The sequence below is a fragment of the Lytechinus variegatus genome, chromosome 2 (assembly GCF_018143015.1).
Source record: "Lytechinus variegatus isolate NC3 chromosome 2, Lvar_3.0, whole genome shotgun sequence".
Lineage (NCBI taxonomy): Eukaryota > Metazoa > Echinodermata > Echinoidea > Temnopleuroida > Toxopneustidae > Lytechinus > Lytechinus variegatus.
Window position 1 is genome coordinate 56,180,365 of NC_054741.1, and position 128,463 is coordinate 56,308,827.

Here is a 128,463-nt window from a genome sequence, read left to right on the forward strand (position 1 = left end):
AACCCACAGACCTGTTTACCGTTTATGATTGGGTAATATCCAAGTGGTTCATAATCACCCAACGCCATTCCCAAGAGAAAAACAAAAAAGTTATTTGTTAACTCCATTACTAGTGAATTCTGTAATTCCCAGTGAATTGTACAGGGAAAATTGAATTGGCAACAGATTAAATGAGAGAAAGGGAGAGAAAAAGAGAGAAAGGAAATAAGAGAGGAAATGAGGGGGGGGGGGTGGCACACAGACTGATCATGAACATTTTCAAAGTATTTCAAATTAAGCATGTAGACAAGTTCACTTAACTTTCATTATTTTTTAGTTCAAAATCATTGCCTATTTTTGTTGTTCTTTGTTTTTATTATTCTAGATGAAAAAAAATTCATCACAAATTCTCAATTCTGACTTGTTTTATTTATCTGTATTTTTAGTCAGAATTCAGTTATGAGTAAAATATTATGCCTTGAGAGGAACTAGTAAACTAAAGCCAGACATATTTTGATGCCTTATAGAAGAAATATTAACTATTTGCAAATGAACTATTGTTGCCATTTAATCTATCTTAATTATATTAATCAAATGCAAGGAAAACAGAACATGAAAAAAAATCTTAATTTTTTATTTTTATTCACATTTGTATAGTACCTCGATTGTTATTCAATTTTCTTTCTTAAATGCATTTCAAATTCACTAAATATAGGCAATGAACTTGGAGAGAAAGCATCAATTTCCCTGGTATTTTATCAAATTGAGAATAGAAATGATTTCACCAACTCATCTTAAGAAATGATTATCAACATCTGGGATCCATTAAGTCAAGTACGAGGTCATCCTGAGGTCACGATCAACTCCACGTTGAACCCTGATGAGGTAAAGCTAGTCTTCATCAAGCCAGCACACAGGCCCCCCCCCAAAAAAAAAACAACTTATTTTTCCCTCCATGACATTGGTTTTTAACAAAATAGTAAATTCCCAACCTCACCGTTAACATGCCACTATCTGAAATATAGTGATGTAATAGACGTAATAATTGCTATAGGAGTGCCTCATGCATGTATGTGTACATTTTTAAAAAGATAAAAAAGCAAAAGTCTGTCAACAGAGACTAGTTCATTGCAAAGGTTACTTTCATTTTCATGAAGGGGGGGGGAGCATTCTGTAACAAGAGCAATTTTTTTCTAACCCAGAAATTTGGATCACTGCAAAATTGGATTGATAAAGGTTGATCTCACTTTATGGTGCACGCTAAAGGGGTAGAATAATATAATTGGAGGGAATGGATGGGGTGGGGGGAATAAAGATATCATAAATGATATAAAAAATAACATGAATCATAAAAAAGGGAAAAATTCATTTAAAAAAAGCAAATGTCATGAAAGAGCAAATTTACTCTTTCTTGACAATTACTTTTTCAACTAGATTATAAGGACCAACAAGATACAGTAGAGATTCCATAATCAGTAGCAGTCTCAACTGTGTTTCATCATAGTCTCAAGAGGCAAAAAAAGATGAGGGCATCGTGGGCAGTGATGCTGAATTCCACAAAGTGTTCTAACGAAAAATATATATATCTGGAAATGGCTTCAGGAAAACGATCCTAGTAAGCTATAGTTTTTCCCAATGGAGGGGGGGGGGGCGCTGCCTTCCTCTGAAGATATGAAAATAAAAGAGACATTTAAAAGATCATCACAAAAGGAAAGGGGGTATGTCAAGCTCCACTTCCAGGCAACACAAAACAAAGTTAGAAAAAAAACACCACAAAAGTGTTTAAAAAAAGATTTTAAAAAAAGTTCTTTTCTTGTGAACAATCAAAATAAGAGGTGTCAGAAGTCTGAAGGAGCCCAATTTCAGTGGTTGCCCCTGCATCAGAAGTTGAAATGGGTACTCTAGTCTCTGAATGAAATGTGCTTGCCCAAGTTGTGGTAGATATGCCAATGGTCGACCTACGCCTTTGACTCTACAATGTTCTCTGATTTTTCAGATCAGGCAAAAACCTCCTTGAGGGACCACAGGGAATAGGCAAAATTTTATTAATAGATCTGAGGGCTTTGATATCTGACTTTATCATATTAATTCAGATGGAGAGGGGGGGGGGGGGTATTTATTCCCTAGACTAGCCCCTGATCCACCCATTATCCTTCTAAATTATCTTGTCCTGTATTGTCATGCAAGTCAAAAGTGCAAAATATTGCCCGGTAATTTGCTCATATTATGTGGATAAAGATGTGTCTCCCCGCCAGAGGGGGATGGGAATCTGTGAGGATTGAATTAGATTGTTGAATTTATGCTACATGAAATTATCTTGGATTGATCAAAGTCCCCATTGGACTGGGAGGGGGAGAGGACGATAGGATTGGAGTCTCAAGCTCAAAATTGTAGAATTGGCAATCCATTGTCAAGACATTCAGGTGATTGGGTAAAACTTTTAGCCGGGGGGGGGGGGTTGAAGTCAAATTTATTGCTGTACACATGCGTGACCAAATCATTTCCAAACACCCCAAGCGGGTTTTTCTCTATGTGCAAAATAAACACCTAAACAGGTTTTTCGCAGGCTTCATTTACACATTTTGGCCCCTAAACAAGTTGTCGGCAGAATATGAACCCCCCCCAAAAAAAGCTTTCAGAGAAAAAAAACCATACCCTAAATATGTTTGATCCTGTGACTGACCATTGACAAGTCTTTCAAAACCACCCTTTTAAAAAAAAAATCAGTGTTTTGATACCCTTAAAGTGATTGGTTAACATTGGTTTGACTTAAAAAAAATCTGAGCTAGAAGGTCACACTTGTCACCTGTGTCTGTGATATGTTACAAAAATGTAGCCCAGAAAAAATTGCATTCAAAAATAATTATTTAGTGCTTCAAAAATTGAAATATAAAGTGACTGGAAACTCCATCTTAATTTCATCCCATACACTTATGTGTGCAATTTAGGTGTCTATAAGACGCCTATTTACAAAATCTGGGTTTGCCTTGTAGTTTTAGCTTTTCATTCTCAATAATGGTTGTTTTCAGGGTTTATTAGTTCTAATACATGCACTTGTACACATGTTTCATCTTGGTTTGAGAATTTTTTAAATCCTCACAAAGTTAAACAATACCTTTAACAATCGCATGCACAGCCTGCATCCAAAAACTGAAAAAACACCCCTTTAAACGGTTTTTGGTCACACATGTGCACAGCAATATATTTGACTGGCCCCCTGGGATTTTTAGATTATAAACTCATTCTGATACCTGAAAATTGTATGAACATATGAGTTGTAGTATTCTATACAATAATCTGAAGTCTCTATATTATCTGTGGGAAGAATTATGCAAATAGTACAGGATCTGAGCCATTATTTGAAAAGGGTATCACTGCATATCAACTTTTTAGTTCTTGAAACAGCTGTTTCAACTTACTTGTTACAAACTTACATTTGCAAAAGAATCAATTTTGTTACTTTAAAATGGTGTGGACATTTGATGGATAGTTTTAAAAGAACATTCTGAATGTCTTGATTTGTGATAGCTTACCCACATATCCACACTTTAAATCTGAGCAAGTTTTTCAATATGATACAGTATAATTGTAATCATTCCAGTAGCCATGTTAAAATTCCTCTCTCTGAACGTATTCATGACATCACAGAGCATGATCATCTCTCCAATGCATTTAATTCAATTCAGTTTTTGTTGGTTTCAGGCATGTTTAGTGATTATCATGCTATACTTTGTCTTGACTTGGAGGATACATTATAAATCAAATGTTCCGTTTTGTTTTTGCACAATGGTGAGAATCATTTTAATCTCATTAATCCCAGGCATAATAAACATATGCAGATATAAACCTTTTCAGGATTAATCAATTTTTCACAATTAGCACTTGAAAGAGGCCAAAATTTCATAACTTAAACCATGGAGTAGTAGCAGGACCATGTTTAAACCAATGGAAATGATAGAGTGACTTTTGGAAATAATAAACACTTTTGAATGCAATGCATCACAGCCCTCCACCGACTCTCCGTAGGGACCATTAATATGTTTTTCAATCCAAGAGAAAATGTTTATGGTGAACTGTCTTTGGCCAGGCGCGAAGGTGATGATTAAAGTTGTGTTCATTCCTTTATCCAAATGGTACAACCATGAAATATATTATTCAGCATCATCAGTTCATCCTTTGGCATCATTATAATCCATAATAAAAAGGTTATTCCATTGTCTGTATTTACGGATGAGCAATTTCTAATCAACTTTGATTCATGCAGATTCTCTCTTTTTTTTTTGGGGGGGGGATAAAAAATCTGTTGAATTTATGATAATCTTCTATCATTTCAAGAAACAAAACGGAGAAATGCTATCTTATGATGAAATTGTAGTTTTATTCTTAATCATACCATGGACCTACTACTTTGTCAGAGTAGAAGTTCTATGCTCATAGTAAGAAAATTGCAGTATAGGTCTTACTAAAAAAAATAGTTGGACAAATTATTGATATGTCTTTTGATCTCAGGGACTTGTATCCAAAGCTGTGCTTTGTGTGCAGCCGCTACTGTTAATTCCATTGTCATCATGGTGTTAGCTCAACACCTACTGGTGTCATTATCACACATTCTGGTCACAGTATTGAGTGCTAGGTTCAAAATCCATGGTGTATTTTCAACACCTTATGATGTGAGCCTCTCAGAACACAGACTGTTGTTCTTAACACCTTCATTTTTCTTTACACCGTATCTATACAAGATTTTGTTAAAAATCATGCTTGGGACTTCATCAAAACTTATTTGAAATAATGGGATATCTAATCTCTTTAATAAATTTTCTGAGATGCTTGAATTATTATAGTATCCCTGGGAGCTCATGAGAAATGAATATTTGTGCCTGGACAGTCGTATTTACTCTGAAAACTGATATTCTCAAGGTCATGGGGAGGTCGTTCCTCGGCTTGAATTAGGTCCATTGCCAGAGGGGTTACTGATGTGCACCAGAGGGAATACAGAGGGCAAGTTCCAACTTATATTTCTTCTAGATAATCATAGTAACTTTAAGTATGAACATGATTTTTTTTCTAAAATTATTTTTCATATGAGTTACTTCATTCATACAGACACAGTCATACATATATGACCCCACCAGTCAATTTACTTTGGTGTAAGTTTGTGTTAATACTACAACACATTTTTGTTGCTATTTTAACACTCTTTGATGTTATGTTCTAACAGTAGTGTGTAATTATAACAACATACAATGTGGTTCTCTAGCTGTGGAAGAGCAATAGTCATGAAAGTGGTTCTGATTTTCGCCTTGTAAACAGAGGGTCATGTGTTTGAAATCCCACCACGGTCTTGCGTCCTTTGGCAAGGCGTCAATCCACAATTTGCCACTCTCGACCCACGTGCTAAATGGGTACCCGGTAGGATGTGTAGTTTGTGCCCCAACAGCGACTGATTGGAATACTCCCTAGGGAGTGGAGGAAGTGCACATATTGTGTGCGGGAATGACTGATCGAATTTGATGACCGGGGTAATAATATATCTGTAAAGCGGTTAGAAACGTCGTTCTGAATTATGAAGCGCTATAAAAAGCGGAATATTATTATCATTAATAACACCAACATGTGTCAGTTTCAACTACTAAGTTTTTACATTGTTTTCATCTTTCAAATTAATGTTCTTGTGGTTGATGTACAAAGTACCAAACCTTCATATCTTTAACTCTCGATTTTCTTTTCATTTGCCACTAGATTTCTCTTAAAATTATAGAGTTACTTGTTAAATATCAACATTAAAATACAGATCCTGTATGAAACTTTTAATATGTTGACAAACTTCAAAATTATCTTTGCTATATTCAATCAAAAGTAATCAATAGAATGTTGATCTTGGAATGATGTTAATAGTCCATTTATTTGTATACCTTTAAAATCACTTTATTCTTCCTTTTGATTTTCATTTATGATACAAGGAAGTCATTAGGATTGATATTGTTAAAAAGGCAAGGTATATCAGTGATGGCAAATTCTTCTTGCTCCAAATCCATTATTGGTAATACAATATATGAATAAATATAAAATACAATAAGGATTTGGTTACATTTGCAAAAGAAATTAATCTTGTCAAAGATTAATGTCATACAATATCTTAGGGGCAGTTTTGACATACTTTTTTGCTAGTTAATTTGAAAATTGATATAAACAAAACCAAATAATACAATTACTTCATCCTTTCTTGTGAAGGTTGGAGACTGGTAATATAAAAAGCAATTAATTATCACACTGATCCAAGAGAGTGAGAGACAGAGAGAGTGTGAAGGCTGGAGAAAGGGTCACCGGTAAACTCATCCGTGATGATTGTTTCCAGAGGGCAGTTTAAGAGATGGTATTCTCAAAATCAAAACCAAAAAAGAATAGTATGACAAGGATTGGGACCCGTGCTTTCTCCAGGGGGCGAATCAGAAATCTGAGCTGGAACCAACGCAATGACATCGATATCGCCAACAGCTTTCCACCGCTGAGATAACCAAACCACATGAGAATCAGATTTATTAAATACAATTGTAAGACGATTCCCATCGGAACGCGAAATGGTGGGGGCAGACTACGTAATAAGTAAACTCATATTGGTCAAGACAAGTATGGAATAGAAGTGACAGTCAAAGTGAATAGATTAGCAAGTTTTTCCATTTTAAGGACTATTTGCTAAAAGCATGATACTTTTGATTTTTACATATCCTCAGGATAAACAAGAACTATAAAATACTGAATAGGCATACGCTGCTTTGCTTTCTTCCTTAACCCTTCTTAGCATAAGCATTTGGTATTTTTTTTAGTAACTTGCAAACCACACTGTGCATTCTAGGCTACACCAATTTATCCATCATTCATCCGTCCAATCAACATACATACATTAATTTATTCATATATTTATCAATGATATCAATAATACAAGGCTATATTTCTAGAAATGATGTAATCCAAGGCCCACTATTATCATAACCTTGGCTTTAGCTTGAGCTGCCTTCCAGTGCTCCGCAGACCCTGAGTGCATTCAAGGAATGTCTGGTACCCATTCACCTCACCTGGGTCAAGTGCAGCACAATGTGTGCTGTAAGTTTCTTGCTGCTTGAAGGAATAAAAAGCCATGGTTGGAATTTGAAACTGCTACCCACAATGCCCAAATTGATTTATTTCAAAATTAATTAATAGACATTGTCACATTAATCAATACTAAAATATGAAACCAATTACTCTGAAATTATGGACCAGGACCTTAATTTTTTTTAAAGAATCTGCATTTATAAAGATCTTGTTTTCACAAACATATATAGATTTTACAGATCTTGTTTTCACAAACATAAGACAATCCCAAACATTACAAAAAAATGTAAGTATGCTAAACTATCATAGATCGAAATTAAAGAGGGACCAATCTGAATCAATAGGTGGTTTCAAACCGCCTCGATCATAAGAATCCCTGTTAAATTACAAAAACTTTTTTAGGCTAAAAAAATACCCATTAATTACTCCTGCATTCACACCGCCCCGAAACATACACTTCGGGATAAGTTCCTGAAGTTACGAGCATGCACAGCATGGTCTGATAAGCAGGCAAGGCACGCCCGCGCCCAACGACACGCTGGGCTAAAAGTTCCTGTAAATTGCTTTCACAATGCCAAAATACCTGCGACCTTGGAAAAATCCCCGCGAAAGTTCTCGTAATTTCGCCAAGTACCTACAATTTAGCGGGTATTTTCTTTTGGGGGGAATTACACCTAGTTTGCTTTCACATTACCGAAATACCTGGTATTTTCTGATCGGGGTAAATTTCCCGATCATAGAATACCTGGAACTGACGAACTTCGAGGCGGTCTGAAACCACCTAGTGTTAATTTTATTAATCCTTAATTCACTTCCCTCCTCGTTCCAACCAGTTCTTAACTACTTATATGTTTCAAATGTTGATCATTGCTCCAGCTCTTGACAGCTGGAAACCAACCAGGTTAGTAGCGATGCTTTTACAACCAATCAATTACTGGGCAATGAAACATCTATTCTCTGTTATTACTGGGCACATAAAAACTACTAATCGCCTTTGGATTGCACCAATTGCCAGACCAGGAAGTAATTCTAATAAATCATCTCTGCATTCCTATCTGCTTCCAGATTTAGAGCATCAATTTGTCAGCTTGATAAAAATATATGTCATATTCTGATACTGCCGGACAGCTACTACTGATTGATGGCGTATCCATGAGACTGCTACTAACTAGAGCGCTACACCACCACTACACTACCAATTAAATCCAACCTCTCAAATGTAGAATAGAGACCATCTGGGAACACAACTTGCTCTGAATTTCTTGATGTTGTACCATTTTGATACCAGAAAAACTGACTGGGCGTATTCACACCGGGATGATCAGGAAAATACCTGAATAGAAACCATCTTGTTCAGGCTTTTGAAACATACACTTTTAAAATGTTGGGCAACACACTGTCCACAAAACAATTGGTTAAAACATTTATCCAGCTCTGGGTAGGTTTCAACCAATACTGTATAGTTTTCACCCAAAGCACACATTATTGGTTTAAAACTACCCAGAATAGGATAAAGCTTAAACAATTGTTGTGCAGACAGTATGTTGCCCAACATTTTGAAGAATGTATTTCACACTTTTACACCTGCCTCAACTAAATAAAATGCTCATAGAAAGGTAACAACACAACCCTCACATTTCTATAGCCAAGCATATGCACATTCTTGTTAAATATCTCTGTGGCCATAATGTAGAAATCCTAACAAAAGTTCACATAACAACAATGTTTGTCTCTTTCATGGTATTGCTTTGTTCTTTCACTGGCAAAATACCTGGTATTTTCCTACTTATATTCATTTTCTTATTTCCAGAATGGGTAAGGTGTAAAAGCATCTCATTTTTCTAAACAAGAACATGGGTCAACTCCAGTATCTTTTTGTTTACAAGAGTAATTCCCAGATGAGAGGATTTTGTGGGTCAGCCATTATTCCGACAAGAATATTCTTGAGAATTAACTTTACTACTAATAAATTCAATTACCCACATCATAAACAACGTTGATAGATGTAATAATTAATTGCGGAGTTACATTTGTCTGACTTTTCTAATTTAGCAAGTTATCAAATGCTATTGTAGTAGAGCTTCTGTCTCCAACCTCCATACAAATAATTTCTTGAATAAATCTTAGACAATTGATTTGATCAGTTTACACCAAATAACATTACAATGGGCTTATTTCGAAAGGGTGGGTGCTGTCGCGTTAGGGTGCGTCAACGCGAACGCGAAGATTCGTCCAAAGCCCCCCCGGTTTGGCCGAAAGGGTGCGTTGGGAGCGCCACGTCGTGTCGCGTTCACTGGAACGCGCCCTTTCGTCCAAAGCCCCCCGGTATGGACGAAAGGGTGTGTTAAATAATAATGAATAAATAAATACAAATATAAGAAAGCTGAACAAACAAAAAAGACGAGTGATATGTAAAGTTTGCATAGGAACATAAATCATCATATGGCACAAACATTCTTTTTAAGGTAAAAAAAACAATGACGGCATGCTGCATGAGGATTTTTCGGTGGAAATGTTTTATGGTGTAATATTGATACATGTAAAAATTATGACTGATTTCAAGGTTCTTTCAAATAAAAAAAAGTAACTTACCTTCAATTTTATACTTTGCAGGTGTGTATTTATTACAAAGGAAAACATTCGTATACCTGGAGATATTTGGTGTCCCCCAAATTATAAAACTTACGGCAGATGTGTCCTGGAAGGGCAAGGCCAAAATTAATGTCGGGTCAGCATTCACAACGTTTACCTTAGTATATTTTACACTTGAGACCCTGCCTCAGTATATTTTGTGAGATGTATCTGTTGTGTATGTGTGCGTGTTGTGTGTATAATAATAATAATAATATGTGCGTGTTGTTTGTATAATAATAATAATAATACTATAATGATAAAAATAATAACAATAATAATAATACTTTATAATAATGATGATAATAATAATTTTCACCCCAAAGAGTGAATTTATGAAAATGAATTGGAGTGAAAATTGGCGCCAAGTGGCTTATTGCAAGGGTGGGTATCTGATTTTATTATCATTATTATTATTATTATTATTATCATTATTCTTAGTTGAACTTTTCTTTCTTTTCCTCAAATTGTCAATGCTTTAAATGATTGAAAATCCACTATTTTACGTGCAAATTGGCAATGTTTGACAAAATACCTTATATTCAGCTTTCTTATAAATATTTGTATTTATTTATTCATTATTATTAAACACACCCTTTCGTCCAAACCGGGGGGGGGGGGGGGGGGGCTTTGGACGAAAGGGCGCGTTCCAGTGAACGCGACGCGACGTGGCGCTCCCAACGCACCCTTTCGGCCAAACCGGGGGGGCTTTGGACGAATCTTCGCGTTCGCGTTGACGCACCCTAACGCGACAGCACCCACCCTTTCGACATAAGCCATTACAATGTGCACTTTGCTTTCATTTATATTTATGTATTTGATTAATATTTTTTTGTTTTGATGATAAGCATTATTTATCATAATTATTACTATTTAATTAAGTATTCTTTTTTTTTTGGGGGGGTAAGTCTGTGATACTCTTGAGATATTGAAGAAATTATAATGAGAGGGAATCAGAGAATAATGTCTGTCTCTTTGTTCTTACAGCAAGCCAAATGCATCTTGCAAAAACCTTCAAACAATTTGAAAATAAAAACTGGAATGATGATTCAACCATACACAATGACATTAATATATAGGGCCTACATTATTATATTTACTCCTTAGGACAAATTTGGTTCAATGTCATAATGTAGACATTTGGATCTAAAGAGATATAGCAAGTACTTCAAATATCAAAAGTGCATGGATTTCTGAAACCTTAGTTAAATTAAAGGTCAAGTCCACCCGAGAAATATGTTGATTTGAATCAATAGAGAAAAATCCATCAAGCGTAATGCTGAAAATTTCATCAAAATCGGATTTAAAATAAGAAAGTTATGACATTTTAAAGTTTCGCTTATTTTCACAAAATAGTTATATGCACAATTCAGTGACACGCAAATGAGAGAATAAATTAGGTTCCTCACTCACTATTTCTTCTTTTTTTTATTGTTTGACTCAAACAATATTTCAATTTTTACCAATTTTACAATAAGGACTAACTTGACTGAACTATGAAATGTTAAAACAATGGTAATTCTTCATGTTCACGGAGAAATAAAACTTTTTTTCACATGACGATGAGGGAAAATTTTTGATTATTTCATTTAATAACATACAAAATAAATAGTGAGTGGATGATGTCTTCAGTCCCCTCATTTGAATAAAGACCAGGATGTGCATATAACTGTTATGTGAATTTAAGCCAAATTAACAAATGTCATAACTTTTCATATTTTACATCCGATTTTGATGAAATTTTAAGTAATATGCTTGTAGGATTTTTCTATTTTTTTAAACCATTATTTGTCAGGGTGGAATTGTCCCTTAACGATTCCATTATTGAGTCCACTGTCAAATAATTACATTACAGCCATTGGCCAAAAATCATCAGTCTACTTCAGTCTGGTCATGAGACTGTCCTTGTATAAGTTATAATTATTGTTTTTCTTAACACCGACAGAAATTGAAATTCAACTCTCCTCAAAGCAGAAGCATAATGAATAATACACACACATGAAAATATACATAGCAACAAACAATTTGTTTGTTTTTAAATATGTGAAATGATTTTGTATTCTTTCAGACTTTCAATTACAGAAAAGGTGTAAACACGAGAATTAAGTGGAATTAAATCAAAATAAAGGAATTATAATTGTATTCATCTATCCAGTCCTCAATTCAATTACCTAGTTATTCATTTAATAATTCATGAATGCATTCGTGTAATAATTTTCCATCAATTCCGTTATAGACATTAATTCATTTACTACTTAATCAATACAATAATATACTTATTCATATATATGCTTATCTATTTACTTATCATTCATTTATTCATTCATTCATCTATTCATTTCTATTTTTGTTTCATTTATCTGTGCATTTACCTATTGGTTTATTTTGAAACCATAAAATTCTAATAAATAAAGTAATAAAAGCCCATTTTATCATCATTCAAGAGCAATACAAATTACTAGATGGAAACACTCCCCCCCCCTAAAAAAAGCCCCATGATAGAATGCACATATTCAGGGAGGGTTACACTACACAAAAGTACAAACTTCAGTGGTCAACATTGAACTCTAAGGGCAGACTATAGTGTGGTACCAATTAAATCTCATAAAATCTATTTTTAGCTTTCCATGTGAAAAAGTCTGATGGGAATTCTACTTTTATGCCACCTGTTGCTGGAAACAGACTTGTTTTGTGGTTACATTTTACCCACTATTAGGGCATTTAATGCCATTTGTGTTCTCAAATCACACCAAAGGTATTTTAATTGGGAAGAAATGTACATCAACCTTTTACTTCCTACTAGTACCACTTTGGACCATCTTCAGCTGCCCAAAATGCATCTTTTTAATTTCAAATGTTTTTTTTACGAATGTAAATTATTCTAAGCAATGTACCATTCACCCGATCTAAAATGTAATGTATTTCTTGTGGTATTACCATGAAGAAGTGGACCATGTCATATTCCACATAAGCAGAGACAGAAATATTGCAAATATGATATAATTTCAAATGCAAATTGCAGAAAAAACAACCCAGAGAATTATAAAACATAAACTAATGAAGTTGCCTCAAAGCAGACAAAAGTAGACAAAATATGTTTGATAAATCCTGCAAGATTTCCAGATTGCTAAGTACCTATTTACACAACTTCTCCCAAATTAGCGGAAGGGGGAATTTCTCCCCTTCTGCTAACTTGGAAGAAGATTAACAGAATGTAAAAAGTGAAAACAGTTGGAAAAGCATGTGCATATTGCTTTGAGCTAAATAATAATATTGGACAAAGGACAGTGTTTTTTAATGTACATAATCAGGGGCTGATTCAGGATTTTCCAAAAAGGGGGGGGGGGGACAATTTTCCCAAAGAAAAATAAAATTTGGCAGGTAAAAAATACACACAAAAAACAAAAAGGTTCTAAACAAAAAAATGAAGGGCATTTTGTTAACGAAAAAAAAGAAAAGCAAAAACAAAAACAAAAAATTAAAAAGGGTCTTCCCTTTGGAAGGGGGGGGGGCAAAATTTTACAGTACAAATTTTAAATATGCCTTTCAAAAAGTGGGGGTACTTTAAGCTTTGCCCCCCCCCCCTGGATATGCCAGTGTGCATGATGTACATTTCACAATGGCCAACATTGATTCATTTTTAATCAAATGATAATATGTTGGAAGATGTGAGATGGGGTGATGGGGGGGGGGATTCAAAGACAAAGTTTATGGCATAAACATGGTAACCAGATTTTGACCTTTCACTTGGTCAAATTCTTGGGAATGAGTCATAGTCAGAATCCATTCATTGAAAGTCATTTGTTATGAGGGTTATAAGGATAAGAAATGGTGAGAAATACTGAGAGGGGTGGCAAGAGGGTAACATAAAAAAGGAAGAGGGAAAGAAGAAAAAGAGAGAAGGGGCAGAGGGGTGGAGGTGGCAGAAGAGAAAGAGAGGGGGGCAATAGAGGTGGAGGGGAGATGGGGGAGAGAAAGAGAGAGAGCGTGAAAGAGTCTTGGCTGAAAATCAATCTCTGTCAAAGCCATTACCACAGAGTGACCCCTAGAGTATGACCTCTGGAACTTCTCAGAAATTGGGGGTCAATAGATTGGTGGGAGAGAAGAAAGAAAGGAATTTTAGTTTTAGTTTAGTAATGTGTGTGGGGAGAGGGTGGGGGGGGGGGCTATTAACCAATTATGGTCCATTTTTCTAGATATATGAAATGCCCTATTAAAGTAGGGAACCATCTTAGTTAAAAAAGTAATAATTATAATGAATACAAATGGATATAAAAAGACAGACAAAATTGTGGAATTTGCGATGATTTTTTGTAAAAATCTCCAATCCTAGAGCAAACTTGTGTAATCACACTGACTATGTCATCCCCAATTTCAAAAAGTGACAGTAATGAGCTAAAATACCCTTTATTTTGTTTAATTTTGAACATCATTCATCATACAACCTTCATGGTAAATTATTTTGTTTTTTAAAAAAAGTGATAGTCCTAAAAATGCTTACAAGATTGAGTTTTCATTTCTCTGGTATACAAAGTCACTTCGGTAAAGCATTCGCTCAGAAACTTTAATTGTTTTCCTTACATTCTTTCTGTTTCAAATTCCCTTTAAAGAGAAATGCCAGTAGTTGCAGTAAACACTGATTTCATGAGAAAGTCTGTAAAACCAGGCTTAATTGTCAGAATATCATCAAGGATCTAGATCTGGTACAGTTACATAAACATAACTTTGTGAAATCCTGAAATCTACGCTGAAAAATGTTCGCACTGAAGATCACCAACACAGATAGGCACACGTTGGACAGTGTATTATTATTGCTGGAATAAATATCCGACGGAAGTGACCGAATCCGCGCTTATTTTGCTTATTTCTCAGCTATTACACAATTTCTTCCAGAATGCTTTGGTACGTATTTTTTATTCATACAAACAGACACTTGGGTGGTCATTATATTAGATTCTGTAAAAAGTCATTTTGAGATCGTTACCAATAGTGGAATTTATCTTTAAAATCCACATTGAGTACACTTGACCCTTGTATTTGAGGTTGTGGTACAGAAGGAAGAGACCTAATTTCAAAAACTATATAAACTTCTCTTTGTCTAAAACTGCATCAAGTAGGCCAATAATAATCATCTCATTGTGGATTTCAGGGTTTCTTTAATTGATTTCACTCCATTCACAAAAATGGAATTGCCATGTGATAAAATCAATTCATGATTGTATCATGCATGCGTTCAAGGAAAGTAATGAATTTGTTGAAAGGGATGGTATTAGTCTAAATAAGTGATAAACTAGATTATTTGCCTTCTTTTAACTGATTAAAATACACCATATGATATAAATTGCCAAGTCCCCCTACCCTTATGATGCTAATATCAAGTTGAAGGCCCCTATTTGAATAGAATAATATCAAAATAAATGACAATGTATCAGAATCAAATATAAAATAAAAGAGAATTAGGGGTATGTTTGTGAATGATTAATGAGAATTATGGAGAGCACCTCATCTGCGGTTCAGTGTTTTGTTCTTCAGATGTAAACAATCATATCTCAATTAAGGAGGAATGAAACCTTTGGAATAAGTAGGTTTGTGTCGAAATAGAAAAAAAAACAAAGAAACAGATCAACAAAAGTTTGAGGAAAATTGGACAAACAATGAGAAAGTTATGAGCATTTGAATAGTGCAATCACTAATGCTATGGAGATCCTCACATTAGCAATGCGACAAGGATGTGTGATGTCACATGTGAACAACTTTCCCTATGATGGACTATAAAATACCCCCAAAATGCCTCTTTTTGCTTTTTCTTATGATGATACAAACTCTTTATCCATAATGTATTCTTTAAAAATCTGTATTACATGCCCTCCTATAGAAAGAATACATGATCTACTGATAAATAAATGTCATAAAAGAGGCAATTTAAGTGAAATATGTACTAATGTATAGGGGAGAGTTGTTCACAAGTGACATCACACATCTTTCTCGCATAGCCAATGTGAGGATCTCCATAGCATTGGTGATCGCAATATTTAAATGCTCATAACTTTCTCATTATTTGTCTGATTCTTCTCAAACTTTCGTTGATCTGTTTCTGTTTTTACACAAGCTATCTTGTCCTAAAAGTTTCATTCTCCTTTTTAACTAATTGAAACATGTATGCCTAATGTAATGTAACTTTGTTACATCCTATCTGGGTTCCGTTTCATAAAGACTTTTTATAAAAACAAATGCACAATTTCTGTAACAAATTTACTATCAGCCAATCGAATTGAAGGATTTCAGTAGCTTTAAACTGTTATTACACATTTGCTATTGTACAAGTTTAATGAAACGGGCCCCTGATCTAGAAATTTATCTTGTTTGGGGGAAAAATTGAACATCATATTTGTGTTTTGATGTTAGATCCAAAGTCTATATGAACTTGACCTTTCTTAATTAAAGGTCAAGTCAACCCCAGAAAAATGTTTATTTCAATCAATAGAGAAAAATCAAACAAGCATCATGCTGAAAATTTCATCAAAACCTGTTTCATGGAACAGTTATTTGCACAACTCAGTCACATGCAAATGAAAGAGTCGATGATGTCCCTAACTCACTATTTCTTTTGTTTATGTTGTTAGAATTATCAAATAGTTTTAATTTTTACAGATTTGACAATACGGACCAACTTGACTGAATCATAAAATGTTAAACATTGGCAATAAAACATGTTCAGGGAACAACAAAACTTTGTTTCACAGGACAACAGAGAGAAAATTGGAATATTCAATATTTCATATAATGAATTACAAAAGAAATAGTGAGTGATGTCATCAGTCCTCTCATTTGCATACAGACCAGAATTTGAATATAACTGTTTTGTAAAAATTAAGCAAAACTTTAAAATGTCATAACTTTCTAATCTTACATCCAATTTTGATGAAATTTTCAGTGTTATGCTTGTTGAATTTTCCTCTTTTTAATCAAATCATTATTTTGTTGGGGTGGACTTGTCCTTAAAAGAAGGTTTCAAGGTTTCTTTCACCAGCCTTACCCTTATCAGAATTGGGTATGAACATGGAGACTATGAGAAGTGGAAGGCTGGCCTCATGATGTAGTGAATGTGAGTTAATCCTCATCCTGAACAGATTTCTGCAGGGTTATCATGGTGACTGGCACCTGCCTGTTACCAGCTCCACAGACTCATCCATTATTCTAATAGGGGTGTCAGGGGTATTCAAAGTGTGAGGATTTATAGTTCATGAGGAGACCCTGCAGGGAAGGGGAGAAATAGGGAATACCCCTATTAAATTATGGATTTATCATGAATCAATGATGCAGTAAAACATTCTTATTGATCATTACGTCTTTATTAAGTTATATAAAAGGGTAAAATTCCTTCAAAACTCAAATAATCATAATTGAGCAAAACTCGATCATGCCAAAGGTACACCAGGGAGGGGGTAATACTCCTATTTCACCTACACAATCCCTCATTCCCTGACATATTTCATCATCATGACAAAATGCTCCAGTTTACACTGAATCCATGTGCTTTAAAGGAAAAGTCCACCCCAGAAATATTTTTTGTTTGAATCAATAGAGAAAAATCAAACAAGTATAATGCCGAAAATTTCATCAAAATAAATGCAAAATAATAAAGTTATAACATTTTAAATTTCATTTATTTTTCACAAAAACAGTTATATGCAGAGTTGATGATGTCCCTCTTTTGTTTTCTATTGCTGGAATTATACAATATTTTGATTTCTACATCACTTGACTGAACCACAAAATATGAAAACAATAGCAATTTATTTTGATTTTTACATCACTTGACTGAACCACAAAATATGAAAACAATAGCAATTCCACAAGTTCAGGGAGGAATCAAATTAACTTTGTTTCACATGGCAATGAGGAGAAAATTAAAACATTATTTCATATAATGAAACAACAACAAAAGAAATATGCAGGGGATGATGTCATCAATCCCCTCATTTGCATTCTGAACAGGATGTGCATATGATTTGTTTTCAGAATGTCAAAACATGTGGAATATCAACTCATTTCCCAAACTGATATCCCTCCCACACCAGCAACCCAACATACCCCTACCCCTCCAATGGTTGGAGCCAGGGTGTCAGTCAAAGCATCACCTACCCACCACTGTGCATCCTAACAGGGCTCAGTGCTTGATACTCCACTAAATAGTGCTCCGCCCTTGTGTATACCAACCAGAGATAATTCAGGGGGTAATTATAATAGCCCCATTGGAATGATTGCTGTCTAAACAGAGCTTTGTCAGCATTTAATGGGGTTAGAGCCTCACATTGACTGGGGTTTTATTTATCATGTCATGCTGGTTCATGTACCATGTTTCCATTGTGTGAATGCTGTGTGGAGAATCTGCTTCTTCATGCATGGGAATGCTCCTCTACCAGATTTATGCTGAGAAAATGTTCTTGTTTTGTCTGGTTTTGGTAGATAATAGAACCCCCCCCACACACACACCCACTCCCACATGACTGGCCATTCCCTCCCTATATTTTGTTATCAAATGAAATTGTGTCCTGGCTGCTTGACATTAAATTTCTTTTTTTTGAAAGGTTTGTTTAATGTCAAAAACTGACAACTTGTTCTTATTCAGTAAATAAAACTTAATAATCCTGACATATAACCTATTTTATTCAAAATTTATTCATTAATTTTCCATATTTAAACATGGAAAGTTGCCCTCCACTGGCAGTATATATATAAAACAGTTTATGAGTAGGCCTATAGACTCTCAAGTGAAAAATTCAGAGTGAATAAACAGGTGGCAAACTTTATTCATAACACTGTTTTGCCTTGGAAGAACAAAAAGTGTGAACAGAACTGTAACGCTGACCAACCGTGGATTGGTAATGTTTTTTTTACAGACCAGAGTTTGTTGCTGGAATGCATGGAGGGCCTTGCTGGGGTGGCTCCAAATGCATTATGGGATTCTCACAACATCCATAGTCTCAATATCAGACACAATGAAGATCACCCCTATATCCGATGAAAAACGCTAGGTTTTCATTCTCTTTCAGAGAAAACAGCAGAAAAAAAATAATAAGACAACTTATTTCACAATTTTGCTGATTGCATGTCAGACAGCTACAGAGGTTATACCTTAAAATTTGTCAGCCCATTCTATGCATGAACAAATAAATAGTTATTCACATTATGTAGAAATAAACTGGCATAGTGTCCAACACTTTTAAACTATTAAAGATAAATGCCAGTTGTGGTAATGATCTCAAAATGAGTTCAAACTGATTCCAATAAAATGACCAGCCATGAAAATGTTTGCATGTATAAAAAAAATATGTGCCGATAGGCTCTGGAAACAAAATTGCAATTGCTGAGAAATGAGCAAAATAAGCATGGAACTCCATAAATTGTCATGTATTTTTTCCCCAGCAATATCAATCAACTGTCCCACATATACCTCTTTGTTTTAGTTATCATCAGAATCATCATTTTCAGGTAAGATTTCATAATTTCACAAAGAGTTGATTCAATGTACCAGATCTAGATCTATGATAATATGGTGGTAATTTCTCGTGATATAATTGTTGGCTGTAATTGCTTTCTTTTACCTTTAACGTGCCACAATAATCTATATTTTAAAAATACTTGTTAAAACTTTAAGGAAATGTGAAAAATGGTTTCTTGTTTCTTGATTGTGAATGACTGAAAATAACTCTACAAACACAATGCAATAGGTGGTTTCAAACCACCTCGATCACAAGAATCCCCGTTAAATTACGAGAACTTTTTAAGGCTAAAAAATACCCGTTAATTATTCCTGCATTCACACCGCCCCGAAACACATCCTTCGGGATAAGTTCCCGAAGTTACAAGCATGCGCAGTGTGGTCTGAAAAGCAGGCAAGGCGCGAGATTCAAAATCACTAGCCCAGCAGCCACCCACTCCGCCGCGCCCAACGACACGCTGGGATAAAAGTTCCCGTAATTTGCTTTCACATCGCCAAAATACCTGCGACCTTGGAAAAATCCCCACGAAAGTTCTCGTAATTTCGCCAAGTACCTACTATTTAGCGGGTATTTTCTTTCGGGGAAATTACGCGTAGTTTGCTTTCACATTACCAAAATACCTGGTATTTTCTGATCGGGGTAAATTTCCCGATCAGAGAATACCTGGAACTGGCGAACTTCGAGGCGGTCTGAAACCGCCTAATGAGTACTGCTCTTTTGAAAAATAAAAGATAATAAGTAAAATTGCACAAAAACATATCCCTAGCACACTCAGGGTTAAGGGTGCTTTACCAACACTCAAGAGAGGCCCCAACAATCACAGCTCTATTCAAATTTTATTTCTACTATAAAGTATAACAAGATTACTCAATTACTCCAAAATTCTCGGACTCAATAAAGTCCCAACAAGTCCTAGCCAGATTTCAGAGTAATTACAGAAGGTAGTGGGATAAGAAAGATGTCATGATGGTGAAGAAATCAATTGATAATGGAGCTCTTAGAACCATCTGATTGCTCACAGATGTCATAAAATCTTGGGCGCGTTCAAACACAAACACTGCAAAAATACTGTTTGAAATATAAGTATGTTATTTAAGCCTGTCACTCTAACAACTACTGTTTAACTTTTAAAAATAACTGTTTAAACTTTTAAAACAACTGTTTAATCTTTTAAAACAACTGTTTGAACTTTTAAACAAGTTGTTTTAAAAAGTTTAAACAATTTTATTACAAAAAAGTTTAAACAACTTGTTTAAACAAAATGCAATTTTTTTTACTGTGTACATGAATCCCAAATCATAATGCAAACACAGTTCCTTCTTTGAGAAAGCATGGAGAGAGCATCCAGTCACACTTTGTAAGTTACTCTTTTTAAGCCCACCCACCGCAAATCAGTAAGTTTGACCTAGGAAGTAAAAAGGTTGACTGCAATACTAATCAACAGTAAGGAGGCTTGTCATAGAATCAGGATTGAGAGCTCATTTTTTTTATCCAATCTAATCTAATCTAATCCAATCTCATCACATCATCTTTGGTTCTTTGGAGTCACCTTAAAAAATGGGTCTTTTTCAATTTCTTATGTCTGCATTTTGAAAACATTTATATTTATTACAATAAAAACATAACACTTGAAAGAATAAATGGTTTGAACTGAAAAATCTTCATAAGCCATGTATCTCGGCTTGGACTCAAAGTTGATTGAACACAGCCGTGTAAGTCCAAGTTTGACATAAATTTCACCCCTCAAGATTTATGATCTAGAGGAATGGTGGTTATGTTGATGAAGACCTGATACAGCAATAACTACAACCAGATGAACACATAACTATCCAATATTGACAAATGCAACATTTTAAGATGAAATTGAATTTCAATTCAAAGGGGCACCTCAGCCTCGAATTGATAACAATTTATTGAATAAAAGTACAATTAACCAATCTAAACATAGATTTTTGAAAACTTACTTAAATCGGTTTGCATTCACTAATACTTGTGAAATGATTGTATGCCTATCATTATGAAAAGGTAACAAGTGACCTAATGATCTCCCGTGCACTCTTGCTTTATATTACTTTGCAGGAAATTGAAATCATTCACATTTTTCTTTTAGTGTTCAAGATAATATGAATTGAAATGAATCCTCTGTAAATATTAAATATCACCATTGCTGTCACTTATTTTGTTACAAGGGAATATAATTTACAAATCATTTCATATGATAAAATTCAAGATCCAAGATAACATTATCAGCTTACTCATTGCATATTCAGGATTACATGCACAGATAAAACTGCTTATGTAAAACAAAGGGAATATTTACAAATCATTTCATATGATAAAATTCAAGATCCAAGATAACGTTATCAGCTTACTCATTGCATATTCAGGATTACATGCACAGATAAAACTGCTTATGTAAAACAAATTACAAAACATTTTTTTCAACCAAATTTGATGAAATAAGCAGTGTTTTTTCTTGCTATTCTATTTTCATATATTCAAGTCATATTATTGTAAGTCTGTAGTGAGCCCTTAAACTTATCACATAATAAAAATTGTGAATGTTTACGAGCTACATTTCTTTACCACATGATACTAATGGCAGATCGGCCCACAGGATTTCACTGCAGCCAGGAAGTGGCACAAATACCTGAACATAAGGTGTTCATATATGTGTGTGTATCTAATCACTTGCATCATATTGCTGTTTTTAAGTAAATGATCATATTTTATTTAAAGTAGAAATATATTGAAAATCGTAAAAATGGAGAATCATATATCACAATAAAGGAGAAAATAAGGAGAACACGATGGTGTACATCATTTATCATGGAGACCGATGAAACTCAGTTAATTGATAGTTTAAAGTTCTCTCTCTGAATGCTTCAAACACGCAGAATTACGTCCGCGAAATTGGGGATTTTTTATGACGTCACTGTCTGTACGAGAGGCGTGATTGGCTATCCCACGTGAAGCTCCACTTGCATGCAAAACCTGTTGCAAGGGTACATTCTCTCCACATTGTCACTGAATACTTCGATCCCGAAATGAAAGAAAACCCAGAATTTTATCTAGATTTGGATTTTCAAATTGATGATTTTGAGATGAAGAGAATGATGATGAAGTGAACAACACAGTGACGTAGTTGGAGGTAAATTGGGGGAATTACGCCGATGATGATGATGATGAAAATGTACATGCCGATTCGCTACCAATTCATGCTGCTGGAAGTGCTAGCTACACCGCGCGGGCCAAATTGAATTCATGCTGAACATGAATAACCACATCCAGACAGAGTCTATCATAAGAAGGAAAATAATGATATAACTGTACTTACAAACAAGTGAATAATCCGAACCTGATTGCAAATCAACTCAACGAATAGTAGCAGACGATATGGCATATGCACTGACGATAAACTTCATGTGGCTGGGATAGATTGTCACTCGTTCTGTTAGATGTAACTTTTATCTCATTAATTTGACAAAATTACGAAACTCGGGGAATTATTTATCTATATAAAAATATAGTAACATCTCTTATCATTTTTTGAATTACGATAAAACCTGTTTTGAAGGAAAACGTTGAGGTAAATTAAAATAAGATGTAAAAGATCATCCCATCATGCGTAGCATTATGTGATCGTAAACAAACCATCACAACAACACATGCCGTATTGTTTGCTCGCCTTGGCTGAGACTGAGAGAATAGATCTATGCACGTGATGCACAGCTCTCAATCAGCCAGCAAGGCGAGCAAGGAAGGAATACGTGCATGTTTGAGATGGTTTGTTTGCAATGACCAAGGAGCTTCCAAAGCTCCTTGCAATGACAAACAAGCTACGCATGTTGGGGGATGATCTTTTAATTACATGTAATTTTAGTTTACCTCAACGTTTTCCTTCAAAACAGGTTTTATCGTAATACAAAAAATAATAAAAGATGTACTATATTTTTATATATAATAATTCCCTGAGTTTCGTAATTTTGTCAAATTAATGAGTTACAAATTGCAAATTACATCTAACAGAACGAGTGACAATCTATCCCAGCCACATGAAGTTTATCGTCGGTGCATATCGTCTGCTGCTATTCGTTGAGTTGATTTGCCTTCAGGTTCGGATTATTCACTTGTTTGTAAGTACAGTTATATCATTATTTTCCTTCTTATGATAGACTCTGTCTGGATGTGGTTATTCATTTTCATGGATTTAATTTGGCCCGCGCGGTGTAGCTAGCACTTGTAGCAGCAGCTAGCTGCATGAGTTGGTAGCGAATCGGCATGTACATGACTTGTGATCGTCAGGCAAGTTGAATTTTCATCATCATCATCATCGGCATAGTTCTCCCAATTTACCTCCAACTACGTCACTGTGTTGTTCACTTCATCATCATTCTCTTCATCTTTAAAATCATCAATTTGAAAATCCAAATCTAGATAAAATTCTGGGTTTTCTTTCATTTCGTGATAGAAGTATTCAGTGACAGTGTGGAGAAAACGTACCCACGCAACAGGTTTTGCATGCAAGTGGAGCTTCACGTGGGAGAGCCAATCACGCCTCTCGTACAGACAGTGACGTCATCAAATTCCAGTCAATTCAGAGACCGATGCGAGGCATATTCGGAGGGGCATTTTCGCGTTTTTTAATCGGCGATTTTCACCTTTTTGTATTATTATTGGTATTTTGAATGACCCTCTGATGATCCCCACATCATTACCTTTCCATTGATATATAATAAGACCACATTCATATTCAATAAATTTCTCCTTTAAACCCAGCCACTATCTTCACTGAATCTGAGATACACGCGCACCCTCATCTGCTCAAGTAACAAAGTATGTATTTTGTTTGAACATGTCAACTCATTGGTCTGCTGGTGCGATGATGTCTTCATCTTTCAATACAGATCGTGTTTTCATCCAGACAGAAAACAAAATCGTGACAACGTGAATATGCTTTCACATTTCAGGGCACAGGAGCCTTCTCATTATTCCGGCCAAGTTCAGACTGGAGTTTTAGCGGTAAAGAGTACACCAGAATGGCTTGGCTTGCCATGAAGACATGAGGTGTTACCATGCAGATTTTTTTTAAATTAATTATTTAATTTTTTGGGGGGGGGAGGGGAGGGGCTACTTTTCACAACTTACTGTTGAAATCTGTAACACTGGATAAGTTTTAACACTGAGGTGAGCGATTTCCATGGCTCCCTTTTTTAGTTTCCAGGGCGCTTTTGAGTTTTTTTTTTTTTTTTTTTTGGGGGGGGCTAAATTGCCCCAGCCCTGGTGTATTTTTTCAATTTTTTCCCCTTGGTGTTACCAACTAGGTTTTAACCTGTCTTGGTGCTACCATGATACTTTTATAAGCTAATGTGATTGGTTCGAGTGTTCAGATCTGGCATAACTCCAACTAGCGCAGGTCTACACTGCAAAATCAATAGTGCTAAATTCTACACCATCAGCAGAGCTGCCAACCTGAAAAAGACCATTTCAGTATTTTTAAAGCTGAAAATCAATATTTTGATGATGACATCACTATTTAAAAAAAAAAAATACAGACAAATAAAGACAACACATATTAAAACAGAATTTTTAGAAATCAGTATTTTGCATGAAACCATCAATATTCTTCTTATTTTTGAGTACTAAATACTGAAAATCTGTAATACTTGGCAGCTCTGCATCAGTGCTTACAGAGGAGCACACCAAACACTGTATAGGCCTACGGTGTAAACTCATGGTAAGGTCAACGTCCATTGGTGTTATTTCACACTTTCAGTGTTACGATCAAACTCCAAAATGTATCTAACAAGAGGGTGTGGTCCTTGTGCAGAAAACTGCAGAACACTGCACTGTCATGACAAATGTTTCTCTCAAGACCATAGTTCATCGAATTGTACTGGTCATCATGCGGAGGGGGGGGGGGGGGTCTCCCCTATGCAATGAGAAATATCAGGAGAGAATACCAAAGTGCAGTAAACATGTATGCATTTCAAATACTGAAGGAATATCATAGTAGCTAAATTATTATTCTTATATAGCTTGTTATTACAGTAGTCCTTTTCACATACAATCCATATCTATGGGTAAATTATTCATAAAAACATCTGCTGAATATTTTAAAAGAATGATAATTCTATCTTCACAGTAAATAAGTCATAGTTAATTAGATTCAAGCCTTCCATGGCAGGCAAACTAGTTTTCATACCTGGGGATAATGTAAACTGGCCAATATTTTGAGTAACATTTTCAGCTTGCAACCACATTCATTGTTTTCCTTCATACCCTGATATGGAATTTGTAGCCGAAGGATAATGGCTCCATGGGGATAAAGCGTCAGGCCTACCAGCTTAATCAAGTTCGAAAAAGATGTATGATGTCTTTCAATCATATCTAGTCCTCTTGGATTTGAGGGGTAAGAGCAAAGAGGTGTAGAAAGAGGGAAGGAGGGGGGAGAGGGTCAGGACAAGGATGAAGAGTTTAAAGGTCAAGTCCACCTCAGAAAAATGTTGATTTGAATCAATAGAGAAAAATCAGACAAGCACAATGCTGAAAATTTCATCAAAATCGAATGTAAAATAAGAAAGTTATGACATTTCAAAGTTTTGCTTATTTTCAAGGAAATAGATATATGAACGAGCCAGTTACATCCAAATGAGAGAGTCGATGATGTCACTCACTCACTATTTCTTTTGTTTTTCATTGTTTGAATTATACAATATTTCAATTTTTACGAATTTGACGATTAGGACCTCCTTGCCTGAAGCACAAAATGTTAAAATAATGGAATTCCACGTGTTCAGGGAGGAATGAGACTTCATTTCACATGACAATGACGAGAAAATAACATTATTTCATATTTCATATAATAAAATACAAAAGAAATAGTGAGTGAGTGATGTCATCAACTCTCTAATTTGGATGTAACTGGCTCGTTCATATAACTATTTTGTTGAAAATAAGCGAAACTTTAAAATGCCATAACTTTCTTATTTTACATCCGATTTTGATGAAATTTTCAGTGTTATGCTTGTTGAATTTTTCTGTTTTTATTCAAATCAAGTTTTTGTTGGGGTGGACTTGTCCTTTAAGGATGGGGAGGGGATAAAGGATAAGTTCAGGGATGCAGCAGTATAAGACGACGGGGGAAAAAGAATTGGGAACATTGGAGAGGAAGGAGGGGTATTTGGAAAAAAGGTACAAACCACAAGTACAGAAACTGTCCCTCCATCTAACATGCAATGGAGAGGGGGGGGGGGCTTAGCTTAAAGGAAGGAGAAATGATATGATATCAAACAGATGAGAATAAATAATGAGAGATGAAAACGAGGGGGAAGAAAACAGATAGGCATAAATTATTAATAATGCCTATCAATTTGGCGAAGCCGACTGCAAACAAATAAAAAAAACTATTGCGTTATTACCAACGACATACCATCGGTCGGTTTGGAGATGGTTCTATTGGTATGACTGGAGCATACTGGTATAAATTGGTGGAAAGTACACTGCAAAAACTCCGGTGTTGTTTTAATACCAGCCCGGAATCTAAATATGTCCACACCAGAGAAGTGTTAAACAACATCGGTTTAGTATTAGTCTATCACCAGATAGGTGTTTATACAACACCAAATAGTTTTAAAACAGCATCAGTTTGATACCAAAACTGGTGTTGTTTCAAAACTTCTCTGGTGTGGACATTAATAGATTGCAGTCTTATTAAAATAATTGAATATAAATATAGATTAATATGGCAATGAAAAGATCATGTACATATCTTTTTTCTTAATGATCACTTAAAATGGGACAATAAATGCACTTATGACAAATATCATAGAAATGCTCCTAGGGTTTTTTCTGACTAATTCAATATAAGACCAGCATAACATGCATCTAAATGCAAATTGGATCCAGCCTGAATGTCAAACATTGGCATATATCCTTGCTCCCAAATGAGTGATTTTTGCTTTCCCCATCATTTGAAACATGAATGGAAGCAGAAAGCAACATTCCTCTCTTTCTCACCCCTCTCTCTCTCACTCCACACTCCCCCTTTCTATATTTCTATTTTTCTTTACCTATACGTTCTATCATTGTGCTAAAATTATGGGAAGCCAAAAGTTCCAAAATTATGTTTATATTGTATATTACTTATGTTTACTTTTTTCTTTCATAACAAAGAAAAACACTTCAATTGTAATTCACAGAAAATTATGAACAATTTTTTCAAACTGATGACACCACTGGATAGAGACATGAAATAGAGACATGAAATTTTCAAAGAGAAATTTGGATAGAGACATGAAATTTTCACAAGGTTAATAATTTGAACTATTTTTAAAGATGATATACCATTTTATGCATTTCATTTGACAACCAACACTGAAACTTTGCGACTAGTATTCTGCATAGTGTGCTACGATCAACATACAAGCAATCTCCAATCACCATTATCCACCCAGGTGCTAACTAATATGTCAGCATAACAAGGGGGTAGATCTGCATTTGGTGTCCTTGAAAATTAACGATATACAACAATATTCCAATAGGAGCGGAGTGTGGGCATTATCATGTACAGATTAGTGATCATATCTAACAATTAAAAAGCACAATGCAAACGCACTTAGATATGTGAAATATTGAATAAATGCAACCAAAATAAGATGTAATTAAGTCTCATTATGAGTGATGGCAGGCTAATCCCTAGGTTAATTGACCTTAATGAATCCCTCTATAATCATCTTCTAAAAACATTCTTATAATTGAAACTATGAATGGTTATACTTCCAAAAGTAAGTATTAGTGGCAAATACCAGACATTAAGCGAAAGAATTCACCAACGAAATGAGCATGAAAAAAAAACATATTTGGACAATGCAACACAAATGAGCACCGTCATCCTCTGGTCATTCTTTCATCGGAAAGCTTCTAATCGACTGCTTGTCAACCGATGTAGAATAACGTGATGTGTTGGCAAACGGAGGGTCAATTTGCAGAGTATCGAGCTCCGTTCAACAGTTTTACCCATGAAATCAGAGGATCAATACGCATAATATAACTAATCAATAAAGACCATTAGCACAAGTTGAAATGATCAGTCTGTCATGTTTGCTCTTCCATCCATCGTATCTTGCCTGTCATAACCCCACATTCTCTTATACTCATTCAGCTTCTCAACAGGCACAATTTATTCTTTCCCTTCTCTTATCTCCCTATCTCCTTTGAACCATTTTCTTTTATTTTATTTAAGCCTACGGTACTTTCTCTTTTTAATAAAACTTCCACACATTCACAGTAGAAACAAATATACAACGCTGTTTACTATATGAACCTTACAGTAACTGTTTAAACAAGTGTTTAAATCTTAAGCAACAAAGTTTAATTTTGAATACCTAATCTTCAATAAATTAAACATGATTGTTTAAACGGTTAAACAAATACTGTGAGGTTCATATAGTAAACATCAGCATTTTTACTGTGTTCTCTTTTGAGTTTTCTTCTTGTTTAACTCCATTCTCCTTCTTTTGCTTCTCATAATTCTCCTTCTCCCCCATGTCATTCCTGTCCCCCTCCTCTCCATTCTCCTTCTCCATCTTCTCTCTCTCATTCTCCCCGCCCCCTCTACAGCTTTTGCTCTCTAAAAAAGAGTTTTTCTTGTTTCCTTTCCATTTATGACTAAATCAGCAAACTATTCCTACTATTATGTTCTGATGAAGACATTAAATTCATACAATAAAAGGAAAATGCAATTTCCCTCCCTGTAAGTCAAGGAAAGGAAATGTATTTTCTACTATCAAAATGGCATTGCATGATTGTTCCATTTTAAAGGAGACAAATTATCAAATAAATTAATAAACATCCTTTTAATTGAGAGTTTTACCATAAATATGATCATATAAAAAGGCAGATAATTTCATATTAAATGTAAAACATTTAAAATCTTTTTGACATTTTCGCTCTTTAAGATTTTAAACACTGATGGTATGAGGAAATGTTGCAAGAGAATATTTTTGTCCATTGATCAATGAAAAGCAAATCAAAGGGCATTGATTAAAGTACATTACAAAAAATTGCCAATCTAAATGCACACAAAAAACTTTGAATTGTGTATCAAAGATAATGTAAATGAACATCACAATTGCTCATGATAGAGGGTCAGTTATTACTGAATTCATATTTGGGAAATATTATACTGAACATCTTTACTTATATTTAACAATACCAGCTAACCAGGAATTCATGGTAAATATTTTCTCACCTAATGTGTCAACACATCAGATCTTAAGGTGCAAACAATAAATGGACACTCATATCACAACCGTATTTCCTAATGTCCTAGCAAGTTGCTTAAAAGCACACCTGCAATTAATGAAAGGAAGTGTCAAGTATGCACCCCCCCTGTATCTGCCTCACGCTCTATCTCTTTCTTTCTTTTTTCACCATTCTTCCCTTATTTCCCCATTTCTTTCCTTTACATTCCCCACACTGTTAAAAATGCTTGGCAGTGCTGTTAAAACCTGTCACTCTAACAACTGTTGCAAAAACTTTTAAACAATTGGTTCAACTTTTTAAAACAACTTTTTTTTAAAAGTTTGAACATTAGATGTAATAGAGCGACAGGCTTAAACACCATTGCTTAACATTTAAACAGCATTTTTACAGTGAAATATTTCCCTTCTCTTCATGTACCCCTCTTTCCACTCCTCCAAATCCCTCTCTTACTCTATCTATTTTCCCCTCTCTTCTTTCCTATATCTTTCTCTCTAGCTTTCTCTATCCCTTTCTTCCACTATTTCCATCCTCTTCCTTTACCCCTCGTCCCCCCCTCTCTCTCTCTTCATTTAATTGCTTTAAAGCACCAACCCCACTTGCAATCTTTCAACAAAATATTGTATTTCTCTCTGCTCTTTTGTTGAGAAAACCACAATTCTGTTATTGTTTGCACTTGAATATTAAGTTTGAACAAGGAATTCTTTATACTTCATGTCAAAAAGATATATCCTGATGTAATGTGATTTACAATTTATGGGGAGTAAAAAGGCTGACAACAGGTTATTCATTTGTTTCTTCTGAATCGTTAATATAACTTAGATCCAATTTATGTCAAATATGGTCAATGATTCAAAATGTTAAAAGTTTCTCCAATTACCCCATCTATATTACGATCCATATTGACTTGATTGCCTTTATAGGTTCTTTTGCTGTGATATGCCTAAATTCATTTACGCTGGGAATCATATTATACCCTGATTTATGATAGTCATGTATTAATATTTAAAAGATAGATATAATACTGAAAAAGTTCTGTATTGTTGTAAGTTTTCCAGGGAATGCGGAATGGTTTGGAAAGTGGGGGGGGGGGGAGGATGACCATACAAAAACACAGACAGATGTTCTTATGTTTTTGTACAAGTTTGTTTAAATTTAAAATTCTAATCACATTTTAAAACACAAAAAAAATATTTTGGCCATAGACCAATTGATACAATGGTTTGGCTGTACATTGCAACATATTTAGAAAATGTAATTGATATAACTATACAATTGGTTACGATTGGTAGATTATATTTATATTCTGGAATGAATAAATGAGTAACTGATAATACCTGTAAAAAAGCAAATACACAAACTCACAAACAAGATATCTGATGAACTAATATCACCATGATATGTGATACACCCATACATGCACCCATATAATGCAACTCAATTTCAGGAAATTCCATGGAAAAGGTCTTAGGGCTCGTTTAGATATGGCATGACAAAGTTTACCATGTTAAGAAAAGCAAACTCAACAAAATTCTTACAAACTCAATAAGAAAGGATCATCCAAAAGAAAGTTTCCACAGGCAAAAAGACAATATTTGTCACAAGCAAAAAAAAAACAAACAAAAACTGGGTACCAATCAAAATATTTTAAAATGATAAAGTCACAATGCTGAAAAACTGGTGAAAAAAAATAAATTATTATTCACATTGAAATCAGTACGAGATCTTATATCGGCAAAGTGGAAATGATGTCATAAGTTTGTAATGTACACCTATGGGCAATTTGTGAGACTTGAAATATATCAAGCCTTTATTAGAAAATGGGGCAAAGTCATGTCTAAGTTTTGTAAAGTAGCATTCAATTGACATTTCTTACCTTAGAAACACAGTTTTGAAAGATCTCTACTTCACACCATGGTTGTATCCAAGCAAAAGACAATTTCAAAATGCAAACATCTGATTTAGCAAAACAAGGGTTGTCCGAATAAACAAAGCAAGTGAGCATAAATTTGGACCTTTTCAAAATGAAAATGTAAATTTGTGACCAAGTTTGGCATAATGTTCATATAACATCACATCATACTCTTTTTATCTTTCCTACTCTTTCTTTTTCTCTTTTTTTTTTTGGGGGGGGGGGTTGTGGAACTTTTAGGGGGCCATGTCCCCCAATCTGTAGGCTAGTGACATGCATGCTTAGTTGTCCTATGGTGCATAATTCCCAGGTCAAAGCATGCAATTCAATGCCTAGTGGGTGGGCTTAAAATGAGGGATAATCTGCATTGATAAGAAATCAATTGAATGCTAATTATGCTATCCTGCATTAGCCATCTTTTTCATGTGCGTTTTGATTTGTGATTCATGTTTGTGATGCTAGCTTAATTAGATTTAGTGCTCCTCAATTCTCAGGCACTCCAAGTTCTAGTAGACAGTCTAACCCGAACTAAAAATTCTAACAATTTCAGGGATGATGCAACCAGTAAAAAAAATATTTTATAATTCTTATCACTCAATAAAGACAAGATATAACATATAGGTCTAAGAAGGGTGTTATGAAATGCAAACATGAATTTGATGACACTAAACAAACTTAGATTTTTTGTTGAAGTTTTTATATATTAATTTCATGGATGAAAAGACATCATAAACCTTTGAAGGTTGAAAAGAATTTTACCAAAAGAACTTTAAATAGAAGAGTGACATTGGTGTGGTATGCATTCATATATTTCAGGTCTTGCTAAATGTCAGAGCAATTTCACCTCATGACCTTTGTCAACAAAAGATGAAGATCTAATGTAAAATTACTTTTTAATATAATCATGAAGAAGAAATGCATTTACATTAAACGTCTTTCCATTAACTGGCAGCATACAAAGTTGTAAAATCTATTCAAACTTAATGCTTTCATTGAATCCTAGAGATAAAATGGGCACTCCTTTACATTCAATCATTAACTGACTGACTCACAAAATGGTTCATCCTTGGACCTACTCATGGCGCAGTCACATTTCCCCTGCGGTGGCCGTACAGCGAGTGGAAAACAGACGTTTTTAACATATTTTGTACCAGCTACATATAGGTGGTTTGAATAAAATGGAATAAAACGGCTGTTTTCGACTTGCTTTATGGCCGCCACCGTATGGGAAATGTGACTGCTGCACTAATGAACTTTTGGTTCTCATTAGCCATTGCCATCCCTCCCCTCCCTCTCTCTTTGCCAGGCTCTCTGTCTTCCCAAACACCTCACATGGATCAATATATTGATAATGCTTTTGTGTTTATTGCAATCTGTCCTCACCACCCCTATCCGCTTCTCCCTCCTCCTCCTCCCACCCTCTCTCTCTCTTTCTCTCTCATGACAGACCTATACTGCATCCCCTTTTAATTTTCTATCCTACTCTCACTCTCTGGCCCGTATTCTGAAGTCGGGTTTAACTTAGACAATGGTCAAACTCTGTGCTAAAATTATGGGAAGCCATAAGTGTCAAAATTATTATTAAGTTGTATTTTTCTCATGTTTACTGTGCTCTTTTCTGATTCATCCATAGGGAAGACAATCATCTATTTATACTTCCAAGACAATTACTAATGATTTAAGATCAAAATGAGCTGGAATATGATATCTCTACTGTTAGTGATTTATGTAAAAATTGGCTGTCCATACTTAAACCACAACTCTAAACCTGAGTTTAAGTTAAACCCGACTTCAGAATACGGGCCTCTATCTCCCCCTCTTAAGCCCACCCACCCCTCTCTGCCTCACCCCCATCCCTACCTTTTAAACATTGATCTACAGAAGGTCTAATGTTACTACCTTTTCCCAAGAGGGTTGGCATTCCAAAACATTCAGCATCAACTTTTGTCATCAACATACCCCAAGAAAAAAAAAAAACAGGGGGCCCCAAAAAAGAAGAGAATCTGTTGACATCTTGCCAGAAACAGTCGTCATGGAAACCAGGTGTTGTGGTGTTGGATGACTGAAAGTGGGTCAGAGGGGTCACATCTTGATGGCTCTCTTATAAACCAGACGTTTCCGATGGACAAAGATTTACTGAGATTTTCGACTATCTATTTATGGTCCTCGACACCAGATCATACACTTCTGCAGCATTCAACAAACAAAGGTGTAATAAGCCGTAAATTATCAGCAATCAAATGATGATTATAGAAATATAAAAGCGTACAGAAGTACACATATATCTTTAATGGTACTAAACAAAAAGAAATGATATTTTATCTCAAATACTTAATTTCAAGATCTATTTTCTTTATTGGTGCTCAGGTAGATCATTTCAAACATAAGCGCACTATGTAAGTGCACTGTTTGATATGAGAAGAACTGAATTTGTAGGTCATAGGTTGGTGTGATTGAGTTGATTTGAATGATAAGATCGAATATGAATAGGCAAAGCAGTGAAAATTTCATTGAAACTGAGAAAAAATAAAGTGACGAACTGCAAGTTTGCATTGTTTCCTGAAACAAATGACCTTACTTGAAATGGGAGATCTTTTTTTTTCTTTGGAATCTTGTATGGAATCTGAAATCTTGACGTCTTCATAGCTAAAATTTCTTTTTTTTTGTAGCAAAATAAGGATGACACTACACATTTCTGGTGGAGCCAATTAAACCACACTGTAACTATTTGCATTTCATTTATAGACAAAGTATCGTTGCTCATTTAGGCACTGCTTAACTTAATACAGGCTAGCTCGATATCCCGTAAACCATAAACCGCCAGTTTTACCACTCTCTTCATTAACATCATGCTTCTGAATTAATAGACTTCCTTCTAGGCACCAACTATACACCTGGGTCTAGGGAAGCAGATATAGATTAATGCCTTTTTGAAGGACACTCATGGTATGATGGGGACTGAACCCATGACCTTTGCTTCCTCTGTCAAGTGTTCGAACCACTTGGACTAATACAGGAGGGTTAAAAGTGTTAGGTTGGAGAAGATGTTGGAGACCGAGGGGGGTGGCTGTTATAAAAAACACAGATTAGCCTTCTTTATCGTAAGAGACGTCGCCCTCCGAATTAGACCGACAGTTTGTAGTGGAGCACACCAGAGGAGGAGATCCCATACAAGTGGTCTGACTTTCACCCAGGGAAATACAAACAGGAAAGGGAACATTGAATGAATGAATCAAGCCTTCAGGCAAGCAAGCAATCGAGCAAGCAAGAAACCCCAACTTCTTTGACAATACTAGGAGACGGAGATGGGGTGTTAAGACTTCAATAAAGCTCACAAAATTTCACTTTGTGAGTCGTGACCTTCAACGATGGGCACTAAATCACTATTTCTGAGGTGAAGGATGCCTCTGTAATGTAATTTACATTGTTTTTACAAATATTTTGATTTCTTCAGGGTCAAGGTTGTGGCAGGGCAATGACATCAGAGTCTTTAGGCCTATTCCAAAAGAGTAGAGTTAGATTAGACACCATAGGTGTTAAAACCAACCCAGCCCAGTGTCAGCACAATGCTGACATTTAACTGTGATTAATTGTTAAATAATCATTCAAGCAACACTCCTTGGTTTTAATTTGACACTGCAGCTGGTGATATTTTGACAATGCCTTTGTGTCCCTTAAACTAACATTACACTAACACTGCACTAAAAATCAAATGATTTCACAACACTGACTTGGTGTATACATGTGGGGGGGGGGGTCATTAACTGTGGTAAATTGGTTCACAATTTTTTGTTCTGCAAGAAGCTTATCAGGAATTTTCGAAGCCATTCAGGTTCTGAAATGACACCAACGTCTGTTAAAGGAAGGGTCCACCCAAGAAAAATTTTGATTTGCATAAATCAAGAAAAATCAAATGAGCATAACACTGAAAATTCTATCAAAATCGGATGTAATTTAAGAAAGCTATGATATTTCAAAGTTTTGCTTATTTTTCACAAAACAGTGATATGCAAAACTCGGTGAAATGCACATGAGACAGTCGATGATGTCCCTCACTCACTATTTCCTCTGTTTTTTATTGATTGAATTGTACAATATTTCAATTTTTTTTCATATTTCATAAGGACCAACTTGAATGAACCATATAGTATAAAACAATGCTAATTCCATATGTTCAGGGAGGAATTAATCATGGTGTCACTTGACAATGAAGAGAAAAATCATCCAATAAAATACTAAAGAAATAGTGACTTGATGACATCATCAGTCTCCTCATTTGCATACAGACCAGGATGTGCATGTAACTGTTTTGTTCTCACTTTCTTACTTTACATCCCTTTTTGATGAAATTTTTATGCTTGTTAGATTTTTCTCTTTTTATTCAATTCATCTTTTATTGGGGTGGATTTGTCCTTTAATGGAATCCCCTATCCTTTTGCAAGGCATCAATCTTAACTTTGCCACTTCCCACCCAGGTTTTAAATGGGTAACTCGTAGAATGTGACAGGAAGATGTAGTATAGTATAGCCCAAGCCTAACTAGCATTTGGGTTTGGAAGTTCTTAATGGAATGCTTCCCAGGGAATGGATAAAGGGCACATACTGTTTGCAGGCAAGCCAAAATTCAAAGAGGGATAATATTAAATTAGTCTACAGGCACAGACTGTGTATAAAACTTTAATCAATATCTTGGTCTTAACATAAGTCTAGCATAGATAAAACTTGTCGAGAAATACTTTCAATACATAAGTCCGAGCCAGGGCATTTAGGCTACAAATTAAGACAATTTTCCTCAGTAAAACAGGGTTTGCACAGAAATCAAGGTAATAATCACTGGTAGATCCAAGGAATACAGCCATCCCATGCCACCCCCCCCCCTTTTGAAAGTGAAGATCTTTTTTTTTTCCTTGTTAATTTTTCCGGGGACAAAAATATCCTTAATTTGTTGTTAAACCTTATTTTTTTGCTTGTCAAATTTTTCCTAGGAAAATGTGCCCTCCCATCTGGAAATCACAGATCCACCCCTGGTAATGATATAGATAAGATAGACAGCATTCTCGCTACAATCCTAAAACTAGTTTAGTAGGAACTACGACACCGTTCTCGACTCGTTCTCATTATACTTTCTAAAACCGGTTTACTGGAAACCGGTTCAGGAAACCAGTTTGGAAGATCGTTTTGCTAGCGTTCCCATTTGATAACCCAAAAAGTGGTTTTCAAAACCACTTCACGAAAAGAGGTCTTGTTGCTATGGTAACACTCTCAGTGGGGTGACATGTTTCACATGAAATTTGGAACCTTAAGCCCCTTTTACACCTTCACGGAAGCAACACGGATCATCCCGAATTGTGAATCTGGGGTTATCCTTGTACAGTCCGGGACTACCGTGTACACTCCGACTACTCATACGGCGCCATCCTTGATGTACCGGCATGTCCGGGAGAAAAATTGAACATGTTCAATTTTTCATCCGGAGTACACGGACTGATAATCATCCGTGTTCATCCTTGTAGCCTCCTTGTACATCCGTGTAGCTACCGAATGCATCCGGGAGGCTCCTTGTAAGAACCGGGTGATCCTTGTTGATACTGGCTTTATCCTGGGGTCAAATGTTTGTATTGTTTGCGTACATGAACAATAGTCCGTATTCATAACTAGACAAGACCAATATTGGGAGAATTTGAAGTCAAGGAGCATTTGGGGGTAAAAGTTGGGAACCGGTCTATTTCACCTAATTTGAAGGTGCTGAATCTGATAAGACTGGTTCCCAAGCCAATTTTTAATGTCTTGACCACCTAATTTGAATAAACACAAGTGGAATGCCTCTGGCCGTCTCACCTGCATCACGCGGTTCAATATAGCAGCAGTGCTGACTTTGAATACTACTCTAACTCGCACAAGATGTTCAGTGATACATGGTTACTCTTATGTCCACTTTTTATGAACTAGACCAATAAACTTACAGAGATATGATGGTTATTCAACAAAAAACCCCAACATGGCCAAAGTTCATTGACCTTACATGACCTTTGACCTTGATCATGTGACCTGAAACTCGCACAGGATGTTCAGTGATACTTGATTACTCTTATGTACAAGTTTCATGAATCAGATCCATAAACTTTCAAAGTTTTGATGGTAATTCAACTGATACACCCACTTCGGCCAAAGTTCATTGACCTTTGACCTTGGTCATGTGACCTGAAACGCGCACAGGATGTTCAGTGATATTTGATTACTCATATGTCCAAGTTTAATGAACTAGACTAATAAACTTTCAAAGTTATGATGGTAATTCAACAGATACCCCCGATTTGGCCAAAGTTCATTGACCCTAAATGACCTTTGACCTTAATCATGAGACCTGAAACTTGTACAAAATATTCAGTGATGCTTGATTACTATTATGTCAAGTTTCATGAATCAGATCCATAAACTTTCAAAGTTATGATGGGAATTCAACAGATATCCCCATTCGGCCAAAGTTCATTGACCCTAAATGACCTTTGACCTTGGTCATGTGACGTGAAACTCATGCAGGATGTTCAGTGATACTTGATTAACCTTATGTCCAAGTTTCATGAACTAGGTCCATATATTTTCTAAGTTATGATGACATTTCAAAAACTTAACCTCAGGTTAAGATTTCAATGTTGATTCCTCCAACATGGTCTAAGTTCATTGACCCTAAATGACCTTTGACCTTGGTCATGTGACATGAAACTTTAATAGGATGTTCAGTAATACTTGATTAACCTTATGGCCAAGTTTCATGAACTAGGTCCATATACTTTCTAAGTTATGATGTCATTTCAAAAACTTAACCTCAGGTTAAGATTTGATGTTGACGCCGCCGCCGCCGCCGTCGCCGCCGCCGTCGGAAAAGCGGCGCCTATAGTCTCACTCTGCTTCGCAGGTGAGACAAAAATGGCTGCAAAATTGACCATTTAAAATCTTATTTCTACAATATTCTTTTATAATACTCGCTTTCATCGACATGGATACTGCAAAATCCTGCATACATAACATGTACCATTCGGGAAAATTTGTTATTTCTGTTTGCGGCTAATTAATTATTCAAATTTATGCATATTTTGCAATATTATGTATAATTTGATAATTTGGGTACAAATAGCATTTGTATCATTATGATAATTGTTTGGCCCTTAAATATAATATTTAGGTCAATTTTTCTATGTATTTTATCGTCAGAATACTTGCCTAATGCACTTGATATATCCCAGTACAGAATGTGAGCAACCGTGAAGGTCTGTTTTAAGACCCAGTAACATCCGTGATCATCCGGGTATTCCGTGTTGGCCCGGGAGCATATCAAACAGGATCCCTATTGCTACCTTGCCTATCCTTGTAGACTCCGTACTTTTCCGTGTTAATAACCAGTTAACTCCGTACTCACTCCGGGAATGCTAGGAAAATACAAATTTGGCACCCCGGATCATCACGGACTGAGATCCGTGTCCGTGAAGGTGTAAAAGGGGCCTTAGCATAGGCATTCCACACAAAGTGTATGGAGTAGCGCACTCCAAATGTGCTAAGATTGCCTCCCAAAGAACGTTTGTGTCCTCACTTACACTAAAACCAATTTAACGAGGCAAAGCGATCTTCAAAACTTCATCGCAAAGTAGTTTTCTGAACCGGTTTGGAAGATTGCTTCCAAGACCGCTTTGACCGTTCTCATTACATGTTAAACTAGTTTCCACTAAACTAGTTTTAGGACGGTAGTGAGAATGGTGAGAACAGTGTAATTAAGCAGTATGAAAGGGGAATATTATCATTATTTCATACAATCCCACCAATGATTACCCCCGACTACTATACCCCAATACACAGTTGTGTCTGGAACAGCTGAAATCATTTTACCGAAGAGTACCTGACCTTGGCATTGAAGCCTAACATTCCAAAGCACCACAACTCAGCCGCTTAATGACGTTTCTTTATTCCACTCCTCACTCAAACTTGTAAACTCACTCAGGTAGAAATCTGTGACTGACTGATTCGTTTTGTCCTACGCAATTAGGTTTGATGAGAAGATCAAGATAATTGCCGCTAGTCAATCAAAACGGACCTGGGTGAGATGGGAGGTCTCCATTCATCCCTGCATCATAGATGGCCTACATAGCAACTGAACAATAATGTTTGAAAAGGAATCTTCTCCTACTTTTGGCATTTCAATTATCCATAATTTTGAATTGATTACCCCCCCCCCGAAAAAAATTGCTTACATTTAAATCCACTTTATATGCCTACTTGGAAATGCAATAGAATGATACTTTCATATTTTTATTTCATTTTATGCTTTGGCATTGCTTAAAGGAAAAGTTCGACCTGAAGAAAACTTTGCTGTAAAAATACCAGAAAAAAATGATCAAAAATATTTTCATTTTAAAAGGTTCACGATGACTAACTGTTAATTGCAGGACCAGGTATGAAGTAATATGTCTATACATTGAAGGTACAATAAAAACCATTGTCATTTTTAGTAGAAAATGACATTTCAATGATTTTGTACTGCATGATATGGGGGGGGGGGTAACTGCTCACATCAGGACATTAAAAAAAAAAATCTTGTAACTTTTTTAATATTTGATGGATTTTCCTCAAATCTTCACCAATATATTTTGCTATTTTATTCAGCAATTTTTCCAAAAAATTTTTGTCAGGGTGATTTTTCCTCTAACTGAAAGAACTGCCACAACATAATCAGAATTATGACGATAATTTATTGCAAGATGTAATCTATGGGTGTGTTTATGCTTCCATTGCGAGGACAGAATCAGCGATTTCAAACGTCGATTCAAAACGCCGATCGTAAACGTGGTTCTGGGAGTGCTGTTTATGCTTAACTTTTCAGAGCAAATCATGATCTCCAGCTGGCTTCGCATCGTAAAGCAAGGTCAAATTGGGCACGCCTTTTTTCTAGTTTTTTTTTTCCGATTGTTGTTATTACGTGGAGATAACATGGAGCAATACGACTGTACTTGCCTGCGGATTTTCATCTTACCGGAAACATGTACCAAATGACGTCATTTAAACACGTGTACGATTGTGGTTCTGTTTATACTTCCCCAGAAAGCCTGATTCTGGTCAAACAACGTTTACAAATGCACCTTTTTGTGAGTTTATGATCGGCGTTTTTTAAACAGCGTTTAAATGAAAGTATAAGCATGGACGCAACCATGTTTTGGACTAATCACGTTTGGAAACGCTGATTCAGGCCTGAAAAGTGGAAGCATAAACACGGCCTAAGACTTGTTTTCCTATTTTACTTAATCTGTTTAATATATATCAGATGCTCTTAAACATGTTATGGATATCATTACAATGTAAATCATTATAACAGTCTTTGTTAAGATTTGACGCTAATTTGGGTCTAATTTAAATTCACAGAGAATCAATATACGACAAAAATCATATAACAGTCACTATAGGTCTAAATTATTTTGCAAGATTTTTAATACTTTTTCAATAATAGTTCACATCACTGAATGATTATCAAAGCTTAGTCAGGCTTTTAAGATCATCTTTGAATTTTTATCAACAAAATCCTTACACCCGTTTCATTTTGGAATGAATCCATGCAGCGCTGTAAACAAATATAATTGTTTTTGTTGTTGGTACGAATATGACAGTCGTGACCTTGTGTTTACCTCTATGTGCAAACAGAGCACATGTACATTAAATCGTGTAAACGACTCGGCCCTATCAATTATCTTCCAATTTCAATGACTGTTGGGTATCTGGCCGACTTCCAAAACACTGACTTTCTGACACCTCTGCTTTGATCTTTCCTATCCTATTACAGTGCACAACAGGCGGTGCTGCACCAGCCCGAGTTTGCTCGATCTCACGATTTTAGCCCGATCGGCCCTCTTCGCGATTGATCCCGAGATTCAAGAAACCCCCTCTCCACCATCGCAAGAAGAGCGCGATTCCTGCTCAAGCAAGGCATAGATGCATTACGGTCTGATGCCATGAATAAATAATCCTGAGTGTGTCTGCACCTGCGAATTAGCGGGAAAATTCGTAAAATAGCATGCTATTTTGCAAATAATCCCAAGTTGACTTAAGATTGAAATCTCAATATTAATCCTGCGAACGAGCGCGATAATTGCGTCTCCATTACAAATAATCTCAAGTTTGTTCAGATGAGGACAATTTGCCGGATCAGAAATAGCACGCTAATTTGAAAACTTGGGCTGGTGCAGACGGCCCTTGTATTCTACAAATCAAGGATTTGAAGATTTTTTGTTTATCGGTGGAGGTCCCCAGAGAGAATCAGAAGAATCTACAAGCTTCATCGCACAAGAATGTCAGATTTTTTTTCCCTCTTAATACCCTAATAAATATTATTCTCACCTGAGAATAACAAACCATTTTGGGGGCTTGAATATGAGAGATATGGAATGTTTGTTGCAATATGATTACTCTTTTTCTTGTTTTGGGGTTGCTTCTTTTGAGATTTAACCTTCAGAAACAGAATTTTGATGGAATTGATGGCTATAAAATATTTTGTTTGTTTTTAATATGATTCATTTTTAATGATTGCATATATAGGTCATACACATTCCAGTAAAATAGTTCAATATGATTACAACCCATCTCAAGGGTAAAAACAAAAAATGAAATACATTTACATGTCTTGTATATTGAAGTGCCACAATCATGATGAAGTATAAACACATTCGTTGATATTTTTTTCTTATCAAATCATCTTTATTTCAAAATATCTTTTGACCAAAAGAATGTTTTCATATGTAATTCATCATTAATTTGTTTTATTCATGTCAATGCATAACATCAACAACTAGCACATCAACGATGTGGAGCTCATCCGGTATCTCGCAAAAAAAATTAACACAATTTTAATTTCAGCCCAGTTGACACTGTCGTGAATTATATTGGTGACATAAATTGAGGATATAGAATTGAGCTTGATGAAGTAATGACATAGAAGCATTTTTGTGATCTATGAATAAATTTCATATGAATTTAGAATAAAAACTATTAATAATTATCTACTCAAAGTTTCTTAAAATCTCTGTGTTGAACCCTGGTGAACCTAATGTAGCTCTCAGATGGAACAAAAATAACCAAAATCAATCAACAAATAAATAAGTAATTTTTGTGAGTTTTGAAAATATGAATAAATTAGCATATTTAATGAGTTTCAAAATTCTATGTTGTAATTTTGTATCACCACCTCGAGCTATCATATAAAGCAAACAAATTGAAATTGATCAACAATTGAATGAATTTTTTGTGATTTATGAATAAATTTTTCATTAATTAGAATAAATAATTTTCCAGACAAAATTTCAAAATTTTGTGTACAAGTTTGGTGAACCTCATGCAGCTCTACCAGATAGAGGGAAAAAAAATCAAAATTTGTCAACAAATAAAGAAGAGGCATTTTCTGTGATTTATGAATACATTTCGCATAAATTAGCATAAATAATTTTCTACTGAAAATTTCCAAATTCTGTGTAGAAATTTGGTGTGCCTCATAAAGTTCTACCAGATGGAAAAAAAATATCAAAATCTGTCAACAAATAAAGAAGAGACATTTTCTGTGATTTCAGAATACATTTCGCATAAATTAGCATAAATAATTTTCTACTGAAAATTTCCAAATTCTGTGTAGAAATTTGGTGGGCCTCAAAAAGTTCTACCAGATGGAAAAAAAATATCAAAATCTGTCAACAAATAAAGAAGAGGCATTTTCTGTGATTTCAGAATACACTTCGCATAAATTAGCATAATTTTCTACTGAAAATTTCCAAATTCTGTGTAGAAATTTGGTGGGCCTCATAAAGTTCTACCAGATGGAAAAAAATATCAAAATCTGTCAACAAATAAAGAAGAGGCATTTTCTGTGATTTCAGAATACATTTTACATAAATTAGCATAAGTAATTTTCTACTGAAAATTTCAAAATTCTGTGTAGAAGTTTGGTGAACCTCATAAAGTCCTACAAGATGGAAGATGAAAAAAAGTAAAAATTGGTCAACAATTAAAGAAGAAAAAGCGTTTTATGCGAATTTTTGAAAATATGAATAAATCAATTTCGCATAAATTAGCATAAAAATTATTCTAGACAAAATTTCAAATTCTGTGAAGAACATTGGTGAACCTCATGAAGCTCTACAGATGGAAGAAAAAAAGTAAAAATTGGTCAACAATTAAAGAAGAAAAAGCATTTTAAGTGAATTTTTAAAAATATGCATAAATTAATTTTGCATAAATTAGCATAAAACTTGTTCTGGGCAAAATTTCAAAATTCTGTGTAGAATTTTGGTGAACCTCATGAAGCTCTACCAAAGAAGCATTTTTTGTGAATTTTGAAAAATGCGCATAAATTAGCATATTTAATGAATTTCAAAATTCTGTGTCGAAGTTTTGAATCCCTCACCTAGTTCTATCATATAAAGCAAACAGAATTGAAATCGAACTTGAAAAAGCGAAGTAGTAGCATTTTGAAATTGTGGACGGACGACGAACGCCACGCCATGGCATGAGCTCATCTTGCCCTTCGGGCCGGATGAGCTAATAACACCACAAAAGCAAAAATTGAATATAATTTAGAATACACTAATAAGATAAGATAATCTAAAGCAGAATTTTGTTCTTCCATCTGCTATCAAATGATAACATACTTTAATATCTAACAAAGATGAGGTGTTCAACACATAATTTTTTTCTTTAAATCGTTGACTTCGTTTAATTAACTGGCCTCACTTCACAAGCTCAAAAACGTCATTACTAGATACGTAGAGACAGAATAAAGCAAGCATGACATTTTCAACAATCAACAATGACAGCGTATAATGTCAAGACCACTTATCAATGGACTTGCTCTGATGACATGAGGAATGAATTTCACATGCTGACATATTCTAAATGCATTTTTCCTTTAAATTCTAATTCTGTGGGCAATATTTCTTTCAGATATAGCTTTATATTTACAGGTTTGAAGCGGAGCAATAACACAAGATGTTGAATACCCCTTCAACGTCCCATCAATACCTTTAAAAGGCTTGTTTGACTTTAATTTCATTTTCATCTTGTAATAAAGCAAAGCTATTTCCTACGCCATTGCACAAATACATTCTACACCTGCACGACTTTACAAGGTCAGAGCTGAAAATAAAGCGACAACAAAGAAAATAGTTTGAAAGAAGCAAGGTACCATCATGAAATCCATATTTTTCAAAAAAGCACGTATCATTCTCCCCCCCCCCCCCCCCCTCTCTCTCTCTCCCTTTCAAGTATTTTGATTGAATAGAGTAAAAGCTTTTACAAAGTTTATCAGAATTTTCCTTCGTATTCAGGGAAAGTTCAGGAAAAATAAATGAGTCATCGGGAATAATCCTAAGACTACAATCATTATTTGTTCTCCCTCAATAATCTATATACAAAAAATGCATACCAACTACCAAGAAATATTTGAGCGACTTCTTTTTTTAAAGAAAAGTGTTTACTCTAACCCTAACCTACATACTGGTATAATTTCTGGTTATGAATATCAAATCAATTATGTTCTTCTATATGAAATGATAAAAACTGTCCATTACTTATCAGCTATCATATTCTAAAGAGTCTTTACAGCTAAATTGTTCTTTTTATTTGATAAAGTGGTAGTTCATTTCATGGTTTTCAATTCTATTGAGTTTGGCATTCTTTTCCAAGCATTAAGAAAATGTAAGCTTGTGAAATTCAGACAATCCTAGACCTACTTCCAACTTACACAACATCATAACTTCATAGACTGAGCAGAAGATCATGAGATACTTTATCTTTTTTAATATGGTCTACATGGTGTGTGTGCGTGTGAGAGAGAGATAGAGAGAGAGATGGGGAAATTATTTTCTACTCATCCCAAAATGTGTCAATTTAAAAATGCCAACAGAGAAAGATAAAAAATTATTTTTGTCAAAATTTGATGACAGAGGAAATGCTGAATAATAAATTTCTAATTTTTATAACACATTGTCACTATATGGATAACAAGGAATGTAAAATTCTACTCCCCTTTCCTCTGAAATTAATCCCTGTTAGTTAATACAAGGGGGGTGATGATGTGACTAAAACCAAAATGTGAAATGAAGAGGTAGGATAGGGAGAATTTTAAAGAGAAATTCCAGTATAGTTGCAGTAAACACTGATTTCATGAGAAAGTCTGTAAAACAAGGCTTAATTGTCGGTATATCATCGAGGATCTAGATCTGGTACAGTTACATAAACTGAACTTTGTGAAATCTTGAAATCTACGCTCAAAAGTGTTCAGACTGAAGATCCCCAACAAAGATAAGCCCACGTGGGACAGTGTATAATTATTGCTTTGAATGTCCGGCCTGACGCTCTACCCGAATACTGTGCTTATTTGCTAATTTCTCAGCAATTACACAATTTCTTCCAGAGTCCTTTGGCACATTTGTTTTATTTATACAAACAGACACTTTGGTGGTCATTTCATTGGATTCTGTACAAACTCATTTTGATATTGTTACAGAAACTAGCATTTACCTTTAAACAAAGGTTGTTTGAATGAACTGGATGAAATAGGGGCACATCAATTACAGGATGGGTGTGGAGGCGAGGGGCAATCCTTTTCTGATGAATAGGCATTTTGCTGGTATCTACCTCTCGAACCAGGTGTTACACCCCCTGATTATATCATTACATACCATTTAACATTGACAATGACCTTCACCAAGAGTGCATCATTAGGTGGTTTCAGACCGCCTCAAATTTCGTCAGTTCCAAGCATTTTCTAATCAGCATATTTACCCCGATCAGAAAATACCAGGTAATTTTGGCAATGTGAAAGAAAATACCCGCTAAATAGTAGGAACTTGTCAAAATTATGAGAAAATTTGGGGGGATTTTTTCCAAGGTCACAGGTAATTTGGCAGTGTGAAAAAAATTGCGGGAACTTTCTTAGCCCAGCGTGTAGTTGGGTGCTGAGCTAGCGATTTTAAATCTCGCACCTTGCCTGCCTATCAAACCATACTGCGTGCATGCTCGTAACTTTAAGAACTTTCCCCAAAGGGTATGTTTCATGTGGTATGGATGCAAAACTATTAATTATCTGGTATTTATGAGTCTGAAAAAGTTCTTGTAATTTAACCGCGGTTTTTGTGATCGAGGTGGTTTGAAACCACCTATTGGGAAGGGCCTAGACCTAGTTCAATTTAGAAATGTAGGTTAACCTGACAATAAGATAATGAGTATGTGATGGACAAAACATTAGCGAGGGGGCATGATGGAAAACCCTTGTTACTCTGCTGGTTAAGGAAAAAAATGGATATCAAAAGAGGATTTATACTCACCAATCGGACATAAACTTGTTTCATTCACGAAGAAGAATCATTGTGTTCATTGTTTTTCCTCCAGATGTGAAAAGTCTATAGCAATTAAAAAAATGTCAAGATTTTGATGAAATAAATGCCTTTTAGACACTCCATATTCCATGAAATCCCTGCATAATTAAAAAAAAGTGTTCATTAATCACATTTTGAAAAACAGACACAGGAATCATGCTCAACAGTTTTACAAAGAACTTCATTTGGTGCCCCCTTTATACAATATGTTGGAATACTACATTTGAGTACTACACAATTGAGTGCACTGCTACAAGCTGTTCAGCAATTTCAAATGCTGAATGTTCAAAGGAAAAGAAAACGAACATTTTCATTCAGTATGTGACTCGATTATTCCATCTGACCTACCTTTTTGATGTATCCAATTATATGGAGAATTACTGTTTCAAAAATATCATTCAATCAAGTGCAAATAGCATGGTAAATTATTTCATCATGGTTTGAAGAATACAGGAAAAGTGTGGCCACTATGAGGGTATCTGCCCCTACCCAATACCACCCCCACCCCGCCCTCCAAAAAACACAACAAAAAAACATGTATTTTACCAGTATAAAGGCAAACGTATTTTCACACATCCCTGAAAGAAAATATCCACAAATAAACAGTATGTAGGTGCTTTTGAAAACTAAAAAAAAACTTTGCCCGGATTTCTTGAAGGTCATGGGGATGGTATAATTGCGCTGAGCGAAAGCAAATTGCAAATTTTTATTGCAAAAGTGTATTGCACATTTTTCTCAGAAGAAATGCAAATGCATCGTTGCATGCACATTAATAAGGATAACGTAACTCTTCCTGCATACATTGAAGATAGAGAGCGGCACTGGCGCATAGATGGGGGGGTGTTTTGTGGGGGCACCAGGCCCCCCCCAAAAAAAAAAGTACATTTGAAAAATGAAAGGGAAAAAGTTGAAACATATATTTTTTATTTTTGTCAAACTTTCTCACAAAATAAGATATTTGCTTCAAAAAGACCCAAAAATTTGCCCGCTTGTTATGCATTCTCACAATGTACCTGTATTTTTTTTTTGGCTCATCATGCCACTGGGGTGAGAAGGGGAGAGAGAATGCCTGAAATAGAGAATATGAATGAGAAAGATAGACAAACATCCTCCCCCCATACACAAACAATGAAGGGATCTATTGTCATTGAAGCTCCTTGAATTCGGTCTCATTAATTGGGATGTCATCGTTGCATGCGTGCCATCCTCGACATAACATTTTATCACATTGTTTTGATGCTATCATTTCCGCATGCATCCTCCCTCTCCCCTCATCCCTCTACCTTTATCCATTAAGATGATAGAAGATAATGAAGGAGTCAATTAGTTATCCTAATTGTTTCATTAGCATCCCGGAGAGGTATGATTGACGGCTGGACAACGCAGATTAAAGGCAATGCTTGCTAATGATATACAAGTCTAAACCATCTATGTAACAATCAGATGGTCATTTAGCCAACAAATATGGTACCCAGTTCGATGTAATAATAATATTCTACTATCATATAAGGCTAATCACATCAGAAGGTCACTATGCACCTTACAGACATAAGCCGCGAAATGCTCCAAAGATCCCTGGAAAATCAAAAATTTCATTGCAATGTTAAAGCCTATCCAATATTGCAGATTTAGTCTGTAAGTTGTAAAAAGTATAGCCCCCCCCTCCCCCGTCATTGGTTCCTTTTTTGTCGGCTTATGTTGCATGCACTGTCTCCACTCCCTGGGGAGTATTCCAGCAATTAGCAGTCAAGACTACTTGCTCAGCCAATGATATTATTGTTTGCGTCATACTGGATTGTGTAGTGGAGGGTAAGACCCCGTTCTCATTACGCTTTCTAAAACTAGTTTACTGGAAACCGGTTCAGGAAACCAGTTTGGAAGATTGCTTTGCTAGCATTCCCATTTGATCACACGAAAGTGGTTTTCAAAATCACTTCTCGTAAGAGTAGCACGGGACCGTTTCGGGTGGGGGAGGATCTTTTACTTATACAATAACAGAACAGTGCAGCGGAAGGGTTTTTAAACGAAGAATCCCCACCCTGTCCGTCTACAGAGGTAGAACTTAAATAAAACACTATTAGGTTGTAATTATTTTACTATGTAATAATCACACATCACATAATCAAACACCATCAATCAACAACATTCACACTATGCTATTAATTAATGTAAATCATAATACTCAATAAAATAAACTAACATACTCATTATATAAAGGATATATGTTCCTTTAATTCTAAACTAAATTAACATTATATACATGATATTTACAGTTATAAAAAATGGTGTAACTCCTAGTTACATAGTTACTTGAACAGGTATGAACATATAGTTCAAATTATACTTAAAATTTACTTAACTGGACATAACTTTAAAACAGTTGTGAAACAACTACTGATAGTAAGACTAACATAATGACATTGAGGGTCTCAGTGCAGATATAGTAAAATGTAGAAGCTGTTCATGGTCAGACGACCAGTGACCTGAGAATCAGGAAAAAGAAGAAGTTACATGATAGTAACTTTATGGTGGATGTTTCCTCTCCATCTCGAAAGTTGTGTATGATTTAATCAAAACTTGATTAAATATTTCTAATATTAAATATCAAACTTCATCTCAAATATTTTCATATCAACTAGGATTAGTAAATGGTTTTACAGTAACATAATATCAAAACAATAAAATAGAATGGTTTAGCACAATGATATTCAGGAAAGTCTTTAATCAGATACATTAGAGTCCGCACAGTATTAACGCGGCAAGATAGGGAACTCAGCCTATCCGCTTGACCAGAATAATACCGTTTAGTTGTTTTGGATTCGCGACTTGCTTAAAATTTGTAATTCGCAAAGTTCAAAAGGCTCAACTATAAAACTCGCACCATGCTCGCGCTGCTAGACAATCATAAATAACAAGTGCTCCACCATGAACAATAATCGTAGATGGTTAGTAACAATCATAAGAAAATCAAACATTCAATAAGATGTAGACTATAGAATAGTATCTATCATCAGTTATGTAAATCTAAACTTTAAAATATTATTCAATCGAAGATTGATAATAGGCCAAATGTGTAAAAGACAATTTTGGAAAAGTAACATTCAAAAATAAATCTATAAGATCAGTTCTTAAATAATCTTATAAACTGAGATATGGAAGGATGACTTCGGATCTTACCTGAGAATCAGGAAAAAAAGAGAAGTTACATGATAGTAACTTTATGGTGGATGTTTCCTCTCCATCTCGAAAGTTGTGAAGAGGATGTCTCCAGAACTTCTATATAAAGGTATTTTCGATGATACCATTATTTTGGGGAAGGGGTGTGTATATTTATGACTGATAATACTTTTTGATCCTAAGTCATCTCTTTTAACACAAAAAAAACCAAGTAAACAATAATTGCTGACCCCTTTAGGGTAGCAGAGATGGAAGAGCCCATCAACTTTTCCCCAAAATACTACTACGTCATTCATGACATTCACGTCATTATTTTCTGGGAATAAGGACCACCTGACCCTTACTCATGCTACCAAGAACTGACCATTGGCTCTCTCTTTCGCTCACTCTCTCTCAGTATGTACAAAAGGTCATGCAAGTCATCTCACTCTCTCCTCTCTCACTCTGACCATCTCGTTCAATATCCCTACAAGGGGGGGGGGGATATTACAAGGGTTTTATCCTTTTCACTACATATATGTAGCACCAAAAGGGTGCTACAACTCTTCCCTACTTAAAAAAAAATGTTCTTCCACAAAAGAACATAAACAAAGCATTCCATAGATCATATACAAAAGATAAACAAGATCATTCAATATTATTTTGCTCAAGAACTAAAGGAGCCAAGTCCGATCGACGACCACTTGCAAACTGAAGAGTACGGATTCCCAGAATCCAGTTGTTGCAGAAAAGTTATGTGTGGCATCTTGCCTGATGCACTCGGTGAATTAAGATGCTATAGTTCATGCAAAGGGTCCTGACATAGCAGTGTAGACCAACTCGAAGCATTTGAAGAATTGTCTTAGGGCTCCGGACCACTGTCCTTACAGTCACAAAGTATAACATCGTATGCTAAGTGTTTCAGCTCACCAATCTCAATATTGATAGCGTCTCTGTATTACCCATGACGATAATCAATGTTCAAGTTCAAAAGATGCATTCTCTAACAGCAGCTAACCAAAAACTTTCTTGTAGTGGTGTCTTCTTGACTTGTCCCTGAGTTCATGATGAGGAACTGTATCTTCCATTTGGTAGGCCTCTGACAGGATCCAGGTCTCATTCATCCAGGATGCTAGCAGATGGACTCCTACCTCTCAACTCCTCTGAGAACCCTCATGCCCTAACTTAAAATCTTAGATTAAGTTCTGACAATTGTAACAGACTAACATTTAAGAAACAATAAGATCATTAACTAAATGCCTAACAAAACAGAATAAGAACTAAAAAACAATGCAATGAAATAACAAACATCCTACCAAGTGACCTAATCTGTCAACAGAACTTACAACTCAAATAAAGTATGCACATCGACTACTAGTACATTAAACGTATAAGTCATTATCAAACACACAAAATACACACACATTCCAGTGCCTGTTCAACTCATGACAGGTCTTTTCCTAAACAGACTTGCATTACAAGTACAAGTATGATTTAAAAAGATTCACCAGGGTGGGTGAAAAATTATCTATTCATACTTAATCAATTATACTGACTTTCTCAATCTTACTTCAATTTTTGAGGTTGCATTTGCATTCAATGCTATATCCTCATGCTCTATAACCTGGAATAGTATTGGTAAGTCTGGAATTTATTTAATTCAATCTTTAAAAATGCATCACTGTTTCCAACAACTTTGCTGTTCATCCTATCTTACTCCCTATACCAATTTTCTCAGTAGCAAACTTATTTTCGCTAATCCCAATTGAAATACCTCATTCAAAAGGGTTATTCTTTAGACGATACAAGTTATATCCCCTACTGAATGGCTCGAATGGAAAACAATTCGATATATCACTCATACCGACAATGTTTAACTTCAGGAGAAGAATTTACTAGATCGGAACAAACAAAAGTCCATCAGCTTAACTCTCAACAATTAATTGACATTTGTGCATATCCAGTAGGTGAATCGTACCATTCGCCTATATTCTGATATAATTGCTTCATTCCAATTGACAACAATAATTTATGATGGAGGACCTTATGCGCAACATCTCTTGATTTGCAATGCAGGGAAGGTCACTTTCAATCTTTTCACTAAGATGAGTCTTCCATCTTCACAGAATTTAATACACATTATCATCATAAAATTGCGTCCTGAGTCAATATATGAACTCTCAAAAACAAAGACCAAATCAAAAGACTAAAAAATGTTCACCAGACCATACCATTACTAATTCCATTAAAAAAGGTTTAATAACTTACAGAATTACAACTAACAACAACATAGCCACAATCATGTGAATAACAAGAAGTGGAATCAAAACAAATGTTCTATCAAACTTTTTAGATGAGTGATTGATAGTACCAGGATCTGAACAGGAATAGTCTCGAACCTAGACCCTATAATGAATGAACCATAAGTGAGCGCACATATGCTGCAAAAGTATAATGCAAAAGATTTTCCAAATAACCTCTTGTGCATCCTCCTATCCATGTAATATCTTCTTACTCAAACAACGGAGCTAAATGGTGTAGAGATAGGATTTTCAAAACAAACAATATAATGGAACAAAATGAACTTCAGTCAAAAATATGTTCCAAAAGGTATTTTCACATAATACCTATACTTACACCTTCTCTCCCTTAATACCATTTATACAAAAGACAAACACAAGGATTATACTATCACTTTGGTCATAACAATTATTAACCTATCAATTGCAACGACATAGCAATATTATGGTCTACTAACAAAAATATAAACCTCGCTCTGCTACCAATTGTAGCACGGGACCGTTTCGGGTGGGGGAGGATCTTTTACTTAACAAATAACAGAACAGTGCAGCGGAAGGGTTTTTAAACGAAGAATCCCCACCCTGTCCGTCTACAGAGGTAGAACTTAAATAAAACACTATTAGATTGTAATTATTTTACTATGTAATAATCACACATCACATAATCAAACACCATCAATCAACAACATTCACACTATGCTATTAATTAATGTAAATCATAATACTCAATAAAATAAACTAACATACTCATTATATAAAGGATATATGTTCCTTTAATTCTAAACTAAATTAACATTATATACATGATATTTACAGTTATAAAAAATGGTGTAACTCCTAGTTACATAGTTACTTGAACAGGTATGAACATATAGTTCAAATTATACTTAAAATTTACTTAACTGGACATAACTTTAAAACAGTTGTGAAACAACTACTGATAGTAAGACTAACATAATGACATTGAGGGTCTCAGTGCAGATATAGTAAAATGTAGAAGCTGTTCATGGTCAGACGACCAGTGACCTGAGAATCAGGAAAAAAGAGAAGTTACATGATAGTAACTTTATGGTGGATGTTTCCTCTCCATCTCGAAAGTTGTGTATGATTTAATCAAAACTTGATCAATTACTTCTTATATCAAATATCAAACTTCATCTCAAATATTTTTATATCAACTAGGATTAGTAAATGGTTTTACAGTAACATAATATCAAAACAATAAAATAGAATGGTTTAGCACAATGATATTCAGGAAAGTCTTTAATCAGATACATTAGAGTCCGCACGGTATTAACGCGGCAAGATAGGGAACTCAGCCTATCCGCTTGACCAGAATAATACCGTTTAGTTGTTTTGGATTCGCGACTTGCTTAAAATTTGTAATTCGCAAAGTTCAAAAGGCTCAACTATATAAAACTCGCACCATGCTCGCGCTGCTAGACAATCATAAATAACAAGTGCTCCACCATGAACAATAATCGTAGATGGTTAGAAACAATCATAAGAAAATCAAACATTCAATAAGATGTAGACTATAGAATAGTATCTATCATCAGATATGTAAATCTAAACTTTAAAATATTATTCAATCGAAGATTGATAATAGGCCAAATGTGTAAAAGACAATTTTGGAAAAGTAACATTCAAAAATAAATCTATAAGATCAGTTCTTAGATAATCTTATAAACTGAGATATAGAAGGATGACTTCGGATCTTACCTGAGAATCAGGAAAAGAGAAGTTACATGATAGTAACTTTATGGTGGATGTTTCCTCTCCATCTCGAAAGTTGTGAAGAGGATGTCTCCAGAACTTCTATATAAAGGTATTTTCGATGATACCATTATTTTGGGGAAGGGGTGTGTATATTTATGACTGATAATACTTTTTGATCCTAAGTCATCTCTTTTAACACAAAAAAAACCAAGTAAACAATAATTGCTGACCCCTTTAGGGTAGCAGAGATGGAAGAGCCCATCAACTTTTCCCCAAAATACTACTACGTCATTCATGACATTCACGTCATTATTTTCTGGGAATAAGGACCACCTGACCCTTACTCATGCTACCAAGAACTGACCATTGGCTCTCTCTTTCGCTCACTCTCTCTCAGTATGTACAAAAGGTCATGCAAGTCATCTCACTCTCTCCTCTCTCACTCTGACCATCTCGTTCAATATCCCTACAAAGGGGGGGGGGGGATATTACAAGGGTTTTATCCTTTTCACTACATATAATATATGTAGCACCAAAAGGGTGCTACATAAGCACGAAATTTGCAGCATAGGCATTCTACACCTGTCGTGTGGAGTAACACACTCAAAATGTGTGAAGATCATTTCCCGAAGAACAGTTGTGTCCTCACCTACTCTAACGATGCAAAGCGATCTTAAAAAGGTGATTTTATTAACCGGTTTGGAAGATCGCTTTGACCGTTCTCATTACTCGTTAAACTATTTTCCAGTAAACTAGTTTTAGGGTGAGAATGGTGTCATAGAGAATAAGGGAAAGATCATTTACAAACAACAGATTGATCATATTGTTGTTTATTTGCTAAATATAAAGGTGGCACATTATCTTTATCCTCTATCTATAAAGTATTACATTTATCATCAAAATGCCAAAATTTCTCTAAGTGGCTTATATAAACAGTGCAGGACTATTATTCCTATAGAAACTAAAGAAACATTATTTGAATTGTATTTGTACTTGTCATGTTATGACATTCTACCACCTCTTACACCCCCAAACATATACCCTCTTTCACTCTTTGATGCATATTCCCTTTGTCAGTACTATCGTAGGGCCATGGTACTATCAACGATGAATCCATTAAACAATTCATAAAACATACCGACAGGATGTTGATATGGAGTTACGCATAAAATATTCTAACAGAAAATAAATTATAAAAATACATTTAGACACTTAAAAAATTTAGACATCATAAGAAATTCCAGACGGACATTTATATGATCATCATATTCATAAAGTGATCACTAATCCTAATTTTGTCTTTAAACGAGCATGGTACTATAAGTGCTGATAATGCAATACACAAGGGTCCTAATGGATTGTTAACAAACAGGTCAAACTCAATAAAAGGGATGGGTACATTAATGACATATATATCTTTCTCATTAGCACATGGGCCAACTTAGTGCGCTAATTCTGCTTTACAATGGTAGATAATGGGTTTTTAATCACATAGGACACATGATCTAAAAACGCACATACAATGTAGAACAAACATGATGTTGTATTGGCCTATAAAAAGCTACTCAGGGATGGATGTTGATGAAACAGAAAGAGACAGGTCACAGGGGATGATCTGGACCCGTCTAAAATAGAGTTGCGATTGATCCGATCAAATGTAACTATGGAAAGCCAGCAAAGTCAACATATAAAATGCATTTTTGTTTTAAAAAAATGCTAGATATGAATGTATATCACATTATCTATAAATTCATTGATTTCTTGACAATTTGGTGTGACCTCCTTTGTTCACAAAGGAAATTTTGCAAATTTCCTATAGAAAAAATTCAGACACTGATGGACTTTCATACTCATAGTGTTACGTTTGATTAGATCAATCGCAACTCTTTGCAAGACATGGCCCAGAAGTGGGGGGGGGGGTGAAAGGGTGAGAGATCAAAACAGAGAATAAGGGGGACAGTGCAGGCCTACTACACAATATAAAACTTTAGTCCTTGATTTTGACCTAATTCTATATCTGAATGGACATGGCTGGAAGGTGGAAGAAGGGGAGCATGAGGGGGGGGGGGGGGGGGGTGGGGAGGGGGTTGAAGAAATAAACAGATAAGATGTATGTGTGTTTTCATTGTTTTAAACAATGGCAATAACCAGCCGACTGGGATCAGGCAATTCAGACATGGCAAAAACTTAGCTATACCAAATTCATTAAAATTTGAAAAATATTTCCCAGACCTCATCTTGAATTTAAAAAGTTGTATATTTGTAATGATAAAACAATTTCTTTTTTCAATTTTTCTTATTTTTATTCTATTATTCATCGATTCATTCATTTAATTATTACTATATCATTATTATTCATTTCATTTCTTTATTTATTATAACTTCTTTTTTTTTTGGGGGGGGGGGCTCAATTACATACATGTCCCTCAGTGCAAACTGTGTTTTGAATTATGGGTAGCAATCCTACAAGACTTGTCATGCAATAGAGATATATGTGTCTAGTGTAGTGGTCAAGCCATTCCATCAATCACATCGACACCCTATTGACATCAATCAAATCTACCAGATAGTCTCCTACCTCAGACCTCAAACAAATATTTTAAGCTACAATGATTGTTGCTGGTCTCTTGGGGAACCACTCGCTTCCTCTGCACCAGCCTGAGTTTTCAAATTAGTGCGCTATATCTGATCTGGCAAATTATCCTGATCTGATCTTGAGAATATTTGTAATGGAGACGCAATTATCGCGCTAGTTCGCAGGATTAATCTCAAGATTGCAATCCCAAGTCAACTCGGGATTATTTGCAAAATAGCGCGCTATTTCATGAATTATCCTGCTAATTCGCAGGTACAGACACACTTGGGATTTTTTATTCATGGCGTCAAGACCATAATGCATCGATGCCTCGCTCGAGCAGGAATTGCTCTTCTTGCAATGGTGGAGATGGGTTTTTTTTAATCTTGAGATTAATCGCGAAGAGGGCTGATCGGGCTAAAATCTCCAGATTGACCAAACTCGGGCTGGTGCAGCACTTTTTGGATACACTTTCAAATAATTTGAAAGGAGGGTCCTCGGAACAGGCTTAGGAACTACAAATGTTTGTGAAAACGGGGGTCTTTGGAACGGATCACCACCGTGTGAGTGCGTGTTCATCCCTATGGAACGGGTATACGTGTATGATGCAGCTAGCCCGGCGGCAAGTATTGTGTTCATACACACATTTCATTCTTCATCAAACCATCCTCTCATTTTGTCATTCTATCATTATTCATTCATGCCTCATTTGCCCTTTTTACACAGGATTTTCTTAACCCCGGACTATCGCTAACCCCGTACTATCCTTAACCCCGTACTATTTTTTTTCCTTTTCACACATGCCAAATTGTTATTGCTAACCCCGGATAAGGAATGCTTGCTTTTCACACACGAAACTCGCTAACCCCGGACTAGTGGTTTTTGTCGATCATTCGTAGTACAAGTACTTCACTCGTACACTTTTTACACACGCTACAATTTCCTTAACCCTGTACTATAGGTGGGGCCAAATTGCCATTTAGCCCCACCTATAGTACGGGGTTAAGCTTAGCCCACTTTCATTTTACACATGCGATCTTAACCCCGTACTATTGCTCTTAGCACCACAATTGGTGGGATATCCCTGCTTTTTTGTACCCTTTTTACACAGGCTAAAATTTCCTTAACCCCGTACTATAGGTGGGGCTAAATGGCAATTTAGCCCCACCTATAGTACGGGGTTAAGCTTAGCCCACTTTCTTTTTACACAGCATTTTTGCAAAGTGGGCTAACCCCGCCTATAGTACGGGATTATTTGGCCCTGCAAAAAAGCAGGGTTATCCCACCAATTGCGGTGCTAAGAGCAATAGTACGGGGTTAAGATCGCATGTGTAAAACGAAAGTGGGCTAAGCTTAACCCCGTACTATAGGTGGGGCTAAATGGCAATTTGGCCCCACCTATAGTACGGGGTTAAGGAAATTGTAGCGTGTGTAAAAAGTGTACGAGTGAAGTACTTGTACTACGAATGATCGACATAAACCACTAGTCCGGGGTTAGCGAGTTTCGTGTGTGAAAAGCAAGCATTCCTTATCCGGGGTTAGCAATAACAATTTGGCATGTGTGAAAAGGAAAAAAATAGTACGGGGTTAGCGATAGTCCGGGGTTAAGAAAATCCTGTGTAAAAAGGGCATTGCAGGGCCAAATAATCCCATACTACAGGTGGGGTTAGCCCACTTTGCAAAAATGCTGTGTAAAAAGAAAGTGGGCTAAGCTTAACCCCGTACTATAGGTGGGGCTAAATTGTCATTTAGCCCCACCTATAGTACGGGGTTCAGGAAATTTTAGCCTGTGTAAAAAGGGTAATTATCTCAACAACTGTTTTCATCTCCATTCATAAGCTCACTATCATCATGTTTCCACCACAGACCAGTTGTGTAAATATGGACCATGCTGTATTACCCCCACCATGAACAACCCCTTGTTCAACTCCATCTGTTTATACTTTCCTTATCACTTTGCCTTCCTCAGAATATTATGTAACTATGTACAGTGAATTATATATTGTAGTTTAGTATCAAGAATAAAGTTAGTTGTGAATGTAACTCCAAGCCAAGCAGACATGCCTAGTTTAGAGATCGAGACCGAGTATGAGCTCATGCAGAGGAGATTGTCAATGTTCTGCGGCTGCTTTTCACCTAAATTGCAGCTCATTGTAGCAAATCAATCCGACCGGAACTGCGTAACGAAAAAATATGCGAAGCTTTGGAGCGGATTTCTTTCTTCTTTTTTCTTGATAAGAAGAAAATGTTATGCTTTGGAGTGGCTTTCTTTGTTCTTTTTCTCAATAAGACAAAAACGCAATGCCTTGGAACGGAAAATTGAGTGTAAAAATGGGGGTCCCCTCAGCGGCACATACCCACTATACAATATATACTGAGTGCCCCCCCCCCCCCGGATTCTTTCATTTGAATTATGGACATAAAACATACAATGAAACATATTCGTGCCTCCAGGGGCCCATTTCTTAAAGCTGTTTGTAAGTTAAGAGTGACTTTAAGAACGACTGGTGATCCTTACGCGCTAAACCATTGCCAATGAATATATCATTTACAACAAGAAGGGATCACCAGTCATTCTTAAAGTCGCTTTTAACTTACGAACAGCTTTATGAAACACCCACCAGGAATGAACTAAACATTTGAAGGAGCATAGATCAAACATACATGAGTAGCTACCATTTCACTAATTCCACTTTCAGAGAATATAGGCCAAGATAATTTTAGAAGGCATGAAAAAGATTTTTTTTTTCAAAAACTACAATGTATGCCTATTCAAAGTTTTAAGTGTTTAACTTATCTGGACGGAGGTTCAAAACTCTGATCAAATCCCAACTAACAGGGGAAAACTACCTGAACAATAAAATGAGAAAAGCCAACTACAGCACTGCATTTTTCTATAGTTTATAAAAAAGGTAAAAATATACTTTTTTTTAGTTTTGTGCTACAAGTTCCAGAAGTAATCATCTCACTTGGAATTTGCATCTTTTGACTGAGGACTTCATTTAAGGTCTGTAAGCAAATTAAATTTGTATGTTGCTGTTATAATATTACACTTGGGAGTAAGTTAATGTCTAGAAAAGTAGACTATAAATGGCCATGGGCCATGTGTCAGAACTTATATGGCATAATCCAGCAGATTTTATGTGTGTACAAAAATGGCTTGACAAGCAGCTAACAATCATCTTGACAAGAACTTATGACCACCAGAGATTAGTCTATAGTACACAGACCCCATTTACAAATGTGAAAGTTCGTGATCAGCTCACGATTGAGATTTTTCTCAATTTTTTAATCAATGCAGCAATTGTATTGCAGAATAGCTTATCAATGATTAGTTCTAATATTATTTTTATTTAGCTGTAATAAGGGAATAGGGTACACTCTTCATCCATACAGAAATTGGAAAGAAATAGGCTGATATATTTTCAAACCAATGCTGGAGAACAGATTTATGATAGAAAATCACTACCACCAGCACCATTACGAGCAATCATTATTAACCCTATCATCAATCATCAACATCATCATCACCATCACCATCACCACCAGGGGGGGGAAGCCACCACCAACACCTCATCACAATCATCGCCATTGTCAATATCACCACCATCATCATCATTATCATCATCATCATCATCATCAACACCAACACTACTATCATCATCATCACCAACACTATCATCATCTTCATCACCACCACCATTGGCCAAAACCACCACCACCAACACCACCATCTTCATCATCATCATTATCATCACCATAATCACAATATTATCATCATTATTTCCATCATCACCACGACATCATAAACTACATATTCAGGGCATAACTGTACATAGTTGAAGCTAATGGTGATGAGGTATGGAGCTGAACTGCTCACAGGAAAAACCACAGAACCTAGCATTCCTATACAAAACAATGCAACAAATGGGACCAAGAAAAGAATAGGTCAACAGCGATCATACGATCATATGAAGAGGACCGACCGCAGCCAGCAGACCAAACGTAGAGTAAGGTTTAGTTGACTAGCGGGTCAGCGTCAGGCGAACTTTAGGGACCTTTCAATCAAGTCAGAAAGCATTTTTCCAGGATTAGCACTGCTGAAAGACAATTCCTACACTCCTGGGGAGTGAATAGTCTCGCAATACCAGACATACATGTATATAATTTACAATATCACATAATCTTACCTTGAGTCATTATCCAGAAAATATATACAAGGACAGGAAAAATTATAACGTTTTCAAGGGCTCTTTCATGAAGCTGTTTGTGAGTTATAAATGACTGGGCCATGTTCTCGTGAGAAATGAAAAGTTCCTGGTGTTTAGAGAATTGAATTTTTATTGAATTATCCGCATTACTCTTAGGCGGCTAATTGGAGGATAGGTTTATGAAAAGGGTATTAGATAAATTAAAATCTTATAATGCTTGCTAATGACAAAATTTAATCTACAAACATCAAATTTTATCTGAAGCTCATGGGATTAAAAAGATTTAGCTGAGAATCTAAATCAGCAACAAAGAACTTGTTTCAGCCAGTCATCAATAAATAGCTTTTTTCAACAGCTTTGTCTATTCATGATAAAAAAATCTTCATGGAGTGTTTGACAGCAAAAACCAGCCAAAAACAAAACGATTACATTTTGATTTAATTTGAAAGAACAGATGATAAGAATGAAATCATATGGAAGTGAATAAGAAAGGGGGCAAATACATGATCAGGGTACAGTTTAACTTTAAGACCATTCCTAGATAAAAGCACTGCACGCTTAATTGTTTGGTGTCCGATTGTTACTCTACTCAACAAGTTGGTCTGAACAGAAGTCTAGCACAGGTTCCAACTTGCTGTGCTGTAAACAAGCTAGTCCTGATAGTCTGAAAATTCAGACCACTACTTTCTCTACACACATTTCCAAGAAAATTCTTAAAGGGGAAGTTCACCCTGAAGAAAACTTTGTTGTAAAAATAGCAGAAAAAATAGTAAAAAATATTGGTGAAGGTTTGAGGAAAATTCGTTAAAGAGTAAGAAAGTTATTAGAGTTCAAAATTTGGGATTTGTGACGTCATAAACGAGCAGCTGCCCAATGTGTTATGTAATATAAAATGTATGAATTTCAAATTTTGTATGGTTCCTGATGACTTAATTTTGTTTTCTTTTCATGATCGGGTGTGAAATGATTTGTCTATTGATATACAAAAGTTACAGTGAAAACGATTTTCAATTTTCTGAGAAAATGACATTTCATTGATTTTTTACCATTCGCTATGTAGGAATGCTGCTCGCATATGACGTCACAAATCAAATAATTGAAATTCTAATAACTTTTTAATTATTTGATGATTTTTTCTCAAACCTTCGGCAATATTTTTTATTATTTTTTCTGCTATTTTTACAATAAACTTTTTGTCAGGGTGAACTTCCCCTTTAAGCAAGCAGTGGTGACAGAGCAAAGATGGGCGATTGACTATAGCATGCATACTGTGAAGTTATTACCATGTTTACATTTCTCTGGTTGTCACCAAGCTATCCAGGTCACGAAAAAACATATTAACTTGTTGCATGCCATGGAAATATAACCCATACAAACAATTTGATCTGACTGTGTTCAATCTGCAGTTTATTCAAGAAATATTACATTCAGAAACATTTGGTTCAAACCATGCTATTGTTCAATTGATCTTTTTGTAGCCGTAAAGGTGAAGAGATAAAAGGTGAGTTCTTAAAGGAGATTGCGCAGAATAGTTGTTGTTTAAAACTTGATTGAAAGTAACAGATCTAAACCATGATTCTACATAGGTCTTCTTCCTGATTGGATAGGTACTGCACTCGCACAAAGTTGACCAATACTTCCTGGATCAAACTACGCAGTGGGTGGGCTTGAAAATATGAAAAAGTTACATTGATTAAGAAATTGTTTGAATGCTATTCTGCAGGACTCTCTTTCCTATTTGTATTTTGATATGGGATGCACTGTCTGAGAGTGATTTGAATATATTGATTATAATGATGAAACTAACAACACAAAATGAAAATCATATCTTGATATGATCATCAGAAAAAATGGCAATGAGACAAGTGGGTATTGGACCAAAGTGAGGACTGGACCTAATTTCTATTTGACTTGATGGTAAAACATCATGTGTACCTATCTAATGGTGTTTTTCATGTCCTCAGAATTTCAAAACTTCAAGAGTAGGTATTACTTCACAGGACTCAAAACCATTTCCCGAGGATATTGATGCCTATGTGAACAGCAATCAATAAATAATTAGGCCTATACCTTGGAGATGTTAATATTTCCATGCCCATACTAAGCAATGAATCTTGAATTCTTAAATCATGAAATGCAATATGCCAACATTTGTCACATACGACATGAAAATGTTGAAGATGAAGCCCCAAAATGATATTATTTCTTTTTCACTCTGACCTGAACAATAAGGAGGTGTAGCATCAATGCCACATCTGGTTGACATGTCTCTCATTTGATGATGCTATAAAGACAGTCCTAAAGGAGCCCTGGCATCACATTCATGTCAGCTTAAAACATTCCTTCTCCCTCTGTTCCACCCTACATCCCCGCTGAGGCAGATCTAGCAAACACAGCTACTGAAATCGGATTCTCAACTTACCCCGCTTCCAAAACAACAACTCAAATTTCTCTGAAATTCTCTGGTTCACAGTGCAGGCTCTCAGGAAAGTACATTGAATTGGACATGACCTAAAACGGGAACAAAAATGTTACACTTTGGGAGTTTATCCCAAATACACCCTATCTCTACACCTGTTTATGTCTCCCAGACTCAGATTGGATGCAGACTATTTTAATCATGATCTAGATCTACACTGTAACAGTTTCAAGCAAGACTTCACACCTAATCAACAGTACAAGGTTTGGAATTTTTTTCACCTGTACATTTTAATGTACATTTAAACTGTGTGCATTTCCATAGTAGATTTCAGCAGATATTTCAATACTAGTTGATTTCAGACCTGGTTTTGATTTTGGTTTACCAAAGTGAATTTCAAAGATTTCAGTCCTAGATTTAAGGAGGTGCATTCTGGTAGTTTATTTCAACCATGCATACCAGCCAGACATCATAAGATGAATGGGTTTATCTTCAAAAATGCCAATTCGTCCAATTGCCAACTCATCTTCTATCATTTGAACTACCATCAGTTCGTCCACTCACCACATGGCCTACTTTCATTTAGTCTGGTGCCATTCCGTCTAATAACCAGTTGGTCCAATAGCCAATTAGTCCATATACCATTTGATCTAAATGGACTAAGTGTTAAATTGTGCAAAAATGAATGAAAATTAAACAGATATCTGACCGACTGGTTATGAGATAAAATGGTGATTAGACCAAGTGATGATTGGTCCAAATGGTTGTTAGACGAAATGTTGATGGACAGAATGGCATTAGACTTAATGAAAGTAGACCATGTGGTGAGTGGACGAGTTGGCATTTGACAAATTGCGAATTGGCAATTTACCAATGAATGACATACTTATTATTTGCCTACTTATTAAAAAAAAATCATAATCAATCTCATAAAACATGTGGAGCCTAATGGTCTAGTGGTTAAGACTATTGTCCTTCAATCTGAGGGACCTGGGTTTGATTCCCTGCCATGACGTGTTTTACTTCTGGCATGAAATTTACCCACAGCCCTGGTGAGGTACATGGATTCCGGCCGGAAGTATTTCCTCAAGTAGCTGTGAGCACTGGAATCAGTAAACTAGCCTAGCCGGAGTAATAGAGTGCCTTGAGCACATGATAGGATGTATACATGCACTACATAAATCCTATATCATTCATAATTTTTGTTTTTTTATTCATCACTTTTGTTTGGTGTTGATTGCACTTTTGTTCTGCAAGTTTTACCGTGTTTACACATTGACCGGGTTGAACACTGCGAAGAAGGGATCAGAGATCGCGTTCATACGTACATATAAAAAGGCGAGTTCAACACGGCTCGCGGATCTCGAACGGAAGAATTATGACGTCGCAAATTAAACGCGGGAAATTCACCGCCGGAATCGAATCGACTCCGTGCGAACAACAACAACATTGCCAAAAGTGAAAGCGCGCGCAGTGACCTAGGTCAAGAGAGTTCGACACTGGTCGCGGGTTGAAACCTTCGATTTTGTAGGATCGATAAAGCCGTGTTGTTCGACACAGATCGCAGATCACTCTGATCGCGTTTACACAGCATAAAATTGCCGTGTTGAGCACGGCTCTCGTGTTCAACCCCCGAGCCGAGTCAATGTGTAAACACGGTATTTGTGTGTTTAAATGACCTTTTTGGTTTGCAGTTGTTGGCATTATTCTTACTTTGTAATTGGAACCATAGGTCCAAAGCTAAAATCTTTAAACAAAAATAACCAAATATACAGGCCTTCCGAGGAATAGAGCAATTATGATAACCATACTTCACTTGGTACAGAGTGAACAGGGTGAATGTGTCGAGTGAAAATAGGCATCCAATATCAGAGATATGTTATATCACGGGGCCCTGTGACACACAGCTTTGAGATTGATCATAAGATTAATTTGACCAACTAATCAGCATACAATAATCAATGTAACCAATAGCTAACTCATTAATCAATCGCTAAATCTTGTGTAGTAGCATTGAATGAATATAACCAAAAGAACGTACCTGCAACCCTGGGTCCCATAACACAAAGGTTAGCGATCGATCGCTAATATGAAAGAACAATTCTGATTGGTTCCTTGTCAGTCTACTGAGCAAATTACGCATGCAAGGATGCTCTTGATAGGTTATTTCATTTAGCAATCGATCTCTAACCTTTGTGTTATGGGGCCCCCTGGGATGGATTTGATTCATGCTCTAATACCTTCTTACCTCTGGTTCTGAAGTCATGTCATGGTCCCCTTTTTCTCATTCTGAAAGTGTTGAAATACGAAGATCTGTTCATGTGTCCCAAATGACAATATCAGACAAGATGAAGCTTCAGATTTCCATCCTTCTATCTCTATATCTCTTTCTAGTAGCTCTCGTATATGATTTCTAAATTTCTGATTTATTCCCAGGTGCGTTCAATCAAATGTTTAAGCCTAGAATTAAGATAAAGAATCATAAAATCAAAACAAAAGACACAAAAATAAGTATTTGGGAAAGAGCTTTCAATTGCACTGTTCTACCCTATTTTTAAGCCCACACACCACGTTTCATAGATCAGTGAATTTAAACCAGTAAAGGTCAATCTTGTAGTGTATGTATGTAGAAGTATTGTGGTTCGGTGGATAAGTCTTTAGACTTCGGACCTCAAGGTCATTGGTTCGAATCCCACTATGGCACTCGTGTCCTTTGGCAAGGTTTTTATCTACACTTGCCACTCTCCATCCAGGTGTTGTAAATTGGTACCCAGTAGGAAGAAATTCCTTGAATGCTTGAGTGCTCGATAAGAGTAGCCATGCTAAAGCCAGGGTAATAGTATGCAGCACTTAGAAATTTTGTACATGTATTAAGAGCTAAATGACATAGCATATTATTATTATTATCACTATGTAATACATATTCAAAACCAGAAGCCCCCGTAGAGTAATTATGATCGACATCACGGTTGCATTGAATCAACTTTTAACCTCCATGATTTTCGTAATGGCACCTTTTTCAAAGTTTCATGTTCGTGGCTTGCAAGATGTCTATGTTTGCATTCATTGAAAAACTGATTGAAAACAAGCATGGTTTTAACTTATGTATTGAAAGGGTTTAAATGTTTAATTAGTAAAAAATATTTATGTGTGTCATTAGATCACACTCACTTTGGGATAATTCTTTTATTCTTCTATCAAAACCCACATTTCAAATAACATCTTCCCTCCCATCTTCCTTTAAATCAATCTATCCCTCCCTCAATTAGATTTTATCAAAGCATGCATGCCTAGTTAATTTCACCATCACATCCAATTTTCATGCCCTAATACTGCATCATGTGCCCTATATCTGGTCACATTCCCTTCTTTCTATCCTTCTCCCTCTCTCTCTCGCTCACTCTATCGGTTGTGACATAGATATCCCATCTCCCATCCCTTGGCCAATCAAGCCGTGAATACCTAATTATCAAATCGGACCTATTTTACCAGCAGTCAGAATTTGCACCTTCGTAGTCATGCTCCAATTCCCCGTCAACGTAACGAAAAAAAAAAGTCGAGCGACGCTGGGCTAGTGCGATCAGGGGTGTATTAATTAGAGGGTGTATCATTATACTGTTAATGACAAGTTTGACATCTTTTTTCATTACCAGTAAAGTAACATAATGTTCAATGACAGTTGATGTATTGTGTAGATGATTACATGGCGATCACGATACAAAGATAAATAATGCAAAGAGCCTGACCTTGTTATATGCTCTTTAAAGGTTAATTTCATTAACAAAAATCCTGTTCAAGTGTCTCTGAATTTTCTTGAATAACAAAAAAAATATTTAAGGGTTTCAAGGTTTATTTCATAAACAAGTCATGACCGATTCAAGATTCATTGGGCAGTTTTGGTACAAAGTTACTATTCTGGGGATTTGAGTTGTAAATGGTACCCATTAATTAGGCCATTCCAGATTTTTGAAACACCTTATTGGGATACATTTTTCCTTATTTCATGATATTTGCTGAATTAGCTTTTGAGCATTAATTGTTAATACATTGAGGCGAAAGATACTGATATCTTTATTCTATTTATGTCTGATAAGGATTTCAATTCTTCAGAATCTTGGTGGATGACAGATTACAATAACTGTTATTCTTAAAAACATTATCCCTCTCAGCTTTTCTCTTCATGTAAATATTCTGACATAAATGGTAGCAAAGTTATTTCCTTTCATTTCCAGCTCTAGGGTGCAATGCCAATCTCCTACCACACCCTCTGCTATGATTTTCCACCTGCTCGGGGGGGGGGGGGAATTCTGCCAAAAAACAAATTATCATACCTGTATGGTCACGTCTCAATTGGTATAGATCTTTCTAATTTGCATAATGGTGTGAGTCACTGCTTAATATCACAGAGGTAGATGTGAAAATTCCAATACATTATAATCTCATCTTGTCTCCCCCCCCCCTCCTTCATCTGAAGAAAGCCGGATATTTCATGACTTCCCATCCTATTTCAGCCAATTGTGCAGGACAAGGAGCGTCACAAAAGCAGCCCCGGGCCAAGCGCCGAGATAGATGCGGCAGCTGAACAGATGACAACAAAAATTCAGGATGTCTGTGTTTTTCTTGCAGACTGACTTCCATTTTTCTGTCCTCTTGTCTTTTCTCCAAGTCTTTACTCCACTTTTTAAAAACCAGTCTTCCATTACTTCCTTTCATTCTCCATCCTCTTGTCTGCCCCCCCCCCCCTCTCCCTCTCTCTATCAGTAATCCTATTCACTCTCTTTTTCTCCATCTTTCTCTCTTCTCTCTCGCTCTCTCCTTATCCCCCCTTTATCCTTCTGTTTTCATCATTCATCTTCTTTCTGCTGTTATTTCCCCCACATTCTTCCATTCCCTTATTCTTGTTCTCATCCTCTTCCTCCTTCTCCTCACCTCCTTTAAAAAAACCCTTCTTCTGAATTACTTTACCTTTTTCCACTTTCCCTCTCCATCATCAGGCTTATATAATTTTTTCTTCTACATTCATTTTTTCAAATATATGTATTTCTTCATTATGAGAATATTTTTAAGTAAAGATTTATCCCATAAAATTAATATCATGAATACATTACCCAAATTACCTGCTGACCCAACATTAACATCTAAGGCATTGTTCTGAACGAAACACAAAGCTGATGATTTTAGCAAAAATAACCCATTAATCAGAGATCGTAATATCAAAGAAAAATGTAAATTCAAATAAAAAGGTTGTTCGTCCTCGAGTCAAGGATGCCAAAGGCTCTTTGAATAAAAAAAATACCTGTCAATCTCTGTCAAATAAATAGTTATGAAATACAAACAGGCTGTTATATAATTCTCTATTATCATAAAACATTCACCTTCCTGTTCTCCTTGCTCTATTTACCTAGGTCCTAGGGGAAATAAACATTCACCAAGCAAAAATGAAATGAAATAAAACAAAAATCAGAGCAAGATGCCGTTTCCAATCTGACAAAATTCAATTCCTTACACTGTAAGTAAATTAATTAGTATAATGACAACTTTGGGGATAGTAATGATGTTCATTTATGTATCCGAGTAGTTATCTGTATCATCATTTGTATGATAAATCGCGTGGAGTGATGGCATATCAGTAAATAAAAAGGAGAGGGACAAATATCATCATCACTAATGAGATAACATTTGGACATCCTTGCCCTGGGCTTAGAACATCATTTCCTGACAGCTTAAAAGACTCAAGGAAAAATAAACAAAAAGAAAACAATAGTAACCCAGATAGCCTACAATGATGCTTGAAAGACAATGACACTCCAGTATGATTGAGAAATATAAAAGTTCAGCCTTCGCAGAAAGGCCTTCTCTTCCTTATTTCCCCTTTTCATTATAATGATAATAATATAGGATTTGTAAAGCGCACGTATCCACCTTGCTAGGTGCTCAAGGCGCTCCTATATTACCCTGGCTAAGTTAGTCTACCGATTCTGTTGCGCACAGCTTTTTGAAGAATTACTTCCTGCCGGTACCCATTTACCTCACCTGGGTCGAGTGCAGCAGAGTGTGTATAAATTTCTTGCTGAAGGAAAACACGCCATGGCTCGGATTCGAACTCACAACCCTCTGTTTGAAAGGCGAGAGTCAGAACCACTTGACCATGACGCCCCCACGTCACGGTGATATTATATTCTTGCCTTGCCTTTTCTCTCCTTGAAGTCTTCTTTTTAACATTTTGTATAAGAATAGTTATAAATATTGGTGATAGAGAGGCCAAATGTAAAGCATCCAAAGATGCTCTTGGCAATAGTCAAGCAACAGTTCTCTTGTCAATAATTTTGTCATCTTTTCTTTGACATTCCCCTCCTTTTATCTCTGTATGTCTCTCTGTCTGTCTTTCACTTGTGTCACTCCCTCTCTCTCTCTCTTTCTATCTCGGGGGGGGGGGGTAATCCATAGAAGACTGGAATGCAACATTGAGAAAAAAACATTGAAAAGGGGGAGACGGGAGAGGCAGGCACGGGAGGCAAACAGAGTGTTAAAAAAGCCCCTTAAATGCAAAAAGAGTGTTAAAAAAGGCCCCCTACATCATGATAATCCAAAAGACATAAAGTAAAAGGTAAAAATATGCCCCGATTGCTGGAACTTCTGTAACAAGACCTATGAGTGAAAAATCCTATGAGCCACCTCAATAAAGAGACAGATTTTTATAAAACAATAAAAAGTCCAAATCTGAAATGGAATCTCTATATAACCCCACACTGTTAATCCGAATACACACCACAAAAACTATACAAATAATGATTTTTAAAAAAATCAGGATGTCTATGTTTTTGGTGGGCAGGAATCATTTTCCTTTTGGTATTTATTCTGCTTTTTTCTAAACAAGTCTTCTCTTCTTCTCCCCCTCTCTCTTTGTTACTCCTCTCAAAAAGAAGACGGATAACTTTACATATGGTAGGCCTACATGTACAGCTTTAGCATTTGCCTTCCTATTGCTTTTTGACATTCCTATCTAGATTTTGTCCTGTCATTTCTTTTGGGTGTTTTGGTCCGCTAAGCAAGGCCTTCATTTTAAGGAATTATGACCCCCAATTCAACTCTGTCTGAAAATAACAATAACAAGTATCACTAGCACTCATTTCAAAACAGTGGTCTTCCCAGGCACTTTGCCGCAATTTCATTAGCAAATACCAATAATTCATCTAGGAATTCAGTAAAAATAAAGGTTAAGTCATTCAATAAAATAAGTTGAACCAATTAAACTATTTTATGCTCCCTGAATTCATAACTGCTGTATGATTTTTCAATAGTGGTTAATGGAGACAGGAAATAGAAATAGGAATCTGACGTTAACAGGTAGAGATAGTACCAGTGGGCAATTTTCTTGATGATTGCAATCATTTCTTTGTTTGCCGTTTGATAAATAAAAATATAAGCCTATAAACAACTACCATGAAAATATGATACCTATCCTGAAATCAACTTGAAAGTGGTCTACCAAGCTTCCCAATATTATTACTCTTGCTGATGTAAACTCAAATATAATAACATTTTTATTGTCTGAAACCTGATAGCATATAAGCTTTTATGAGGAAGAGTAATAAGCCTCATCAAACTATAATTGAATTTATTTTTTAACTTTGACCTAATTCTCAACAAAATATTTTGAAACTAGGATTGAATTTATTGTGGATTTTAATATATGATATATAAAATAAAACAAAGGACAGAATAAACAGCTCAGTGAAAACTTAATGAATAGGTATAACATCTGTATAAGCAGTGTCAGTTAGCTGCTCAAACAGTAAGCTCATCTTAATTTTAAACTTTATTTGAAAAAAGAAGGTACTAGTTTTTAACGGTTCCAGGACATTTGCTCGGGCGATAACTGATCCACTCTTAATTCCAGTTTTTAACAAAACTGTAAATACAAAGAACAACAGGATGCCAGAACCTTTTATTGCTGATATTGGATAATTCAACTCGTTAAATGTACAGTTTTATCATGAAGGACCTAAACACAAGTGGCATTGGTTACATTTTCCTAATTAGTAGTAAGTGAGTATTCATTTCAGGCATTACAACATTATATCTATATCAGGGCAAAAAATGCACATTGGTTAGTAAAATAGGATACTTTATGGTTGATGGTAATAACATAATAAAAATTACTTATCCTTACTGGGGGTGTGCCTTACAAAACCCTGAAATGTGGGTCTAAGGAACTGACCACAAGGGTAAAACACAGTGTCTTGGGAACTAAATATATACCGGGCAGTGTGAAAACAGGGTCTATGGAACGGGATTGTGGTAAAGTAGGTAGGGTGCATGCTAGTTAATTCAGGTTTTAAGCTCATTTTCGAGAAGGCCCTACATAATATTCCATTGTTACTAGGCGTGTGTTTATCCGCCACTTTTTTACCCTAGAGTCATGATCTGAATCATGATTCAAATCACGATTCTGCAGAATCACGATTGCGTTTAGTCGAAATTTAATATAATCATGATTAGAATAAAAAACATGAAACACAAAAAAAGGGGCGTTTGGAAAGACGTTTCTGCAGAAACACGTACGAAAATGTTTGAATAAACAATATCGAGATTTGAATCATGATTCTATGACCTTACTGTGTCAGGCTACTTTCGGTTTGACTCTTGCCAAGCTCAAGGCGCTCTATATGCTCATTGTATTTACATGATTATGTACTGTGCATGCATTTCTTGTCATGTCCAAGTTCTGTGTTGGTCATCGCATCGTCCACTACTTTTCATTTTTTGGTCATGTCTTCAACTTCAAGTTCTAGTAAATGAATTAACTGGACAGACAATGATCTCAGTTGTTGTTGAGTATACAGTATCAATACTAAATTGGATCTACGCTGAAATTCACTCCCGAACACCATTTTGGATAAACTAACAAGATGAATAGAAGCTATGGACCCAATATGATAGAAGTAAACAAAATGAGGTATAGACTGAATTCTGGAAGCAAAAGATTTTTCGAGAGCCGAAACACGTGCAAAAAACTTCCTCTGTCAAACTGCGCACTAGTGATGCGCACTGGATTGGCCCGAATCTGAGGAGAAACAGCATTGGAATGAAGGTCGTCTAAACGCTGATTCTGTGATATTGTGAAGATTCAAATCATGATTCCGGCTTGAGGTCGCATAAACGCAGCCCCTGATTGTCATGCATCTAGCTCCTGATAAGAATTCGGTATGAGTCTGCTGGGTTTCAAACCCAGATGTTCAGTGATATACCATTATGTCCATGTTTCATGAACTAGATCCATAGACATTTGAAGATGTTTAAACGTTTTTAACCTTGGTTAAGAGAGCAATCAAGATAGGTTGATATTCAACTGGGTATTGTGGCTAGAGCCCTGTAATGCAAGCTACATGAGTGACGTTAAAAAAAAAGAGAAGTTCGTGGTCCTATAGCCTTTTTCATGCATTTCAGATCATGACATAATGGTCAGTTCCAAAGATGAATAATCGTGTCTGATTGATATTCATCAGTAGATACTCAAAAACAGTGATTACCACTTACTTGTTGGCATACAAATCTGAATCATAAAAAAAAATGAATGAGACTTAATATTTTATATACACTGATGTGTACTTGGATCTGATAAGGAGAAAGGATGACCGATGAATAAGACTGGATTTGATATTAATCAAATTGAAAGGACTTTTACACATAATCTAAGGGAATTGAATTGGGTCAAGAATATGCTGAGCTATCATATTATTGTCAAAATAGCTATGTGGGAAAGGAAAATATGTTATAAGTTTAATCAAAATGCAAATTAAACTATCACCGGAATGCACATAAGAGGAGTAAAATGAAAGAAGAGATGTAAAAAAAGATATTCAGGTACTCTGGATTTGTATTCTATGCAAAGGGTGGCAATATTGGGTCACTGGCTGGCTGTAAGTTATCTCAAGTGAGGATCGGGGAACGGCATCCCCGCAAATTTCTTGGGAAGGGATATTGATGACACCCGGGTTATTACTCCAAGCGGATGAGCCTCAAATCCAAGGAATAAGACTTGGCATAAATTAGATTGGACTGTTGAATTAGGGAGGAATCAGCTCCACAGGTGCTTCAGATGATACATGTGACGCCATTGAGATGAACGATGAACGGTAATAGAGAGAGAGACGGAGAGAGATAGGGAGGAATAAAATGAAACGAGCAAGCACTTTTCCAGCCAAAGCTGCAGGGCTGGGGAACGCCCGGGGCATTATTCGGAAATAATATTTTGCGCGAGGGCCCCGCTCGCCATCGAAACTGTCATTTTTGGGGGTTGACTGGCGAAACGAGATCCGTGCCACTGCAATAAAAGAGCATCGGCGTTGACTGCGCTTCAAAAGCAAAATAGAAAGCGAAGGAGATACCTTGTATTTCTATGCCCCTCTGCAATCTTTTGAATTTTACAAGGACATGCAAATGTTGAATATGATCGTGGAAAAAGAACTCATCATGACGGATCTACAAGGAGATTGAGCGAAAGAAAGAGAATTCTAGCAAAAAAAGGAATATATGACAGCAAGAGGAGAATTGAGGCGTTTCAGGTTACAAGATGGAAAAAAGTAGAAAATGTGTTGAATAAGACAAAATTCTTATGAAAATTTTTTTAAAAACATTTCTTATAACAATACAAAAACTGTAATGAAATTCTTTGTATCCAACTTTTTTCACCAAATTTTCCTGTTATTTTTTTGGGGTCATGTGTTTTTCTTTCTATCTCTGTCTCCCTCTTTTTGCCACATTTGATAGGGAATACTTCCATCAAATTCAGGTCTTTCGTAACTGTTTTGCCTATAACTCTATATACTCTTCGACAAATCCTTTCATCCTCTCTTTGTCATTGTATGGGTATATTAGCTCCATCTTAAAATAGTTTTCTTTATATTTTCTGTGTCTGGGAGCTAAGTAGAACCTCTCTCTATCTTATACTCCCTCTCACACCATCTCACTCTCTCTGACTTTATCTATGCATCTTTCTTCACTCTGTCTCTCTTGACTAGTATACAATGGTTGATTTCAAGTTCGGTGTTGGTGGTGAGAGCGTGAAAAGGCTGCTGAACTGAGCTCCAACACCGAGTTGGTTTTAGAGGAACGATACCGATCGCATTATCGATAGCCCAAGATGTCACGTATCTGCACTGCATGCTGCTATGCTGTGATCATCTCAACTTTTGTCCGAGAACTTCTCAACGACGAAAGTGTAATCGAGAGAAATTACAGTAATATCTCATCATACAAAACACAAAGGATAAAAATCCTTTAAGAATCTGAATGAGCAACATTATTGTCCATTAAATTGTTTAAGGCTTTAATGATTCACATTCATCTTAACTGAAAAATCTAATTTTACGGGATGTTTCTTCCTGTTCATGACCTTCAAATCACCAACACTAACACCGAACTTGACACAACGATTTCCCCAATTCATGGGATTTGGTGTTGGTGGATGGGGAAATTACACGTAGATTGTCAACACCAGCTGTGATGCTCAGTTCAGCAGAAGGCATTCAACAATAGCGCTCAACACGAACTGCCGAAAATATGTCATATTTTCCAAGGTCTATCCCAACACCAGCATCATTTCAGGTACCGGGTATGTTGTTGTGGCTGGTGTTGGTGTTGTCACAACACAAACACCAGATTTCAACACCATAAATCACCCAATATTTTACCTATCTCTTCGTCAACCTGTATCTGTCTCTGTTCTCTTTACCATCTGCACGTATAACTATATATATCTTTTTCTCTCTCTACAAAACCTTACAATCTCCTTTCTGTCTTTATTGTCTCTAAGGTCTCCATATAATTTAACACATTTCTATTACTGGTCTGTCTGGCTTTTTATATATATCCAAACATTATTTGTTCCCAAGAGATCAGATCCATGTTCCATAGATATGTCATTACTTAAGAATGCAATGTAATTACATGCCATTATCACCCCAATACCAAAGAGAGAACGACAGAGCCAAATCACTCCCTATATCGGGTTGCTTGTCGTCTTGCTGCTTGCATACAACCATCCTACAGCTCCTCTCTTCCCCGTCAATAGCAGCTATGAATCATACCACTCCAGTAATATCACCCTCTCAAACTCCAAGCCATTAAAACAAAAACGGAAGGTGCGATTCATGCCCGTTTGGAAACTCCGCAGTATACCCCTTACACATCGTCCATGAGTGGCATCATTGATGGTTAAGAGGGATGGATCGACGACGGCGGCGGCTGCGCGGCGCAGGGGGAGGGATACCGGCAGACAACGTGACCCAATTTTTGCTTGGATGCAAATCATCTCACCTTTGCTGAAATGAGATCACTTTTAGTTGGGGGGTGGGGACGCTGATAACCGACTCGAGTGTCGCACCCGGGATATTTGCACACGCGGACTTAAAGTGGCCTGAATCTGCATGAACAAGGCTCTGTTATCTAAATGTTAGCGTTGTGGAGACCGCGAAGTGGCATTTAGACGGTGTACTTCAGCTGACAGCATTTTGATAACTCTATCAATTTACATGTTCTGGATGGCATTTGAAATTCATTCTGTGGTAGCATAATGGCATGAATACACAAGTACAGATCATTGGATTGAATTGGTAATGAGATTTGTTGCAAACTCAAAACAGAATGAACAATGACTTTCATTGGTATAATTTAGGTTACTGACCTAATGCTGGTAAAAGAGGCTCATCTAAAATTGAGATGCGTGGTTTGGTGATAAGCCTCCTGTATCTCAATAATTTCTATACTGATGCTGTGAAGTGGCTTGGGATGAAAACTAATTCAGATTCTCTCCAAGATGGCTTAGAATGTATGAATTCTGGCAATATCATGTTCACGAGCATGACTTGTAATATCAATCACAAAAAAATGTTATCATATCACTGAGTAATGCATTGCTGTAATTTGGAATTCTAATCAGATTTATGAAAATGTATGGCAGTAATAATATACTTTTGTCCATAAACAGCTGAACCTCTCAGATTAAATTGAACATGATTTTCTAGTAAAAAAAAAGATTTTCTTTTAAATTTGATAAAGTTGACTTACAATATTGCTCTTTGCGTTCAAAAAATAAAAAAATAACAATTTCCCTTTTTCCAGAGTAAGTGCCATATAAAATGAGTTCAATACAAAACTGATGAAGAATCAGTTGTTAGTGTAAACACACTAGGTTAGCACTTAAAAGCTTTTACTTTAATTATGAACGACACATACACACACTTTGAAAGCTACGTTCTCACCTAACATATTAATTCCTACAAAACACATGATGATAATCTACATGAGATTTGCACCTAGTGGTAAGTGTAAACACACTAGGTTAACATTAATAACATTACATTGCCTTAATCATGACCCGTCCACACACTATAGCTATGTTTCCATCTGACAGAAGAATACATTTCCAGAATAATACATTTAACTCCTTAAAATATAATGTTAATCTACATCTGATGTGGACTTAGTGGTAAAAAACCAAATTAATAAGCTTCTATTGTGTTAAATAATTCCGAACCATCCACACACTAAATGTTATGTTCCCACATGAAAGATTGATCCAGAATAATACACACAGCAAAAACCGTTGTGTTAACCAGTGTACATAGAGGACCAAACCTGTTAGTTTACACTGGTGTTATATTGACAGTGTTAGTTTAACACCTTTAACACCTTTGGTTGTTACGTTTACACTCTTTGGTGTTATGTTCAATCTCTCAAATTTTAGCACCTTAGGATAATGTCTCTATTAACACCAACCAGTGTCAGGTTAACACCACAGTTTTTACAGTGCGCTTTAATTAAGATACAATGTTAATCTACATCTGATGTGGACTTAGTGGTCAGTGTAATCACACAAAGTTATCATTAATAAACCTTTTATTGTCTTTATAAAAATAATCTACATAGCATACAGTCTGGCCAGACAGATTAATTCATTTCCAATTTAACATCTTTAACTTGTCTAAGCCACAACGTTAATCTACATCTGATGTGGACTTAGTTTTTTGTGTAAACACACCAAGTAAACTTTAATAAGCTTCTATTACTTAATCCTAACCACCCACCAAACAAGAAAGGCTGTTTCCCACCTGACAGTTTTAATCCATTCTTACAGTCTCAAGTTTTACCTGCATAAAAAATGTATCTACATCTGATGTAAAATTAGTGAATTACATATAAAACACTTCCATTAAGAATAAATACTTTCAGACATTATGATCTTACCCACATAAATAATCATATGTGTTGTTCGCCCTTTACAATAAAATAACTTAAATACAGCTTTCATTTTTTTAAATGAAATGCAAAAAAGGGGATTACAGAGTATATCACCATGCACCTACTGATAGCAACTGTCCATGTTAGCACTCTATTTGATGTTAATATAGACAGAGATAAGTTCACTTACACTTAGAACATTTTAAAAAGATGACGAATTAAAGCAAATTATTTATTCTCTGAGTTATGCCCATGTATGAACTCAGATTTCTATTTAATACTTCTACATCTACTGTAGATCTTGAGATGGATATTTGTTAATCCAATGATATCAATAATTACAAACATATCAATCTATAAAGCACAGTAACTAGGCATATGGGGGGGTCTTAGATTTGGTTTGGAGGAGAATATGGACCCATGTTTAAGGCCAGTGTCTAAAAATTGGGACCATGTTTAGGGATTTTCCAGCATGAAACCATACCCCATGTTCAGGGATTCCTTCCAAAAAAGCGACCCATTCCAGGGACCCCACTCCTATCTTTAACTGGGTAAGTCACTCCACTGTTACCAAAAAAAAAATATATTTTATCCCCTTTTTAATTTCAAGAGCTGAATCTGTGCATCTGGATCTTTGTATTTCCTTTTATTATATTCCCTTCTCCTTCAACATGTCACCCTTCTGAACATTTTCCTGTTTTCTTCTCTCTATCCATCTCTACTCCTCATTAACTGTCTTTTTTTCAAAAGATACACGTTTATTTACTATGACTTTGCAATGTGGATTCACCCTATTCATGGCCCTAGGAAGCTGGGGAACTGTAGTGAAACCCTTTTTTGCTTTTCAAATTTCTCAGGACCAAAATGACCTTCAATGTGAAGTGAAACCCCCTTTTTTTTGCTTTTCAAATCTACATCAGCACCCCCTGTAAAAAAATTGTTCCCAGAGCCCTCCACCTACTTATAACTCTTTTGTTTACATTTCTCTATCTGCTTTTTTTATTGTTACCCTTTTGTGTATCTTTCTTTCTCCCCGTCTCTGTCTGTCTCACTCTCACTCCCCCTCTTATTATCTCTCCCTTCTCTTCCTCATCGGAGTGAACTTCAGAATCTCGCCTTTCTCTCGGAGTCTTCAGAGAATAGACTATTTCAAAACAAAGGATCAAATTTATGAAAGGGAAGACCATGGTTTGCCTCTAACATCATAACACATCACTCAGCGGAACTTCGAGTGATGGCTTAAGCCTCCCACTACTTGTATTAAAGGTGACCACTGTCTAGACATATGGAAATTTGTCCGCTGGTGGATGATGGCTTAATTTAATTCAGCGAACAAGTGTGTCAGGCCATGTTTGATCTTAATTGGACCCACTTCTGATATATCCAACTGTCTTTGAGGGTAAAGTGATTTATTTCTGGAGCGTAAGAAACCTCTGATAGATATTTAACAGTCTATACAGTATATTATGGGAAAGAAGGATAACCTACATGTATAATAGTGCCACTTTTGCCATTGTATTATCTCCAAGTGAAAAACTAAATCTTGATATATTCTGTGAAGTTCAATTAATAATCAGTGATGATAAGAATGCACTAAGCAATAGCTGTACACTAGATAAAAGTAATTGGTTGGTTAACTTTTTAATCTATTCATATATGGTCTACTGCCACTTCTGTTCATGCCATATTACACTTTCTAGTGCATGACTTAAAAAAAATGGGGACTCCTTTGAGGCTAATTTGGGATTGATGTTGGAGGTAAATGAGCCTTTGCTCTATAATTAATTTGCCTGCTACCAAGAGTTGGTTCAAATACATTTGCATCAAATTATATAAGAGAAAATTATGCCCCAAATTTATGCCCATTTATCTAGTTCCTTATGTGCAGCAATACAGTTATCCCTCCCCACCCCTGGCCATTACACTAAGGAGTCAATACTGTTCAAGTTGAATTAAAAGGGACTATGACGTTGAGAGAAAGCTTCAAATAACTTAAATTCGAAGTGTAAATTAAATCAATGAATGAATGAAACAAATTATTTTTGCACAAGTCCAGAATGTCAACAAAAAAGACAAAGGTTAACTAATTCTAAGAAAATGACCCGCTACCAAGTTGATCACTGCTTAAATTGCATTGAAATATTCTTAGAAGCCAGGTCAATCATTCAAAGCACAAAAGTCTCTGTTGTCATTTTCTTTTCTGACCTTTTTTGCAGAGATATTTATAAAGGTATCTGACAAAATAAAACTGCACTCTACCACAAACTGAACTGGACTGTGCCACCAGGGAATTGTTAGGAAGATGGGGAAGGGTGGGAGCTCTATCATTACAAGAACATCACCAGGCTCATACATGGATTTTCAAATTGAACCCTATCAAGTGATCATCATTTCCCTGCCCAGAATAACACCTATTCTACAGTATTTCATAAGGGGGTGAAATGTATACACAGGTCTACCATTTACATATCCAGGTTTGATAGGTATAGGCCCTAGCCCTACCCCTTTTCCCTCATTTTTTGCAATAACGATCATCTTTTCACTAATGCAAGCATGGTGTCAACCCACCTACAATGGTAGTGCCCCCCAACCCCATTAGTTGTACATGCACCATGGACGGCAATGTTTTTTCATGGTTCTGCATTCAACTACATGACATAGATTTTAGAACGTGGGATATAAAACAGAAGAGGTCAACTAACGCAATGAGAACAGCCCGCTGCCAAGTTCAGTCTCTTTTTTTCTTACCACCACCACCAACCAACCATCTCAGGGCTTGTAGGCATTGGAGGGACCAACAGGTAATCCTTATTGTGTTTATGTAATTATAGTTGAGCTCAGAGACTTGATGGGGTGTGAGGTGAGGGGGTGATGAGAGGAACTCTCCACGACCCTGCGTGCCATTACCCCCCAAAATCCACATCCATCTCTCGTCTCCTTCGCTCTGATCTCTCTTTCTTCTCTCACTCTCTCTTTCTCCCTTCCAGCATGTTGAATTCTACTTCTAGTCTTGGCTTCAAACTCCCACCGTCCCTGTCAATGTTTTCCGATACTTCATTTACACCAAGTTCCGGCCTGGTGTTGGTATTGAATCAGTATTCCATTATCTTTTTACATTTGAGGATAAAATTTGAAGAAAAAAAATTCACACAATAAAATGCAAAAGAATATTGAGAAATCACATCATCAGGTTACTCATTGCATAATCACGAAGACATATAAAACAGCCTCAGCAAAAAAAGCAAGTTTCAAATTTCTTGTCTGATTTTGATCAAAATTTTTTAGTGTTTGGTTTGCTGGTTGTACTTTATATGTTTAAATCATGCATTTTCAGCTATTAGTACCTTCACATAAAAAACTGCATGTTGCTTAAGCTTTTTTAAAACTATGTGTTCAAAAGTTTAAACTTGTTTAAAACTTTAAACAATAGTTTTACAGTGACAGGCTTAATCAACATGCTTAAATGTTTAACAGCATTTTTACAGCGTTGAAGGAAAAGCATATTTACAAAAAGAGGAAATAGACAAAGGAATAAAAAGGGGGAAAATAGCAGATGATGACAAAAACATCAAATGAGAAAAAAAAAATCAAGACAAAATAAGTATTGTATCTATGAAAAAAGAACATCTGGAATCTCTCTTTGGAACCATCCCACAATGATGTTTTAACTCTCTGGAATCATAATATGACAGTCCAAATAATCGGCCATTATATTCCGTTTTGAGGTTGAAATCTTGTAACGATATTAAGACGAAGAAATTGAGATCTTGCGTGTGATCTAAAAATCCTGGTATAATCGTTTGACAAATGCCTGCATCCCAAGGACATGGTCAAGATCGTAACTTGAGATTCTTCATTAAAGTACAACCATGACAGCTAGATGGTCAAGCTGAACGAGACTGGTAAACCATGAAATTAAGCAGCAAAATCATTGACATCCTTATGAAGGTTCCTTACCAAATATTCATATGATCATTAATGCTCCTTTTCATTAACAAATTTGCACTGTCATATCCGGTATAACAGCTTTCTTCTGAAATTAAAGCCAATTGCTCTACTCTCTCTATCTTCTGTTGGAATGACTTGCTGGCCATTTTTTTTATGAAGACTTGTTTATTTTACACAACCCTCCCCCTTCTCTTCAATCTGCAATGAAAAAAGACGGTTAAGATGCTGGTCAGAATAGATCATATCCTTGTATTTGAAAATAAAGGCCTAAGGGGATATAAATCCTATATGGAGAGCCATCTAAAGGGTGTTTGTAGAATTCAGCAATTGGGTGAATTCCATAATTTAAATTTAAAAAATACTTTGGCTCCATACACTAACCATAGGTATAGCTAGACACGTTTCAATAATGATAGCATAGTTCACCACTCTATAATATTAAAATCTATGTTTAAAAACAAGCTCTTTCCTGCAACAATAACATACATTGAAACAAAAGAGGGGAAAATTCACTGAGCAATTCCCATTCACTGAGAAAGCTTCAAGTTTGAAGCCATCCAACTTAACTACCAAGAGGCCTTGGGAAGTAGTCACTAAACAACAGGTCTTTGACTCAATAAGACACAGTGAAAAAAAGTTTCCATATTTGATGGTTTTTCAATTGAGCAAAATTGTTGGGTTCCTACGAACAACCAGAAAATCAACCAGTTCTTGTTCAGATATTGCATGAATGATGGTGATGAATGATCCGTACAGATGTTAATATGATAGGTGTATGAGATAATGGTGTGTTAATGACTCTCTTGTGGAAAGAATGCTAATACTGCATGAACTATGACTTAAATCAATTCATCCAAAATGCTATGTTCACATTCAAAGTTATGTATGAGCCATCCCCCGCATACATACAAATTGACACAAAAAGCTGTAGTAGGGTAAAGGGATCAAGATATTATCAACATACTAGAAGCTTTTCTACAAAATAAATAATTGCATACATAATGATCTGTTAGTCACGTTTCTTTGCTCACTCCTGCATTTTTCGGAGTTAAGTTGTGCATAATATTGGTCATAAATTCTATTTCCATTCTCATACTGGTTTGTAATGTACCAATACATACTAAATGAGCTGATTATTGAAAGTAATATAGTCTTCCCAAAATATTCAAACTTCTTTTAAAACAGATTACTCCTCCCTTCAAGGAAAAAAATAATTAAATATAAATGCATCAATAATCAAATAAAGTGCAACTAAGTAAAATTAGTATAACAATCTACAAATATGAAAAGGGTCCCACTATGAATAAAATATCTACTTGATGGGAAAACCATTTTGGTAGATCTTTTTCAACCTGATTGCATTTAAAGGCTCCTTTCTTTCTGACAACTGTGATGACGAACAATGAATGCTCACTTGTTGCACTGAAAAGAAATGGAGGGAACAACTTACTTTTTCCTTTGACAAATTTTCCTCCCAGAGAAGTATAAAGATAATCAATACTTCTCCACAACAGGAAAATTGTTTTCCTTACATTTCAATGACAAAGAATTATAATCAGTTAATTGTTTGATGGGGAGGTAAATTGGCACTGATCTTTGAACTTAAAAAAATTGAGTGCATATGATACTGATTTGATTTTTCCTATCCCTTTTCCCATCTTTCCCCGTTCTAAATGTTCATTTTCCGAACATCTTCATAAATTTCTACTTATAATGTTTACTCATTTACACTGTTAGAAAATTTATCCTTAAACTAAAAGAAGTTCCTGCAGCAGAGTCTCGAGAACACCTGTAATCTTACCAGATTGCGTAATCTTACAGGAAATTGGTATTTGGTGTGTGTAATCTTACAAATTTCCTTAAATAAAACACTCTTTTCCCCTTTTTCTAACAGACCTGTTCTGTTAAATTGCAGAAAAATTCCTATTTCATGAATTTAAAGAATGATTCTGGTATTGCTTTCTGCAAAATCTTCTTTTATTTTTCTGTGAAATCAGGGTTTTTTTAACAGTCTAGCATAGATGAATGTACACATACATACAGTGGTGCTAAAACAATCAAGAACCCCACCAGAAAATGAACATATTTAAACGTGTTCATGTTCTGCCATTCAATTGTGAGGTCATGCTATGAAATATTACGTCCCAAGAAGCTTGTTTCTCTGGACTCGCCTGACACTGTAGGGTTGTTGTCTACATTCAACACTCAGCATGAAGGAATGCATTTTGTGGAGGGGTTCACTAATACCCTTTTTAGACAGGCTAAAATTTCCTTAACCCCGTACTATTGGTGGGGCTAAATGGCAATTTAGCCCCACCTATAGTACGGGGTTAAGCTTAGCCCACTTTCGTTTTACACAGCGTTTTTGCAAAGTGGGCTAACCCCACCTATAGTACGGGATTATTTGGCCCTGCAAAAAAGCAGGGTTATCCCACCAATTGCGGTGCTAAGAGCAATAGTACGGGGTTAAGATCGCATGTGTAAAACGAAAGTGGGCTAAGCTTAAATAGTACGGGGTTAAGGAAATTGCGAGTGAAGCACTTGTACTACGAATGATCGACAAAAACCACTAGTCCGGGGTTAGCGAGTTTCGTGTGTAAAAAGCAAGCATTCCTTATCCGGGGTTAGCAATAACAATTTGGCATGTGTGAAAAGGAAAAAAAATAGTACGGGGTTAAGGATAGTACGGGGTTAGCGATAGTCCGGGGTTAAGAAAATCCTGTGTAAAAAGGGCATAACTTTCTAGGACCACGGTACAACTGCCAGAATTAAAACTAAGAATAACAATATCACAACAAAATTTGAAAGCACAAAAATACTCCAGATTAAATTTGTGGAATTGCTGCAAAAGCTGCTTCTCATGATCAACCAACTTCTCAGTAAATTCCAAAGTTTAAACTATTTACCATTGACAATTGTAATAGAGCTAGTGTTTTTCTTTATCTGCTCTACATGTAGCATATATATAAAGATGAAAATTTAAAATTCAACTCCCCATTCTAAAAGAAATGAAAAGCAAATATGGCATTTGAAGAATTCAATAATTGCATACTTTTATATTTCATAATTGCAATGCTCCAAGCTTTTAATACACTTCCCATCAATGGTAATCCTTTCCCAAGCCCTCAGCTCTCAACCAAACTACGAACATACGGTGTCTGTGAAACCCATCACAATTTTCCATCCCACGGAATTCCTCTCATTTATTGCCTATTTTGTTCACACCGGATCCCATCCGCCCCCTCCCTACAATATTAAATCATGCATTCAAGCCCCCCTCCTCACATCGCTACACAATAATGAATCAAGTTCTTGACTAACTGATTATTTCGTCACTGGTTTCACGAAGTATGCCCTTGGCCTCCTGTAACACATTTTCACATATAAACCAAAATAAGATATAAAACTTATTAAAATTTTAAGAAATAATAAGAAATAAAATAAAATATTGAATAAAACAAACTTTAAAATAAAGGGGAGAAGATAACCTGTGTTTTCTTAATTATGCTTAATTTTCTTACCAGATGCAATGCAATAGACCTTTCCATCACTGTTTTAGAAAAGGCTAATTTTTCCAATTGTGATTATCTGCTTTATGGTGTAAAAAAATCCCCTTGAAGTTTACGTTCCTTGAGTCTAACATCAAAACATTTTGAAAAAATTCTGAGTCTGTAACAATTTACTAATATATTTATCAAAATTGCAATTTGGGTATTTTCCCCCATATTGGTCTCAACTTTGGTGAGGCCAGTAATTCATTTGTTAGCAGCATGTTTGTTTGTTTGTTTTTTGCTTGATCCATGTTGATTGGGAGTGAAATTTATGGAAAAACGTGTTTAAATGTGGCTTAATGTGACTCCCCCTCCCTCTCATCCAGAATGCTAAGCACTGTTCAAATCCAAACTGTAAAAATTGTTTCATTTGTTATTTTGTAAATAAAAAAAGAAAAAATCAAGAATATGCTGGTACCTTATTGTATTTGTTACCCTTGGTATTGTGTTACAAGCCCTCTGTATAATTTCAAAGAAACTAAAATATATCTTTTTTTAAAAAATATAAATAAATTTAAAAAAAAAGGGCCAGAAAGAGGTTTCAAGAAAAAACTCTTTTCCTGACCTGAACAAACAGGATTTTATAGAGGAAAGATGATAAAAACAAATATGGAAAGAACTTTGAAGTGTTAACTGCCCAATGGTCGACAACCATTTCGTGTCCTTTCCATGTGGTCTAATCCCACATGTGGGGCTAATCCTAGAACCAGTTTGTTTACTGTTTGGTCCAATTGTCATTAAGCCCATATTTCCAGTTACACTTTACCAGTTTACTCCAATATTCACTTGGCCTTATACCAATCAATTGATATTGAATTCCATTTGCATTTCTTTCATTCTTGGTTAAAAATATACATGATTCAAAATATAAGAAATTATTAACAAGCAAAAGTAAAAATGAAATGGAGAACAGCAAAAAAAAAACAAAATTCACGGGGCCTTGTACAAGCACAGTTCCCAAAACATAGACAATATAGAATACATTGTTAAGATAAAAAAAAGAAAGAAGATAAACAAAGTATATCAACATATATGATTGAACTGGTATTAACCAAATCTTCATTTTGCAAAATGTAAAATAAGTAGACAAATTGGAAATGACTAGAGGCAATCTTGGTATTAGATCAAGTTGTTAGACCAAGTGATCACTGGACCAACTGGCAGTTAGAACAAACTCATATTAGACCAAGTGATTTCAGCAATGATGATCTGAGAATTAGTGGATACAACCTTTCGGAAAATACTAAAATCAATATTAAAGGTAAATGCTAGTTTTGGTAACAATATCAAAATGAGTTCGTACAGAATCCAATGAAGTGACCACCAAAGTGTCTGTTTGTATAAATAAAACGCATGTGCCAAAGGATTCTGGAAGAAATTGCTGAGAAATCAGCAAATAAGCACGGGATTCGGGTAGAGCGTTGGGCCCGACGCTCTAAGCAATAATTATACATTGTCCCACGTGCGCTTATCTGTGTTTGGGATCTTCGGTGTGAACATTTTTAAGCGTAGATTTCAAGATTCACAAAGTTCAGTTAAAGTAACTGTACCAGATCTAGATCCTCGATGATATACTGACAATTAAGCCTTGTTTTACAGACTTTCTCATGTAATCAGTGTTTACTGCAACTACTGGAATTTCTCTTTAATCATCATCTAAGTCAGAATGATCAATTTAATATTTTATGACCATTAATCATGAAGCACTGCTTAAACTATGTCTCATTTTTAAGGGAAATGATATTTCCTCAATTTCAATCTTAATAAAATGAAATGAGGCAATAAAAATCAATGTAGAATTGAGTGATATAATGTTGAATCATTAAAATACTTATATGAGTTTGTGCAAAAAAGATGAGCAGCAGGCTCTGGGCTGCCAGTCTGCCAAATAACCTGGAAGTAACCTTTACTATCATAAAATTTAAGATTTCTTATCATAATATTGACATCACTCCTTTACTCTCTGACCTCTAAATTGATCCATTCAAACAAAACTACTCCTGGTCAGAGAGGGCGTGGGACTAAACAAAAGGAGACATAGAAAAGAGGGGCGAACATGGACAATACTTAAACCGGAAAGAAGACAAGAATTAAGTTTGGCATTTCTATTTTTGAACTGTGTTAACTAGATAGCGAAGGACAGTGGCTAAGGAAGTAGATTTCTATCACTTGCGGTTGATGCATCCAGGTTTCAGACTATCATTGAAGACCATGGACCACTTTTTTCCTGATCTTATCTCTCGTCCTACCAGCCGTCCAGCCACACCTGTCTATGCGGGTTTGGACACAGACTCTTGAAATTCTCCTCCCCTTGGATATTAATGTGAACAAACATTATTTGGCAGATAGTTCCCAAAAGGAAAATGAAAAATGATATTTACAGAGAAACTACACCTGAACATCCAATTAGCATACCATCATGAATTTACTTGCAGGTGATTTAGCATGGATTCACAACCTCAAATTTATTTATTTGTTTGCCAGAGACATAAAATATGAAAATTATACAAGTATTTCGACTTTTGTAGTTTAAATAATAAAGTAGCTCAGGAAAGTCTACTTATAAATCAAGAAAGATTCAATCCATGATGTTTTAACATGAATAGAGAAAGTTGAAATATTTAACATTTCATAACATCAATATAACAGAATCAGTGAGTACGGCATCTCCAGCTCCCTAATATGTGCACATCACTGTTTTGTGAAAGGTAGCAAAAATTTAAAATCTCAAAACTTTTTCAAACCTACTTTTAAACCCAATTTTGATGAAATTTTAAATGTAATGCTTGAGTGATTTCTTTTTCTACTATACATGTAGGCCTACATCGAAATAAACTTGTTATGAGGTTGGAATTAGCTCTAACTCTTTAGGTAGTGCTGCACACCATCCCGAGTTTGCTGAATCTCAAGATTTTAGCCTGATCGGCCCTCTTCGCGATTAATCTCGAGATTCAAGAAATCCCATCTCCACCATCGCAACAAGAGCAATTCCAGCTTGAGCGGGGCATGGTCTGACGCCATGAATAAATAAACCGAGTGCGTCTGCACCTGCAGATTAGCGCCACAATTCGTGAAATAGCGTGCTTTTTTGCAAATAATCTCAAGTTGACTTGGGATTGCAATCTCGAGATTAATCCCAGGAACTAGCGCAATAATTGCGTCTCCATTACAATTAATCTCGAGATTGTTCAGATCGGGATAATTTGCCGGATCAGAAAGAGCGCGTTAATTTGAATTTTCCTGGTTCCTATAACTAGTACTTGTGTAATGCAATCAACTTTTCCTGGGATGCTGAACATTTTCTATAGGCACATTCTTACAATGCAGATTTCCTATGGCATGCTGGAGTAATCTTCAGGTGCATTCATACCTACTCTGATCAAGAATTTATCCAGATTAGATTATTCCAGATATTTTCCTCATGTGACAAAACAATCAAATATCCCCAATAGGTCGTGTAGGCTTGTCATTAGTATACGACAAAGGATTCTTTTTATTGGCGCAAAACTACCAACAACTTTACCTAGTCCAGAGAGATGTATGGGAAAAAATATATTAGATATATTTCACCTGACAAGGGTTTTGTAGTCTATGGGCAGGCTGTAGACCAGATCATAGTTACTTCATGGACTATTTTGGTCAAATGACCTTTCATTTGGCCAAACTTTCAGATTTTCAAGCAAGATAATATTAAGCATGCCTAACATAGCAGGATGAAGACTAGAATAGCACACTAATGATCACTCTGTGTACTGTATTGTTGCACCTCTACTTTGAATACATATTAGAGCATGTTGTACAATGTGCTTGGCAAACTGAAATACCAGTCGTTCGTGGATGAATCATTTTTTTTGTGGATGTAAATGAAAAACACTAATCAGGACATCAAAGTAGGTGCTAAATTTTGCTTATACTATGAAAGTTGAAACCACCATGTCACTTAAGTACCAATGAACTTCCTCTGATCATGCTCAGAGTGGAATGGTAAATTGCCAATTCGTTCACTGGTCAAACTTCATTTAGTCTAATGCCATTCCGTCCATCAACATTTCGTCTTAACAACCAATTGGTCCAATAACCATTTGGTCCAATCATCACTTCGTCTAATCACCATTTCGTCTATTATCATTTTGTGTAATAACCAGATGGTCTAATACCCATTGTTTTTTCATTCATTTTGCATATTTAACACTTTAGTCTAATTAGACCAAATGGTATATGGACTAAATGACTATTGGACCGACTGGTTATTAGACAAAGTGGCATTAGACTAAATGAAAGTAGACCAAGTGGTGAGTAGATGGACTGATGATAGACCAAATGGTAGTAGACGATTGGCCATTGGACGAATTGGCATTAGACGAATTGGAAATAAACCCCCGTAACTACAAACTGGCTTATTCTTACGTTGGAGTGGGTATAAAAGTACCCCAAGGGACAGCCCTCCTCATCCTCACATCCTCTCTTTCCCTCCTATTCCAAACTTTACCTGGTGATTTACCATTCCCAAGTTCATGGCTACACCTGTTGTCGTGGCGACGGATGCTGCCAGCGATACACTGGCAACCAAACAATCCTAAAATCCTTTTCTAAACCCCAACCAGTCAACACTACCACAACAACGTCATGTTTCCTAACAAGGACCTGGGATAAATGCATGATATTTCCCCAAAGAATGCTCTTCATCGTAAAGATGGATAGATGGAGGGAGAGAAATACTAGAAAGAAATTTGAAAGAAATATGGTGAAATTAAATACAAAGGGAAGGGGGGGGGTGCAATAAACACTTTGAATTTACATGGCCCTAAAACTGGTCAAAATGGTCAAATGATGATTCGTGTATGTTATTAAGTGCTTCAAACCTGTAATTATCATTAATAATAATAGGCATTTATATAGCGCCATCTATCTAGAAATAATCTATTTTGAGGTGCATTGTTATCATTATTATTACCCCGGCTCTAGTTCAAGCTACCATAACCTGCGCTCAGTGCATGCAAGGAATGAATCTCGTCAGGTACCCATTCACCTCACCTGGATTGAGTGCTGCAAAATATGGGTAAATTTCTTGCTGAAGGAATTCATGCCATGGCTGGGATTCAAACCCACGTCCCTCTGATTGAAAGAAGGTAGTCGTAACCACTAGACCACAGCGCCCCCATAATTACTCTAGTTACTTACATTTGCTGTTCCAAATATAAACTGTAACATCTCCACTCCCTGGGGAATATTCTAGCACACAAGCCAATTACATCACACCGACATTCACATCCCAATGGATAGGCAGGCCCCATTAAACTCCTGGGTGGAGAGTGGCAAATGTGGATTAGTCACATTAATGCCAGGTGGGATTTGAACCCCAACCCTTTAATTGACTGAAATGCTACATCATGACACCTCAACACAAATTCAAATTTTGCCAAGTTTCATTAACTTGCCTTTATGGATCTAAATTGTAATGCAGTAGTATGTGACATAGTGAGTGCAATCAATGAAACATACAGTCATTTTTAAGTTGTCTCATGGTTTGCTAATTTCTGCTTTCTCACTAGCACCATGGTCTCCTCTAGCTCTTTTACCCCATACTGACACCCAAGATCACTGAAATCAAATTCATATATGATTTCTTATGAATTTGTATGACTGAATAAAAATACTTAAATTGCTAAAAACTATGATAAAGGTTTGATGATTTAATATCACATCGTTCCATCTACAAGGTTACTTCGGTACCAGACTTCTGCCAAAGCCCATTGATGCAATGTCATGGGTAAACCAAAATAAGGCATGTAATCATCTGAAAAACTTGAAAAGAGGTCTGATGGTCAAGACTACTAGTCCAACTTGATCTTATCATCAATCACTGTGAGCCTAGGAATGTGCTAAATAAACAGTGCAATCATGCATTCATTCATACTGCTAAAACCTGTCATTAGTCAAACTCCTGGCTGCAAGCTTACATGTATACATGCCTAGATCAGCTATAACAAGCAACTCAAATGACCCAAACTATACAATATTTACACCAGAGCAATATGGTAAAATCATATCGTGCACAGCATGCAAGAATCATGATATGTTTTCTGATTTGTCTAATCCCCCCCTCCCCTTTGTTCAATAAAATATTGAAGAATGATATAAAAAAATGTTCCAGAAGAAGGTCAAGTAACAGTTTTTACTAAACCTTGGAATTAAAAATTTCATCATACAGTGTTAACCAGAACTTCTGTATCAAAATCTGAACTGTGGTGAGCAAACTATGAAATATAATTTATTACACAAAATTTAGGCCTATGTGAATATAGCCAGGAGATTTTAGTGACTGTGACTTTCTTGTTAATAGCGAAGCTTTGGCAGGCGGAACTTGTATTAATTAGGCTTATACTGGAGTGTCATTTTACATCCAAATGTTCCACTATTGAATCTTTTTTCATCAGTTGAAATTAATCATTTCATTTTTTGAAAATGTCTCAGCAATTTTTTTCTTTATACTTTCTTTTTTAGTTTGAGCTTTACTATGAAAAATTAAAATCTAGCAAATTTACTTACTGAATTTAGACAAAGGCTTGGTTCCCTGTTCCTCTGTGCGACAGCTAGACTTGTTATGCATCCCCTGAAGAGGAAAGATGGTCAATTATTACACAATAGTCATAATAATCAATGATCAAATAATAATTAATAATTGAAATGTTACCCAATCAATTTCAACATCATGAAAACCAACAACAGAATAATGTATACAAAACTGATAGGTTATCCAACATGTATGAAATACTGTTTTTCAAATAAGAAATGAGTGAAATTGATTCTAATTATGTGGCTTGTGTGTGTTTTTTTATTGAATAATACTTGTCTTGAGGAAGGAAAAAATATGAAAAGTGTCAAGGGATGCAGTCAAAGAATAGATAATACATAAATAGCTCTTGATACACACAAATCAAAATTTATTAACAATCTGGATATAAACATCTCAAGAATTATTCTTGTCAGTAACTTTCCCAAAGTGATATTTTGTAGTGTTCTCCTTAATGCATGGGATTAATCTCATTTTCAAACATACATTAGCCAGTATAAGTGTAACAATCTTCTTTTTTACTTTTTGCTAAAAACTACTTTATCTGGTAAAAAGTTAAAGAATTTTGAAAAAGGGAGTTTCCTTATTTTCTGTGGTGTATTAGTTAATTAGAGCTATTTAAAGATCAATCAGTGATGTCATATTTAGCCATTTTGAAGGAATAGTTGAAGAAAATAATTGTGGCAATTAAACTGGTTGAATTTGCAATCAATGCGAAATGCACAGCTTAGGAATGCTACAAGACTACATCACATTCTGAATTGGTCCTAAAGTTAAATCTGATTAGTGAGGTTTGAAGGACTTGTTACAATAACACGGTGAATGGAGGGGGACAATCTTTAGCATAGTTTCCCTATACAACTTCAGGATCAGCATAACAATGCACCCCTACAATCTTTGTTGTTATCCTCAATTACGCCCGATTCTTAGCTCCTCTACAGAGCCTGATTGAAAGGTTGACCACCATCACTTGGTGTGCTTCCAAGCCTTGTAAACTTATTTGGAACAAACAATTTTTTTCTTCATCTGAAACAGTCAATAATGGAATGCAATCACTGATGTAAACATTTGAATATGTGTACGATTTCACCTGGAAATTGACATCTGAAGAAAACATTAGGCATATATATATACAACTTTTGAAAACTTGAATGCATTAATATACAGAAAAAGAATATGCGCTTTATTCACTAAAACATTAGAAGTTCAAATATGAGAAGACAGCGCAAAAATTATGTGCATGGAGAATATTTTCTGTGTTAATGTATCCAATATCCATGATGAGCAACAATACAGTTTGCCAGGTACTTGTATAAAGTGTGCAAAGAAAATAAACCAGATAAAAGAATATGCAGAGGACACTTCTTATATTAGTACTCTCAAGTTCAATACAGATGACTAAACATAGGTCTTGAATTAGACTAGGCGGCTCACCCGAGACGGCGAAATGGGGAGAGGAGGAGCAATTGAACCTGTCAATCAAATTGGCACAACAATAGTCGCTAAAGTGACATACTAATGGAGGAATGCGAAAAAGCTGGTTGTTAAGTGTCCTGGGCAGTTTGTGCCTGTTGTACTCTTGGAGTGGTTAACAATAGAGATGTAAGGAGACTGGTAGTCTTGAACAATCGAATGGGGAGGGGGATGAGGGTGGGAGAGAAGGGGGATGAGGGGAGGGAAGGGGGTACAGAGAGGGGGAGCAGAGAGAGAGAGGGGGAGGAAAGACAGAGAGAATGGAGAGGGCAGGGCAGGAAGAGAAAGAAAAAAAGGAGTAAAATGGAGGATAGAGATGGGCTAAAGAGAAGAATTATCAGGAAAGATAAGGCGGACATACCGAGGAAGGGAAGAAGGTAGGGGCCTACAATGTATAGGCACATGCATGAATAAAGAGAGAGGGTTGGGTTGTTATTAATAAAGCAAGAAGAGAATGGTTTAATCAATAAAATTCAGATGAGTTTGAAAGGCAAATACAAAAACATAGCAAGAATGAAAGAAAATTAGGGGGTAGAATGTAGGCCAACATGGAATGAGAGGTATCTAAGTAGGAAAAGGAAAGAACACAGAATAAAAGGGAGAGAGTGGAGAAAGAAAGAAAGAAAGAAAGGAAAAGAAAAGAAGAGAGATTTAAATTGTGAGCACCACAAAAGGCATTGGTTTCCAACTGTGCTTAGTCACCTAAGAATTGTTGTCCTGGAGCCCAACATGTTTACATGCTCTTTCTATAGAGTGTCAAGGAGATTAGGGAAGGTGCAGAAGGACAAATATTTTCAGGATTTTCCTCACTTCCAAGAAGTTCCATATCACAGCAAAGTGCAAGCAGCAAAAACATAGAACATCTTGTGGACCTGCTGTATCACAAACTTGTATACCCATGCAGAAATTACCAAAACTTGTTCAAGCTCAAAATAATAAAACATATATCAATAACCAATGCAAGATTTCCATGACAAAATAATGCTTTCTTACCCCCAACCCTACCACCCCCAATAATCTATAAGCCCAATTATTGTCAAGTTCCAGTACTTATTAAACAGTTGGATAAAATTTTCATTTATAATTTTTTTCAATGAAAATAGGCTTCGTGGTGACCCATGATGCTCTGTTAATCGTAAACAACTTTATTCCACAATAACAACAAACACATTTTAACTAGGTCCATATACTTTCTAATTCATGCTGTCATTTCAAAAATTTAACCTTCAGTTAAGATTTGGTGTTGACGCCGCTGCCGCCGCCATCGAAAAAGTGGTGCCTATAGTAATATAGTCTCATTCTGCAATGCAGGTGAGACAAAAAACTGAAAAATTTCCTATTAAAAAGAAATCGCTAATTTTTTTTTTAATATAATCGCTAATTATATTCTTCAGTAAATCCATTTAAATTCAAAAGGAAAATGAGTTAGCTCTTTATTTCAATCAGACTTTTTTGTAAAGAGTCAGAGTGAGAGAAAAATCGGGAGGATAAAATGTGCATTTGTGATGTTAAAAATACCATCACTGTGGAACTTTGTTGGATTCTGTTATACCATTCATTTTTAACTTTTAACAACTTAAAAATAAATGTCCAAAATGGTTTGTCTCACAGAAAGGGAGAATGAGTGAAGTAGCAATAGCCTAATAAGTAAGAAGCTCCTCTCGCATTCTCCACTGTTAAGTTGCGTCCTTGAGGCATTGATCTGTCTCGTTAAATAGACGAATCAAACATGTAAAATGACAAAAAGCAGGCAAACAGGTAAGAATGTGGGTTGACTTATACTTATCTGCCTGATTTACTGTACATAACACACCCATTATCCCACCTGACCTGCAGTCCACCCTCAGTTATTTTAAAGGAATCTTATAAAGCCGAGATCAATATTTTTAATTGCTTCGTACCCAAGATGGCCAGACACACAGAGTGAGATCAATGGGAAGTAATGATCTGGATAAGGAATAACAAATGTTTGTTATTAACATACAATCTAGAGTGAAATTTATTGTTGAGTTAATTTGTGCAAGCAATTACACGGACCAATAACAAGAAATAGCCACAGAATCTTGCCAAATTAGTCCTGCTCCATGTAAGCAAACTTGTATTGGCCAAACAGGAGTTGTTTACCAAAGAAGACAAATTGTAATTTTTTTTTCAATATATCATTTCAAATAAAGTACTTGTTATTAACATAAATTAACACTACAGCTGTATATACCGTGGGGCTTTATACAAGATTAAGCAGTCTTGTCCATAAGTTGACAATATAACATACTAGGACAGAACACTGCACATGCATGCTAATTAATGGCTTGGTCTCCAACCACCTTTGAAGTTTAGTTTTCATTGAAAATGATTAAAAACTTGTCATGGTAGATGGATCGGGAGCCGTTCTCATGCTGTCTGGTTCTGGATGTATGTAGGCTTATACATCATCTGATCTTCATTGATCATGAGATGCATCCTGATCACATCTCTTTTGATAAGTCAACTTGCACTTGCAATGAAAAGTTTTGCAAGAGTTGACATGGTGGTGTATTCTGTATCGGTTTCTCTGATAGGATGTAAAGCCCAAAGTCATCATATTGCATATATACTGAGTTGGAATGTGGCTGTGCATGCAGACTGAACTATCAATCAATCATTTCCATTCAGTCATCACTTCATGCAATGCCTGAACATAAGGAGCTTTGTGGTTTCATTACACACAGTCAATGACCCCTGTACGAAAGAGGAGAAAAAAAATTGGCCAACAGGCAACACACCTTCATGAATACACAGAACTGCATGCATGGGACAACATAAAGCATGTACTGTGGAAATGGTGCTGATTTAGGCAATTAATTGAGTATTAAACGGTACCAAATTATTGTATTTCTATGCATCATTTCAATCTAACACACACACACAAACTCACAAACTATCTTCATCTTTCCCAGAACTCTTTAATTGATCCAGAGCCAGATGATTAGGAGGGAATAATGAGTGAGGTTTGCTGTGCAGATTAGTGAGTAATCTCTTTCATCAAGTAAAACACACAAAAGAGAATACATACAATAGAAAAGGGAGGAGAAGGGAGGTATAATACTCTTTGTGGTTTCTATCAATGCTATGTACAAAGATTTAAGTTTTTCTTTGCCATTTTGGGATATCTTTAGATATACCACTATTAAAACCTGGAGGCCTATGCACTTCACCCACCCCTTGCAGTCTTTGCCCACAATTTATTTTGGGTATAAAAGATGGTTAATTATTGAAAAGCAATTGCATTTTCTCTTCCCCCACCCCCATGTTATGGGACAGAATGCAAGTCCACAGGTTGTTTTCTCAAATGGAATGCAATGTACACCTGTATTAAAAAGTAAAGTAATGTCCATTGTATGAGAATATTAAAGAGAAATGCCAGTAGTTGCAGAAACACTGATTTCATGAGAAAGTCTGTAAAACCAGGCTTAATTGTCAGTATATCATCGAGGATCTAGATCTGGTACAGTTACATAAACTGAACTTTGTGAAATCTTAAAAATCTACCCTGAAAAATGTTCACAATGAAGATCACCTACACAGATAAGCGCACGTGGGACAGTGTGTTATTACTGTACTGAATGACGGCCTGATGCTTGACCCGAATCCTGCACTTATTTGTTTATTTCTCAGCAATTACACATTTTTTTCCAGAATTCTTTGGCACATATTTTTTATTTATACAAACAGACACTTTGGTGGTCATTTCATTGGATTCTGTACGAACTCATTTTGATATTGTTACCACAATTGGCATTTTCTTTTAAGAGTGCTCTCCAATACAAATAATACCATGCTTTCATATTGGGAGACGATTTCCAATCATTTCTTTTTAAATATCATTATCATGATCTAGACTAACATTCATTATTTCATGGCCGATTATAACTAAATAATGATTATCCTATGGATAATGCTATGTAGATTAAAAGTTATGGCGTGGTTCTATGAGTGCTGATAAGCCAAAAATTATGAATTAATGTGGTCATATAGGAGTAATTGTGACAGTCTGTATAAAAACGCATAGCCAGACAGATCTGCCTAGGTTCCTGGTATTAAATGAAAATAAAAACCCTAGATAAAACAAATACCCCTTTCATAAACCCAATTAAAATGAATTAGGCGGCTAATAGCAGCATAATTTGGTCGTAAAATTGGAGGAGGACAAGAGTTATCCGCATTACTCTGATGCTGCTATTATCCGCATAATAGCAGCATCGGGATAAGATTTTGAGTTTATGAACGCATTTCCAAATAATGCGGATAATTGCCATGGTGCGGTCACAAGGTCACCCTTTTCCAACACAACCGCATCGGAGGGGGCGTGTCCAGTTGTCATGGCGATTATCCGCCTTTTTCAGGACGGGCGCTCGTAAAAATAATGCGGCTTATTTTCGGAGTTTAAGAACGCAATTTTTATTGAATTATCCGCATTACTCTTAGGCGGCTAATTGGAGGATAGGTTTATGAAAAGGGTATAAGATGAGGCTTGAAACAGGCAACAAGGCCCTGGGAACCATTATTTAAGTGGGGGGCTGATGTGAATTTGGAAAGCAAAAAAAAAATGATAGACAACTGCACAATCACTTTACTGGGCGAATAAAAATGAGATGGGGGAAAAAGCCAGAGAAATGGAAGAGGAGAAGAATAAGAAGAAAGAGAAAGAGACCAGAAGAAAAAAAAAGAGTAGAAGAAGACGAGGACTAGAAGAAACGAAGATTAAAAAAAGAAAAAGAAGTAGAAGAGGAATGAGAAAAAAGAAAAAGACCAACTTATTGAGAATAAAGCAAGAGTAGCAGTAGTATAAAATGTTTTAAAAATGGGGTGGGGGATGATATACGAAGAGGAAGATGAAGGAGAGGAAAGGTACACTGATGAACAAATGAGCAAAGTAGGTTGACAGGAAGGGGGGGGGGGGGCGGCTGAGCGACCAAGATCTTATACCATTACACCTTGAGACCCTGTCTTTGTAGTAAGATACTCCTTGATCTATAAAAGAATCCCACTTTGCTTTTATTACTGACAGAGCAGAGTATACCAATATGTCAATTCCTGTGAAATGTTTTGGGCAAGCCAGAACTGAAGAGGGCTGACTGAAATATGAAGCTATAATATGTATATATAAAACCACTATATCACAGAAATGATTTAAAGCTCTTACCATAGAGACAGGCAGAGGAGCAGAATTGAAAAAGAGGATGCCTCTTTATGACCTTAGAATAAAAAATATTTTCATTGGGATTGGCCCAACATCAACTCAACAGCAAAAACTCAAAAAAGAAAGAATAAATCATCATTAGTTCCATCACATCAACCTTCCCCTTGATACCATCCCCCAAAGTTCTTTCAATTTCATACAAGTTAAGCATCCATTGCTAAGATCTATGCAGCAGAACTGTATTAAAATTACCATTTATCAATAAATCAATAATAACCAGTAACACAGTAAACTCTTTTTTTCTAAGCTGTTATGAAAATTTTAACGTGCTTCATATTAGCAATCTGCGGATGAATATGGTACTATGTCTATTGGTTCCTGTAACTAAGTGATAAGTGTAGTGCATTCAAAATTGTGTGTTACTATATATCAATACCCGGTACACATTGCAAACCTAAAGATTTATTTTCAAATCGAGGAAACTTCAATAAAATAAACACTGTTTCACAAATTTAGTTTACCCAATAAAATATGATATAATGTGGATACATTCTGCTTTCCAAGCTGCCAGATAGTATATCATGATTTTTCAATGATGGTAAACTACAAACATGTTAGATTTCCCAACACAATGTGATAAAAAAAATACAAACACCAAGGGGGGGGGGTGCAGCATGCAAATAATACTCTATTGAAAGAACTGAAAATAATCATATACCTTTAAGTGGAAAAAAAAACCAACAAGAAACAGAAGTCTAATCTTAGAGTTTGCTTCTCTTATAATTTAGACGTTTGGATCAATACTGGTTGTGTGACAGCGACGCTGGCGGTGAAAGGCGATGCCGGTCGGTGCGGCACGCTGGGGGAATAAGAGCGGTTTTTGCTCCCCGTGACAGATGAATAACCATGAATCGCATTATGCCCTTATTACTGGGAAAATACAGAGAGAGCAGAGAGGTTTTAAACGGAGGCTTCAATTATCCAAAGAATGCTTACAACGTCGGAAGGTAACTGTTACTCTGAGATGTGTTAGGTGGGTTGAATGTGGATGGGAATGAAATGGCATTGGTGAACACTTTTAGCTGAGGGGGTTACATCGTAGGAAACACATTGAGCGCAAGGGGCAGCTTCGCCCTCATCACAGTAAAAAAAATTGCCCCTCAAATTACCTGCATGCTTTGAGATGATCATCTTTTCTCTGATCTTCAACAAATAATATCCAAGAATATCTAAACAATCAATTAAACGTATGAAAAAAAAGGCAAGAATAGAAGACCTTGGAATGAAAGAAATAAATCCAACCTGAGTTGTCATTAAAAATATGAGAGAAAAAAATCTTCTTCATACACTATTCATATTCAAATGTATGCACAACAGGAATCTTGGTGCTTGGCATGAAGAGATATTCATCTTGTACTCATATCATACTGACTATAAATTGTTGTCTATTTCCACTATTAATAAGAAATCATATACTATGTATACACAATATTGCTGTTTATCAACAATGTTCACTTAATTAGATTAAGTAAAATTTGATTTGATACAAAATCAAAATGGGTGAGTGAAATTTTTTTTTTCTTAAATATAAATAGGTATGGATGTAGGTTTATGGGAACATTTTACACTGATCATAACAAGTAGATCCAGGATTTATGAGTTATCACAATTTGGGTTAATTCTACCATTTATCAAATCATAAAGGATGAAAGATGCTAAAGAGATGGTCATGGATTCCATGAAATGATGAGGGTATCCACCTTTGTTAGCCAGGCAGCCATCTCCATCAACATGATTAATCCCCACATCACCGGGATCAGACTAAAACCTCAACAAAATATGTCCCCGGAAGTGTGATGGTATGCAGTCCTGATGGGCATACACAGGTTCACACTTTTTTCGCAGAGGTTTGCCTTGCTACTACCCCTTTCTCCCTCTTAATTTCGCCCCCATTTCTTTTTATGACATTCCAACTCCTTGGTGCTTTCATTAACCCCTCCATTTGTCTCTCTGTCTGTCTGTCTCTCTTTCTGGCCTGTGCTGGATCCTTAAAATCAAATCTATAATTTAGTTGAATTTGTTTCATATAACAAAAGACAAAATACATAATCAGTGGTTGATGTCATTGGCTATCTCATTTGCATACCGACCATTATGTGTATATAACTGTTTTGTGAAATAAGTGGAACTTAAAAATGACTTTAGTTTTTACTTTCTCATTTGAATTTGATTTTGATGAAACTTTTGGTTTCATACTTGCCTAATTATCTCGATATGTTCAAATAAAAGTACTGGCAGTGTGGAATTGGCCTGATATGAGGATGGTCTATTTGTTACAAACAAGAATAGGTAAAAATTCTTCCTCTGGTCCTGGACCCCTCCCCCTCCCTCTTGGCCACCAATGCCTGTCAATCATTGCACTCTCCTATTGGGGTTTGTCATTATATCTCCTCAATATTCAATAGTCACAATGACCCTTATACTTAACAGGATTATTGAACCCTTTCGGTATTTACAATCAGCCACAAAAAAAGAGATCACACTTAAAATCCTTTTGTGAGCTTAAAGTCCTTTTGTTCAGTTTCCAGATTCTCATGTACAGTATAAGGTCACTAAGGCCAAGTTCATCCCAATAATATAATTTCAAGAAAAACAAAAATTATCATTTTTTTAAGCCTGTAACACTGGAATTTCATCAACACTGGATGTAGAGAAAGATTTCTTTTAATTTCACCAGATAGTTATGTTTAAACATGAGTTTTTTGCAAATGGGAGAGCTGATGATATTTTACCAAATCAACTTTTTTTTTATTGGGGTGGACTTGGCATTTTAGCCAAAGCAAATTCCCAATTGGTCAACATTGAAAGTTCAGAGTTGAACCTTGATCAAGCCGTAGTGTGATTAATTCTGAACACATTTATAATAGGTGTAAAACATGAGTAAGATATAATATTTCTAAGTTTCTACAGTGTAAACAAACAAAATTAATATTTAGACTTACTTATCTGGACTTAATTTTATAAGTAAGGATTATTTTGAATTCTTACTTTATTCTATTTCTAGTTATTTTCTTATTAAAGTTTCATTACTTTTGTTTACATGTTTATATATATATCCTCTTGATCTATAGTACAAATTGTATAACTATAGCTGCTATGTATTTTGTCAATTTCATTTCATTTAGGTTCAGATTTTGATTCAATATTCATACATGTATTACAGAAGGTTTTCTTTATTGATCTTTCCATTTTCATTTTTATATATTTCTCAATTATATTTGTTTATCACTTAACGCATACATGCCGTGCTTCAGAGGGATTGTTAATGTTCATTGTATAGATCTCCCTAAGTCATTTGCTAATACACTTGCTAAGTGGTGTAATTACAAGAGCTACTGCAGTCACTCCATTCCTGAACCAATCCCATTCCAATCATCCAAATATTATTTAGATTTCCCTCTATAACTACCTGTCCTACACTGAAACTGCCAATCTGTCAATCAAACAATCAATCACTGTTCAGCACACCATGCCTGTCTCAATTAAGTCATTACTCTACAATGAGATTAATGACACTTAACACCTCATTGACACTTAAACACCTACTTAACTACCTCACAATACAAACACACACTCATTCACAACACACACACTGTAGCCAGTGTATTCTTTGTTGTACTTGACTTAGCATTCAATACACACACACTCAAAACTATACACACAATTTGAAGCCCCACAGAAACTTTGGCCTACTAGTACCAATGCTATTTTATTGCACAAGGGTGGGACAGGATTCACAATAATAGTTCAGCTCACTGCACTATCGTCACTTTGTATTTGTTAATGGCTGATCAATTAAAACAAGATCTTCAGTTGCTAAGAAACTGCTGAGAAGAATTAGAATGTTTGTTTTTACTTTGGCTGCTGCAGCCCTTTTAGCGAACACTGTTGGGTGCAAATATTGTAACATTTTGTCTATAAAAGGGTTTGTGTGCTCTCATTGAAAGGCAAACTTGATTTTGAAGTTTTTAAGACAAAATATGCCACTAAGTTACAACATTATAAACATGCCTATCAGAAGGTATTACCCTATGGTTTATCAATCATTAAAAAATTATCATTTTCATTAAATACTAATCTTGATGAATAAAAAAATCCTCTAATTGAAATTAGATGAATCTTCCCTTCATATGTTATCATATTGGTAATTTAGAAATGTTTAGTTTAACAATTAACATGCAATTTTAAAATGGCAAGGTGCCCCTTTCACAATATAAAAAATCATATTCATGGGAGAAGGCAGATTGCATAAAGAAATTTCATACTAACTGGTAACACTTACAAAATTAAACATATATCATTCAAACGTAAAGCTACAGCTATCCTAAAAGTTATCTTTGAATCCCTGCCGGAAAGAACACAGTGTCCCACAGTGTGAAACATAGTGTGAACTCATCTTCACACTGTTAAATTGGAGTGTTTTAACATTGTGAATCACATCTTCACATTGTGAACGAGTAAATTCACACTGTGAAATCAAACATCACTAAGTGAACACTCTGTGGTAAACCACACTGTGGAGGTGTCCACAATGTGAAATCATCTCCACACTGTTAAATTGGAGCGTGATCTTCACAGAGTCGACTATGTGAACACACTGTGAACACACTGTGGGACACTGTGTTCATACCAACCGGTACTTAAAACATGTAAGCTGATTTCACACCCACTTAACAAAAATGCAATTTTATTTTTACTATGTAAAAGAAAAGTATATATACATGTTTGTACCCAATTCCCCAGAGTATACATAATGTCCCAAAAGAAAATACCTGTAAATAAGTGGGTGTAGGTATACTATTCAAAATTATGAGAACTTTTGCAAGAACTGCTAAAATTTTACATTTTTGATGGTGTGATAGGCAAGAAGTATGCATACCCTTTGTGAAGAATGCATGAGTTTCATGCCGGCTAATAACTTTGTGGTTCAGTCAGGGGCAAATGCTTGAAATCAATCATCGGGGAGGCATCTCAAGCAGGTGATTTTCACTGAAAACCGTTGTAAGCTACGGAAATCCTTGCCTCTGATAGGCTCAGAAAAAAATCAGTTAGTGAAAACCAGAGAGAAGCTGTTTCGTGAAATACTCCCCTGGTATTTTATGCCTGAACTAACTAACTAAAATGTTTGTGTATCTTTGTGGAAGGGCTGGTGTGAATATGTCTTCAGGAAGTCTATGTTGATAAAGGAAAAGGAAAAGAAAATGAGGAAGCTCATCAAGGAAGCAATAAAGATGTCCATAGATGCCCTTTCACTATAAAGGAAGTAATTCAGTTTCATTCATAAAATCAACTTGCTCACATTTTCACCAGCAAATATTTATTTAAAAAAAAAAAACATAGGGGTGAATTTCACGGCAAATTGCCAATTAGTCCACTGCCAACTCGTCCACTCACATGGTCTACCTTCATTTAGACTAATGCCATTCTGTCCATCAATATCACGTCTAATAACTATTTGGTCCAATCAAAACTTTGTCTAATCACCAGTTTGTCTATTACCATTTCTTCTAATAACCAGTTGGTTCAATATCCATTTTCTTTTCATTCATTTTGCAAAATTAACAATTTAGTTTAATTATATAATTATAATTGGTTTATCCAATTAAGCATTGTATCCGTTTTCAGATTATTGCTCATGAACCTTGATGTTTACTAACTAAAACCAATATTTCTACAACAGCAAACATAAGCTTCAATTTTTACCAACATCACTAATATGCTTTTCACACTGCACTTTTTGTCCTAAATTGGTGGGGCTAAGGGGGGTTCTTAGCCCCGTCAATTTCCTGAGGTTAAGCTTACCCCACTTCGTTTTCACACTACGTTTTAGCAAAGTGGGCTAGCACGGTAAATAGTACGGTACTATCTGGCCCTGCAAAAAAGCGGGGTTAGCCGGCTTATTGTGGTGCTAGCACCACAATTGCGGTGCTAAGAGATGTAGTGTGAAAATGAAACAGGGCTAAAGAAAGTGGGGCTAAACATTAGCCAATCACAGAAATCGAATTGCATGTTAATCACGCTCTGTATGGTAAAATCATCAATATTCTTGAGCTGAGGGATAGTTAAAGGGGTGGTCCAGGCTGAAAATATTATATCTTAAAACACAGAGTAGAATTCACTGAGCAAAACGCTGAAAATTTCATCAAAATCGGATAACAAATAATAAAGTTATTGAAGTTTAAAGTTTAGCAATATTTTTTGAAAACAGTCGTCATGAATATTCATTAGGCGAGCTGATGGTGTCACATCTCCACTTTCTGTTTTCTTATGTTATTGCATAAAATCATATTTTTTTCATTATTTCATACTTGTGAGAATAATATGTCTCCCTTATGATGAAATAAGTTACAGCAATAAATATCTAATGTACTAAATCAGTTGTCAATCCAGTTTTTCTAGTTCTTGGAGGAAAAAATTTGAATAAACTTAATTTCATGTAATAAAATACAAAAGAACAAGTGGAGATGTGACATCATCAGCCCACCTAATGAATATTTATGAAGACTGTTTTTACAAAATATTACTAAATTTTAAAATTCAATAACTTTGCTATCTGTTGTCCGATTTTGATGAAATTTACGGCATTTTGCTCAATGAATTCTACTCTATTTATTAAGCTATAAATACTTTCAGCCTGGACCACCCCTTTAAGGCATTAACCACGGTTGAGCAGATAGTATGGGCTTATGGATAGTCCAGGGTTAAGGATAGTATGGGGTTAAGCAGTGTGAAAAGCATATAACTATGCAAAAGAGTACTTTAATAATCTCCTTATCATCATCAGAAAAAAGAAGTACAAGCGAGCAGGAAATTCGAAGAGCTTACCAGTTACTCTTAGCAACAAAAGTTTGAGGGTCATAAATAAACCAAATATTGACCTTTGATTAAAAGCATACTTGAATTTCATGTTGACTGCATCAGAGTTTTTATGGTGGTTGAGTGTTTAAATTTGTGATTGACATCAAACTTTAAAGGGTCACTCTCTTTATATTTCTTTTTAAACTTCAAGCAGGATGCTATGGTAACTTTACCATCCAATCTTAACTACCTTGCTCAACACCCAATCATAATCAAGACTTTCAGGGAAGTTACCATGGTAACCTTTATGCCATTGGCCTAGGAAAGATTTTGATGTTATCAGTATAATAAATTCAGAATAACTCCTTTTTTTAAGGTGAAAGCTTAAAATCTAGTGATTATCAGAGGACAAGCATTATGCAAATGCAATTGCAAGAGAAATTGGACAATTGTTAATTGAACTGTTTAGAGTTAGTTTCCTGAAAGAGAATCAATCAACTTGTGTTTAAATCTCTAAAAAAATATATGCCTTTATTTCAAATTTTCTTAGCATGCATGTAAATGAATGAAATGGATTTGTTTTTCTGGTCATGCCCATGCCACAAATCATTTAAACTTTACATGGGCATTTAAAATACTTGCACTATCCAACATAATTTTCTTATCAGCTTGGATGCTACATGTGCAAAGTTCAATATTAAAGCAAATAAACATGAAAATATTTAGAAAAACCTATGTAGATTTTTATACAAATATATCTCACAGATATATATGGCAGAGACATTTTGTGGTTACTCCATGTAGAGATGAACTCATTTTTCTTTGAATAACAATAACATTGGATGATAAATAAAAATACTTGTAAAAAAACAACAAAAGGATAATGTAACTTCCAATACCTGGCATCAAGTCTACTGCAGTTGGGGATAGTATATTCTAAATCAAGACCTGTTCTTATACCTTAATTTGTCAGTGATTTCATAAAATGGCATAAACCTAAGTTTTGGTCAAATTCAAACTGCAGATAAAAACAATAAAAGAAATTTTGCACATACCTGTACCGGCATATCTCCCTCCATTGATTTAACTCTGACAAATTATTGTCAATGGCAGCTTGGCACACTGTTATAAGCTACAGAAATGCAGCAATTTCATTGGTCAATTGCATATTTGACATAGCTTTTTAACACTTGTTATCCATTTCAAATTAGGATTTTGAATGCAAGCTAACTCATTCAAAAGGTCGTATGAATTAAAGAATGTATAAATAAAATCATAAATTGTTGAAAAATGATATGTATATACATGGACATGTACTGTTAATGAAAAGTAATTTGATATACTTCCATAAAATAAAACTTTGACATAGGGTAATGTTAAGCCTTCAAGGTAATACTCTACCCTGCATATTTCATTTTTAACCATGCAGCAAAACAATATTAAATGATTGTTTTTATATGCCTACTACTCTTCGTTCACACTGGAGAAGAGAAATCTACTTGAATTCTCCAATCTGAATGCTCTCAAAGAGCCCCCCCCCCCCCCTTCCCCTCTTGATGGATCAAGGGGTTCAGGAACAGAATTTGGAAAGGAGTGCAACTTTGATAAAGGGGGGCTGGGCTCATTACCACAGACCAAAAAGGTAAACCTAAGTTTTGGTCAAATTCAAATTGCAGATAAAAATTCTCAAGATTTAAACAATGAAAGATTAAAATTTTGCACGTACCAGCATATCTCCCTCCATTGATTTAAATCAGACAAATTGTTATCAATGGCAGCTTGGCAAGCTAATGTTATAAGCTAAAGAAATTCAGCAATTGAAATTGGTAAATTGCATGTTTGACATAACTTTTTGGCACTTGTTATCCATTTCAAATTAGAGTTTTGAACAAAAGCTATAAACTCATTCAAAAGGTCGTATGAATGAAAGAATGTATAAAGTCATACTTCCATGAAATAAAACTTTGACAAAGGATAAAGTCAAGGTCATACTCCACCCTGCACATTTTATTTTTAACCATTCAGCAAAACAATATTAAATGATTGATTTTATATGTCTACTACTCTTCGTTCACACTGGATAGGAGAAATCCTCTTGAATTCTCCAATCTGAATGTTCTCAGAGCCCCCCCCCCCCATTCCCCTCTTGATGGTCCAGGAACTGACTTTGGAAAGGAGAGCAACTTTGATACAAGTTATTACTAAAGACCAAAGAGTCATTACTAAAGACCAAAGAGTGATATTTGTTCTACTTTCTTCATGTGAAATAAGTTCAAAAAGAAATTCTTTAGACAAAACACTGAATTCCCCCAATAAATTGAAACAAAGGGATTTATAATTCGCCTACGGTCATCCAAACTGTCGTATCGCACATACAACAGTGCAGACCCATTTCAAAGAAAATCTATTTCAAACTTTACTGTAATTTCCACACTTTGTTCCCCATCCTTACAACATATTTCATTATTTACTGCAAGAAGAATACATGGTTGGAAAGATCAAGACAATTGCTTGACATTGGTATCTTTATTTTTATACAAAACCAAGAATCAGAAAAATGTGAAAGACTACATGCTTGTAAGTTTGGTTTGAGCGGTTTAACTTTTCCTTGTACAAAAATGGCATAGGGGGTACAACCCTTGACACGATTAAGCAAACGTTGTATTCCTCTTTCACGTGCAAAGTCAATGCAGCGCAGGTACGACGTTTTGGCTGACACATTATGTGCACGCAGCTTTGCTACAGTACATGTTTCCAATTCGATTGGTGCATTTTATCAACAATTTGTATGGCATGAAAATCCCCTCATATCTCAGAAATCAAAAATGAAATGCTGCCTAGAAATTCAATTGTATATCAAATAGGATTTGTCCTTTCATTTTCTGCAAAAATTTCAAAATCTAGTTTTTTTTACCAAAATTGACTGATATGACGGTCTGGATGAACGCCAACAAATTTTAATCTTGTAGGTTGAATGCATGATCCATGCAACCTCCATGCTCCATGCACCCTTTTTTCAGCAGAATTATGTCTATATAAATTATAATATATCTCAAATGAAACATTACATTTCGATTATTTCATAAAATTTCTCACCAGATTTTGTGATCAATACAATATGCAATATGATCTTTGACCCTTATATGACCTTTGACCTTATCATCTTCAAGAACTCACATGTGGTAATACCAAAAGATCATTTGTACCAAGTATGAACACAACTGATGAAGATATAAACTTAAAGAAATGAAAGTTGAATAAAAACTTAAAACTAATTTGACCTTCTGACCCCATATAACCTTTGACCCCATCACCCTCAAAAACACACATATGGCATTACCAAATGATCATTTGTACCTAGTGTGAACGTAACTGATGCAGAAATAAAGAATTCAAAAAAGATGAGCATGACCTCATATCATTTGACATTTTGACCCCTAGATGACCCATTTTCCTCAGGGACATAGATGTACCAAAGGATCATGTGTACCAAGATTGAACATACATGTAATTTGATGTAGAAATAAAGAAATTAGACCAAGTTGAACAAAACCTTGACCTTTTGACCCGTAAGTGACCATTGACCCCCACCTTCAACAACACACATGTAGTATTACCCAAAGATTATATTACCAAGTATGAATGTTGAACAAAAACTTGAAAAAGGAGGAACATGACCTCATATCATTCAACCTCTTGACCCCTAGATGACCTTTGACCTCATCATTCACATAGGCTCACATGTGGTATTACCCAAGGATCATATGTACAAAGTATGAACATAATTGATGCAAAAATTAAGAAATGAGAGCAAGTTGAACAAAAACCTAAACATTTTCGAACAGATCAAGAAATTTACAAACCAAAAGACCAACGGACTACCAAACCAACACGAAAAATGATTACTATGTCTCTGCCCAACTTCGTTCTGGCGAGACAAAAATGAACAAATACAATGGCCAGATTAAACCAGCAAAAGTTCAACATGTCATACACTTTCTTCAAGGGCTGTTGATGGGGGCAAACTACTTTTAATCATGTGATTTTCTTCTGACCAATCATATTGATTCTTAGTATGAGGAATATAAAGTAAACAGTCCATGAAACATGAAAGACAATCAAAGTGTTATTGACCTTGAAAGCAAGAAAAAGATTGCTATTTTGAAAGTTGAGATATTCCAGGAAGAAGAATAAAGGAAGAACAGTGCATCATTTGAACTTTTCTCAAAATGAAAAAAAAAATCACAAATACACAGCCCTTGCCTACATGTACCAGCAAAACAGATAAAAATCTAGTAGCCATCTGTTGAAGTACAAAAAGGGGTATCGTTGATATTGCTTGAGTCACCAAGACTAAACTTGATCTCATTTTACATTCAAGGGTGTGGCCTTCTTAGGTATGCAGGTAGGTTGATGGTAGAATTATCCTTCACCTATCGCAGAAGTTGGTGTGAAGGAATTCTACAAGTAGCATGAAACTAACAGACCTCGTTCTCATTACGATCTTAGAAACAAGTTTACTGGAAACGGGTTTAGGAAACCAGTTTGGAATGTTGCTTTACTAGCATTTGTATTACATCATCCGAAAGTGGTTTTCAATACACGGAAAGCGGTTTTGCCGTTGCTATGGGAATGTTCTCAGTGGGGTGACATGTTTCGTGCAAAATTTGAAACTGGAGTGAAGACAATCAACACACAGTGTGTGTGGAGTAGCGCCGCTCCAAGGGTGCGTTTATTCGACACTTTTTTACCCTAGAATCATGATTAGAATCATGATTCAAATCACGATTCTGCAGAATCACGATTGCGTTTAGTCGAAAGTGGAAATAAACGTCTTTCAAATCACAAACATGAAACACGGAAAAAGGAGCGTTTTGAAAGACGTTTCTGTAGAATCACGAACGAAAAAGGTCGTATAAACGATATCGTGATTTGAATCATGATTCTATGACGTCATTGTGTCGTGCTTCTTCCGGGTTCGACTCAAAGGCGCGCGCTGTGTTTCGTGCAGGTTAATTTTCGTGTAGCAGTACTGCCAGTGTACTAGTACCGGTATATGCCAATTGTCACGTGCATTTAATAGGAATTATCATTCTGTGTATTGTACCCCGGGGTTATGTACTGTAGCGTCATTTGTATAGTTCATTGTTTTCATCATTCATGTCTTCAAGTTCCATTTGGACTAACGACGAACTCAGGGCTCTGCTTGTGCTTTGGGCTCAGCCTGATAGCACAAGCATCCCTTACCCGGATTCACAGAAATTGAATACAAGTAAACAAAAACTATACGAGGTACAATACACGGAATTCTGGAAGTAAAAGATTTATTTTTCAGAAGCCGAGTTGCACTTGCACACACGAGCGCGCGTTAGCCCCGGCGGCAGCAAAAATCTAGCAGCCGACGTGAATTTAGAAACACGCGCGAAAATGTTGACCTATGCTTCCTGGGTCAAACTGCCCACTGTGATGCGCACTGGATCGGCCCGAATTCAGGGAGAAACAGCGTTAGAAAGATGGTCGTATAAAGTAATAAACGCTGATTCTGTCGGATCGTGATTCATGTTGCTGTTTTGAATCATGATTCAAATCGTGATTCAAATCATGATTCTGGGTTGAGGTCGCATAAACGCAGCCCAAATGTACGAAGATCACTTCCTGAAGAAAGGTTGTGTCCTCACTTATGCTAAATCCAATCTAAAAGGCAAAGCGATCTTGAAAACTCCATCATGAGATCGTTTTCCGAACCGGATTGAAGGTACTTTCCAAGGCCACTCCGAATGTTCTCATTACATGTTAAACTAGTTTCCACCAAACTTTAATTTCCAGTAAAATAGGTCTCCAGGTTAGGACCTAATCTAGGCTATAGGTTCACAAGGTAAAGCACTATAGGCTATTGGTCCACACAAATCTGTGAGGGGGAGATGCAGTGGGTGTGTTAAGAATCAGTTCTGACTGATAGGGGTATCCCTGAAGCGGCTGATGGGCAGCGAAACCGGGGGAGGGGGGAGTGCTGTGGTGGGGCTTCACCCCCCTTTTTCAAAACCATATCAAAAACGTAAAAATCTGATTGTGAGTTTTTGCATGGTCAGCCCCTGGGATCATGGTAGTACTTTAATAGAAATGTCTGTAAGCTCTAAACAAATCTATGCAGATAGGTGACTTTTTTGTGCTAAATTCGTTCAGGTGTGACAAAAACACTGAAAGTCGATATTTGAAAGTTGATATTATATATTTTATCTTCATCATACCCCATCTTTAAGGATTCAATTTCTCTTATAAGAATATATCTTAAATAAAATTAACCAATTAGAGAATCTAAAGGCCTAATTGTTGAGTATCATCCCCCCACCATCTGCCTCCTTCGCAAGGGTGAGCTCCAAAGCCTCACAAATTTCATCTCCCTAGATATAACAAAAAATGTAGCATGGATACAATGAAACACTTCAAATATTTATATTTGATTATTAATGTCTTGATTTTTCCATATCATTTGTTCAGCTTTTCCTGATTAAACACATCTGATGCAGTTTGACTAGATCCTTTAGATGGATATTGGCTTCATCAAAACTGCTCATATCATAGATTTCCAATCAAAAATATTGATTCAGAATAGGCAATTCTTGTTTCAACAATCCCTCATAAAAAAACAAATATCATGGCAGTCCAACTGCCACACTCAGAGAGATCCCAGGTTTCCATTTTAATGCAATTCCGTGTACTTCTGAATTCTGAACATCACATTTTTTGTTCTATGACATGCACAATACATTACTATGATAAAGCAATTGTAAATAGAGATAATCAGGGAAAAGGTAAATTTTTTTTCAATTCAATTTCAATTTATCTTCTCATAAAAATCCATACAAAAACACTACATATACAAAGCATCGTATTAACAAAATAGAAAAAACAACAACAGCAAATAGAAATAAACATTGGATTGAAAATGAGAGGGACAGCAAAAATGGAACAAGCCTTGTAATTAGCTTACCCTATAACATAATAATCATACATGTACACAGACTTCAATAACAAAGATAGAAAAAAAAACACTAAACTACAACATAAAGGGGGGGGGTGCCTAATATGCCTAAATGAAATTTATACAATTTATTATGCGCAGACATAACTTGGCAAATGCTTATTACGCTGCAAACAGGTTTGATGAGCGAGCAGATTTTCACGTTATAATTTGCACAATTGGATTCTTCATTTTCTCTAATTGTTTTCCTGATTCAATTTTCTTTTTGCTAGCAAATTAATTATTCTGTGAAATTCTGTTATTTTTTTGTTGAGTTTTTTGTAATAGGGGAAAGCTGGTAACTGTAGATATGTAGATAAGAATTCTCAATGGTACAAATGTTATATCCAACCTTGTATAAAGTTAGAATGAACCATTTAAAGTGGTAAATTCAACATTTAGTAAAAGTCGTCACTCCTCTGATTTCTTGATCAATTCTGATTAGTCTGTACAGCTATACGGTGATACTACTTTGACCTAGAAGTTTGCAATTATGATTACAACAGTGGCTGAAATTAATGGTAATTTTGCTTTAAAATTCTGGATGAACTGCCTTTTTGAAAGGAGTCATGAAAATTCAGGGAGGTCATTCTATTTTCAAGTAGCTGGTGTGGCTAGATTGTGCTAATAAGATTATTTTAAATCAAAACTATTTTTTTAAGACGAACAGAGGTTCTAATGTAAAAAATTCTCACTCATCACTACACAACTGCACAAAGGGCATCTGGGTTTACCCACAATGGAATTACATCACATGCCGAAGTGCAATATTCCAATTAACTGGGTATGGAGAAAAAGAAGAATAAACGATAGTTAAAAACGAGTCTCTCTTAAAAATTCTTAAATCAATAACACCCATTCTGTGTTATTTCAGCTGGATAAACATGTCTATTATGATAAATTTGAAGATATAGTTTGAAATCCATCAAAAATGAGCTAAAATTGCATTTTCACTTCCTTAACAATAAACATAAAGTTGTCTGAAAGTATTAGAATCAAGGAATTTTTAATTGATTTTCAAACTAGTACAGCCTATTTCTCAAAATTATTGATTCATTCTAGAAACTTATTTCACTCAATCTACTGTAATTCTTTTTCAATATCTCTTTCAATATATATACAGTTATCTACATATCTTGCTGCGTAATGTTGTTGTTATTCATATAATTGTTACCAAACCTCATTGAACACCAGATTGGTGTTATGTGCCACAATTTAAAAAAAATGAAAATATTCATCTATAATTACAAATCTTTTTACAGAAAAAGTAATAATCAAGATAAGTTTATGATCACACAATGTAGATAAATGTATTTCAGGATTTGAATCTGCAATATGGTACGCATAAACTATATCATCAATGCTTTCATGAAAGATCCCAAGAGGCAAAATATATGAAAAAAAAATTTTTTAATAGAATTTTTTTTTAAAAATACATTTGAAACAGACTGTTAAACGTCTATAATCCCAAACACTTTCAGTCTTACTGTCACATTTTTGTATAGATATTCTACAGTTAAAATCTGTTCCTAATTGTCTGCTGAAACCCTATTGGGAAAATTGATGATAACAAAAACAGTGATGTGAAGCTCCTATCCACACAGAGAATTTTAAAACCTATATACAAATGATTCATATTCAGTAACTATGAAAATAATAGCCACAATCATGCATGAAAACTTTTCACTTGTATATAATATTCAAGTTCAAACAAGTGAAAAACTGGCAGGCCATATGCCATTAATTAGCAAAAATTTGGCAAGAACATGATGGTTTTCATCTTATCTTTCACTGTGATTCTGTGAAGCTTACCACTGCAAAGCCATTTAACACTTTGCAATACGAATCAATATTTCAATGCATGGCTAAAGTCCGTGGATCGGAGGTCAATGATGTATATAAAGAATAAAATCCCCATATTTCTGTCTAAAAAGATCTATTCAGACCACTTTCTGCCTGAGAATGTACAGAAAAGGCACCAGGAGCGGAGTGAGGGGTGAACACTCTGGTATTTAACGTAGCGGAATGTTGCCCAGCATGGGCCCAATTTGGAGCCTGCCTTCCGTGTTGGTCATACCGGGGGCGGGGCAGATGCAAGAAACACACCACTGGCTCAAGGAGATTGAAGATTTTAATTATAAGGAAAGGGGACCGTAAGAGATATATCTTACTGCATTCTATTTTCTGGTTCCAAAAATAATGCTTTGAAACGGATGTAAAAGCATATATTGAATATTTATATTTTTTGCCTGATTCACTGATTTGCTTTTATATGGGTTAATATTGATTCATTGAATTTCACTCAGATGAAAGTATCAATTTTGACAACAGTCTCTGATGGTTTGTAAGACATTAAAACCAGTTTAGGGGGGGTACCTCAAAATAATCAAAGAACAAATGAAAAAAAGTTCAAACAAGTTCAAAGAAAGAGAATAGAGATAAAAATATATAAGAGGGGATAGAAATTATAAAATGGAAAGATCCGGGAGAGAAAACTCATTGAATCAGCGCTGTTTGCACCGCATGAGGTCTTGTATGTCAATAGGCTTGGGCTGCTAGTCCCTGCCGATTAATGTGTGAATAATTTTCTCGCTCTGACGCTTTTCGATCAGTCCTGCTGTCCAACCCTAACTCTGAAGTAGACAGGACTGCAAAAAAACCATCTCAAAACTTTCTTGCCCTGAAATAAGTTGTTTTCCGATATGAATCAAGGAATTTTTAAAATCTTGTCTCAATTTGAGTAATATTGCCTGAATGGAAAATCAATCAAATCAAATCATTTACTGTCATTGATTCAGCTACCAATTCAAACATGATTACGATTATTTAGATCAGACAGGAGTGACCAGACATGATCAATAAGCAAAGAAGTTAGTGATTTATCAAGATATTCATGATTTTTTTTCACAATAAGGATACTACCATCACATTAATTTTTTTGGCAGATGTGCTCTCTATGCATACACTAACACAGTATGGGTACACTCTAAAAATCAAGGATTTACAATAAATGCAGATCGGCTGTGAATAGTGACCAGCCGAATATTAGATTTAGTTTTAAACCTTCAAGATTTAAATATATATATAAAAGATTTGAATTCAAATCCTTTGAGATTTAAAAGTTAATCCTAAAGATTTCAAATAAATCCAACATTCATCCATAGCCGATGTGGATTTATTTTAAATCCTTGATTTTTAGAGTGTAACCCACAAGGTCGGTCTGCCTCCTGGATGCTCTCAGGAATGGTGTATGGCAAACCTTGTCACCCTTAAACATCTAATGACTTCCCATCAACTAAATAAAAAGTCCGGGTATTAATGTTGATCAATGACATTTGCTCAGACTGCGACAATTGCTATGGTTTTTATTTTGTCTTAAGGTGTAGGGTTAGGGTTGCATAAGGGCTTCATGTTAGGCTTTCGGTTAGGTTTAGGATAGGGTATCGTCAAATAAATCCAGGGTTGAAGTCAGTAAATCAACATTAGTGTGCAGAATTTATTGTGCAACAATTGTCGCAGGAGCAATGGCATGGAATCGTTGTGGGAAGATACTCATACCATTTTTTTACTTTTGACGTTAAATCATTCCTTTTATAAACCGACTGAATTCATCATTGTCAGTCTGTTCTCGTTTGCAAAATATGTGAGATCAGGGATACCAGGGATAGATCCGCCGCCGCCCCCCTTCCCTCCCCTACATCTCTACCAATGCTGCTTTACCCCTGACTACCAATGCTATTTTCGCTCAACTCATTCGGTGATTTCAAGTACGGTGTTCGGTGTTGAGAGCGTAAAAAGTCCGCTGAACCGAGCTCCAACACCGAGCCGAGTTCAGAGGAACGATACCGGTTGTGTTTATCGATAGCACATGACGTCACACCTCTGCGCTGCGAAATCATCTCAACTTCACGCGAGAAGTCTCGACGATGAAAATGAAATCGTAGAGAAATGCATCAAATTCTCATCATACAGAATACAAATGCTTTAATTAATTCAAGAATTCGAAAGAGTGAACATTATTCTTCATCAAAATATATAAAACTCAAATAATTTGAACTCATCTTAACGGTAAAAGCAAATTTTACGGGGATGTTTCATCATGTTCGCCGCCTGTTCATGAGCTTGATATTGCCAACACCAACTTGAAATCATGATTTTCCCAATCCCTGTGGGTTGGTGTTGGTGAATGGGGAAATTGCACGTACATCGTCAACACCAGCAGCAGTGCTGGGTTAGCAGACGATATTCAACACCATTCTTCAACACGAACTGCCGGAAATACGTCATATTTTTCGAGGTCAATCCCAACACCAGCCTGATTTCAAGTACGGTGTTGTGGCTGGTGTTGTCACAACACCAACACCAGCTTTCAACACCGTACTTGAAATCACCCATTGACTTTCCCAAATCCTGCCAAATGAATTTTCTATCTTGCTCTTTTTTTCTTCCATAGTAACTACCTTTTGAAACAATATCTACATATTGCATTCAAATATGATACTTTTTCTAAATGTCCAATGATGTAAAACTTTCATCTTTTGTCTATGAAATAACCCACTGCCCCTTAATTGCTCTCTTCTATTGAAAATCCTAATGCGAGACAGCTTATGTTTACTCACCTGTTCTCTGAAAAGAATAATCTTATTCCTCCATACAGTGTTCATGGGTAAAACAATAAGATAATTTAACACAAAGGAACAGTGTGTGTGAGTACATAATTGAACCAAATTCAAATAATGAACATGATTAGTATTAGTAAAAACAGCAACTCTAAAAAAAATGGAATGCATTGGAAATAAGTTACAAACCACAATTTTTTTAATGTTGGCGAACAGTGTTAAGCATAAAGATACTGTGCATATAATTATATTTTCATTGGACACTGACACACTCATTTGGCTATTTCACAGGATTGCACTTTTGTCACCAACTTTCTTTAGTAAATGAAATTATTATGTCAGGTCAGTAAGGTTTGTTTGTTTAATCACATTGCAATTCATTGAATAATTTTTTTTCAACAATACAAATGTCTTCCTCTTCCCTTTTTTGAGTTGATTTTGTCATAGTTATCTCTCTACCACGACACTGCAGAATGTTTGTCAATCCTCGTGTTGCACTGCACAATACTATCTTTCCTTTCACGTTTCCCCAACCACATAAATTTCTTTTATTATAAGGCCTAGGTACATAAATTATGTTAACAGCATAATTCGGTCTAAACAAGCTATTTATATTCAGACGCAGCCAGCCCAACTGAAAATCCAGCAAGCAAAAAAAAAAAATGGTTATCGTCCAATTTGGACAATCATTATCATTAATTGGACTAATTAGCAACACTGATACAGCATTGTGAAAAACTACTGCCTACCATTGGAAGCTCAATATTTATAAACCATGTAAACTATCTTTGGACCTACCCACAATATAATGGTCAGATACTATCAATAGTCCATTTACAGTGGTGGTTAATGAATGGAAGAATTGAAGAAAAGAAAAAAAGAATCAATACAACTTGAGTTCAAAGAAATTCGTAAAGGATTATCAATTGAGTGCGGGTCAATGACCACACATGTGTGTAAAGGGAGAGTGAAACAAACTCACACAACACTGCTCCTTCGGTCAGGATTAGATTGCTGACCCCGTGTCTGATGGTGAGATGAAAGGAAAAATAACATTCTACAAAATGTAGTATAATCTCAAGAAAATTAGCTGTCCAATTGGCAGATTTAATTTATTTCTATATCTTCACCACTAATTGGACTACTCACATTTTGTAAAGAGCATCTTTGGACTCCAAGGCAACATAAATGCCCCCTTTACTTCAGGAGGTTACTAACATCCTTGCTAGTCTCCCAAAAAGGATGGGTCAAAATAAAAGAAGTATGTCTGAATAAAGTACATAGGTGAATATCGACAAATGTGATGGTAATCATTACAGTATATTTGGTTGAAACGTAAATCAGCTTTTCAATTAATTGAAATCTGTTGATTGGGAGGGGATTGACACTCTTGAAACTGCGACTTTAATGAAATGTTATTTTCAAGTATCAAAATGAGCATTTTTTTTCAATATAGAAATGACCAGGAAAGGCTCTCAAGGGAAATACAGGTTCAACAACCTACAAGTAGATGAGAGGGGCACAGAGTTCCCACATTTTGGACTCTTCCTATAAACTTCAGGTCTCACTGTAAACAGTGATAGGATAATGTGTACCTGCTCAATGCCATCTGCCCTTTTACAAGGTGATTCCCCAAACAGAGTTTGCTGCTTTCACCTGCATGCCAATAACCCCCCCCCCCCCCTCCTACAGAGAAAGGACATTTTCAAACCATCACTTAATTTATGTGACACCATCACAGATCAATCAGAAAAAAGGAATACCTAAACAGTGATGATGAATTCCCTCATTTCCAAGAAAAAAATCCATGATTTGAACTAAACATGGAAAAAAAATAAAAAACTCGTTTGCCATATATATTTTCCCATTTTCACAAACCATTTTTGGTAAAATGACCTTTGTTGTCGCTGTGTTTTGTTCTGAATCATTAAAATGTGGCTGTAATTTTGATACTTCCCATTTTCTCAAGCCATGTTCCATTAAAGTCAATAGAAAAGTCACTTCTTTATAATTATATATCATAAATAATTGTGTAAATGGGACAAAATGTATGGCAAGTGAGGGTATATCTAGGCCTTTTTACATAAGAATGATAAAGTGGAAATACATGTAGATTGAAGAAAATAAGAACAGAAGATAGACAGGGTCAATCATTTTTAGTAGATAGATTCTATATGACTACACATATGGTGGTCATTTTTAATTATTACATGTTTTATTTTAATTTCAATCTATCGATCAAATTCATGTTCGAATGGATTCTTCATCCTGCTAAGCTTTTGTTTCAAGAACCTGTGCATGCAGATTGGTCAGTCATATACTTATTTATATTTTTCTGGATTATTTATTCTCTAGAACACCAAACCTATGAACCTCACTTTCACCAATCAAAAGCCACACAGTAAAAATGTTGTTCAAAATATTATACAATGCCAATGAACATTACAGTAGTAGTTTAAACAACCATGCTTAATTTATTGAGAACTGAATATTAAAAAATAAACTTTGTTGTTCAAGATTTTGAACACCTGTTTAAACCTTTTGAACTACTGTAATGGTCATATATTAAACAGTGTTGTGTAAAAACAGTATATTTGGCAGCCATGGATGCTCAGTTGCAGGCCTCAGTTGCTCAGTTGCAGGCCTTGACCCCCTTCTCACTGCCCTTGCCCTACAATATCAATAATGAAGGCCAGAAGATGTCTTAATATTTAGGAAATTATTTCAGAAATGAATCCAACTTGAATTTACACCAAGTCATTCTACAGTCACTGTTTTATACAGTCACCATCTGAAGCCAAGAGAGAGAAACAGCAAGAACTGTTGGTTAGAAGGCACAATAAACAAGGAATAATATTATCTTGATTGGAGCCAAAAGGGCGTTAATTCCTAGACATGACGTCCTTTTGGCTTGGTATCATGAAAGGAACGGAAACAATAATGGGAGGAGCAGCAAAACAGGCCCGGGTCTGTCTATTGCGTTCTCAGGAAGTTGTTCGAAAACCGCAGCGGTAATCTTTTGTGCTCTCAATTTTCAGATCACGCATCAACGGTTCTACCGAGATCAAGAATATAAATGAGACCCATTTGCATGGTGGAAAACAAACCAATGGGGAAAACCACTAGGTGCTTCTTTTTTTAATTAGATAAGATTTGTAAAACACACTTATTCAGAATACCAAGTAAAATACATGTGGTTCATGGTTTTGTTGTGTTTTTTGAGAAGTTGCAAGGACATGTTGCTGATGCATGAAGGAGAAACAAATTCAAACTTATCGAAGGCAATTATGAGCACAAAAATTAATAATAAAAAATAATCAAAAGGAGGAAAAAGAGAAGGGGGTGAAAGAGGAGGAGAAAGGAGGAGACAGAGAAGGATACAATTAAAGATTATTACAGTAAAATAAAACATTTTTTTCAAAATTCAAACTCTCCATTTACATTATCAATCATAAAAATTCTACATGGACAATGGATCATGCTTCTTTACGAAGATAGAAATTAGAATGAACATTTCACTTATCACAAAACACACATTTCTATACAGATCTATGTCTTTTTTAAAGCAAAATTGTGCTAAAGTATTTATGCCCATGCCATGTTGACGTGGAAGGAGAGGTCATAAGGGGGTGCACCCTTTTTATAAAGAGAAAAAAAAGAGTTGGAATTTTGCAAACTTTCCATCTCAATCAAAACCGTATCACAGTAGTCTGTGCATTATTTAAAAGCATTTAAAATTTGATTTTGCGTTTTACAAGCTTCCCTAGAAACGTTTTTTTTAAGAGAAATCATGATCAATTAATGCAAGGAGCTGATGATCAGTGTTTACAGGTAAATGGAAATCAAATAGGACACAATCATGTATTGAACTAAATGCACGTCAATAGCCTCCTGAAAATGGGAAGCATAAACGCACCTTAAATCATAATCATCCCTGCTGATCTGAGATAAGATAAGAGAATTAGTCTCCCTTTGGCCATACAACTGCCAAAGTGAATAATACATCTCATTTATCATCTCGTGATATTTCTAACCACAAATGTTAACTACAGTACGCAGTTGATTTTCAAAATATACTATAAAGAGGCCACAATGCACTGTTTATTCTAGTTTTGTCGCTGAAAATTAACTTATCAATCCCTCAAACTAGTTGCAGCTCAGAAAGATTATCCTACCTTCATTTACCCTTTTTTTCTTGTTTAATTTATAACTTCAATCAAATACTGTAAACCAAGTATTATTTGAAACTACACATACTTTTTGTGAAGACAATCTGTATCACACTCGATAGTAAGATGCAGGGCTTGTCAAGCTAAAGATTATGAATGTAGAGGTGTTGTGGCTCAGTGGATAAGTCTCCGGACTCTGAACCACAAGGTCCGGTGTTCAAATCCCACCACAGCACTACATGTAGCGTCCTTTATTAAGGCGTTTATCTACATCTGCCACTCTCGACCCAGGTGTAGTAAATGGGTGCCCAGTAGGAAAGAATTCCTTGAATGCTCAATGCACCCTTATCAGGGTAGCCATGCTAAAGCCGGGGTAATAGTATGCAGCGTTTAGAAACATTTGTATTAAGCACCATATAAATGTCGCATATTATTAGTACTATTACATGTACGTTCCTACACAACAACAAAGGAAAATAGAAAAAAGAGAAAATTTTCTGCCTGGATTACCCCCCTTAAAGTCATGGATAGAGGACGGGTAATGTAAAAATGCATTCTATTCTAGTAAGAATGGCAAAGATCAATGAAGATTTTTTGCACTGGTTTATTTGTACTAAATTTGCATATATCATACCTTGCCAAAATTTCACCATTGTACATTGTTATTGAAATGCAGGAAAACAACAAACTGCCCTGTATCACAAGCTTACAGGGGAAGTTTACCCTGACAAAAAGTAGATTGTATAAGGTTTGAGGAAATATATCAAAGATTAAAAGAGCTATTAGAATTTTAATTTGACTTGTGACATCATAATGCGAGCAGCGTTCCTATTTACATTGGAGTAAAAAAAAAATTAAATGTCATTTCATGAAAATATTGAAAATGGTTTTTATCACACCTTCAGTATATCAACAGATATTAATTTCACACCTGCTTATGACAGAAAAAATATTAATCATTAGAAACTTTAATTTGAGCATTTTATATTAACTTACTGCTCGTACATGACATCACAAATCATAATTAAAAAATTACTTACTTTCCCAACCTCTGATGGATTTTCCTAAACCTACTTTTACAACAAACTTTTCATTGGGGAGAACTTTCCCCTCAATATAGCATTGACAGGTCCTATATGGTCATTTTTTTTGTAATCGATTATATGATCGATTGCTAAGTTTTGTGTTACTGGTCCTAGAATAGTGAAAATGACAACCTTAGAATAATCACTAAAATATCTGTACACCAAAATGTTACCTGAATACAATACCATGTAATCTAGACAGCCAAATGATCACAATACATGTATCCCTGTGATATATTCTAGTCTCGACATTCTAGTCTCGACATTCTAGTCTCAAGGAAAAGAGAAAAAAAATTGTGGATTAGAACAACAAAATGTCTCAATATATACGGAATTATTAGGAAATCTTTCATGGAAATCACTGAGTATATATGTAGAGAAGTACGGTGTACATGTAGTTGCGGAGTGTATTCTGACTGTAAGGGATTACTGACTGTCAATCATTATGCCAAAGAGAGACCCATTTAGTGTGCAGCAGTGCAAGTAATGTAACAATTTGACTGCCCCACAGTTAGATTTACTGTACTCAACACTCCTGCACAACTGATGTGTGTAACACAAATGATAGTGCATGGCCCTGGGTTCTAAAGGCTTATTCTGAAAGGTAACAATAGAATCACACCGATTGTTTGAGGGTATTATAAAGGTTCTCTTTTCAGGCAACTTATGAGGTGCATGGAAAGGGCAATGGTGTCTAGGACTGCGTGCCATTGCCTATTTGAGGATCAGAAAGGATCTCTCAATTTTTGTGCCACTATTTTTACGGGCAAGATTTTCTGAAGTCTACAAGACATCCTGATGATGCATTGTCAACATGACTGGTTTTTGACAAGGGCAATGTGATCGTTAATTCGGGAATGGGCACTCTTTTAAACTCAATAATATTGAATTTCCTGGTTTAATTATTAGGAAATGCTGATTTAGATCCTCAATATCCAACTAAATTACTATGATTGGACATAATCTTTAAATTGACAAATCAAAACTTAACCCCATTTGAACTGATCTTCTCTCAGAGAAGATCAGTTCAAATGGGGTTAAGTTTTGATTTGTCAATTTAAAGATTATGTCACAAGCTGATACCACCATACATGGACATCACACAATTTTGTTGCCCCAACCCCATGGAATATTGGAATGACCTATAAAATTCTACAGAAAAATTCATAACACACTCATAAACAATACCGTACTCCCTTTCTCTAAATCTCTTTCTGCTCATTCCTCCACTTCAAATTCTCTTAATCTTTCTTTTAATCCTCATTCTCTCCCAAGCAACACTCTAAAAATCAAGAATTTAACTAAAATCCAGTTAGTGACCAGCCAAATGTTGGATTTATTTTAAATCTCTAAGATTAATTTAAATCTCAAAAGATTTAAATTCAAATCTTTTAGATTTATATTTCAATCTACAAGATTAAAAAATCTCATATTCGGCTGGTCACTATTCACAGCCAATCTAGATTTATTTCAAATCATTGATCTCCAGAGTGTAGCCCACGAATTCACTCTTTACTACTTTTCTACTCTTTTCTATCACCAACCGATCCTCAATAACCATTTACAATACTATTACTAATTATAATTTTATCTATCGAGCTTAATATATTGAAACAACCTCATTGAGAATTCACATATTTTACCCCGGTCATCTTCTATGCAAGGTATGCATTTGTAAACAAACTTAAAAGCTTTTTTATATACATCCCACCAGGCAAGCAATATAAAAAAAATACCGTATTTTTTTCAAAGCAAGATTCCTACCCAATACTATATATTTTGCACATATATGTACCTTTTATATCTTCTCATTTCAATATAGACAAGTTAGGCTTTTAGAAGAATCAAATTTTAAAAGAGACATTATTAATCTGGTGGAAAGAGTTTAAAAGGGCCTGAAAAAAATTCATTTCTATTGGATTGTTTACGTATACATGTAGTATGCCTTTTGACGCCTTTCCGTATTTTAGCTTGTACCTGTGCATTATAGTACTTCAGAGCATAGAAACTTAAATCACAATTACAAAATAAATTATTTTTCTTAATCAGACAGTACAAATTTTAACAGTAACAAGCAGGTGATTGATATTGTTTTTCCTATTTTGATAAATAGCATCAAAGGAGTCATTTTTAATTCATAATAGAAGATGTGATATTTACATTTTTACACACATGGTCATCATAATTTACACATTTCTATTTATAATCTGAGGTTTTCAAGTCAAAAATATATAAACAAGGTAAGAGATAAAAAAGGTAAATCTTGGTTAAAAACCTTTAGGTTGGTTGACATAATATAATGAATAAAACAATTAAGAATTAGTGACATTGGAGGGAAAGCACATCCTCAAGTTATGTACAGTAAAAACAGAACAGTAAGAGAATATCAATGAGGGTTCAATGAAAAACCAACATAGGCGATGAAGTATTGATCATAAATTGTCTTTTTTTTATTTAAGAGACATCACTTTGCAAGTTGCAATGTAGCCCTACATGACACTCCACTTTTCAATTAAATTCTGAAGAATGAATTCCATATTCTATGGTGTCTAAAATTCAAATTAATGGCGACATGTTCAAACATCTGGAAAAGGAGTTTCAAGTAGCAAAATCTGCTTAAAAACCCCAATCAATCAAAAGGGAAGAAGATCGAACAGATTTTACATTTGCCTTTGATATCATATTGCTTCATGGATATTTCTTTTAAATTATTTTAATTGATCTATTTTGCACCCAAAATCATGCTTTCAATGAGAATCCATAATTAGTATCCTTATCATAGAAAGTTGGGGACTACACAAGTACACATGTAAAGTGCATTTTTCATCAGAAACTCAAGATCCTTTTGTACCCCTACAGGTATGTCATCATTTTTTTTAACTGTCATATACATGTATCATATTTTCTGTGCAAATATTCATTGATTCATTCATATTATTAATACTTTTTTAGAAGAAAATACTGGGATTCATAATTTCAAAAGGGGATACATGTTGCAGCTCGCAAGTGATATTTCAATGTACAAATATGAAAAAATAAATCTTGTACCTTTTGATGGGTTTTCATCAAACTTTACATTGTTATATTTCTGAGGATTTTTTAAAATTCTGTTTTTATCAAACTAACTTGATGAGTGACGTCAGACATGGTGGACTTTCCCTTGAACCATGGAGCTATTATAGCTCCATGCTTGAACTGTCAGAAAGAACCAAAATATCGACCAATATATGTACACAATACCAGAGTGGAAGAATTACAATCACGTTCAATAGTGTCATGCATATAATATCAATTGATTGAAAATATCTTCACCTGTACATGTAAGGTACATGTTAACAAAAGATACATGTACATTTTTAGCACCAAATTGTAAGAAAGAATATTGAATTTCAATTAAAAACAAACACTACAACTTAATTTAGTGTCAAAGTCATACAAGATTGTGATGTTACTAGCAGCATCGCAAAGAGAACAAAGTAAATTTGAAATGTAAGTCAGTGAGTCACATGTGAATTAATTATACATGTAATACATTTCTTGACCACATCATATTAAAAGCAAACATTAATAGATCAGATGTTTCACTTCACATGAAGTGATTGGCAACAATCGCCAATTTTTGTTCAGTTCAACAAATATTTACTATAGTGCCAACATGTAGTTCTAAGCCAAAAATACAATTTGTCAAATAGGTCTTTATATATATTATTTTGATTTTTTCAATGGTTATACATGTACATGATAGATGATGAACTTTCCACAATTTAACCAAGGCGTGCAAACACATTCTATTAAAAACAATTAATTTTACCTTTAACCGTAATTCATTAGATTCAGACTTGAGAGTGAAAAAGCTTAGAACAGAAAAATGCCCCTACCCCCTAGTATCCTACTAATAAAAGACCTGATACAACCCAGGCATCCTACATACAGGTAGATTTAAATTCTAAATTCTAAATACTGGTATACATGTTATGTGTAATACAATGAAACATTATAAATATGGCACCTAACTACATGGAAGTTGAAATTAAACTTATTTTATTAATGTTTCATATATTCATGATTAACATTTTTGCTTTCAAGTAAAACTTAGAAGAGTGTAACTCCTCAGTTTTGTGTAATACCTCGGTCAAATTTGATCTACGGTGGCCGTACGGCTAGTAAAAAAAAAACTGTTTTATTCATTCATTTATTCAAACCACCTATATGTAACTGATACAAAAAAAAGTTAAAACGGCTGTTTTCGACTCACCGTACGGCCGCCGTAGAGCAAATGTGACCGAGGTATAAATGTACTTTACACGTACCTTCGCACTGAATTCAATCATACACGATGTACATGTATTTTATAGCATCTCAAAGATTATATTGTACCCTGTATGGAAAAAAAATCTTTTATATTTAATTGAATTAAAAGCTAATGAAAGGAGCATTTTCTGACCCTGGCTTGCTTCCAAAATATTTTCCACAATTCAATAGAGCTACGTGCCTACTGCCCAAAGTACACACATTGGAGCACCTCGATGATAAGCCCCAAAGAACGATTCTTTGTCCGCTACAAGAATACAATTGAGCTAATGCATCTCTATCGTTTCTGCACACCTCTCACTAGATCATACAACTTTACAATTTACTTCTTTGCCTGACTTTAACAGTGTTTCATAGTCTCTCTAAATCAGTGTATCGCACATTTTCCAAAATACCATGTAGAGTCAGTAATCTCAACAGACCACGGACTATAAAACCTTAAAAAAAGGGTAGAAGAGGTACCAAATTTATAACTTAGTGGTTATCCAACTACATTTAAGTTTTCTTGCTTTTTTTCTGAAAGGGAAGTGTATTAAATGAAGAAAATAGTTTGTTCTTTCCAAATGAAACCAAGTCATTTTTATCTTTTAGCCAGCCTATAATTCGGTAATGCAGTTGAATAGGGATTATATTTTTATGATTAATTGCAATACACAAAGATCCCAATTCCTGACAAATGAAATAAGTACATATACAAATATAGGCCTACATCTTTTATGTAGATTTCAAACGAAAGGTTTTTCATGAATCTATTAACATACATGTACTTTTCACACTGGCTCATGCATAAGTGCGCCATCCATCAATGAAAAATACAAATCGTACTCCAACTTCTCTTTTCAAAAGTTCTGTTCACAGAAAATGTGCATTTTAACACAGCAGCCCCTTCCCTAAGTCTGTTGCAAAACATTGGGGGCCATTGAAAGGTGGGCAAATAGTGGCATGTTGACATTCTCAGTTTTGTAAAAGCTGCCATTAAGAAGATTGTAACACAGGGCATAGCCAAGTTTGCCATGTAAGTAGTAAAATGGTGACAAGCTTTCAAGCTCCCTTTGTTCATTTGGAGGTAAATCAGCTTTCAAAACTAGCAGTCTTACTTCCTTCTTAGGCAAGGATTGTACTAACTCTAATTGTCCAAAGTTAAGTTTTTTTTAAATCAGACATAATATCTTGTTAATATTATCAATGATTTCTTAATCTAGATCAGCCTCCAGGCTGCATCATGAATTTTGCTCTTTCCATTTTTTCTCAAATATGTGGTTTCCTTTCATTATGTATCTCAAAACTTCAGAAAAATTCAGCTGATTACAACTGTGCTATGCCATACCCATAATTTTCTATGGGGAGGGGGTGTACCAATTGTGTAAAATAAAATGATGGCCACATTGAAATACAATATTCAGTGGATAATCTCTCTCAAGACATTTTTATGTTAATCCCTGCAAATACTTTTGCAATTGTTGATTCATTTAAAACCAGTGTTGAACAGCTATCCCCAAGTGCCACTAATGCTATGCATGCATCTTAACAGGACAATATCTGGGACACCTGAAATTCCATTTGGCCACCCAAACCTCCTAGTCAAGTGGCCCAGTTGGTCACCTAGAAAAAAAGTTAAAGCAAGCCCTGTAATAACTTTGCCATTAACTTTAGGAAAACAGTCACTTGTTCAGAGACTTTATACATGTAGGCCTGCAGGGGGAACAGAACCCCATTGGATAAAAGTTACCAACTGTGCTATCAAATGTTAACTAGTAGGCCTACTACATGTACCTGACCAAAGGTGCAACAACTAAATCAAACCAATGATTCAATAAGCCCCGCCCCAACTACCTCAAGACAGGTTCAATGGCAGTTAAATATAGTTACCAATGAATGACACATTATTTGCTTTTTTCTGAGTGAGCAACAAGCCCCGGTTTACAGGTACAGGCCTACATGTACAAACTCACTAACACAAGAAATGCAAGCCTTATCAATCAACAAGTTTCATTTAACGTGAAAGAAATCACTACAGTTGCCCATATATTCATGAGGAGGGAGTATCACAGAAATCCAGAGCATATTTCTTGAAAAGTAATGGAATTTTGAATGCTTTACATATGAAGATGTTTTAACTTTAGAAGAAAAGGGGGCAGGAAAAGCTGAATGAGAACTAAACCACATCATTATGAGAAATTAATTGCATTGAACACCCACTACTTGTAAAAATCAAACTCTCCTGCACTCAATGTCATTATTTTCTTACAAATTGGTAATTGTAACTAA

At 35.5% G+C, this 128,463-nt stretch overlaps 2 long non-coding RNA genes across 2 annotated transcripts; both read right to left on the bottom strand.

Moving 5' to 3' along the window:
• Window positions 1-33,384: 33,384 nt before the first annotated feature.
• On the bottom strand, window positions 33,385-91,521 carry LOC121408434. The gene is made up of 5 exons (XR_005969039.1): window positions 91,456-91,521; window positions 65,412-65,623; window positions 63,167-63,255; window positions 46,733-46,807; window positions 33,385-33,570 (listed from the first exon to the last, which is right to left on the bottom strand). It is a non-coding gene; the product is annotated as an uncharacterized LOC121408434 (long non-coding RNA).
• LOC121408433 lies at window positions 48,776-53,335 on the bottom strand. The gene is made up of 2 exons (XR_005969038.1): window positions 53,266-53,335; window positions 48,776-49,960 (listed from the first exon to the last, which is right to left on the bottom strand). It is a non-coding gene; the product is annotated as an uncharacterized LOC121408433 (long non-coding RNA).
• Window positions 91,522-128,463: the final 36,942 nt, after the last annotated feature.